Source organism: Pelodiscus sinensis, chromosome 21 (genome assembly GCF_049634645.1).
Source record: "Pelodiscus sinensis isolate JC-2024 chromosome 21, ASM4963464v1, whole genome shotgun sequence".
Taxonomy (NCBI): domain Eukaryota; kingdom Metazoa; phylum Chordata; order Testudines; family Trionychidae; genus Pelodiscus; species Pelodiscus sinensis.
In genome coordinates this window covers 845048-981508 of record NC_134731.1, presented here as the reverse complement: position 1 = coordinate 981508, position 136461 = coordinate 845048, and the positions used below count along the sequence as shown (strand labels likewise).

Here is a 136461-nt window from a genome sequence, read left to right as displayed (position 1 = left end):
ACAGCACAGATGGAATCTGGTTCCAGGGCAGGCCTAGGATGCCTCAGGCCCCCTTGAGATGGGGAGCCTGGGCCCCTAAATCCCAGCCCGTTGCCTAGGCTGCTTCCTCCATGATCCCAGCCAGAAACCTCCCTCACTTCCCGCCCTGCCCCCAGCCAGGGCTCCACTCCCCTTCTTCCCATTGTTCCGCTCCCTGGGAGATCACTGGTCCGACAGGTTCGAAGCCCCCTGGCAGAATGACTCATCCCCTGCCCTGCTGGGCCGTGCTGCAGACAACAGCCAGTGGGGGTCACTCACAACCCACTGCCCAGCATAGCAACCAGCAAGGTACCCCACTACGTCACAGCTGCCTTGGCGCTGAAAGGGGCCTAAGTCACCAGGCGCCTGCCAGCTGGAGCGCTCTGCTCTGCGGGCTCTGGGGCCTGCTGGCTAGAACTGGCCACACGTGCCCTGCTCAAACCTGCCTTCAGGGGAGGCTGGAGCTCTCCTCAGCCTGCAGGAGCACAATGCGAAACCATCCCGCGCCCTCGTCTCCCTGCCTTGCACTGTGGGAGACTCCGGAGGCGGAAGGCCTCGGGTAGCTTCTCTGGATCAGTTCCGTAGCCTCCTGGAGCCATCCCCGCAGAGCAGCCCGACCTCACAGCCCCGCCCCCCAAGAGCCCCTCCGCTGCGCGTGCTCGCTCCGGGCGGTGCGTGGACGTTGCACAAGGCGTGAGCCCCTCACGGCCCCAAAATCAAATACAGATCGAAGGCTCCCAGCCAGGTTGATGGTCAAGTAGACTCTGCCCAACCGCTACCCGGATGTGCCCCCTGACAAGGCACCAGCCCAGTCGGGGGGGTCCCACTGCCCCTTGGCTGGACAGGCAGCCCCTCCAACAGGCACGAACGCCGACACCTCAGGCCTGACGTGTCCGGTGGCCGTTCCCCAGACCCCACCATCGCCCGGCGCTTGGACATTCAGTCTGTGTCCCCACGTGCTGCCCCTTCACACCCGTTCCTGCACTGGGCCGGTGTGTCCCTGCTCCTAGTCCGGCGTGTGGGGCCAAGGCCCTGTGCAATGGGGCCCTGTGACCCTCCGGGCCCGTGCCCAGCCCCAACTCTGCGTTACCGCCCCAGGGAGAGCTCTGCACCTGGGCCCAGTGCCCATCGGTGCTTCACACTCGGCCTGAGCCGGGCCTGCCTCTCGCTCCCAGCGAAGCTTCACATTGACCATTGCCAGCCAGGCCTCAGGTCCAGGCCCTCCTCTCACTACAGCACCTGGCCCCAGCATCCCGGCACCTCCAGGCCACGCATCCTCCCACGCCAGGACCCCGTGGCCCCAGCTCAGCCCTGACCCCTCTCTCCTTGCGTCTCGGCAGGTGCGAGTGGAGGCCGGGAAGGTGTTTGTTACAGCCAGGAAGCAGGTACCAGCCTCGCCGCTCTCCCCGAGCTCCTGGAGCATGGGCCGGGGCCAGCTGCCAGGACGCGAACCTTTCTGCTCTCTGCCAGGATCTGGAAGCGGGCCGGCGGCTGAAGGCCATGAGCGAGCCGTGCAGGGGCAACGAGGACACAGTGCTGCTCCTGGGAGGAGGTGGGTGACTCGGCCGACTCAGGCCCTGTGCATGGGTCACGTAGGCCCTGGCTCGGCCCTTCCCGCTGCACGGCTGGTGCCAGCGTCTCTCTCGCAGGGGCGGCCGCGCTGGTCTGTGCCGAAACACTTCGCCAGGAAGGCTTCACCGGCCGGATCATCATGGCAACCAAGGAGACGCACCTCCCGTATGACCGGACCCAGCTGAGCAAGGTTTGGGGATGGCCGGGACCGGTAAAAGCGTCAGCCGGGGAACCCCGCTCACAGCTCCGGCTGCCCCGCAGAGCCCAGCGATCCAGAGCTAGGCATGCGGCACGGCCGGAGGGCAGCCACATTGCTCCCCACGTGGCCCTGGCCCCTCCCGCGGCGCCTGCGGGTGGGAGGGGCTTGGACGGGAGCCAGCGATCGTACCCCTCCCTGCGGGGTGGGGGAAGGGCACTCGCTCGCCTGCCAAGAGAGGTGCCAGGGGGAGCCCTGCCCAGGCTGCGCTCCGTGCTCCAATCCCCGCGACTTCGCTCTGCTTCCAGGCGATGGGCAAGGCCCCCGAGAGCCTTTACTTGAGGCAGCAGGACTTCTTTGGGGCGCACGGCATCGAGGTCTGGACCGGCAGAGAGGTGAAGCAGCCGCCGCGCTGGCCGGGGAGCGGGGGCCTCCTCTAGCCCGGTGGGGCCAGTCGCCACCCTGCCTGGGCGCGTGCTGGGCTGCTTTGGGTGGGGCTGTGACAGCGCAACAGTGGGGGCTGGAGCAGCTCCCCTCCTGCCACGGGCAGGGCCGGGGTGCGCCCCAGCCTGGCCAGAGCTGCGGTGCGCTCAGCTGCTCGGCAGGCAGGGGCTGCTCTGGACGCCGGAGGGGAGGGGGCCGCTCCAGCCCTCCTGCCCCCTGGGGTCGGCGAGCCAGGGAAAGGGGACTGGTGCAGCGGGGGTGCCAGTGCAGAGCGGCAGCCCCCCTGCGGGAGGAAGGAGACTTTCGAGGGGGCTGGAGGGAGGAGCACACGCTGCCCGGGGCCTTTCCTCGCTCAGGCGGTGCGCGTGGACACGCAGGGGCAGAAAGCCCATTTCCAGGACGGGGCCTCCCAGAGATACGACCGGCTCCTCATCGCCACGGGCAGCAGGTGGGACGCGAGCCGGTCCCCGGCCCCAGGGTGCGTGCGGCAGCGGGCGCGGCCACTGTAACCGGGTCTCCTTCCCCAGCCCCAGGCAGCTCGGGTGCCCCGGCTCAGACCTGCAGGGCGTGTGTTCCCTGCAAAGCCCAGAGGATGCTCACAGGATTCTCCAGCTGGCAGCTGGCAAGAGGGTGCTGATCCTCGGCGCGTCCTTCATCGGTACGGACGGCCGCCCGCAGAGCCTCCAGCCGCGCTGGGTGTGCGCTGAGGAGCCACCGGCCCTTGGCTGGCCCCTCCCCCACGCCCCGATCGCTGCAGCAGCACTTGGGACGGGAGGCAGGGGACTTACTTCCCGGAGGCGTCGCTTCGTCCGCCGGGCGCAGGCTGCCCCCTTCAGCCGCAGGAGCTTTGCTCTGCCCCGCCCCGGGCGGGGACCAGGCCTGAAGCGCAGCTAGCGAGGTCACGGGGGATCCTGGTGAATCGGAGCAAAGTCCAGGATCCTAGAGCCCAGTGGCTGGACAAAGCTGCCAGCAGGGGGCAACGTCTGACATCCCAGCCCTCGTGCAAGGTTTCCAGCTTTGCCCCTATTTCAGGGCGGTGGGTGGTGCACGGGGAACGTGCGCCAGTTTCACTCCGGCTGTGTCCATTGTGCGCAGGGATGGAGGTGGCTGCCTGCCTTTCGGACAAGGCCAGCACCGTCAGCGTGGTGGGGAGAGAGGCGTTCCCCTTCCAGGCAGCGCTGGGGCCGCACGTCGGAGGTGTTGCCATGAGGGTACAGAGAGCGCAGCCCCGTCCTCGCCTGGACAGGCCCATGCCCGGCCCCTCCTCCCGCTCTGCGCCGGACACGAGACCTGCCGCTCCCCAGCGCCCGGCACACGGCTCCCAGCGCCGCCAGCCCTCCCTGGCCACCCCCGGCCCTTCTCCAGCCTGGCCAACTCGGGGCCTCATGCTCCCCTCTGCCCCAGCTCACAGTCCTGCCGCACACGCTGGGGCTCACCTGCCAGACCCACCGGGAGGGGCGGGGGGTGGACCCAGTGGCGGAGTTCATCAGGGACAGCCTGGGCCGGGTCACTCCTCTTCCTTTTTCAGATGCTGCAGAACAAAGGGGTGACGTTCCGCATGGGAGCTGAAGTGGCTGAGCTACGAGGCAAGGGGGGCAAGGTTAGCACGTCCCGAACGCCAGGGCGCACCTGGGCTGGTCCCCCCGGCCCCTTGCCGCGGGGCTACACCTGTGTTTCACACGCGGGACTCGCTGGCCCCGGACCATGGACGGGGTGGGGGAGCAAAGCTCCGGAGCAGGGCCAGCTGGAGGGGCGGAGGCAGCGTCTCGTGACGGGTGCCGTCTTTCCTAGGTTACAGAGGCTGCTTTGGCCAGTGGAGAGACGCTCCCTGCAGACGTGGTGGTGGTGGGGATAGGTAAGCGATTCACCAGCCCCCCGTGCTTCATGGAGACACGTCGGTAGCTGCACGCTGGGTATTCACTGCTGGCTGCAGTCCTGCCCTCCCTGGAGAATAGCTGCACCCTCCCCCTCGCCCCAGGCAGGCCCAGGCCCCCTACACCCCGTGCGGCTCCCCCGCGTCTGTGCTCACACCGTGCGCCTGCCCTGCGGGGAGCAGGGGGCTGGTTACATCTCACCAGGCTCAGCCCTGGGCCTGGGCCCTCGCCTCCGTCGCCGCTTTGTTCTGCCTGCACCCTGCCCGGCTCCAGCCCCGGCCGCGCTCCCCTCACTCTCCTGTGGCAGCGCCCAGCTCACCGGCCTCCTCGCCCTCCTGCAGGTGTCACCTCCAACTCAGCTTTCCTGAAGGACACGCCCATCGCCATGGACCCCGGAGGCGCCATCCTGGTGGATTTGGTGCGTACGCTGCTGAGACCTGCGCCCCCACGTGCAGGGCACTGCTCCCGCCGCTCGCTAACCCCCCTCTGCTCCTAGTTCATGCAGACCAGCGTCCCGAGAGTCTTCGCCGCCGGGGACGTGGCTTCGTTTCCTGTGGCGCTGGCTGGCGGGACGCCCTCCCCCGTCCGCCACTGGCAGGTCGCGCAGGCGCACGGTGAGGGGCTGCAGCAGCTGCCAGGCTAGAAACGGGCAGGCCAGGCCTGTGCCGCAGGCGGGCGGTGGGACACGAGCCGAACGGCGCCGCAGAGCAGCCCAGGCGCCATGCAGCAGGGTGGGCAGCGGCTCCGGCCAGCCCAGCTCCCCACGGGTCCGAGCAGGGCAGGAGACGGGCGCTGAGGGGGCAGGCCGAGGAACCTGAACTTTAAGGCCCCTGTGAAAGTATCTTCTGGGAAAACCTTCTCCCTGGGGCTGGGTCATTGCAGGTCACGCTGCTGCTCTGAACATGCTGAAGCAGCAGAAGGCCCTGCAGACTGTCCCCTTCTTCTGGACCTCGCTGCTTGGGAATAGCATCCGCTACGCAGGTAGGCAGGGAGCAGGAGCACTGGGCCCCCCCGCAGGGGCACAGATGCAGCAGGAATGGGGACCAGGTGAGCCGCTCCCAGCCGCCGGCCGCGGAGCACGGGCTGCACCGAACAGCCGCTCCCAGCCGCCGGCCGCGGAGCACGGGCTGCACCGAACAGCCGCTCCCAGCCGCCGGCCGCGGAGCACGGGCTGCACCGAACAGCCGCTCCCAGCCGCCGGCCGCGGAGCACGGGCTGCACCGAACAGCCGCTCCCAGCCGCCGGCCGCGGAGCACGGGCTGCCGGAGCTGAAGGCAGCGGCAGCTCCGGGGGCTGGAGTACATGTGGTGGACTGCTAACATTGTTTGCATATTCATTATTACCATCACAAATATGCAGATATTACCAGGCACCAAAACTGGTGAATGTGTGTGCGGGACCACGGGCTAGAACAGGTGGAACCGCTGGCACAGAACCTAGAGCACAGCCCCTGCACCTCTCAGGGCACCGGACTTACAGGGCCTCTTGTGCCTGCAGGCCACGGGGCCGGCTACACCGACACGGTGGTGAAGGGAAATCCGGAGCAGCTGGAGTTCTTTGTCTTTTACATCAAGTGAGGCACTGGCCCAACTGGTTGGGGACTCTTGGCCCGTCAGAGCCAGACCGGGCTGGCGCATTGGCCGGGAGGGGGCCCTGGGGAGGGGCACGGCTGAACGGCAGGGGCGCTCCACCGCAGCAGGGTGGGGGCGGGACAGGCCTCCACACCAGCTGGCAGAGAAGCTTCTAGAAAAGCTTCCTTTGGAGGTTCAGAACGTGGGGCCCAAGAGCCGGCGCCTGAGCCACGGCAGCACTAGGGGAGAAGCAGGAAGGACAGCACCTGCGCTGTGCCCACTCCCCCCGCGCACGGAGCACACCAACAGGCCCCCCCTCGGCCAGGCCTCGGCGCTGCCGTCCCCGGACCCAGGGGAGACCAGCGCCAGCCCAGAACCCCGCACAAGGCGGCCAGGCCCTGGCGCTCTAGGGCAGCGTTTAACTTGTTTTATAAAGCGCCCTTTAAAAATAAAGTTACAAGTACCCCCACTCCCTAGGCTACGTCTACACTGGCAGGATTTTCTGGAAATGCTTTTAATGGAAAAGTTTTCCGTTAAAAGCATTTTTGGAAAAGTGCATCTAGATTGGCAGGACGCTTTTCCGCAAAAGCACTTTTTCCAGAAAAGCATCCGTGGCCAATCTAGATGCGCTTTTCGGCAAAAAAGCCCCAATCGCTATTTTCGCCATCGGGGCTTTTTTGCGGAAAACTCTACTGCGCTGTCTACAGTGGCCCTTTCCCGGAACAGTTTTCCGGAAAAAGACTTTTGCCCGAACAGGAGCAGCATAGTTTTTCCGGAAAAGCACTGATGGTTTTACATGAGAGCGTCAGGGCTTTTCCGGAAATTCAAGTGGCCAGTGTAGACCTGGCAAGTTTTTCTGGAAAAGTGGCTGATTTTCTGGAATAACTTCCCAGTGTGGACACAGCCCCGACAGTTTTCAGACAATTTTCTTCTACCCTTGCAACACGTTTGTTTAAACAACTTAATCGTAGCCGAGGTGGGTGAGGAAATTTTTGGGTGTAAAAAGTGAAGAAATAATAAAGTGCTGAAAAACTTAACACAAAAATTCGGTTCTCTCCAAATTTCAGTTGTGGTGATGTATGCCCTGGACTGCTCTAGAGTATCCCCCTGGCTACTCGTACCACGGGTTGAGAAACACTGCTCTAGGGGGCCTCAGGACAGCCCCGGGCCCCGGCGCTCGAGGGGGGGGCCCCGCAGAACAGCCCCGGGGCCCCGGCGCTCGAGGGGGGGGCCCCGCAGAACAGCCCCGGGGCCCTGGCGCTCGAGGGGCTGCAGCGCCTGCTCTCGCTGGGGCATGGCCAGGAGAATCGCCCCCAGCTGCAGTCTCTCTTGCAGGGATGATTACGTGATCGCCGCTGCCAGCCTGAACTTCGACCCCCTGGTCTCCGTGGTGGCCGAAGCCCTGTTCTCCGGCAGACAGATCTCAAAAGCCGAGGCCCAGTGAGTAGCACCTGCCCCCACGGGCCTTGCTGCCCCTTAGCACGCGCCCTGGCAGGGCTGCAGCACTGGGGCAGGCAGCCCTGTCCTCAGCCTCCCCTCTTGTGCCGCAGGTCGTGGGACACCGCCTGGCCTCAGGCCACACTGCCTGGGGCTCCGGGGCGCCCGGCGCCGTGAGCCCTCCTCTGGCTCAAATAAAAGCCTGCACGGACTGCGCTGGAGCCCGGCTCTGCCTGTCAGCGCTGGGGCAGCAACAGGAACATGCAGTGTGTGTGGTTGGGGGGGGCCACGGGGAGCCACAACATGCCCCCCAGGGCGGGAGGGGAGAGGAGCCACAACGTACCCCCCAGTGACCCCGGAGGGGGAGGAAGGGAGGGGCAGGGAGCCACAACGCACCCCCCAGTGACCCCGGAGGGGGAGGAAGGGAGGGGCGGGGAGCCACAACGCACCCCCCAGTGACCCCGGAGGGGGAGGAAGGGAGGGGCGGGGAGCCACTACGCACCCCCCAGTGACCCCGGAGGAGGAGCCACAACACACACCCCCAGTGACCCCGGAGGGGGAGGAAGGGAGGGGCGGGGAGCCCCTACGCACCCCCCCCAGTGACCCCGGAGGGGGAGGAAGGGAGGGGCGGGGAGCCACAACGCACCCCCCCCAGTGACCCCGGAGGGGGAGGAAGGGAGGGGCGGGGAGCCACAACGCACCCCCCCGTGACCCCGGAGGGGGAGGAAGGGAGGGGCAGGGAGCCACTACGCACCCCCCCGTGACCCCGGAGGGGGAGGAAGGGAGGGGCGGGGAGCCACTACGCACCCCCCCGTGACCCCGGAGGGGGAGGAGCCACAACACACACCCCCAGTGACCCCGGAGGGGGAGAAAGGGAGGGGCGGGGAGCCACAACGCACCCCCCCCAGTGACCCCGGAGGGGGAGGAAGGGAGGGGCAGGGAGCCACTACGCACCCCCCCCAGTGACCCCGGAGGGGGAAGAAGGGAGGGGCAGGGAGCCACAACGCCCCCCCCCAGTGACCCCGGAGGGGCGGGGAGGGAGGGGCGGGGAGCCACTACGCACCCCCCCGTGACCCCGGAGGGGGAGGAGCCACAACACACACCCCCCAGTGACCCCGGAGGGGGAGGAAGGGAGGGGCAGGGAGCCACTACGCACCCCCCAGTGACCCCGGAGGGGGAGGAAGGGAGGGGCGGGGAGCCACAACGCACCCCCCAGTGACCCCGGAGGGGGAGGAAGGGAGGGGCGGGGAGCCACTACGCACCCCCCAGTGACCCCGGAGGGGGAGGAGCCACAACACACACCCCCAGTGACCCCGGAGGGGGAGGAAGGGAGGGGCTGGGAGCCCCTACGCACCCCCCCCAGTGACCCCGGAGGGGGAGGAAGGGAGGGGCGGGGAGCCACAACGCACCCCCCCCAGTGACCCCGGAGGGGGAGGAAGGGAGGGGCGGGGAGCCACAACGCACCCCCCCGTGACCCCGGAGGGGGAGGAAGGGAGGGGCGGGGAGCCACTACGCACCCCCCCGTGACCCCGGAGGGGGAGGAAGGGAGGGGCGGGGAGCCACTACGCACCCCCCCGTGACCCCGGAGGGGGAGGAGCCACAACACACACCCCCAGTGACCCCGGAGGGGGAGAAAGGGAGGGGCGGGGAGCCACAACGCACCCCCCCCAGTGACCCCGGAGGGGGAGGAAGGGAGAGGCAGGGAGCCACTACGCACCCCCCCCAGTGACCCCGGAGGGGGAGGAAGGGAGGGGCAGGGAGCCACAACGCCCCCCCCCAGTGACCCCGGAGGGGCGGGGAGGGAGGGGCGGGGAGCCACTACGCACCCCCCCGTGACCCCGGAGGGGGAGGAGCCACAACACACACCCCCCATGACCCCGGAGGGGGAGGAAGGGAGGGGCGGGGAGCCCCTACGCACCCCCCCGTGACCCCGGAGGGGGAAGAGCCACAACACACCCCCCCATGACCCCGGAGGGGGAGGAAGGGAGGGGCGGGGAGCCCCTACGCACCCCCCCCAGTGACCCCGGAGGGGGAGGAAGGGAGGGGTGGGGAGCCACAACACACCCCCCCATGACCCCGGAGGGGGAGGAAGGGAGGGGCGGGGAGCCACAACGCACCCCCCCGTGACCCCGGAGGGGGAGGAAGGGAGGGGCGGGGAGCCACAACACACACCCCCCATGACCCCGGAGGGGGAGGAAGGGAGGGGCGGGGAGCCACTACGCACCCCCCAGTGACCCCGGAGGGGGAGGAAGGGAGGGGCGGGGAGCCCCTACGCACCCCCCAGTGACCCCGGAGGGGGAGGAAGGGAGGGGCGGGGAGCCACAACGCACCCCCCAGTGACCCCGGAGGGGGAGGAAGGGAGGGGCGGGGAGCCACAACACACACCCCCAGTGACCCCGGAGGGGGAGGAAGGGAGGGGCGGGGAGCCCCTACGCACCCCCCCCAGTGACCCCGGAGGGGGAGGAAGGGAGGGGCGGGGAGCCACAACGCACCCCCCCCAGTGACCCCGGAGGGGGAGGAAGGGAGGGGCGGGGAGCCCCTACGCACCCCCCCCAGTGACCCCGGAGGGGGAGGAAGGGAGGGGCGGGGAGCCCCTACGCACCCCCCCCAGTGACCCCGGAGGGGGAGGAAGGGAGGGGCGGGGAGCCACAACGCACCCCCCCCCAGTGACCCCGGAGGGGGAGGAAGGGAGGGGCGGGGAGCCCCTACGCAGCCTCTCGGCCAGTGGCGTAACGCATTTCCTCGGCTGGTTCAGCACCTGCCCGCGAGGGACACCGGAGCCCTGGCACGCAGCCGTCAGGCCAGGTGTGGGCAGCCGAGGCAGCTCCCCCTCCCACCAGGCACATGCCTGCCTGCTGCAGCTAGGCCCCCCCCCGAACACGGGCCCAGGCCGGCCGCGCCATCGCACAGCCGAGCGGCAGAGCAGCTTTCCGCCAGCACGGGGAGCTGTTGCCCAGCGCCCGGGCTCAGGCAGGGCAGGAACGCTGCCTCCCCCCACGGGCCCCAGCTGCACAGGCTGCCACGGACAGTTCGAGGCCACGCCAGGCTCCTAGGCTGGGCCTGCCACAGCCGCACCCCCCAGCTCGGCTTGGGACCTCAGCCGCTGCAGTAGCAGCAGGGAACGGCCTCTTTCGGCCCCCTCCCCCAGCACAGGACAAGCTGCCTGGCAGGGGCCACCGCCCCCAGGCCATGTCACGCCCCTGCCCTGTGCTCGCAAGCCCAGGCGCTGCGCTGCCACCTCCTCGGGCAACTGCAGCGTGCCCCCCACGCCCGGCCCAGGCTGCCCCACTTGCAGCGGGTCAGGGGCCGGGCTGGCGGCAGAGCACGCTGACTCCCTCGGCCAGGAGGGGGCAAGGATCCAGGCTGCAGCAGGCCTGGGCCCCTCTCGCGTGACCAGTCCCGGGCCCGGCGGGGGATGGAGACGTGGGAGCAGAGCGGGACAGGCCCCGGAAGAAGCCGCGTGGGAGGCACCCGAGAGAGCAAATGCTCCTTCCCGGCGGCAGCGCTCAGTGCACAGCCCGGCCAGGGCACCAAGCCCCCCGTGGGGCTGCAGCCCCAGGCAGCGCGGGGAGGGGCCTGGCTGCCGCCAGGACACAGGTTTGGAAACGCTCAGAGCGGGGCTTGGCCCAGAGCCCCTGCAGCGCCGAGGGACGCGAGTGGCCCAGGCCGGGGAGAACAGCCCCGCCCGCCCCAGCCCCTGGCAGGAACAACCCCAGGACCGGGGCTCCGTGGGGGAAACTTGCTTCCCAAGTCATGGCGGGTTTCCCCTCGGCCCCGGGGCAGCCAGCTCTGCCGGGGGGAGGCCTGGGCCTTCTAGCTTCCGGGTGCTCCCTCTGGGCCAAGCCCGGGGCTGACATCCGCCACCTGCAGAACAGCGGCACAGCCCGGCTGCCTCCCCTGCAGGAGGGACCCCCTCAGCCAGGGCAGCTCGCACCCTGCGGGGCTCGGCCGGGAAGCCCCATGGCCCTGGCCACCAGTGACCAAGCTGCTTTCGGAGGTGCCCTGTGCCACGCAGCCTGGCCCCGGCCCGAGCAGAGCCTGGAGGGGCAGGGCTGCCGAGTTCACTCGTTCTGCGGGCGGCGGGCGAGCGGCGCTCCCAGGAGTCCAGCAGCCGGTCGAACAGGGCGAGCCGAGGAAGCAGGTTCTGACGTGCCCAGCACGGGCACTAAGGGGCAGGCGGCTCTCGGCGCACAGCAGGGCTGGGGCATTTTCCTGGCAAGAAGTCCAAGGGCCCCTTGCCCTGTGGCCAAAGCCCATGTGCGAACGCCTCCCCGGCAGCAGCAAGCCCCAGGGAACAGGGCAGGGCAGTAACACTGCCCACACAGGGGCAACCCCTCCCCTCCAGGCGCAGGCAGGGACCCCACAGCAGTTACCCTCCAGCCCCCCCATGGAGCGCCCTGCTCCTTCCCCCGCTAGCCAGCAATTCTCCCCGGAGCTCCCTGTTCCCACCCCACAGCCTGACTCCAGAGCCCGGTCGACCGGCCAGCAACCCGCCAGGGGCAGCTCTGCTCTCTGGCCCTTGCACAGCACAAGCCAGGAAGAGGGGGGGGGGGGGGGGGGAGAGACTCCTCGATCCCACCTCACCCAGGTTAGCCATCGGCAGCAGCACCCAGAAGACAGGCCCCCATCTCCTCCCTCTGTTGTAGTGAGGGGGCCCTGCAAGAGTGCAGCCCCCCCACCCGCTGCCAATTACTGGGGACGTACAAGCTCCACCCTACAACCCCCTCCCATCCCCAGCCACACCACGGCAGCAGGCAGCAGCCTTTCACCGCTCATGGCCCAGGTGGAGATCAAGGGGACCGGGTGGCCAAGGGCTGAAGGCACCATGGAGGCCGAGGTGCTGGCCACTGTGGGCAGACAGGACGCTGGGCGAGATGGACCCTTGGTCTGACCCAGTCCGGCCATTATGTTCTCCCCACTGCCCCGAGCAGTTCGGGCCGGGCGTAACCGGCACCTCTCACCAGCACAGGAAGCCGCGTTCGAGTCGAGTCCAACAGGCTGAAGGAGGCCAGAGGTGCTGCCGGGCCAGTCAGGGCTCGTCCCACCCTGTGGGCTGAGCCGCAGGGGGCTCCCTGGGACTGGAAGCAGGTTCGAGTCCCCACCGCTGGTGAGGTGAAGGCAGGAAGATCTGGGCTTGGACCCATCAGCTTATGACATCAGGCAGTGGCATGGAAGGGTTGGCAGCTTTTCCTGCAGGCTGAACCATTAGGAACCAGAATCTCATCTGGCAGCGGGAGCGCTGCCGGACACCACGCCCCAGCTCTCCAAGGAAGGAGAGAGCTCCCAGGCCAGCCCAGCCCTCGCCACGCATGGCACCATCCAGATGTGTAATGGCGAACCAGGACGTCCACCTCAAGGACAGTTGCTTGGGAATCTCACGCAGGCTGCCCCATAGCATGGAGATGCACGTACTCCCCGTGCCCCCAGCCCCCTTGGGGAGAGGCTCTGGGGCCAGTAGGCATCAATCAGGATGCAGAGGGCTTCTCAGTCTGGCGAGGCGGCCATCCCTCCACCCAGATTAGCTGGAGACTCACCCATCCTGCTCTCCCCAGGCACGCGTCCGGCTGAGCTCAGCCAGCCCGCTGATGAGCCGAGCGGGGCTACGTTCAACAGTTCTTCAACTGGCAGCTTTAGCTACGAGACAGGGACGTAAAGCTTGCCACTGAAGAACTGGTGCACGTTGCCAGCAGCGCAGGCAGCCGGAGAGCAGCTGAGGAGGAAGCAAACGAGTCAGAGCCAGGACTTGGCACTGTGCAGTGCCATCGAGTCAGCCAGGAACTAGAGCCCCAATGGACGACAGCGCTGGAGACTTCCCTTTCCTCTGAGGGCACAGAAATCCCCCTCCCCTCCCCGCCCATTCACTGCCATCTTCCCCCCGGGGCCTCGTCACATGAGCCCACCAACCGGACTTCCCACGACGGGCCGGAGAGCTCTGCCATGCAGCCATCCAGCACAGCTGGGCAGCACCAGCACTAGCGGCTGGGCCCTGGAGCCAGGTGTGGCCTCAGTTCCAGTTGTGGCTCTTGCTGCCAAGCCAGCTGGTGCATTGGCTCTTAGGAACAAAGCACGTGCCCCAAGACTGGCTGGGTGCAGCGAGCAAGGCAGCTCCGCCTGTGGGAGGGAGGAGAGGAGGCTCCTTTCGAGAGCCTGTGCCCCAGAGGCACCTAGGGCCGCCCCACCACCCCAGGAGAAGGCATCCTGGCTGCCAAGTCACCCCAGGGAAACAGGCGCCTGAACTTTGGAGAACTTGAGCAATGCAGCACATGAGTCACCTGAGGGACAAGCCCTCCCCCAAGCTTCCCGTTCAGGGCCAGTCACAGGAGCACTTGCAGCCTGGTTCCTGGAAAGGGTCCAGCCTCCAGCACAGTCCAGCGACTCAGCGCCCGAGCTGCGGGCCATACCGTTCCTGGGGATACCCACAGAGCAAAGCCCTTCACTCCCACCACATCCAGGGGCCCCAGGATCGAGGGGCGGAGGGGAAGCGAGCCCCGGGCAGCAACAGCATCTGTCTAGGCCACAGGCTGGTCAGGGCTACACGGATGGCGCCCCAGACTGACCACTCATCTGGAGAGGTGAGGCGGCAGCTCTTCTCCCCAAGGCAGGCTTCCGCCAGCACTTACCCCGGCAGGAGGCAGCTCTCTTCAAGCTGCAGCGATCCTGGAGGCGGGCCCAGCTCTTCTGTGCAGGCTGCTCTGGCCCGGCTGAGATGCCAAACATTCCACTCATGCCTGGTACATATGGTATAAATTCCAGCCGTCTGCCGGCCCCTTCGTGTCTGAACTTTGTTCCAAGTGCGGAGCTCCACCCCCTCCCTTCTTCCAGCTCAGGGCTCGAATGCATGAATCAGCAGGAAAGGCAAAGGCCCTCGCCATGCCCAGCTCCAGCAAAAGCAGAGTCCTTGAGATGGAGGAGCTGCCAGGCTGAGTGGGAGACAGAGAAAGACGTAAATAGTGCACCAAGGATGTCTCCATACAGAGCCTCTGGCCTTCGCTCCGCCCGGTCCCCCGCCAGAAACAGACACATCCCTGGGACTACCGGGCGGAGGAGCCAGGTTTTAAATCCAGTTGGCCCCTGCAGGACACCATGACAGCTCTTCTGGGGGCTGCTAAGAGAATACCAGGCTTTGCTTCTCGTGACGGGGCACGTCATCCCCCAATCTGCCTCTTCAGCACTCCCCCGAGCCGGCCAGAGCCCCACGCCCTAAATCCGGAATCCTTCCGCCCATCTCCCTAGGGCCCCATGCACCAGTCGCTGGGGAAGACGGGTGGCAGCAGCCCAGGAGATAAGCCAGGAGACAAGCCAGACAGGCAGCGACAGGAACGCCGAGAATTAGAGCCTAAACCCAGCCGACTGCATCACACCCAGCTCCCCAGCCTGCCCAGGGCTCTCTGGCCAGAGCCACCCCACCCCGACTCAACCCAAGATCTCTGGCAGGGGTCACCGCTCCCCCTCTTCCCCCAGAGAGCAAGGGGAGGGGAAGGCTGCGTCTCTGGGCACCCTCAGCCCAGCCCGACCTGTCCCGGGCCAAGCAGAGCCCGGACGCACCCCCGTGCTGCTGCCTAGAACAATCTCCGCCCCACCCAGCTCCTGCCCGGCCCAGAGCCTCGCAGCTTCGGGGCCTGACTGGGCGGCACCAGCCGGGGGAAGGGCTGGGGGCCCCTCACGTGGCCTGCTCAGCCCCCAGCCGGCAGAGCTGCCCTCCCGGCTCCACACGGGGACGCGAGGGCCCAGGCCGACGGCTCGGGGCCGGAAGGTGACCTTCCCCCGCGGGCGCCCCCAGCAGGGGGGCTGGCCGGGGAGGGCAGCGCAGCTGGAAGTTTCCAAGCCGCTCTCCGCCGCCCCCACCCGTGTTGAAACCCTAAACGGCAGCTTGCATAAGCGGGGCGGCTGCCGCCCCCTTACATAACAGCGCCCGGGGTGCCCTGCCCGCGCCCGCCCGCAGCCCCAGACCGGACCCGCCGCCGCCCGCGGCCTCCCCGGCAGGAGTGGAGCAGCCCCCAGACCCGACTCACCCAGGCCCGCCCCGGGCCCCCCCCGCAACCCCCCGGCCCCCAGACCCGCCCCGCAGCCCCCGGCCCCCAGACCCGCCCCGGCCCCGCCGCCCCGCAGCCCCCGGCCCCCAGACCCGACTCACCCAGGCCCGCCCCGGGCCCCCCCGCAGCCCCCAGGCCCTCAGACCCGCCCCGCAGCCTCCGGACCCCAGACCCGACTCACCCAGGCCCGCCCCGGGCCCCCCCGCAGCCCCCAGGCCCTCAGACCCGCCCCGCAGCCTCCGGACCCCAGACCCGACTCACCCAGGCCCGCCCCGGGCCCCCCCGCAGCCCCCGGCCCCCAGACCCGCCCCGCAGCCTCCGGACCCCAGACCCGCCCCGGCCCCGCCGCCCCGCAGCCCCCACCACCCCAGACCCGCCCCGCAGCCTCCGGACCCCAGACCCGACTCACCCAGGCCCGCCCCGGGCCCCCCCGCAACTCCCCGGACCCCAGACCCGCCCCGGGCCCCCCCGCAGCCCCCGGCCCCCAGACCCGCCCCGGCCCCGCCGCAGCCCCCGGCCCCCAGACCCGCCCCGGGCCCCCCCGCAGCCCCCGGCCCCCAGACCCGCCCCGGCCCCGCCGCCCCGCAGCCCCCACCACCCCAGACCCGCCCCGCAGCCCCCGGCCCCCAGACCCGCCCCGGGCCCCCCCGCAGCCCCCGGCCCCCAGACCCGCCCCGCAGCCCCCCGGCGAGAAGGGCCCAGCGGGGACACTTGCCCCGCACCCGGGTCCCCAGCTCCCCCCGCGGCCGCCGGCACCCACCTGCCCTGCCCCGCCGGCCGCCCGCACTCACCGGCTCCTGGCTCTCATCAGCTGGCGGCGTCGTGACGCAGCCACCCACCGGCTCCTCCCGCGGCCAATCCCCGCCTGCCGTCACCAGGACGAGCCCCGCCCCCTGCGACCGCCCTTTGAGCCGCGGCCGCCCCTTCCCCGCCCCGGCCCTGGCTGGCACTTTGGCAAGCCAATCACAAGCTAGGAATCCTATCCGGCCCGTTCGTCATCTAGCAACTTGACCAATGAGCTAAGAGCATCCACATCCTGCCCCGCCCTCGTCACCTCGCAGACACTGGCACCAGGCTGAGCCAATCAGCAGTGAGAGTCAACTTAGAAACTCTGTGGGTGCCGCCCTGACGCGGAGAATGCCGGGAAGTGTAGTTTGGCGCGGCAGACGCTCTCCCATCATGCAGCGCGCGCTGTGAGTTGGCATTTTCAGCTGGAGGAAGCTGGGGAGGGGAGGGCGCGGCCCCTTAAAGGGCCAGAGCCCCGAGGCGCCCCCCCCCCCCACCTCGATACGCCCGGTCCCCAGCGTCTATAGCCCCGCGAGCCTGGCCTAGCCCTGCCCGGTCCCCTATTGCCCCCCCCGCCTGGGTACCCGCCCCCACTGCCCCCCAACTCGGGTACCCGCCCCCCACTGCTCCCCATTGACCCCCAACTCGGGTACCCGCCCCCACTGCCTCCCAACTCGGGTACCCGCCCCCCACTGCTCCCCATTGCCCCCCAACTCGGGTACCCGCCCCCCACTGCTCCCCACTGCTCCCCAACTCAGGTACCCGCCCCCCACTGCTCCCCACTGCCCCCCAACTCGGGTACCCGCCCCCCACTGCTCCCCACTGCTCCCCAACTCAGGTACCCGCCCCCCACTGCTCCCCACTGCCCCCCAACTCGGGTACCCGCCCCCCACTGCCCCCCAACTCAGGTACCCGCCTCCCACTGCTCCCCACTGCCCCCCAACTCGGGTACCCGCCCCCACTGCTCCCCATTGCCCCCCAACTCGGGTACCCGCCCCCCACTGCTCCCCATTGCCCCCCAACTCAGGTACCCGCCCCCCACTGCTCCCCAACTCGGGTACCCGCCCCCCACTACTCCCCACTGCTCCCCAACTCGGGTACCCGCCCCCACTGCCCCCCAACTCGGGTACCCGCCCCCCACTGCTTCCAATTGCCCCCCAACTCGGGTACCCGCCCCCACTGCTCCCCAACTCGGGTACCCGCCCCCCACTGCTCCCCATTGCCCCCCAACTCAGGTACCCGCCCCCCACTGCTCCCCAACTCGGGTACCCGCCCCCCACTACTCCCCACTGCCCCCCAACTCGGGTACCCGCCCCCCACTGCCCCCCAACTCGGGTACCCGCCCCCCACTACTCCCCACTGCCCCCCAACTCGGGTACCCGCCCCCACTGCCCCCCAACTCGGGTATCCACCCCCCACTGCTTCCCATTGCTCCCCAACTCAGGTACCCGCCCCCCACTGCTCCCCAATTCGGGTACCCGCCCCCCACTACTCCCCATTGCCCCCCAAGTCAGGTACCCACCCCCTTTGCTCCCAAGTTGCCCCCCAGCCCAGGTGCCCACCCTCACATTGCCCCCTAACTTGGGTACTCGCCCCTATTGTTCCCCATTACCCCCCAGCCCGGGTACCCGCTCCCCACTGCTCCCCAACTTGGGTACCCACCCCCATTACTCCCCATTGTCCCCCAACTTGGGTACCTGCTCCCATTGCCCCCCAGCCCGGGTACCCACCCCCCACTGCTCCCCAACTTGGGTACCCACCCCCCACTGTTCCCCATTGCCCCCTGACTCAGGTATCCGCCCCCCCATTGCCCCCATCACAGGTACCCACTCCCCCAATGCCCCCCAACTCAGGTACCTGCCCCCCCCACTGCTCCCTCAGCCCAGGTACTCGCCCTCCCATTGCCCCCCCAGCCCAGGTACCCACTCCCCACTGGCTTCCAGCCCAGGTATCCACCTCCGACTGCCCCCCCAGCCTGAGTACCTGCCCCCTCACTGCCTCCCAGCTGTCCCTCAGCTTGGTACCAGCCCCTCATTGCTCCCCAGCCCACATACCTTCCCAGGCTCCAAACGAATGCTGTGCCCAACCCCCTCAGGCCTCTGCTCAGGTACCCCGCCCCTGCCCCCCAACTCCCACAGTATTAACCAGCCCTGCCCCCACAGCCTGAGCCCCCCCACACTCACCCCTCTGGCCCCAGAACAAGTACTGTCCCCTGCTCCAGTGTATGGTCCTATCCCAGTCCCCACTCCCGGGCCCAGGAATCAACCCCAGCAGTACCCTGGGGTCCCCCAGCCCTCTCCACAGGCTCCAGCCCTGCTCCCTGGCTCTGCAAACCATGCCCCAGCACTGGCCCACCCTGGCCACACCCCCCAACCCCAGTCGGGCCCCATACTCCAGTGCTGTGTCTAGACTGGCCAGTTTTTCCAGAAAATCAGCCGCTTTTCCGGAAAAACTTGCCAGCTGTCTACACTGGCCGCTTGAATTTCCGCAAAAGCACTGACTTCCTACGGTAAGAAATCCGTGCGTCTTGCGGAAATACTACGCTGCTCCCGTTTGGGCAAAAGGGCCCGTGCAGACAGCTCAGGTTTGTTTTGCGCAAAAGCGCGTCTAGATCGGCCACGACGCTTTCCGCAAAAAGTGCTTTTCCAGAAAAGCCTCCTGCCAATCTAGACGCTCTGCTCCAAAAAGCATTTCCGGAAAATCCTGCCAGTGTAGACGCAGCCCAGCAGTACCCTGTCCAGGCTCTGCCTGACCCTAACTGCACTGCGGATTCAGATGGGGCAGCGGGAAGGGAAGGCAGTTCTGGGCGATACTCGCGTGGAGGACTGGCTGGTGAGAGGAACAGCGGGAGAGGGCAGGAGAGACCAGAGGGGAAGAATGCCAAGGACACAGAAAAACAGGGCCAGCCGCTGGTGGCTTTCCTGAGGCAAGCGCAGAGGGGGCCCTTCCCGGTCGGACCAGGCCTGGGGCCCAGCCACGCCATAAAGAGCACGCAGGGAGAGGAGCACGGGTCCCAGTGGCAGCGAGCCCCCGGTTCCCACAGTCTCTGCTGCCTCACAGCTGTGCCCTGGGGGTACCACAGGACCGAGTGGCCGGGGCCTCTGTGCCGAGCTGGCTGCAGAATTTGGGGGCTGCCCTGCCCCCCGCGGCACGCAGCCTGCGGCTTTAAGGGCTTGTGCTAATGACAAGGATTCCGGGAAGCCGTTCCCTCCAGGACACCAATCGGAGTCTGCGCCAGGCACCAAGCCCAGCCCGCAAATGGGCAGGTTTAAAGAAACTCCTCTGAACCCAATGACTTGGCAATCCGGCCCGAGTAGCTCCTTAAAGGGCCAGGCACCGCCTGCTCCCTCTGCTGCAGCCGCAGGGAGTGGCGCTGCTTGATAAGCGAGGGCAAGAGCCCAGAGGCGGCTTCCAGGGTGGGGGGGATTGGGGGGAACAAAGCCACTTCTGCGGATTGACTCCTGCGGGCTCGCTCGCTGACCCCCGGCACATGGGCGCCTGGTGCTGTGGCCGTTCTGTTCAGCTGTTCTCTCCTCGGCCGGGCCAGGAGGGTCCGACTCCACTTCCCCTCCCCAGCCTTGCGCCTAGCTCCTCCCCAGTGCTTGTGCTTCTTACAGCTGCAAGGACCTCGCCAGCTCTGCCTGGCTGCCGAAGGGCGTGGAGCATCCCTGCCTCTGGAGAGGCAGCCCAGGCCAGAAGAGACCCTGCACCCCTAGAGCCTGGGGGCTGCCGGGCTCCCTCCTCCCAAGGGGTTTCCCGCTCCCTCTCCCCCCTCCCCCAGAACTGGACTGTGTCTGTACCTTGCTGTGTCTCTGGCAAGAGGCCCGCTTGCTACTCAGTGTCTCTCTGGAGAGGGCCGGTTCCCTCCCAGGCTACTGGCTGGGCATTGGGAACCCCCATCATCCAGAGGAGGAGCTGGAGTCTGGCTGACCTCCCCGCCCCCCCGGGCTCCAGAGAGGTGAGCCAGGCACTGCGGAGGCAGCGCTGGTGCCAGGGGTGCTGTGGAGCTGGCTGCAGAGGCCTGTTTCGGACCCGAGCCCTGGGCAGGCTGTCCCCCCATTAGCCACGCCTGCTTTGCCCCGGTGCCTGGTGTGCTGGGCACTGCAGAGGCAGGCGCCCTTTGCCCATGGTGCAAGGAGGTGCAGATAGTGACCATGCCGGGCCACTGTGTGCCCTCATGCTGGCTGCTCAGGGGCACTGGCCCCGCTGGGCCCCCCGAGCCAAACAGAGCCCCAAGCGCTTCACCAGCAGCGTGGCTTTTCCCCACTGCCCCGGGCCAGCCCCCCAGCAGGGGCCACCCTTCTCCTGCAGCCCACAGCTCCCCAGGCCACTCCCCTCCTGTGGGAGGCCGGCAGGGGCTGGGCTGCCCCCAGTGCAGTCGGGGCCCTGAGCTGGCCAGGGGGAGACAGGCTGGGGACGTGTTTTGCTTCCCCCACCCCATTGTGCCCTCCTGCTGGCTCTGGGCCGATGGGGCCACGGCCACCCTAGCAGCTAGAGCGGGGTTGGCCCAGGGTGCTGCCCCTTTAAGAAAGTTTCCTGCCCTCAGCCCAGTAACAGCTGAGAGATGCAAAGTGGGGTCTGGGGACGAATCAGCTGTTGCCACATCCCCCCACGTGACTCCCACAGCTCTGCAGACCAGGAGCTGAGGCCCAGCCATGTGTGTCTGGGCTGGCACCGCTTGTGCTCTTAAAGGGGAACTGCCCGCTGCCCCCGGGCCCGGAGCACCCTGCTCACCCAGCCCTCCCCAGGCCGGTCCAGCAGCTCCCCAACCCGCGGGCATGTGCTGCTGAGGCCCGGGCTCTCCTTGCGGAACAAAGGGGTCAGCAGCAGGGCTCTGGGGGCCTGTCAGGGCCTCCCAGCTGCCAGCGGTGGCGCAGGGCCACCGTGCCCCTTGTGCAGCCGTCGGACTGGAGAGCGTGGCCGCGCCACGTACGGGGCTGGTCGGTAGCAGGAGCCGTGTCCCTAACGGCCGGGGCGGGGCTTAGCTGGCAGCTATTTCAGACAAAAGCCTGGCTAGCGGAACGGCCCTAGAACGGGACCGCGGGTCACCCCTCAGAACAGACAGCACAGGCCCCCCTCAAACCAGGGGCTGCTTGTCCCCAGCGAGGCCCGGCTCGCTGAGGGGAGAACGCGCCGGGCGGGGCTGAGCGCGCTGGGGGGCTGTTCGGGAAAGCGGTGCCGGGTCAGGCACAGGCCTGACTGGCAGGTGCCCGGTTCCAGCTCCCATCCGTCGTGGCCGCATCTCTCCGGCGCCGGGTTCGTTGCTATTGTGTTTTAGCAGCATCTGATTTTCCAAAACAAAACGGGAAGTTGGAACAGCTGCCCCTCGGCTTCGTGGCTCGGCCCACGTGAGCGGGGCTGACCCGCGGTCCCCCGGAGCCATGTCCTCTGACTGGGCCTCGCTGCTGAGAGCCAGGCCTGTCTGCACCAGGCCGCTGGGCTCATTCGCATTGGCTGGCAGATGCCCCCAGCCCTGATTCTCCTTCTGAAGCGGCTCGTCTCCCCGCCAGGGCTGCAGCGCCGCCCCGAGCTCCCACTCCACTGGCAGCAGCTGTGCTCTCTGCTTGGCGAGGGCAGGATGACAAGGCAGAAGCCAGGGTGTCGGGATTGAAAGTGACTCATCGTTGCTGTGTCAGGCTCCCTTTTCTGGCCGTGGGAAGCGCTGGGGGGCTCCAGGAGGGGGGGTCCCGTGTCCCCCTGGAATTCCCCTCCCCCAGGAGCAGAGGCAGCCCTCCGCCCCTGCCTGGGGAGAGCCCAGCTGGGCTCCGCTGTCTCCCTTCCAGCAGCACTGGCTCCCTGGCAGCGTTTCTGAGGCTGGGAGGGGAGCCATGAGCAGATCCTGGAGAACGGGGGCGACGCCTTCCTGGGCTGAGGGCTGACGCCGCCGGGGAGGGGCCGGCAGCAAGTCCACCAGCCTGGGCACCACTCCCATCAGACGGGCCCGGCCGCGAGGCCAGGGAGCCCTTTTCCGGAAAGGAACCAGCCTGAACTTTCTCCACCTCGCTGCTAAGGCTGGGGGCGGGGCGGGGCCCTCGCCTGATCGGCCCAAGGCCCTTCGGAAAGGGGGAGTCACCAAGCCCAGTGTCTCTGCGCAGGGACAGATGCTTGGTCAGTTGAGTGGGGTGATGCAGAGACCCCGGGAGCATCCGCAAGCCCCACCCCACAGCAGCCCTGTGCAGCAGGAGCCTAGAGCGCTTGGGCCCAGTGCCAGCCAGTCCCAGATTCGGGGGGACTGCGCGTGCAGGGGGGAGGTGCTGCAGCACCCCCCCAGCTGGAAGTGGTTTCTTCCATACCAGGGTTCTCACCCCCCCCCCCCCCCCGTGTTCCTGGCATGGCCTGGCCCCAGCCGGAGCTGATGCTGCCCGCTCGGCGTGGGAACGGGGCGGAGGGTGGCGCCTGGGGCCCTGGCGCTGGAGTGGCCAGCTGGCGAGTGAGCCGGGCGCTCCGGGGCCGGCCAGCAGGGGCTGCGACAGCCGCGTGGCCAGGCCAGGCCTGTTTGGGAGGGCGAAGGGTCCCTGCTCGGACGGAGGGACTCTGGCTCCAGCCGTTCGGGTGCTGCTCTGCACGTCCCAGTGGATGCCCTGCCCGAGGGGGGGGGGGGGCCCGTCGGGCCAGGGGCTGCACTCGCCCCGGGCGCCTCCTGGGAGCTGCATTTGGGGATCCACTGCCAGCCTGACGCCCTCCTGCGGGAACCCAGCCTCTCCTGTCTTGGCTGGAGGGCTCCTCCGGGGGGAGGCCTTTCCGTCCCAACCAGCCTTCCAAGGCCCTGCCCCGCGGGGCGTCTCCGGCCTGGGGACCCTGCACTCGGCCGCTGGGGTCTGCCCGGTGCTGCTGTCCTGCTCTGCTCCCTGCCCCGTCTCGCCCAGGCTCCTCCAGGCACCTGCTGCTCCTGTCCAGCTTCACCCTCTCATGGGTCCTCATTGCCCCTGGCTCCTCCGCCTCGCCAGTTCACTGGCCCCAGCACACGGCAAAGGGACTGTGGGTGGGGCAGGGAGCAGCAGGAGGGGCTGTGCTAGGGTCTTGGGGGGCAGCCGGGCACCCTGCCTGGGCACGGCTGGGGCTACGTCTAGTGCATTAGCTTGATGCCAGCTGGTGTGAGTGTGTCCTGGAGCCCGGACCGGAGGCTCCCAGCTGACCGAGTTCTTCCCGAGTTCCCTGGCCTGGGGGTCTCTGTGGGCTGGCAGCTGCCCATTCAATTTCCTTTGAAAGCCCCAAGTGCGCGACTGGCTGCAGCCGGAAGGGACCCACTGGGCTGGGTGGATGCCAAGCCGGGTGGGGGCACCCCTGGGAGTCAGACAGTGCCCTGCCTGGGGCTCAGGGTGACACTGCAGGGGGCTGCAGCCCAGCTGTGTTCTCAGCACAGCTGCTGGGGGAGCCGTGCCTGGGAGGGGGCGGCTCTGGAGTGCCCGGTGCCTTCCTCTGGCTCCTGCGCCTACAGTCCCAGCCCGCCCAGTGGGGGGACCTGGGCTCTCCAAGGCCAGGACGAGGCAGCAGGTGACTTGCAGGACTTGCCGGGTTCACACTGCAGCAGCTGGGCTGGGGTCCGGCTGGTGGACGGAGCCGGACACTCGTTCAGTGACCTCCCCCAAGCGACCCTCCCAGGCCTCTCCGCGCCCGTGAGCCAGGGCCCCTCGGGAAGGGACCTCACCTGGCTCAGGCCAGCGCTGTGGGGCCCACCTTCCCCTCTGCCTGCCCCTGGGTCCCCTTTAAGGCCGGCTGCCTCGTCGGCTCGGATTGCCTGATTCCAGCTGACAGCCTGGGGCGGCTTTGACGTCATTCTGACCTCAGCAGAGCCTGCCAGCTGATCGCCCCTCCCGCCGCTCCAGCAGCAGGGCCCGAAATAACAGCAGCCTGGCCATGTATAGCCAGCCTGGCCGGCGCGGAGCCCGGGTTACGTAACTCACGTGTCCTGCCCTGCGCCGCGCTCGCCGGCCCCGGCCCACGCAGCGTCCTGCCCGCTGCCGGGCGCCCTCCGTACCCAGATCGCACGGACCGGCCGTACCCGCCACCACACGCACCACCCTCCCTGCGCGCCACCCCGCGCGCCCTCCCTACGCGCCACCCCGCGCGCCCTCCCTGCGCGCCACCCCGCGCGCCCTCCCTACGCGCCACCCCGCGCGCCCTCCCTACGCGCCACCCCGCGCGCCCTCCCTACGAGCCACCCCGCGCGCCCTCCCTGCGCGCCACCCCGCGCGCCCTCCCTACGCGCCACCCCGCGCGCCCTCCCTACGCGCCACCCCGCGCGCCCTCCCTACGCGCCACCCCGCGCGCCCTCCCTGCGCGCCACCCCGCGCGCCCTCCCTGCGCGCCACCCCGCGCGCCATCCCTACGCGCCACCCCGCGCGCCCTCCCTGCGCGCCACCCCGCGCGCCCTCCGTACGCGCCACCCCGCGCGCCCTCCCTACGCGCCACCCCGCGCGCCCTCCCTGCGCGCCACCCCGCGCGCCCTCCCTGCGCGCCACCCCGCGCGCCCTCCCTACGCGCCACCCCGCGCGCCCTCCCTACGCGCCACCCCGCGCACCGTCCCGCGCGGCGTCCCTGCGCGCCACCCCGCGCGCCCTCCCTACGCGCCACCCCGCGCGCCCTCCCTACGCGCCACCCCGCGCACCGTCCCGCGCGGCGTCCCTGCGCGCCACCCCGCGCGCCCTCCCTGCGCGCCACCCCGCGCGCCCTCCCTACGCGCCACCCCGCGCGCCCTCCCTGCGCGCCACCCCGCGCGCCCTCCCTACGCGCCACCCCGCGCGCCCTCCCTACGCGCCACCCCGCGCGCCCTCCCTGCGCGCCACCCCGCGCGCCCTCCCTGCGCGCCACCCCGCGCGCCATCCCTACGCGCCACCCCGCGCGCCCTCCCTACGCGCCACCCCGCGCACCGTCCCGCGCGGCGTCCCTGCGCGCCACCCCGCACGCCCTCCCTACGCGCCACCCCGCGCACCGTCCCTACGCGCCACCCCGCGCGCCCTCCCTGCGCGCCACTCCGCGCGCCCTCCCTGCGTGCCACCCCGCGCGCCATCCCTACGCGCCACCCCGCGCGCCCTCCCTACACGCCACCCCCGCGCACCGTCCCTGCGCGGCGTCCCTGCGCGCCACCCCGCGCGCCCTCCCTACGCGCCACCCCGCGCACCGTCCCTACGTGCCACCCCGCGCGCCCTCCCTACGCGCCACCCCGCGCGCCGTCCCTACGCGCCACCCCGCGCGCCCTCCCTACGCGCCACCCCGCGCACCGTCCCTACGCGCCACCCCGCGCGCCCTCCCGTCCCTGCGCACCACCCCGCGCGCCGTCCCTACGCGCCACTCTGCGCGCCCTCCCTGCGCGCCACCCCGCGCGCCCTCCCTGCGCGCCACCCCGCGCGCCCTCCCTGCGCGCCACCCCGCGCGCCGTCCCTGCGCGCCACCCCGCGCGCCCTCCCTACGCGCCACCCCGCGCGCCCTCCCTACGTGCCACCCCGCGCGCCCTCCCCGCCTGCCACCGCGCCCACCGTCCCTACGCGCCACCCCGCGCGCCCTCCCTACGCGCCACCCCGCGCACCGTCCCTACGCGCCACCCCGCGCGCCCTCCCCGCCTGCCACCGCACGCACCGTCCCTACGCGCCACCCCGCGCGCCCTCCCCGCCTGCCACCGCACGCACCGTCCCTACGCACCACCCCACGCACCCTCCCCGCCTGCCACCCCGCGCACCCTTCCCGCCCGCCACCCCACACACTGTCCCTATGCGCCACCCCGCGCGCCCTTCCCGCCCACCACCCCCGCGCACCGTCCCTACGCGCCACCCCGCGCACCCTCCCCGCCCGCCACCCCCATGTACCCTCCCCGCCCGCCACCCTGCGCACCATCCCTACGTGCCACCCCGCGTATCCTCCCCGCCCGCCACCCTGCGCACCATCCCTACGCGCCACCCCACGCACCCTCCCCGCCCGCCACACCCGCGTACCCTCCCCGCCCGCCACCCCTGCGCACCCTCCCCGCCCGCCACCCTGCGCACCATCCCTACGCGCCACCCCACGCACCCTCCCCGCCCGCCACACCCGCGTACCCTCCCCGCCCGCCACCCCTGCGCACCCTCCCCGCCCGCCACCCCTGCGCACCCTCCCCGCCCGCCACCCCCATGTACCTTCTGTACCCGCCACTCTGCGCACCCTCCCCACCCGATACCGCACGCACCGTGTGTACCCAGAGTCACACGCCTGGCTCTGGGCTGCATGCGCTGCCCTAGCCCAGGCACCATCCGTACCCACCACTGCAACCGCACAGCCTCATGCCCCATTCACAGCCACTGCCTCGCTGCCATCCTTGCCGTTCACCACGGCCGCCACCCAAGCAGCCCGCTCGCTCCATCCCAGTGCTAGGCCATTGACCATGCCAGGCCTGCCTGCCGTGTGCTGCGCCTGGTACCTGCGCGTGCGGGAGGTGGGCTGCCTGTAGGTGCACCCCGAGCTGCCCAGGGCAAGCGCAGAGACCCACTTCCACCTGCGCCCTTTGGGCAGGGCTGTGAGCTGGACCAGTCCCCTCCTCTCTGGGTGCGCAAGTGGCCAACTTCTGCCTCCTTCTGCAGCTGGGGCTCCCTTCGGCTCACGCCCCCTGGGCTGGGAGGCTCCCCGGGTCCTGCCCCACGGGCACAGTGCCAAAACCCCAAGGCACCCGGCGTGGCTGTTTGGCCCACACTGCTTTGGGGGCTGGAGGAATCAGGATGGGGCCTGGCCTCTGCCTTCTGCCCCTCGGCCTAGGGCTGGGCCCCGGAGGGCGGGTCCTGAACACTCGGCCCTCTGGTTCATCGCTAGGCGCTGCCCCGCCCTGGGAACAGCCCTGGGAACAGCCCTGGGGTCTAACCCCCTCTGTGGAGCCAAAGGCTGTTTGGCTCCCAATCAAGGTCCCGGTACCAGAGCTCCAGCGGGCGTCAGCTGGTGCCTGGAGAGAGCCGGCTGGGGGCGCCTGCAATGCCCCTGCCAAGAACGCCCAAGCTTAGTTTCTGCCCCTGCCACAGACTCTCTGCAGGACCTTAGGCAAGTCCCTTGACCAGGCAGCGCCTTTGCCCTGGGCACCAGGGAGGGAGGAGCAGGCCTCTCTTAGGAGACTGGCAGAGCTTGGGGGCAGCACGGCCTATGGGCAGTACCAGCACAAGCAGCGCATGGCCTGGGACAGACACTTCCCTGCCCGCAGCCGGCTGGGCAAAGCAGAGCCATCCCTCCCGGGCAGCTCCGGGCACCACCTGCCGGCCACACCCAGCTGCCCTGCTGGCAAAGGGCCAGGCCCCTGCTGGCGCTGGGGGAGGCTGGGCCGGGCTGGCGCTGGGGAGGCTGGGCCGGGCTGGCGCTGGGGAGGCTGGTGCTGGGCTGGTGCTGGGGGAGGCTGGGCTGGGCTGGCGCTGGGGGAGGCTGGGCTGGGCTGGCGCTGGGGGAGGCCGGGCTGGGCTGGCGCTGGGGGAGGCTGGGCCGGGCTGGGCTGGCGCTGGGGAGGCTGGGCCGGGCTGGGCTGGTGCTGGGCTGGGCTGGGGGAGGCTGGGCCGGGCTGGCGCTGGGGAGGCTGGGCCAGGCTGGCGCTGGGGGAGGCTGGGCTGGGCTGGCGCTGGGGAGGCTGGGCCAGGCTGGCGCTGGGGGAGGCTGGGCCAGGCTGGCGCTGGGGGAGGCTGGGCCGGGCTGGCGCTGGGGAGGCTGGGCCAGGCTGGCGCTGGGGGAGGCTGGGCCGGGCTGGCGCTGGGGGAGGCTGGGCTGGGCTGGGCTGGCGCTGGGGGAGGCCGGGCTGGGCTGGCGCTGGGGGAGGCTGGGCCGGGCTGGGCTGGCGCTGGGGAGGCTGGGCCGGGCTGGGCTGGGGAGGCTGGGCCGGGCTGGGCTGGTGCTGGGCTGGGCTGGGGAGGCTGGTGCTGGGCTGGGCTGGGGAGGCTGGTGCTGGGCTGGTGCTGGGGGAGGCTGGGCCGGGCTGGCGCTGGGGGAGGCTGGGCCGGGCTGGCGCTGGGGAGGCTGGGCCAGGCTGGCGCTGGGGGAGGCTGGGCCAGGCTGGCGCTGGGGGAGGCTGGGCCAGGCTGGCGCTGGGGGAGGCTGGGCCAGGCTGGCGCTGGGGGAGGCTGGGCTGGGCTGGCGCTGGGGAGGCTGGGCCAGGCTGGCGCTGGGGGAGGCTGGGCCGGGCTGGCGCTGGGGGAGGCTGGGCTGGGCTGGCGCTGGGGGAGGCTGGGCTGGGCTGGCGCTGGGGAGGCTGGGCCAGGCTGGTGCTGGGGGAGGCTGGGCCGGGCTGGCGCTGGGGGAGGCTGGGCTGGGCTGGCGCTGGGGAGGCTGGGCCAGGCTGGCGCTGGGGGAGGCTGGGCCAGGCTGGCGCTGGGGGAGGCTGGGCTGGGCTGGCGCTGGGGAGGCTGGGCCGGGCTGGCGCTGGGGGAGGCTGGGCCGGGCTGGCGCTGGGGGAGGCTGGGCCGGGCTGGCGCTGGGGGAGGCTGGGCTGGGCTGGCGCTGGGGAGGCTGGGCCGGGCTGGCGCTGGGGGAGGCTGGGCTGGGCTGGCGCTGGGGGAGGCTGGGCTGGGCTGGCGCTGGGGGAGGCTGGGCTGGGCTGGCGCTGGGGAGGCTGGGCCAGGCTGGGCTGGCGCTGGGGAGGCTGGGCCAGGCTGGGCTGGCGCTGGGGAGGCTGGGCCGGGCTGGGCTGGCGCTGGGGAGGCTGGACTGGGCTGGGCTGGTGCTGGGCTGGGGAGGCTGGTGCTGGGCTGGGCTGGGCCGGCGCGGGGGAGGCTGGGCTGGGCCGGGCTGGCGCTGGGGAGGCTGGTGCTGGGCTGGCGCTGGGGGAGGCTGGGCTGGGCTGGCGCTGGGGGAGGCTGGGCTGGGCCAGGCTGGCGCTGGGGGAGGCTGGTGCTGGGCTGGTGCTGGGGGAGGCTGGGCCAGGCTGGCGCTGGGGAGGCTGGGCTGGGCCGGCGCTGGGGAGGCTGGGCTGGGCCGGGCTGGCGCTGGGGAGGCTGGGCCCGGGGGGGGGGGGGTTCTCACGCCCGGGGGCTACGAGCGGAGCGGCCACGGGAGAGTCTGGGCACAGCACTCAGGGAACGCCAGGCCCAGCCCTGTCCCCCAGGCCCCCTCCCTTGGCTGGGGGCTCAGCGGAGCAGGCCGCTGGCTGGGGGCGAACCACAAGGGCAGCGCAGCCCTACGGAGGGGCTGCAGCCCAGGGCTGAGTCTCCCGCTGAGCAGGGCGGTTTGAGTGGGAACCGCAGGAAGGGGCTTGGGCTCAGCTGGGGACGCCTGGCCATGGTGGGGGATGGGCAGGAGGGGATCTCGTCAGTTTCTTCTCCCGTTCCTGGCTTGGCCTTGGAGCTTTGGGCACCTGCCGTGCGGCCGGAGGCCGGGCTGGGCACTGGGGCTGGGTGGGCCGAGCAGATGCAGAAGCAGCCCCTAGAACTAGGAGCTCAGGGTCAGGTCCACAACCCGGCCTGCCTCAGTCCTGCGCCCAGGGACCCTCCTGCCTGCCTCAGGCCCAGGCCGGACCCTCGGCGTCCGCGTGACGTGGCGTCGGGAGCTTGGAGAGGAGCAGCCACGGCTCAGCCCAGCTCCCCGAAAGCACCAGGGAACTCGCTGCTCTGTGGCTGAGAGCGAGCCCGTCCCTCTGTCCAGCCGTCCGTCTGCTCCGGACGCCTCCTCTGCGGGAAGGGCCGGGCCCGCCCACTCAGCACGCAGCCCCTGGCACCAGCACTTGGCAAGCGCAGCGTCTGGCTGGGCCTCTCCCAAAACCAGGCGGGAGAGACACAGTCACCAGGCAGGTGAAGGGGTGGCTGGGGGCCACCTGCCCAGGAGTGCCCCCGCCTGAGCCTCCCGCCCCCGGCAGCCCTTAGGGGCGTGTGTCTGAGCGCAGCCGGGGCTGCGAACACGGCGCTGGGGAGCTCAGCGAGGAGCCAAGCAGGAAGGAAGAGGCCAGTCGCTGAGCCTCAGATAACATTTCCAGCAACCTGTGGCCCTCTGGGCTGGGCTCATCGGTGAATGCTCCAGGGCACGGAGGGGCACGGCGGTGCACTACGGGGGAGGCCCCGGGGCACGGAGGGGCACGGCGGTGCACTACGGGGGTGGCCCCAGGGCACGGAGGGGCACGGCGGTGCACTACGGGGGAGGCCCCAGGGCACGGAGGGGCACAGCGGTGCACTACGGGGGAGGCCCCGGGGCACGGAGGGGCACGGCGGTGCACTACGGGGGTGGCCCCGGGGCACGGAGGGGCACGGCGGTGCACTACGGGGGAGGCCCCGGGGCACGGCGGTGCACTACGGGGGAGGCCCCGGGGCACGGAGGGGCACGGCGGTGCACTACGGGGGAGGCTCCAGGGCACGGCGGTGCACTACGGGGGAGGCCCCGGGGCACGGAGGGGCACGGCGGTGCACTACGGGGGAGGCCCCGGGGCACGGAGGGGCACGGCGGTGCACTACGGGGGAGGCTCCAGGGCACGGAGGGGCACGGCGGTGCACTACGGGGGAGGCCCCGGGGCACGGAGGGGCACGGCAGTGCACTACGGGGGTGGCTCCGGGGCACGGAGGGGCACGGCGGTGCACTACGGGGGTGGCCCCGGGGCACGGAGGGGCACGGCGGTGCACTACGGGGGAGGCCCCGGGGCACGGAGGGGCACGGCGGTGCACTACGGGGGAGGCTCCAGGGCACGGCGGTGCACTACGGGGGAGGCCCCAGGGCACGGAGGGGCACGGCGGTGCACTACGGGGGAGGCCCCGGGGCACGGAGGGGCACGGCGGTGCACTACGGGGGAGGCTCCAGGGCACGGCGGTGCACTACGGGGGAGGCCCCAGGGCACGGAGGGGCACGGCGGTGCACTACGGGGGAGGCCCCGGGGCACGGCGGTGCACTACGGGGGAGGCTCCAGGGCACGGAGGGGCACGGCGGTGCACTACGGGGGAGGCCCCGGGGCACGGAGGGGCACGGCGGTGCACTACAGGGGAGGCCCCGGGGCATGGAGGGGCACGGCGGTGCACTACGGGGGAGGCCCCGGGGCACGGAGGGGCACGGCGGGGGAGGCCCCAGGGCACGGAGGGGCACGGCGGTGCACTACGGGGGAGGCCCCGGGGCACGGAGGGGCACGGCGGTGCACTACGGGGGAGGCCCCAGGGCACGGAGGGGCACGGCGGTGCACTACGGGGGAGGCTCCAGGGCACGGAGGGGCACGGCGGTGCACTACGGGGGAGGCCCCAGGGCACGGAGGGGCAGGCCCCAGGGCACGGAGGGGCACGGCGGTGTACTACGGGGGTGGCCCCGGGGCACGGAGGGGCACCGCGGTGCACTACGGGGGAGGCCCCGGGGCACGGAGGGGCACGGCAGTGCACTACGGGGGTGGCTCCGGGGCACGGAGGTGCACTACGGGGGTGGCCCCAGGGCACGGAGGGGCACGGCGGTGCACTACGGGGGAGGCCCCGGGGCACGGAGGGGCACGGCGGTGCACTACGGGGGAGGCCCCGGGGCACGGAGGGGCACGGCGGTGCACTACGGGGGTGGCTCCGGGGCACGGAGGGGCACGGCGGTGCACTACGGGGGTGGCCCCAGGGCACGGAGGGGCACGGCGGTGCACTACGGGGGTGGCCCCAGGGCACGGAGGGGCACGGCGGTGCACTACGGGGGAGGCCCCAGGGCACGGAGGGGCACGGCGGTGCACTACGGGGGAGGCCCCGGGGCACGGCGGTGCACTATGGGGGAGGCCCCAGGGCACGGCGGTGCACTACGGGGGAGGCCCCAGGGCACGGAGGGGCACGGCGGTGCACTACGGGGGAGGCCCCAGGGCACGGAGGGGCACGGCGGTGCACTACGCGGGAGGCCCCGGGGCACGGCGGTGCACTACGGGGGAGGCCCCGGGGCACGGCGGTGCACTACGGGGGAGGCCCTGGGGCACGGCGGTGCACTACGGGGGAGGCCCCAGGGCACTACGGGGGAGGCCCCAGGGCACGGAGGGGCACGGCTGTGCACTACGGGGGAGGCCCCGGGGCACAGAGGGGCACGGCGGTGCACTACGGGGGAGGCCCCAGGGCACGGAGGGGCACGGCGGTGCACTACGGGGGAGGCCCCGGGGCACGGAGGGGCACGGCGGTGCACTACGGGGGAGGCCCCAGGGCACGGAGGGGCACGGCGGTGCACTACGGGGGTGGCCCCGGGGCACGGAGGGGCACGGCGGTGCACTACGGGGGAGGCCCCAGGGCACGGAGGGGCACAGCGGTGCACTACGGGGGAGGCCCCGGGGCACGGAGGGGCACGGCGGTGCACTACGGGGGTGGCCCCGGGGCACGGAGGGGCACGGCGGTGCACTACGGGGGAGGCCCCGGGGCACGGCGGTGCACTACGGGGGTGGCCCCGGGGCACGGAGGGGCACGGCGGTGCACTACGGGGGAGGCCCCGGGGCACGGCGGTGCACTACGGGGGAGGCCCCGGGGCACGGAGGGGCACGGCGGTGCACTACGGGGGAGGCCCCGGGGCACGGCGGTGCACTACGGGGGAGGCCCCGGGGCACGGAGGGGCACGGCGGTGCACTACGGGGGAGGCCCCGGGGCACGGCGGTGCACTACGGGGGAGGCCCTGGGGCACGGCGGTGCACTACGGGGGAGGCCCCAGGGCACTACGGGGGAGGCCCCAGGGCACGGAGGGGCACGGCTGTGCACTACGGGGGAGGCCCCGGGGCACAGAGGGGCACGGCGGTGCACTACGGGGGAGGCCCCAGGGCACGGAGGGGCACGGCGGTGCACTACGGGGGAGGCCCCGGGGCACGGAGGGGCACGGCGGTGCACTACGGGGGAGGCCCCAGGGCACGGAGGGGCACGGCGGTGCACTACGGGGGTGGCCCCGGGGCACGGAGGGGCACGGCGGTGCACTACGGGGGAGGCCCCGGGGCACGGCGGTGCACTACGGGGGAGGCCCTGGGGCACGGCGGTGCACTACGGGGGAGGCCCCAGGGCACTACGGGGGAGGCCCCAGGGCACGGAGGGGCACGGCTGTGCACTACGGGGGAGGCCCCGGGGCACAGAGGGGCACGGCGGTGCACTACGGGGGAGGCCCCAGGGCACGGAGGGGCACGGCGGTGCACTACGGGGGAGGCCCCGGGGCACGGAGGGGCACGGCGGTGCACTACGGGGGAGGCCCCAGGGCACGGAGGGGCACGGCGGTGCACTACGGGGGTGGCCCCGGGGCACGGAGGGGCACGGCGGTGCACTACGGGGGAGGCCCCAGGGCACGGAGGGGCACAGCGGTGCACTACGGGGGAGGCCCCGGGGCACGGAGGGGCACGGCGGTGCACTACGGGGGTGGCCCCGGGGCACGGAGGGGCACGGCGGTGCACTACGGGGGAGGCCCCGGGGCACGGCGGTGCACTACGGGGGAGGCCCCGGGGCACGGAGGGGCACGGCGGTGCACTACGGGGGAGGCCCCGGGGCACGGCGGTGCACTACGGGGGAGGCCCCGGGGCACGGAGGGGCACGGCGGTGCACTACGGGGGAGGCCCCGGGGCACGGAGGGGCACGGCGGTGCACTACGGGGGAGGCCCCAGGGCACGGAGGGGCACAGCGGTGCACTACGGGGGAGGCCCCGGGGCACGGAGGGGCACGGCGGTGCACTACGGGGGAGGCTCCAGGGCACGGCGGTGCACTATGGGGGAGGCCCCAGGGCACGGAGGGGCACGGCGGTGCACTACGGGGGAGGCCCCGGGGCACGGCGGTGCACTACGGGGGAGGCTCCAGGGCACGGAGGGGCACGGCGGTGCACTACGGGGGAGGCCCCGGGGCACGGAGGGGCACGGCGGTGCACTACAGGGGAGGCCCCGGGGCATGGAGGGGCACGGCGGTGCACTACGGGGGAGGCCCCGGGGCACGGAGGGGCACGGCGGGGGAGGCCCCAGGGCACGGAGGGGCACGGCGGTGCACTACGGGGGAGGCCCCGGGGCACGGAGGGGCACGGCGGTGCACTACGGGGGAGGCCCCAGGGCACGGAGGGGCACGGCGGTGCACTACGGGGGAGGCTCCAGGGCACGGAGGGGCACGGCGGTGCACTACGGGGGAGGCCCCAGGGCACGGAGGGGCAGGCCCCAGGGCACGGAGGGGCACGGCGGTGTACTACGGGGGTGGCCCCGGGGCACGGAGGGGCACCGCGGTGCACTACGGGGGAGGCCCCGGGGCACGGAGGGGCACGGCAGTGCACTACGGGGGTGGCTCCGGGGCACGGAGGTGCACTACGGGGGTGGCCCCAGGGCACGGAGGGGCACGGCGGTGCACTACGGGGGAGGCCCCGGGGCACGGAGGGGCACGGCGGTGCACTACGGGGGTGGCTCCGGGGCACGGAGGGGCACGGCGGTGCACTACGGGGGTGGCCCCAGGGCACGGAGGGGCACGGCGGTGCACTACGGGGGAGGCCCCAGGGCACGGAGGGGCACGGCGGTGCACTACGGGGGAGGCCCCGGGGCACGGCGGTGCACTATGGGGGAGGCCCCAGGGCACGGCGGTGCACTACGGGGGAGGCCCCAGGGCACGGAGGGGCACGGCGGTGCACTACGCGGGAGGCCCCGGGGCACGGCGGTGCACTACGGGGGAGGCCCCAGGGCACGGAGGGGCACGGCGGTGCACTACGCGGGAGGCCCCGGGGCACGGCGGTGCACTACGGGGGAGGCCCTGGGGCACGGCGGTGCACTACGGGGGAGGCCCCAGGGCACTACGGGGGAGGCCCCAGGGCACGGAGGGGCACGGCTGTGCACTACGGGGGAGGCCCCGGGGCACAGAGGGGCACGGCGGTGCACTACGGGGGAGGCCCCAGGGCACGGAGGGGCACGGCGGTGCACTACGGGGGAGGCCCCGGGGCACGGAGGGGCACGGCGGTGCACTACGGGGGAGGCCCCAGGGCACGGAGGGGCACGGCGGTGCACTACGGGGGTGGCCCCGGGGCACGGAAGGGCACGGCGGTGCACTACGGGGGAGGCCCCAGGGCACGGAGGGGCACAGCGGTGCACTACGGGGGAGGCCCCGGGGCACGGAGGGGCACGGCGGTGCACTACGGGGGAGGCCCCGGGGCACGGCGGTGCACTACGGGGGAGGCCCCGGGGCACGGAAGGGCACGGCGGTGCACTACGGGGGAGGCCCCGGGGCACGGCGGTGCACTACGGGGGAGGCCCCGGGGCACGGAGGGGCACGGCGGTGCACTACGGGGGAGGCCCCGGGGCACGGAGGGGCACGGCGGTGCACTACGGGGGAGGCCCCGGGGCACGGCGGTGCACTACGGGGGAGGCCCCGGGGCACGGAGGGGCACGGCGGTGCACTACGGGGGAGGCCCCGGGGCACGGCGGTGCACTACGGGGGAGGCCCTGGGGCACGGCGGTGCACTACGGGGGAGGCCCCAGGGCACTACGGGGGAGGCCCCAGGGCACGGAGGGGCACGGCTGTGCACTACGGGGGAGGCCCCGGGGCACAGAGGGGCACGGCGGTGCACTACGGGGGAGGCCCCAGGGCACGGAGGGGCACGGCGGTGCACTACGGGGGAGGCCCCGGGGCACGGAGGGGCACGGCGGTGCACTACGGGGGAGGCCCCAGGGCACGGAGGGGCACGGCGGTGCACTACGGGGGTGGCCCCGGGGCACGGAGGGGCACGGCGGTGCACTACGGGGGAGGCCCCGGGGCACGGCGGTGCACTACGGGGGAGGCCCTGGGGCACGGCGGTGCACTACGGGGGAGGCCCCAGGGCACTACGGGGGAGGCCCCAGGGCACGGAGGGGCACGGCTGTGCACTACGGGGGAGGCCCCGGGGCACAGAGGGGCACGGCGGTGCACTACGGGGGAGGCCCCAGGGCACGGAGGGGCACGGCGGTGCACTACGGGGGAGGCCCCGGGGCACGGAGGGGCACGGCGGTGCACTACGGGGGAGGCCCCAGGGCACGGAGGGGCACGGCGGTGCACTACGGGGGTGGCCCCGGGGCACGGAGGGGCACGGCGGTGCACTACGGGGGAGGCCCCAGGGCACGGAGGGGCACAGCGGTGCACTACGGGGGAGGCCCCGGGGCACGGAGGGGCACGGCGGTGCACTACGGGGGTGGCCCCGGGGCACGGAGGGGCACGGCGGTGCACTACGGGGGAGGCCCCGGGGTACGGCGGTGCACTACGGGGGAGGCCCCGGGGCACGGAGGGGCACGGCGGTGCACTACGGGGGAGGCCCCGGGGCACGGCGGTGCACTACGGGGGAGGCCCCGGGGCACGGAGGGGCACGGCGGTGCACTACGGGGGAGGCCCCGGGGCACGGAGGGGCACGGCGGTGCACTACGGGGGAGGCCCCGGGGCACGGCGGTGCACTACGGGGGAGGCCCCGGGGCACGAAGGGGCACGGCGGTGCACTACGGGGGAGGCCCCGGGGCACGGAGGGGCACGGCGGTGCACTACGGGGGAGGCCCCGGGGCACGGAGGGGCACGGCGGTGCACTACGGGGGAGGCCCCGGGGCACGGCGGTGCACTACGGGGGAGGCCCCGGGGCACGGAGGGGCACGGCGGTGCACTACGGGGGAGGCCCCAGGGCACCGAGGGGCACGGCGGTGCACTACGGGGGTGGCCCCAGGGCACGGAGGGGCACGGCGGTGCACTACGGGGGAGGCCCCAGGGCACCGAGGGGCACGGCGGTGCACTACGGGGGTGGCCCCAGGGCACGGAGGGGCACGGTGGTGCACTACGGGGGAGGCCCCAGGGCACGGAGGGGCACGGCGGTGCACTACGGGGGAGGCCCCAGAAGCCTTCAGCCCATTGCCCGGCCGCACACACCGGCCCAGCCGTGGGCAGGCAGCGTTGCTGCTGGGTTGAGCTGCAGCCTCTGGAGTTTTGTAGCTAGATGGGAAATGCAACAGGCCCCGGCGGCGACCCTGAGTGACCCCAATGGTTCCGCGGCAGCCCCTGGCCCCGAGCACCCAGCCCCGCCACATGCACTGGAATCAGCCCCTTGCTCCGCTGGAGCCCAGCACCCGGCGCCCACCAGCGCAGGCCCCGAACACAGCCCAGGCCAGCCCAGTGCACTGCACCGGGCCCCCCAGCTGGGCGGCCGCTGGGACCAGAGCCCGCCTGCCACCAGCCCTTTGGCCACACCCAGCGCGACCCCGCGGCCCAGCAGCCGTGTGCACCGCCTGGTGCCCCAAGAGCATGGGGGGGAAGGCGCAGCCCAGCGTCCGGGTGGCTGAGACACCCCCTGGTGCAGCCAGCCCGCCCGGGGCGTAGGAGTGCGGCCAGCTGGAAGGGTCAGCGCCGGAGCTCGCTCGGCCCGGCCGCTGTCCTGCGCGAGGAGGAGGCCCGCAGTGGCGCGGAAGAATTCCAGCAGCAGCTCGTGGCTCCGGGAGGTGCCCGCCAGGCCCTGGGAGAAGCTGCCTCGCTGGGTGGGCACTAGGAGGAGGCAGGGGCTTGTCTCAGCTCGAAGGGCAGCGCGGCCCGGCCCAGGGTCGGCCTGGCAGCAGATGTGCAGCGCTGGCACCACCAGCTCGTCTGCGCCCGAAGAGGGAGGCTCCTCTCCCAGTCGCAGGCCCGGGCCTGGCGGAACAAGGCCTCCTGCTCCTGCAGGGACTGGCCCCCAGAGGAACAATCCGGGGCAGGAGGCAAACCCGGGTGCGACGGACACCGGTAAGAGCCCAGCAGGAGAGCAGCCCGGGGGCAGCTCCCGGCTGAACGGGCCCTCTCACCATGGCTCTGCCTGGCACAGCAAAGGCCTTTCCCTTCGCTCCCCCCCCCAGGGCTCTGCAGAGAATTCACACGACTCCAGCTGCAGCCTGGAGTCTCCAGTGCCGTCCCCTCCCAGAAGACAAGGGCAAAGCCACGAGGGTCCCTGGCAGGGCGGCGCGCTGGCGCTGGGGGCTTCAGCCCCTGGAGGGCCGGGCCCGCACTGCGAGGCCCTGCAGTCACTCCCTGGCTCAGCCACCCCTCTGGGACATGTGCCGTGGCCAGGCGCACCACCCTGGGGGGCCAAGGTGAGGGAGATGCAGCCGGCGGCTGCTGGGTGGCTGGAGGTGCTCTCCCCCACGGCGAAGAGCAGGGCCCCGGACACCGGCGTCCCAGGCGGGCAGGGTCCCGTACGGCTGCAGCGTGGGGCTGCCCAGGGTGGTTAACGGCGACCGGACGGTGGCCACGCTGGAGCTAGAACCAGACACCCGGAGCCCCTGGAGCGCCCAGGACAGCTGGGAAGGGCCCGGTGCCCGGGGCAGGGAGCGGGACACAGTCACACCCGGTCCAGGGCAGCATTCGTCCCTGTGGCCCTGATCCAGGGTCCTTCGAAAAGGCCCAGGCGCAGCCCTGCTGGGCCAGCCACGCTGCCTGGTCTCTGCCCTGGCCTGTGCACACGGGGAGCCAGTGGGAGCCAGAGGCCCTCCCGGGGCCAGGCAGCCTCTGAGGCACCCAAGCGAGCGAGCCCCTTAACGGCACCAAACGCTCACTCTCCGCATCAGCCCCTGCACCCCCCATTCGTGGGGCCTCCGTGTCCCTGGCGGAGCCGCCCACTGCTGGGTTGCGCACAGTCCCCTTAGCCTGATGGGCCCAGCCCGTCCTCACTGGTGTGGGCAGGTGGGTTGAGCAGCAAGTCCCTGGCCACACTCCCTTCCCACCTCTTCTCCAGCCAGGCCTGCCCCCCCCAAACAGCCAACTCTGCCCCTTGGCCCGTGTCTCGTCACGGCCTGAGGCTCTGGGCTGTAGCTCACCTCACCTCAGCCCTGAGGGGGTCAGACTCATGGTCCTTCTCTCCACAAAGGGGGAAACCGAGGCACAGGGAGACATGATTGGCCCACGGGCACCCAGCACGTCAGTGGGAGAGCCCCTGCCCCGCGCAGCCCGGCCCAGCACTACGGACCCCCTGTCACGCAGCTGCAGGGTCCATACTAAACGCACCCGGCTCTCCGGAGGCCCCAGCATGGCCAGGGTCTGCAGCTCTGCACTGGCTCTGCAGGCGGGTGCCAGGGCAGGGGGCAGAGCGGCCGGGACCTTCTGCTTGCCAAACCCAAGCGTGGGCACGCAGGAGGGCAGCGCTACGGCCCACGGCAGCACGGCCGGGACACTGCTCGGAGCCCAGGGCGTTGGGGTTACCTTGTTTTCTGATGGGATGTGCAGGCCAGCGGCTCCTTCAGGGCAGCTCAGCAGAGAGGAGCTAACGCGGAGGTGGGGGCCGGGGAGCACAGGGAGCACCGGGAAGAGACTAAGTCACGATCACCGCTGGGGAAACGGCGCCGGCCCCGAGGGTCAGGCGCTGGGACTCGGAGCCGCCCGGAGGAGGGCAGGAAGCAGGAGAGCGAAAAGGGCAAAGCTGCACCTGCACAGGAGCCAAAATCCCCAGCCGCCCCCTCCCCTGGGCACTGCCACCCGCCGCAAGCCCCCCCCCGCCCCCTCCCCTGGGCACTGCCAGCCGCCGCAAGCCCCCCCCCGCCCCCTCCCCTGGGCACTGCCACCCGCCGCAAGCCCCCCCCCGCCCCCTCCCCTGGGCACTGCCACCCGCCGCAAGCCCCCCCCCGCCCCCTCCCCTGGGCACTGCCACCCGCCGCAAGCCCCCCCCCGCCCCCTCCCCTGGGCACTGCCACCCGCCGCAAGCCCCCGCCCCCCGCCCCCTCCCCTGGGCACTGCCACCCGCCGCAAGCCCCCCCCGCCCCCTCCCCTGGGCACTGCCACCCGCCGCAAGCCCCCCCCCGCCCCCTCCCCTGGGCACTGCCACCCGCCGCAAGCCCCCCCCCGCCCCCTCCCCTGGGCACTGCCACCCGCCGCAAGCCCCCCCCGCCCCCTCCCCTGGGCACTGCCACCCGCCGCAAGCCCCCCCCCGCCCCCTCCCCTGGGCACTGCCACCCGCCGCAAGCCCCCCCGCCCCCTCCCCTGGGCACTGCCACCCGCCGCAAGCCCCCCCCGCCCCCTCCCCTGGGCACTGCCACCCGCCGCAAGCCCCCCCCCGTCCCCTCCCCTGGGCACTGCCACCCGCCGCTAGCCCCCACCCCACCCCCTCCCCTGGGCACTGCCACCCGCCGCAAGCCCCCCCCGCCCCCTCCCCTGGGCACTGCCACCCGCCGCAAGCCCCCGCCCCCTCCCCTGGGCACTGCCACCCGCCGCAAGCCCCCCCCCGCCCCCTCCCCTGGGCACTGCCACCCGCGGCAAGCCCCCCCCCGCCCCCTCCCCTGGGCACTGCCACCCGCGGCAAGCCCCCCCCCGCCCCCTCCCCTGGGCACTGCCACCCGCCGCAAGCCCCCCCCCCCGCCCCCTCCCCTGGGCACTGCCACCCGCCGCAAGCCCCCCCCCGCCCCCTCCCCTGGGCACTGCCACCCGCTGCAAGCCACCCCCCGCCCCCTCCCCTGGGCACTGCCACCCGCCGCAAGCCCCCCCCGCCCCCTCCCCTGGGCACTGCCACCCGCCGCAAGCCCCCCCCCGCCCCCTCCCCTGGGCACTGCCACCCGCCGCTAGCCCCCACCCCACCCCCCGTCCCCTCCCCTCGGCACTGCCACCCGCCGCTAGCCCCCGCCCCACCCCCCGTCCCCTCCCCTCGGCACTGCCACCCCGCCACTAGCCCCCGCCCCGCCTCCCGCCAGCCGCCCCCTCCCCTCGGCACTGCCACCCCGCCGCAAGCCCCCCCCGCCCCCTCCCCTGGGCACTGCCACCCGCCACAACCCCCCCTCCACCTCCTCCCCTGGGCACTGCCACCCGCCACAAGCCCCCCCCGCCTCCTCCCCTGGGCACTGCCACCCGCCACAAGCCCCCCCCCGCCCCCTCCCCTGGGCACTGCCACCCGCCACAAGCCCCCCCCCGCCCCCTCCCCTGGGCACTGCCACCCGCCGCTAGCCCCCGCCCCGCCCCCGTCCCCTCCCCTCGGCACTGCCACCCCGCCACTAGCCCCCGCCCCGCCTCCCGCCAGCCGCCCCCTCCCCTCGGCACTGCCACCCCGCCGCTAGCCCCCGCCCCGCCCCCCGTCCCCTCCCCTCGGCACTGCCACCCCGCCGCTAGCCCCCGCCCCGCCTCCCGCCAGCCGCCCCCTCCCCTCGGCACTGCCACCCCGCCGCTAGCCCCCGCCCCGCCCCCCGTCCCCTCCCCTCGGCACTGCCACCCCGCCGCTAGCCCCCGCCCCGCCTCCCGCCAGCCGTCCCCTCCCCTCGGCACTGCCACCCCGCCGCTAGCCCCCGCCCCGCCTCCCGCCAGCCGCCCCCTCCCCTGGGCACTGCCACCCCGCCGCTAGCCCCCGCCCCGCCTCCCGCCAGCCGCCCCCTCCCCTCGGCACTGCCACCCCGCCGCTAGCCCCCGCCCCGCCTCCCGCCAGCCGCCCCCTCCCCTGGGCACTGCCACCCCGCCGCTAGCCCCCGCCCCGCCTCCCGCCAGCCGCCCCCTCCCCTGGGCACTGCCACCCCGCCGCTACTCCCGCCAGGCGCCCCCTCCCCTCGGCACTGCCACCCCGCCGCTAGCCCCCGCCCCGCCTCCCGCCAGCCGCCCCCTCCCCTCGGCACTGCCACCCCGCCGCTCAGCCCCCCGCCCCCGCCTCCCGCCAGCCGCCCCCTCCCCTCGGCACTGCCACCCCGCCGCTAGCCCCCGCCCCGCCTCCCGCCAGCTGCCCCCCTCCCCTCGGCACTGCCACCCCGCCGCTAGCCCCCGCCCCCGCCTCCCGCCAGGCGCCCCCTCCCCTCGGCACTGCCACCCCGCCGCTAGCCCCCGCCCCGCCTCCCGCCAGGCGCCCCCCTCCCCTCGGCACTGCCACCCCGCCGCTAGCCCCCCGCCCCGCCTCCCGCCAGCCGCCCCCTCCCCTCGGCACTGCCACCCCGCCGCTAGCCCCCGCCCTGCCTCCCGCCAGGCGCCCCCTCCCCTCGGCACTGCCACCCCGCCGCTAGCCCCCGCCCCGCCCCCGTCCCCTCCCCTCGGCACTGCCACCCCCGCCACTAGCCCCCGCCCCGCCTCCCGCAGCCGCCCCCTCCCCTCGGCACTGCCACCCCGCCGCTAGCCCCCGCCCCGCCCCCCGTCCCCTCCCCTCGGCACTGCCACCCCCGCCGCTAGCCCCCGCCCCGCCTCCCGCCAGCCGTCCCCTCCCCTCGGCACTGCCACCCCGCCGCTAGCCCCCGCCCCGCCTCCCGCCAGCCGTCCCCTCCCCTCGGCACTGCCACCCCGCCGCTAGCCCCCGCCCCGCCTCCCCGCCAGCCGCCCCCTCCCCTGGGCACTGCCACCCCCGCCGCTAGCCCCCGCCCCGCCTCCCGCCAGCCGCCCCCTCCCCTCGGCACTGCCACCCCGCCGCTAGCCCCCGCCCCGCCTCCCGCCAGCCGCCCCCTCCCCTGGGCACTGCCACCCCGCCGCTAGCCCCCGCCCCGCCTCCCGCCAGCCGCCCCCTCCCCTGGGCACTGCCACCCCGCCGCTAGCCCCCGCCCCGCCTCCGCCAGGCGCCCCCTCCCCTCGGCACTGCCACCCCGCCGCTAGCCCCCGCCCCGCCTCCCGCCAGCCGCCCCCTCCCCTCGGCACTGCCACCCCGCCGCTAGCCCCCGCCCCGCCTCCCGCCAGCCGCCCCCTCCCCTCGGCACTGCCACCCCGCCGCTAGCCCCCGCCCCGCCTCCCGCCAGCTGCCCCCTCCCCTCGGCACTGCCACCCGCCGCTAGCCCCCGCCCCGCCTCCCGCCAGGCGCCCCCTCCCCTCGGCACTGCCACCCCGCCGCTAGCCCCCGCCCCGCCTCCCGCCAGGCGCCCCCTCCCCTCGGCACTGCCACCCCCGCCGCTAGCCCCCCGCCCCGCCTCCCGCCAGCCGCCCCCTCCCCTCGGCACTGCCACCCCGCCGCTAGCCCCCGCCCTGCCTCCCGCCAGGCGCCCCCTCCCCTCGGCACTGCCACCCACCGCCGCTAGCCCCCGCCCCGCCCCCGTCCCCTCCCCTCGGCACTGCCACCCCGCCACTAGCCCCCGCCCCGCCTCCCGCCAGCCGCCCCCTCCCCTCGGCACTGCCACCCCGCCGCTAGCCCCCGCCCCGCCCCCCGTCCCCTCCCCTCGGCACTGCCACCCCGCCGCTAGCCCCCCGCCCCGCCTCCCGCCAGCCGCCCCCTCCCCTCGGCACTGCCACCCCGCCGCTAGCCCCCGCCCCGCCCCCCGTCCCCTCCCCTCGGCACTGCCACCCCGCCGCTAGCCCCCGCCCCGCCTCCCGCCAGCCGTCCCCTCCCCTCGGCACTGCCACCCCGCCGCTAGCCCCCGCCCCGCCTCCCGCCAGCCGCCCCCTCCCCTGGGCACTGCCACCCCGCCGCTAGCCCCCGCCCCGCCTCCCGCCAGCCGCCCCCTCCCCTCGGCACTGCCACCCCGCCGCTAGCCCCCGCCCCGCCTCCCGCCAGCCGCCCCCTCCCCTGGGCACTGCCACCCCGCCGCTAGCCCCCGCCCCGCCTCCCGCCAGCCGCCCCCTCCCCTGGGCACTGCCACCCCGCCGCTAGCCCCCGCCCCGCCTCCCGCCAGCCGCCCCCTCCCCTGGGCACTGCCACCCCGCCGCTAGCCCCCGCCCCGCCTCCCGCCAGGCGCCCCCTCCCCTCGGCACTGCCACCCCGCCGCTAGCCCCCGCCCCGCCTCCCGCCAGCCGCCCCCTCCCCTCGGCACTGCCACCCCGCCGCTAGCCCCCGCCCCGCCTCCCGCCAGCCGCCCCCTCCCCTGGGCACTGCCACCCCGCCGCTAGCCCCCGCCCCGCTGCAGCAACACGGGCCTGTGCAGAGCCGGGCCATGCGGAAACCAGGACGGCCTGAGCCTCCCTCTGAGCGAGGCCTCAGCCCAGCCTGCGCCCACGGAAGTTCGTGACCTGCAGACAGTTGTTAGTCCCCCAGGTGCCAGGGGCAGCGAGCTCCGGCCCGGGAACCCAGCCCACCAAATGAAAAGTCTCCTTATTCACACAGCGCTCGACGTGCCCCCAGGGCCCTGCCTCCTCCCATGGACTCCACAAAGCCAGGGAGGCTGCAGAACACAGCCAGTGGGGTGGCCACGGTGCCGGCGCGGATCAGAGCACAGGATGTGCAGGGAGCAGACTCATGACACTGGTGCTCCCAGCTTCCTCCCCTGGGCCGCCAGGCAGACCCCAGCACGGCCGCTGCTCCGCTGGCCCAGGCCCGCTGCCAGCCCACAGCACCCCGAGTCCCCCGCCCGGCCTGGAAAGGCCTGTGTGAAGAGCCGGGCTCTGTGCATGCCCCACGCAAGCAGCCTAGCTGAGAGCACAGCAACAGCACTGCAGCTCGGAGCGTCCGGCCCTGCGGCTCGAGCACGAGTGTGGCCAAGCCTCCCACAGCGACACCAAGGAACCGGCTGGGCTAAGGGCCACCTGGGCCCCGCCCTGCCCTGCCCAGCCTGCGGGGGGGGGGGCTGCCCGCCCTAGGGAGGAGGCGGCAGGGCCAGCTGGGTCCCGCCCTGCCCAGCCTGCGGGGGGGGGGGGGGGCAGGCTGCCCGCCCTAGGGAGGAGGCGGCAGGGCCAGTTGGGCCCCGCCCTGCCCAGCCTGCGGGGGGGGGGGGGCAGGCTGCACGCCCGAGGGAGGAGGCGGCAGGGCCAGTTGGGCCCCGCCCTGCCCAGCCTGCGGGGGGGGGGGGGCAGGCTGCACGCCCGAGGGAGGAGGCGGCAGGGCCAGTTGGGCCCCGCCCTGCCCAGCCTGCGGGGGGGGGGGGGGCAGGCTGCACGCCCGAGGGAGGAGGCGGCAGGGCCAGTTGGGCCCCGCCCTGCCCAGCCTGCGGGGGGGGGGGGCTGCACGCCCGAGGGAGGAGGCGGCAGGGCCAGTTGGGCCCCGCCCTGCCCTGCCCAGCCTGCGGGGGGGGGGCTGCACACCCGAGGGAGGAGGCGGCAGGGCCAGGGGCCGAGGAGCCCCCCCCCCCCATCGCTTTTCCTTTCTGTAGCAACTGGGCGGCTTCCACCCCCGCCCCTCCGAGCCCCCCAGGCAGGCGGGGGAGGGGCCGGTGGGCTCCCCGGGCGGCGGGGGGGCAGGAGCGGGCCCACGTGGGAGCTCCAGCCGGGGGGGCAGAGATCCAGGTGCCCCCCCGCGGGGGCCTGGCCCCGCCACCTTTGCGCGAGCAGCCCCGGGGCGGGGGGTCCGGGGGGGCGGGGCTCGGGGCTGCGCGCGCCCCCCCCACGTGGCCCCCGAGCCGCTAGTGGCCGCGCCGGGGGCGCCACGTGGAGTTTGTTTCCCGGGGAAGCGCCTCACGTGACCGGCATCAGCTGATCCAACATGGCCGGGGCCCGCCGGGGCTGAGCTCGGGCCCGTCCCAGCTCGGGCAGCCCCGGTAGGAGCCGGGGGGGCGGGGGGAGAGGGGCGGGGGGGTTGGGGGCAAGGGGCTGGGGGGGATTGGGCGGGGGGAGAGGGGCGGGGGGGGATTGGGTGGGGGAGAGGGGCAGGGGGGTTGGGGGCAAGGGGCTGGGGGGGATTGGGCGGGGGGAGAGGGGCGGGGGGGTTGGGGGCAAGGGGCTGGGGGGGATTGGGCGGGGGGAGAGGGGCGGGGGGGTTGGGGGCAAGGGGCTGGGGGGGATTGGGCGGGGGGAGAGGGGCGGGGGGGGATTGGGTGGGGGAGAGGGGCAGGGGGGTTGGGGGCAAGGGGCTGGGGGGGATTGGGCGGGGGGAGAGGGGCGGGGGGGTTGGGGGCAAGGGGCTGGGGGGGATTGGGTGGGGGAGAGGGGCGGGGGGGTTGGGGGCAAGGGGCTGGGGGGGATTGGGTGGGGGAGAGGGGCAGGGGGGTTGGGGGCAAGGGGCTGGGGGGGATTGGGCGGGGGGAGAGGGGCGGGGGGGTTGGGGGCAAGGGGCTGGGGGGGATTGGGCGGGGGAGAGGGGCAGGGGGGGTTTGGGCGGGGGGGATTGGGCGGGGGGAGAGGGGCGGGGGGGTTGGGGGCCAAGGGGCTGGGGGGGATTGGGCGGGGGAGAGGGGCGGGGGGGTTGGGGGCAAGGGGCTGGGGGGGATTGGGCGGGGGGAGAGGGGCAGGGGGGATTGGGCGGGGGGAGAGGGCCGGGGCGGTTGGGGGGCAAGGGGCTGGGGGGGATTGGGCGGGGGAGAGGGGCGGGGGGGTTGGGGGCAAGGGGCTGGGGGGGATTGGGCGGGGGGAGAGGGGCAGGGGGGATTGGGCGGGGGGAGAGGGCCGGGGCGGTTGGGGGGCAAGGGGCTGGGGGGGATTGGGCGGGGGAGAGGGCCGGGGCGGGGGGAGAGGGGCGGGGGGGTTGGGGGCCAAGGGGCTGGGGGGGATTGGGCGGGGGAGAGGGCCGGGGCGGTTGGGGGCCAAGGGGCTGGGGGGGATTGGGCGGGGGAGAGGGCCGGGGCGGTTGGGGGGCAAGGGGCTGGGGGGGGGCGCGGCCCCGCAGCTGCCTGCCCTGCTAAGGCGTGTCCGTGTCCCGCAGACGGGTGCTGCCGCTGCCCAGCATGGAGATCTTGCTGCGCCGGGTGCAGACCGACCTGAGCATCGACTCCCGGCAGCTGGCGGCCGCGGCGGAGGGGGCCCATCTCATCGCCTTGGTGCCCAGCAAGTGGCTGGCGAGCCTGAAGGAGCGCAGGGCGCTGCCGGGCCCGTGCCCGCGGCCGGAGGGGCTGAGCGAGCTGGAGGTGAGGACTTGCCTTCAGCACTCTGTGCAGAAGCTGCCCACCGGCTGGGCCCGAGTGGAAGTCCATGGGCTGAGCAAAGAGAGTCTGGCGTACCCGCTGGCGCTGCCCCCCGGCGCGCAGGACGAGCCACGCGGGGCCTCGGAAACACTCCAGGGGTTCATGCAGGATGTCGCCTCCCAGAACTACCGAAACTTGTGGCACAGAGCTCACCGCCTGTACGTGCAGCCCTACTGCCACGCGCCCAGGGTGCCCACGGCGCCGGCCCTGGACGTGCTCCGTGGGGCTCTCCAGAAGCTCTACGGCCTCCCTTTTCTCCCGGTGGGCAGGAGCGCGCAGTGCCCCTCTCCTGCCAAGGACGGCCCGGCAGCCCCAAAGGGGCCGTTCTGCCCAAACCTCCTCCAAGCAGAAGCTCTCCTGGAGTCAGCCAGCATGCTGTACGTCATCTACCCCCACGTGCAGTATTGCTTGCATGACATGGTGACCTTCAGTCCCGCAAAGCTCGCCAACAGCCACGCCAAAGTCCTTTTCATCCTCTTCCACATCCTGCAGGCCGTGCGGGCCTGTCACCACGCGGGGCTGGCGTGCGGCCCCTTCTCCCTTCGCGACGTGGCCGTGGACGAGAAGCTGTGCAGCCGGCTCAGAATTAACCTGCGCGAGTACGAGAAGCTGAAGGAGGCCGAGGGGGATCGAAGTGCGGCTGAGGAAAGCAGTGCTGCGGAGCACAGTGGGAAGCCAGCGAGGTGCATGGCTTGCCAGGAGGAGCTCAGGAGCCTTGTGCTGGACTGGGTGCACGGGCGAGTCAGTAACTTCCACTACCTCATGCAGCTGAATCGCTTGGCTGGCCGGAGAATGGGAGACCCCAACTACCACCCGGTTTTGCCCTGGGTGGTGGATTTCACCACCCGGAACGGCAAGTTCCGAGACCTGCGGAAATCCAAGTTCCGCCTCAACAAAGGAGACAAGCAGCTGGACTTCACCTATGAGATGACCAAGCAGGCCTTTGCGGCCGGAGGAGCCAGCGGAGAACAGCTCCACGTCCCTCACCACATCTCCGACGTCCTCTCCGACATCACCTACTACGTCTACACGGCCCGGCGCACCCCCAAGGCCGTGCTCTGCGGCCACGTGCGGTCGCAGTGGGAGCCCAACGAGTATCCGGCCAGCATGGAGCGCATGCAGAGCTGGACGCCGGACGAGTGCATCCCGGAGTTCTACACGGACCCCACCATCTTTAGATCCATCCACCCCGACATGCCCGACCTGGCTGTGCCAGCCTGGTGCAGCTCCTGCCAGGAGTTCATTGAAGTCCATCGCACGCTGCTGGAGAGCAGGGAAGTCTCTCAGGATCTTCACCACTGGATTGACCTCACGTTTGGCTACAAGCTGCTGGGGAAGGACGCGGTCAAAGAGAAGAACGTCTGCCTGCACCTGGTGGACAGCCACACCCACCTGACCAGCTACGGCGTGGTGCAGCTCTTCGACCAGCCGCACCCCCGCCGCACGGCGGGACTCGCGCATCTCCCTGCCGACGCGCCGCTCGTGGCTCGGCCTCCCGGCCAGCGCGCCGCAGAGCTGCTGCTCCTAGAGGACCAGGGCCAGGCAGGAGAGCGGGTCAGCGGGCTGGTCTTGGAGGCCATGCCCTGTGACACCAGCTGGTCAGCTGACAAATCCGTCAGTGGGGAGGATGATTTGGAGCAAGGCACCGAAGCCCTGGATTCCATTCCAGCAGCAGGTAGAGCTGCCGACCAGCCCTGCCCCTGCCCGCCTGCAGCTCAGCCCTCCAGCCTGCCCCCCTTCCCCGCCGAAGCCAAAGCCTCGCATGTGCGGCCTAATCGAAGGGGCAAGCCTGGGGCCGCGGATCAGGCTGAAAGGGACAAGCTGAAGATCGCGCTTCCTGAGGGGTTTAACCCTGTCCAGGCCCTGGAGGAGCTGGAGAAACTGGACCACTTCTTAGCTAGGGGCTTGAGCAGTGATTTGGCGCTGGCGGAGCAGCCGAGGGAGGCGCTGCCGCTGGGCCTCCCGGCTCTTTTCCAGCGAGACATGCAGGCGCTGGGGGTCCTGGTCGCCGAGATTGCATTTGCACCCAGGGTGCGCACCCTGGGGCCGGAGGCCTCCCTGCTGGAGCGGTTCCTGGCCGTTCGGAGGCTTTGCCGGTACCACCCGAAGGAGATCCCGGCCCCGCTCCAGCACATGCTGGACGCTTTGCTGCAGCTGACCGTCCCCGAGGAGAAGCTTCTAAAGGACGCGGGGGCCGAGAACAGTGGCCAACTCTTCGAGTACAAGCCTGTCTCCCAGGGTCTCCCGCCCCCCAGCCCCGGGCAGCTCCTCAGCCCCTTCAGCGCCGTGGTTCCCTTCCCTCCCTATTTCCCGGCTCTGCACAAGTTCATTTGCACCTGCCAGGCGCAGAAGGTGGAGGACGAAAGTCAGGGCCGGGAGCTGGTTTTCCAGCTGTGGCAGCAGCTGGAGGGGATCCTCTGTGCAGTCACTCCCGAGGGCCTGGAGATCCTGCTGCCCTTCGCCCTGTCCCTGCTGTCGGAGGAGCACACGGCCGCCTATGCCGCCTGGTACCTCTTTGAGCCCGTCGCCAGGGCCTTGGGCCCCAAGAATGCAAACAAGTACCTGCTCAAGCCCCTGGTCGGCGCCTACGAGAATCCCTGCTGCCTCCGCGGCCGCTTCTACCTGTACACAGACTGCTTCGTGGCCCAGCTGCTGGTGCGCCTGGGGCTGCCCTCCTTCCTGGCCAACCTGCTGGCTCACATCCTGCAGGTCCTCGGCGGCGTGGAGAGCTCCCGGGAGGGAAGCAAGACTCTGCTGGGCCTGACCGAAGACGAGGAGAGTGGAGGAGGCAGCCCCGTCTCCTGCGCCTTTGGGGAGGAGATGAAGATGGACGTGGATTACACCTCGGGAGTCAGTTTCCATGACCAGGCCTATCTGCCTGAGAGCGAGGACTTCCAGAGCGGCCTCTACGTCAGCGAGCCCCTGCAGGAGCAGGAGCTGCTGAGCCTGGGCCGGCTGAGTGACAAGAGCAGCGCCAGCGAAGTGTCGGCCGATGGGGATTCCCAGAAGGACAAGAGCAGCCTGAGGTCTGGGGACAGCAGCCAGGACCTGAAGCAGAGCGAAGAGTCGGAGGAGGAAGAGGAGGAGGCGGAGGAGGAGGAGGAGGAGGAACAGGAGGAGGCCGTGGTTGCTCCAGCACTCCCCACGCCCGCCCCCCTGGACGCCCCCCTGGCCGATGAGCCCAGCGAGCCAGAAGAGGGGGAGCAGGAGCTGCAGGAGCACTCGGAAGACAAAGAGCAGACGATCCTTCTGGGTAGGACTCGGTGGGGGATGCTGGGGCAGTGGGGAGGGACTGGGGGGCAGAGAGCTGCGAGGAGCTGCACCCGCCCAGCAAGTGCCCCTCAGCTCCCCAGGAAAGGGTCCCGCCGGCGCCCCGGGTGCTCCGAGCTGTAGGTGGAGCCCAGATGCTGCGGGAGGGATGTGAAATCCCCTTTCATTGGCAACTGGCTAAACGAGAAGTTCACCAACTGGGCTGGAGTGGCCCCCCTGCTACTTTCAGGCTGCTCCAGCCTGGCCACAGAGCGCCCCCCTGCCAGCAGCCCCCTTCCCAGGCGCCCTGCAGGGCAGGAGCAGCCCCAGCCCCCGGTGAACCGGAATGGGGAAGCCTCACCCGTTACCCTGTTACCCTGCCCGTCCCGAGCGGGCAGGTGCTAGACTGATGCCTGGCTGCTGCTGTGGGTCGGGGTGAGTGGGGCCCATGGGCAGGTGCGATTCTTGCTGCCCCTGTGTTGCAGACACGGCCTGTAAGATGGTGCGGTGGCTCTCGGCCAAGCTGGGCCCTACCGTGACGTCCCGCTACATCGCCAGGAACCTGCTCCGCCTCCTCACCTCCTGCTACGTCGGTAACGTGCCTGGCCGGCTCGGGAGGGGCTGCCCGGGGCTGTGAATGCTGAGGCCCCACAGCTGGGTGCCTGGGGGGATCGCGCCCGGCTCTCACTGAGCCATCTCTCCGGCAGGCCCTGCCCGGCAGCAGTTTGTCCCCAGCAGCGAGGAGACCAGTCCCCTGAGCGCGGGAAACATCTACCAGAAGCGCCCGGTGCTGGGGGACCAGGTGTCCAGGCCGGTGCTGGCCTGCCTCATGTACCTGGCCTGCCTGTACGGAGAGCCTGTCCTGACTTACCAGTACCTGCCCTACGTCAGCTACCTGGTCAGTGTCCCGCCGGCTCCTTCCCTGTGGCTGTCGGCGCCCGCGGGGGTCGAGGGCTGGGGCGGATGCCGACCTGCGGGAGGGGTAATGTCCAGCACGGGCCCTTAGCGGGAGCCCTGGGCGTTGGCGCTCGGCAAGGTGGTGCTGCGAGCGGCAGGAGAGAGCCCGTGGCTGGGACTGCCTCTTCCGGGAGTGAGGTCCCGCTTGCTGGCAGCGGAGGCTTCCTCTGGCTGCAAACCTGCATTGCCCAGGGGCGCGTGGGGCCGGAGAGCTGGCCAGGGGCACGCGGAGCAGGGGGGCGGTGCAGGGCCGGAGGGCGGGCCCAGGGGTGTGCAGGGCGGGCAGGCTGGAGGGTGGTACGCGGGGGGGGGGGCGTGTGGGGCCAGTTGGGGGCATGCAGGGCGGGGGGGCGGTGCAGGGCCGGAGGGCTGGCCCAGGGGTGCGCAGGGCGGGCAGGCTGTAGGGTGGTATGCGGGGGGGGGGGCGTGTGGGGCCAGCTGGGGGCATGCAGGGCGGGGGGGCGGTGCAGGGCCGGAGGGCTGGCCCAGGGGTGCGCAGGGCAGGCAGGCTGGAGGGTGGTACGCGGGGGCGCGCAGGGTGGGGGGGCCAGTGGGGCCGGCCAGGGGCATGCAGGGCGGGGGGAAGGTGCAGAGCGGGAGCAGGGGCGTGTGGGACCGGCTGGGGGCATACAGGGTGGGGGGGAGGTGCAGAGTGGGGGGCATGTGGGGCCAGCCGGGGGCATGCAGAGCGGGGGGGCGTGTGGGGCAGAGCGGGGGGAGGGGGTACATGAGCCGGCCCTGGGGTGCTGCACGACATACATGCTGGACGGCTCCAGGAGGGCCTGAAGGATATTGGCAAGACGATGGGTTGCTGGGTTTGACATTGCTCCTGGCGCGGGTGGTTCTCTGGCCGAGGGGCGGTCGTGGCGACCGGCAGCCGGAGGCCGGTTCCCAACACTCCACCGTGATTTGTGCGAAGGGTTCGTCTCTGACCCGGTTTTACTCTTTGACGTGGTTCTCGTGACTTTTCTGCTTCCAGACTCCTGCCCCAGGAAGAATTTCAGGCTTTTCCCCTCCCCCTTTGGCTCCGCGGTGCGGGTGGGAGGCGCAGCGTTCGTGGAAAAACACTGACCTGCCGAGGCGCTTTCTGTGGGAAAAAGCTTGTTTTTGAAACGAGGCCATTTTCCGTGGAAACTGAAGCAGTTTTAGCGGTCGGGCGGCAGCAGGCACTGGGGTGGCTCCCCCCGGCGCGCTCTGACCCCTCCGCCTGGGTGGACAGTCGCAGGCTCCCCACGCGGACTTGGAGTTGGGATGGCAGCTGAGCGCTTTGACCCCTTGTTTTACTCCAGACGGCGGGGGGAGGGCGTGAAGTCAGAGGGAGGAAACCCTAGCGCACCCACCAGTTGCTCCTGCCGGGGCTCAGCCCTGGGCTGAGAGGGAAGGGACGTAGCGGGGGCTCGGCGGGGCCTCTGGGAAGGGCCTGGTGCCTTGGGTGAGGGCCTGGCTGGAGGCCGGGGACTCTCGACAGGAGACTGCTGGTGTTAGCGTCACTCCCCGCTCTCCGGCGGAGCCGTGGCCAGAGCCGTCCTTGCAGCCAGGCAGCCGGTCACTGAGCCTTGAGGTCCGGGCACAGGCTGCTCTCCCGGCTCGGAAGCCCTTAGGGACAGAGCCAGGATCGGGGCGAACCCTGCATCACGCGTTTGGACGACGCAGGCCCCGGAGTCCGGCCCCAGGATGTTCTGCTGGTGGCGGTGCCGAGCAGACGAGGGCCGGGGGAGGTCAGGGCCCCCTCCTCTCTGCCTCCCTCCCCGAGACGCCTGATACCGTCTGTGCCTCCCTCCTCGGGGCTTGGGGTCTCTCCGGCAGACGAGGCTTTGGGCTCAGCCTCCCCTAGAGCTTGCTGGTTCCTTGTGGGGCTGGATGCTGGAGGGGGCGGGAGGCTGAGCGCGGCCCCGCACGTGGCTTGTCCAACCCGTGCAGGCGGCAGTGGAGGGAGCCCGCGGCCCGTGACGCTCTCTTTGCTCCCAGGTTGCCCCTGGCAGCGGGGTTGGCGCTGGCCGGCTGAACAGCAGGAAGGAGGCTGGGCTGCTGGCCGCTGTGACTCTCACCCAGAAGATAATCGTGTGCCTGTCCGACACCACCCTGATGGACATTCTGCCCAAGATCAGCCAGGAGGTCCTGCTGCCCGTGCTGGGCTTCCTGACCTCGCCTGCCGCTGGGTGCGTGGAGCCCAGGCTGGCACAGCCCAGGCAGCTGGGAGGAAGCTCTCTTGGGTGGCTGCTACGTGGCCCCAGCCCCCGGCGGGCTCTCCTCATGCCACTGGGCGTGAGTGCGGAGCTCTCTGGGGCGGGCTCCCCGCCGGGCTCCGGGAGAGCAGGCTCCCCGCCGGGCTCCGGGAGAGCAGGCTCCCCGCCGGGCTCCGGGAGAGCGGGCTCCCCGCCGGGCTCCGGGAGAGCGGGCTCCCCGCCGGGCTCCCGGAGAGCGGGCTCCCCGCCGGGCTCCCGGAGAGCGGGCTCCCCGCCGGGCTCCCGGAGAGCGGGCTCCCCGCCGGGCTCCCGGAGAGCGGGCTCCCCGCCGGGCTCCGGGAGAGCGGGCTCCCCGCCGGGCTCCGGGAGAGCGGGCTCCCCGCCGGGGCGCATGCTGCTGGTTTGCGAGGCGGGATGGTGACCCTTGTGTTTGCTCAGTTTCCCTAGTGGCACCCAGGCCCGCGTCGTCCTGTGTCTTAAGACCATCAGTTTAATTGCCCTGGTCTGCCTGCGGATTGGGCAGGAGATGGTGCAGCAGCACTTGAGTGATGCTGTGGGAACCTTCTTTGGGGCTTTCTCGCTGCTGCAGGATCGGCAAGAGCAGGTTAGTGGGTCCCTCTCCCCCGGGCTGCGGGCTCACGGACACAGTGCCGGGGTCTCGCTGGCAATCTGTCTCCTGCTCAGGGCCTGGCGCCGGAGTCCCTGCGCCATGGTGACACGCCGGAGCCGGAACTGCCCCTGGACCCAGCCGTCCTGGCAGAGCTGCAGAAGGTCTTTAGCCCGGAGATGGCCTACAACACCTACGTCCCCTTCTCTTGCCTGCTAGGTACGCTTAGCGCCTTCTCCCGCCGGGGCCTCGTGCGCACAGCCTGCTCTGCGGGCTCACGCCTGGCCTGGCTCCAAGGGCTGCACCTGCTCTGCCCAGGAAGCCTGAGCCGAGACCCAGCCCTGACGGACAGGAATAGGGCGCTGGCCTGGAAGGCCTTTGGGTGCCCTGCCGGCCTCGTGCTATTGCGGGGGAGATGGGGCGCCGGGGAGGCTCCTCCCAGAGCTGTGCTCTCTCCTTTCAGGTGACGTCATCCGAACGATTGTCCCTAAGCACGTGCTGGTGGGCAGACTGGCCAGCGCGTACCTGGAGAGTGTGAACCCCACGGGCCTGCCTCTGGCCAGCCCGGAGCCAGCTCCCAGCGCAGCCTGCCCGGAGCAGGACGCCCGAGGCCCCCACGAGGACAGTCACTCGGGCACCTTTGGAAGCGTGTTGGTGGGAAACCGCATTCCCGTCCCCGCGGGGAGCCCGCCAGAGAGGTCCAGCTCGCTCTGCTTCAGCCCCCGCGGGGACGGCCTTGGCCCGGGGGCAGCCGGGCAGGAGAACGCCCTGAGGCAGGAGCTGCCCCGCGGTGCCCACATGCTGTGTGGGAACTGGCTGGCCTACTGGCAGTACGAGATCGGGGTGAGCCAGCACGACTCCCGCTTCCACTTCCACCAGATCAAGCTGCAGAGCTTTGTGGGGCACACGGGGGCCGTGAAGTGCGTGGCCCCGCTCGGCGGCGAGGACTTCTTCCTGAGCGGCAGCAAGGACCGGACCGTGCGCCTCTGGCCCCTCTACAACTGCGGGGACGGCACCTGGGAGACGGAGCCGCGGCTCACGTACGCGCAGCACAGGAAGTCGGTCTTCTCCGTCAGCCCGCTGGAGGCCCCGCAGCAGGTGGTGAGCTGCGACGGGACGGTCCATGTCTGGGACCAGTTCACAGGTGAGGGGAAGCCAGGCTGGGGTGAGTGGCAGAGCTGGGACCAGGCCAACGCTAGTTCTGCACCCAGCCCTGCCCGCCGCCGCTGGCTGGCACCTCTGCAGTGGCGCTGTCCTGCCTGGCCAGCTTGCCGTGCAGGGTGCCCTGTGTCCCCCTAGAGCCGGGCTCTGTCCCGTCCTGCGGCCGACGCCTGGGGGGCCCTGCAGCTGTGCCGGGCTGGGCACACCCAAGGCCTGGGACTGCTTTGGTCTGGGCATGGTGCCCCAAGCCGGGACGCCCGCCTGCTGCTTGTGCACCTCGAGAGCTGCTTGTTCTTTCCAAAGGCAAACTGCTCCGGACCTTCGACGCTCCGGACAGCAAAGTCCCCATCACTGCCATGGCCACCATGCCTGCTCCCCACAGCAGCATCGCCGTGGCCAGCGCAGACTCGGTGCTGCGCTTCATTGACCACAGGAAGCCAGGAGTTCAGGTACTGGGGGCTTGGCTGTCCCTAGCCCTCAGGGGCACCTTCCGCACAGCTGACCCTGCCTGCAGGGTGCGGGTCTGGCCTCCCTTTGCTGCCCCTGCTGGGGATCCCTCCCGGTGCCCAGTAACCGGGGCTCCCTGCCTCTCCCCGGCAGCACGAGTTCCGGCTGGCCAGTGGGGTGAGCGCTGGACTCATCCGCTGCTTGGCCATCAGCCCCAGTGGGCGCAGCGTCCTGGCTGGCTTCTCGTCGGGCTTCATTGTGCTGCTGGACACCAGGACGGGGCTCATCTTGAGGGGGTGGCCGGCCCACGAGGGAGACATCCTGCAGCTCAAGGTGAGAGGTGGGGCGGGGGTGATGGCAGGGCTGGGGGGTCCTGCTCCCCTGGCTCTTGCCGCCTTTCCAGTGTGGGTGCAGACGTGCCCGTTTGCCCCCCCCGCAAGTCTCCAGCTCTTGGCTGACTTGGGCCTGGTGCGCTGGCTGGGGGGCTGCCGTGGGGCGGCCCAGCCACAGGAGCTGCGGTGCGTGGGCGGGTGCCGCTCGCAGCCCGTTCTAATGAGTAACTCTTGTCCATATTTACCTGCCCCCAGCAGCGGGGCCGCAGCGTGTCCTTGACCCAGTTGGGGTTAAGCAAAGTTCACCTGTGGGGGCTGTTTACCTCTCCTCGCGGGTGGCGCTGGGCGGGCGGGCGGGCGAGGCGGAGACGCGCTCCGTGCACGGTCCCGTGGGGGGCCAGACGTCCGCGGTGAGCCAGAGATGGGCGGGAGCCTAGGGCCACGCTCCTGCCAGCGAGAGAGGCCGGGGCGCCCTGGGGGACAGGCTCCTGCCGGCAGGGTGGGGCGCCGGGGGGCGGGGGCCAGGCTCCGGTGGTGCAGACCTGGCTTCACTGCACTTTCTCACCTGCAGGCTGTAGAGGGCAGCGTGCTGCTCAGCTCCTCCTCCGATCACTCGCTGACGGTCTGGAAGGAGCTGGAGCAGAAGCCTTTGCACCAGTACAAATCGGCCTCCGAGCCCGTCCACGCCTTCGACCTCTATGGCAGCGAGGTGGTGACCGGCACGGTGGCCAACAAGATCGGGGTCTACTCCCTGGGGGAGTCCTCTGCCCTGCCCACCAGCACAACCAAGCTGAGTTCGGAGAACTTCCGCGGCACCCTGACCAGCCTGGCCGTGCTGCCCACCAAGTGCCAGCTCCTGCTGGGCTCTGACAACGGGCTGATCCGCCTCCTGGCGTAGGGGCCTCCGCGGCCAGCTCTGGGGGGTAGCACCTAAGGCCAGTACTCCACTTCTGGGCAGGGCTGAGGCCTTTCCCCGGGGGCCCCAGTAAATCCCCCGCCCTGCCTACCTTCAAGAAGCCATAACGGAGGGACCTCCACTGCCTGCTGCTGGGGGGAGTTTGGGCGTTGCGGGGCAGCGTCGCCCCTCTGGAGGCCTGGAGCCTTCCACACCGCGTGTGCCTGAGCTGCTTAGGGACGTGGGCCGGGCGCGGGGCGAGGCACACGGCCCCCACCCTGCACACTCAGCCCCCCGGGCCGGGCTAGCGCCGCACTCGGGTCCTCAGGGCAGTGGGAGGCAGTGGAGCCAGCTCTCTACCCAAGGCAGCCACCACCTGCTGCCCGCCCTCGGTCGGGGGTGGGAATGCACCTGCCCCAGCGGCCAGGGGGCAGGAACTAGATTTGGTGGGGGGTGCTCCTAGCCAGGCCCCCTGGTGGGGGAGGGGGAGGAACGTCTGCCCCCCAGAGGCAGAGGCCAGAGGGGATTTCTTTTGCCTGCTGTGCTGGGAGCAGCCCCCTCAGTGCTGGGCGGAGTTGAGGCTCGGGGTGGGGGTGGCTTGAGCCCTTCCTTGCTGTCCTGCCTCTCGCTCTACCCTAGCGGGCGGGACCCCACAGGCCTGCCACTCGGTGCTGCCCTCGGCCCCAGGATGCCCCCTCCTGCCGGAGACCGGCCCTCTCTGTGCCCTTGCGGGGGCTCCCTGGGCCTGCCTGCCCGCCCCGCTCTGAGCCTTTGCAGAATGGTGCTGGGCAGGCGGGGTCAGGGCCAGCCTGTGCCATGGGGTTAACCATGCACGTCCCTCCCAGGCACTGGGGGGGGCTGGCACTCTGCCAGGCTGGGAGCCTTTGGGGGTCTCTACTCCCCACAGAAGGGGGCTGAGCACTTAGTCCCTCGCTGCCCCTCGCCTGGGGGGGGCTCTGTCCCTTGTTGCCTATTAACTCTTTGCAATAGATGTAAATATTTCTTCTAATAAAGAGACCATGAGAGGAGCCTTTCTGTGTGTGCTGCTGTGGGGGATGGGTGGGCGGGAATGGGGAAAAACACTCGTGAGCGTGGGGGCCTTCACAGAGTGATACATGCTGGTGCTCTCATGCAGCCAGGCCTAAAACATCCTTGGACTTTCTAAACATTCCTGCCCCAAAAAAGTGCTGCAGTCAACATGGGTCAATTCTATGTTAGACCTTGTCCTCCCTGATAGAGAGGAACGGATCACAGAACTAAAAGTTAAATGGTAGCTTAGGTAGCGGTGATTATAACTTTTCACATTTATAATGTGCAAAGAGGAAAAACACCAGACCCATAATCTATATTCCTGGTGCTCTAATAGGGCCAGTTTCACAAAGCTGAAAACAAGCATGAGCCAAACACTTGTGAGGAAGAATTTGATCAGAAAAGAAGTGAATGATAAAATAGGACTCTTAAGAACATCTTCCTCAATGTCCTTTCTCCTCCTCCTCCCCCCCCCACAAACAAGGAAAAGGGCTGTGCTGATTAAAAAAGTCACCTGGGCTAGAGAGGAATATAGGCAATTGTATAAAGTTCAAAAACAAAACCAACAGAAAATCCCGACAACAAAATGTAACAGATGGAAGAAAAGGGAAAGCTATTAACAGTTTAATATGAATTTGAAGGCAGTAACTGTAGAAAATTGATAAGGGAAGCCAAGGGCTGCAAGGAGAGATCAATGGACAGGAAGGTGTTTTTTAAATAAATGGGGGTGGGTGGGGTGGAAATGAATGTTTACAATGATATTGGTACATTAGTATATGAAAATGGCAGAATTCTTAATACAAAAAATGCCATTTTCAATTAGTATTTCTGTTCTATGTTGCGGGGCGGGGGGGGGGTGGACATAATGCAGTCTTGATTGGTGGATGATAAAACTCTTTCCGTTCCACTAGTTACCCTGGAGGATGCTGTTCAGATGCTATTAGAGTTTGGTATTTTAAAATCAGCAGGTCTAGATAACTTGCAACTAGGAGCTTTAAAAGAGCTGGCTGAGGTGCCTGCTGGACCGTTAACGTTGATTTTCAGTATTTGAGAGGAGTGGGACAGAAGACTAGAAGATCGCTCATGTGCCAGTTTTTGAAAAGGGCAACTGAGTTGACCAGTCAGGATGTCAGTCACAGCCAAGGCACTGGAGTGACGGCCACGGTAATTAAAGAACTACATGAGGATTCTGTCATTAATGCAGCTCAACCAGCGTTTATGGCCAAACAGCTTGTCAGACTCATGCTGTGGTGGTGAAGGGAAGTGTGTTGGCCTAGCAGACACCCGTAAAGTATCTGACTTGTCCATGTCATGCTGATTCCAATAAGACCAGACTAAATGGAACATGGCCTGTGAAATGGGCTAACTGCCCAGTAAATGGCGCCTTGGGGCGGCTCCCAGGGACAAGGGAGGGGCAGCAGCCCTCTTGCCCTCGCTCAGGGCTGTACCAGCTGACCAGTAATGCCAGGCCGGGTCAGCCCCAGGAGCCGGGTGAGGCTGAGGGAGCCGCAGCCGGAGGAGACGTGGGGTTAGAGGCCAGAAAGCTGCAGTTTCTCACAGAAAACTTAAGACTAGAGGGGGGGAGTGGCTACGAAAGCCCAGCCCTGTGGCTCTGAGGCACGAGTGGCGGGTCGCCCTGCCCCACAGGCACAGGGGGGGGACTCTGCACTGGCCCCACTTCAGACCCGGGTCCCTCCTGTCCTTGGGGTGCAGCGACCCGGAGCCCCACAGCGACCCCCACTGCTCCAGCCCAGGACAAATGTTTAACCGGACGTTCAAAGTCAATATTTGTTGAAAGAAATAAAGGGCGGTAGCGAAGGTCGTGCCTGCACTGCCCGGCAGGCGTGGGCTGGACACGTCTGCACCGCCCCATGCAGAGCCGTCGGCTGGGCTAGAGAGGGGCCGCACCCGCAGCGATGCTTCGCAAACGGAGGTAGGGGCAGAGTTGCTGGGGGCCAGGGCTGCTCCAGGGCTCTGTGTAGGGGGGGGCTGAGAGCCAGGGGGGTCAGGCCTGCAGTGGAGTCTGGGGGGGGGGGCTGAGAGCCAGGGGTGTCAGGGCCTGCAGTGGAGTCTGGGGGGGGGGGGGCTGAGAGCCAGGGGTGTCAGGGCCTGCAGTGGAGTCTGGGGGGGGGGCTGAGAGCCAGGGGTGTCAGGGCCTGCAGTGGAGTCTGGGGGGGGGGGCTGAGAGCCAGGGGTGTCAGGGCCTGCAGTGGAGTCTGGGGGGGGGGCTGAGAGCCAGGGGTGTCAGGCCTGCAGTGGAGTCTGGGGGGGGGGGGGGCTGAGAGCCAGGGGTGTCAGGCCTGCAGTGGAGTCTGGGGGGGGGGGGCTGAGAGCCAGGGGTGTCAGGGCCTGCAGTGGAGTCTGGGGGGGGGGGGGCTGAGAGCCAGGGGTGTCAGGCCTGCAGTGGAGTCTGGGGGGGGGGGCTGAGAGCCAGGGGTGTCAGGGCCTGCAGTGGAGTCTGGGGGGGGGGGGCTGAGAGCCAGGGGTGTCAGGGCCTGCAGTGGAGTCTGGGGGGGGGGCTGAGAGCCAGGGGTGTCAGGGCCTGCAGTGGAGTCTGGGGGGGGGGGCTGAGAGCCAGGGGTGTCAGGGCCTGCAGTGGAGTCTGGGGGGGGGGGGGCTGAGAGCCAGGGGTGTCAGGGCCTGCAGTGGAGTCTGGGGGGGGGGGGCTGAGAGCCAGGGGTGTCAGGGCCTGCAGTGGAGTCTGGGGGGGGGGGGGGGGCTGAGAGCCAGGGGTGTCAGGGCCTGCAGTGGAGTCTGGGGGGGGGGCTGAGAGCCAGGGGTGTCAGGGCTGCAGTGGAGTCTGGGGGGGGGGGCTGAGAGCCAGGGGTGTCAGGGCTGCAGTGGAGTCTGGGGGGGGGCTGAGAGCCAGGGGTGTCAGGGCTGCAGTGGAGTCTGGGGGGGGGGCTGAGAGCCAGGGGTGTCAGGGCATGCAGTGGAGTCTGGGGGGGGGGCTGAGAGCCAGGGGTGTCAGGGCTGCAGTGGAGTCTGGGGGGGGGGCTGAGAGCCAGGGGTGTCAGGGCTGCAGTGGAGTCTGGGGGGGGGGGCTGAGAGCCAGGGGTGTCAGGGCCTGCAGTGGAGTCTGGGGGGGGGGGGCTGAGAGCCAGGGGTATCAGGGCTGCAGTGGAGTCTGGGGGAGGGGCAGAGAGCCAGGGGTGTCAGGGCTGCAGTGGAGTCTGGGGGAGGGGGGCTGAGAGCCAGGGATGTCAGGGCTGCAGTGGAGTCTGGGGAGGGGGGCTGAGAGCCAGGGGTGTCAGGGCTGCAGTGGAGTCTGGGGGGGGGGCTGAGAGCCAGGGGTGTCAGGGCTGCAGTGGAGTCTGGGGGGGGGGCAGCTGAGAGCCAGGGGTGTCAGGGCTGCAGTGGAGTCTGGGGGGGGGGGGCTGAGAGCCAGGGGTGTCAGGGCTGCAGTGGAGTCTGGGGGGGGGGGCTGAGAGCCAGGGGTGTCAGGGCTGCAGTGGAGTCTGGGGGAGGGGGGGGCTGAGAGCCAGGGGCGTCAGGGCTGCAGTGGAGTCTGGGGGGGGGGGGCTGAGAGCCAGGGGTGTCAGGGCCTGCAGTGGAGTCTGGGGGGGGGGCTGAGAGCCAGGGGTATCAGGGCTGCAGTGGAGTCTGGGGGAGGGGCTGAGAGCCAGGGGTGTCAGGGCTGCAGTGGAGTCTGGGGGGGGGGCTGAGAGCCAGGGGTGTCAGGGCTGCAGTGGAGTCTGGGGGAGGGGGGCTGAGAGCCAGGGGTGTCAGGGCTGCAGTGGAGTCTGGGGAGGGGGGCTGAGAGCCAGGGGTGTCAGGGCTGCAGTGGAGTCTGGGGGGGGGGGCTGAGAGCCAGGGGTGTCAGGGCTGCAGTGGAGTCTGGGGGGGGGGCGGCTGAGAGCCAGGGGTGTCAGGGCTGCAGTGGAGTCTGGGGGGGGGGGGCTGAGAGCCAGGGGTGTCAGGGCTGCAGTGGAGTCTGGGGGGGGGGGGCTGAGAGCCAGGGGTGTCAGGGCCTGCAGTGGAGTCTGGGGGGGGGGGCTGAGAGCCAGGGGTGTCAGGGCTGCAGTGGAGTCTGGGGAGGGGGGCTGAGAGCCAGGGGTGTCAGGGCTGCAGTGGAGTCTGGGGGGGGGGGGGCTGAGAGCCAGGGGTGTCAGGGCCTGCAGTGGAGTCTGGGGGGGGGCTGAGAGCCAGGGGTGTCAGGGCTGCAGTGGAGTCTGGGGGGGGGGGGCTGAGAGCCAGGGGTGTCAGGGCTGCAGTGGAGTCTGGGGGGGGGGGGCTGAGAGCCAGGGGTGTCAGGGCTGCAGTGGAGTCTGGGGGGGGGGGGCTGAGAGCCAGGGGTGTCAGGGCCTGCAGTGGAGTCTGGGGGGGGGGGGCGGCTGAGAGCCAGGGGTGTCAGGGCCTGCAGTGGAGTCTGGGGGGGGGCGGCTGAGAGCCAGGGGTGTCAGGGCTGCAGTGGAGTCTGGGGGGGGGCTGAGAGCCAGGGGTGTCAGGGCTGCAGTGGAGTCTGGGGGGGGGGTTGAGAGCCAGGGGTGTCAGAGCCTGCAGTGGAGTCTGGGGGGGGGGGGCTGAGAGCCAGGGGTGTCAGGGCTGCAGTGGAGTCTGGGGGAGGGGGACTGAGAGCCAGGGGTGTCAGGGCTGCAGTGGAGTCTGGGGGGGGGGGGGGCTGAGAGCCAGGGGTGTCAGGGCCTGCAGTGGAGTCTGGGGGGGGGGGCTGAGAGCCAGGGGTGTCAGGGCTGCAGTGGAGTCTGGGGGGGGGGCTGAGAGCCAGGGGTGTCAGGGCCTGCAGTGGAGTCTGGGGGGGGGCTGAGAGCCAGGGGTGTCAGGGCCTGCAGTGGAGTCTGGGGGGGGGGCTGAGCCAGGGGTGTCAGGGCTGCAGTGGAGTCTGGGGGGGGGGCTGAGAGCCAGGGGTGTCAGGGCTGCAGTGGAGTCTGGGGGGGGGGGGGGCTGAGAGCCAGGGGTGTCAGGGCTGCAGTGGAGTCTGGGGGGGGGGCTGAGAGCCAGGGGTGTCAGGGCTGCAGTGGAGTCTGGGGGGGGGGCTGAGAGCCAGGGGTGTCAGGGCTGCAGTGGAGTCTGGGGGGGGGGGGCTGAGAGCCAGGGGTGTCAGGGCTGCAGTGGAGTCTGGGGGGGGGGCTGAGAGCCAGGGGTGTCAGGGCTGCAGTGGAGTCTGGGAGGGGGGGCTGAGAGCCAGGGGTGTCAGGGCCTGCAGTGGAGTCTGGGGGAGGGGGGCTGAGAGCCAGGGGTGTCAGGGCCTGCAGTGGAGTCTGGGGGGGGGGCTGAGAGCCAGGGGTGTCAGGGCCTGCAGTGGAGTCTGGGGGGGGCTGAGAGCCAGGGGTGTCAGGGCTGCAGTGGAGTCTGGGGGGGGGGCTGAGAGCCAGGGGTGTCAGGGCCTGCAGTGGAGTCTGGGGGGGGGGCTGAGAGCCAGGGGTGTCAGGGCCTGCAGTGGAGTCTGGGGGGGGCTGAGAGCCAGGGGTGTCAGGGCTGCAGTGGAGTCTGGGGGGGGGGGCTGAGAGCCAGGGGTGTCAGGGCTGCAGTGGAGTCTGGGGGGGGGGGGCTGAGAGCCAGGGGTGTCAGGGCTGCAGTGGAGTCTGGGGGGGGGGGCTGAGAGCCAGGGGTGTCAGGGCTGCAGTGGAGTCTGGGGGGGGGCTGAGAGCCAGGGGTGTCAGGGCCTGCAGTGGAGTCTGGGGGGGGGGGCTGAGAGCCAGGGGTGTCAGGGCTGCAGTGGAGTCTGGGGGGGGGGCTGAGAGCCAGGGGTGTCAGGGCTGCAGTGGAGTCTGGGGGAGGGGGACTGAGAGCCAGGGGTGTCAGGGCTGCAGTGGAGTCTGGGGGGGGGGCTGAGAGCCAGGGGTGTCAGGGCCTGCAGTGGAGTCTGGGGGGGGGCTGAGAGCCAGGGGTGTCAGGGCCTGCAGTGGAGTCTGGGGGGGGGCTGAGCCAGGGGTGTCAGGGCTGCAGTGGAGTCTGGGGGGGGGGGCTGAGAGCCAGGGGTGTCAGGGCTGCAGTGGAGTCTGGGGGGGGGGCTGAGAGCCAGGGGTGTCAGGGCTGCAGTGGAGTCTGGGGGGGGGGGCTGAGAGCCAGGGGTGTCAGGGCTGCAGTGGAGTCTGGGGGGGGGGCTGAGAGCCAGGGGTGTCAGGGCTGCAGTGGAGTCTGGGGGGGGGGCTGAGAGCCAGGGGTGTCAGGGCTGCAGTGGAGTCTGGGGGGGGGGCTGAGAGCCAGGGGTGTCAGGGCTGCAGTGGAGTCTGGGGGGGGGGCTGAGAGCCAGGGGTGTCAGGGCTGCAGTGGAGTCTGGGAGGGGGGCTGAGAGCCAGGGGTGTCAGGGCCTGCAGTGGAGTCTGGGGGGGGGGCTGAGAGCCAGGGGTGTCAGGGCCTGCAGTGGAGTCTGGGGGGGGCTGAGAGCCAGGGGTGTCAGGGCTGCAGTGGAGTCTGGGGGGGGGGCTGAGAGCCAGGGGTGTCAGGGCCTGCAGTGGAGTCTGGGGGGGGGGCTGAGAGCCAGGGGTGTCAGGGCCTGCAGTGGAGTCTGGGGGGGGCTGAGAGCCAGGGGTGTCAGGGCTGCAGTGGAGTCTGGGGGGGGGGCTGAGAGCCAGGGGTGTCAGGGCTGCAGTGGAGTCTGGGGGGGGGGCTGAGAGCCAGGGGTGTCAGGGCTGCAGTGGAGTCTGGGGGGGGGGGCTGAGAGCCAGGGGTGTCAGGGCTGCAGTGGAGTCTGGGGGGGGGGGGCTGAGAGCCAGGGGTGTCAGGGCCTGCAGTGGAGTCTGGGGGGGGGGCTGAGAGCCAGGGGTGTCAGGGCTGCAGTGGAGTCTGGGGGGGGGGGGCTGAGAGCCAGGGGTGTCAGGGCTGCAGTGGAGTCTGGGGGGGGGCTGAGAGCCAGGGGTGTCAGGGCTGCAGTGGAGTCTGGGGGGGGGGGCTGAGAGCCAGGGGTGTCAGGGCTGCAGTGGAGTCTGGGGGGGGGCTGAGAGCCAGGGGTGTCAGGGCCTGCAGTGGAGTCTGGGGGGGGGGGGCTGAGAGCCAGGGGTGTCAGGGCTGCAGTGGAGTCGGGGGGGGGGCTGAGAGCCAGGGGTGTCAGGGCCTGCAGTGGAGTCTGGGGGGGGGCTGAGAGCCAGGGGTGTCAGGGCTGCAGTGGAGTCTGGGGGAGGGGGGCTGAGAGCCAGGGGTGTCAGGGCTGCAGTGGAGCCCGGGGGGGGGGGGGGCTGAGAGCCAGGGGTGTCAGGGCTGCAGTGGAGTCTGGGGGGGGGGGGGCTGACATGCCCTCAGGCTCTTGGTCTAGGATTGGCCGATGGGGGAGAAGAGCTGCAGCTGTTCTGGGCTAAGCTCAGGCCTGCTGGTACCGACGCTGGCCCCCGGAATTCAGCTGTATGGGGGGGAGGGGTGCTGGGTGTTCACCCAGCTAAGAAGTAGGGAAAGAACCCCACTCCCCCAGGATAAGCTGGGTCCCAGCCAGGGGCAGGCCAGTGTGAGTGGGCAGGGCCCTGCCTTGGGGTACGGGTAGAGGGCCTGGCCCCCCACGCGGCAGCAGAAGGGCTGTGCTTGCCTGTAGGGGGACTCAGAGCTGCCTCCCAGGCAGGTCAGTATCTGCCCCATGGACAGCAGCGTCCCCTACCCAGGCTGTGAGCGCGGAGGAGGCGGGCCTCCCCCTGGCTTGGTTTCCCAGCAATCTGTCTCCCCTCTGGGCCCATGCTCTGCGGCAGGCACGGCTCATGCAGCCGGGGAGTAGCCTGCGAGTGTCACTGACCGCTCTTGTCTTCCAGAAATACCGTGATGGTGCTCTGGGCTCTGCTGCTGTGCTTGGCCACTCTGCAGGACAGCCCAGGGGTAAGTCACAAGCACAGCGCCCGGCCTTCCTCCTTCCGGCTGGCCTCTCCTCTGCCAGCACACCGTCCGCCCGGGCCTGGCTACAGCAGAGCAGGGCTCCGCTCCCAGTGCTGCTGAGAGATCCCAGCGGGCCGTCAGTGGGCTACGCAGCCCCCGCAGGACCCGGCTCTGGTGCCCGTTCAGGCCACGGTTGGCTCCTGCTCTGGCACACAAGGGCTTAGAGGCCTCGTTTGCTTTAGCCAGGCTGGTGTGACTGCGGGTGCGCTCATGGTTTAGCCTCGTGAGCATCAGAGAGAGCTAGTAACTCCCGGGGGCAGCAAGGGACTCGGGTTTTAAAAGACCCTCCCCTCCCCTCGCCTGCTTGCTCGTGTAGTGTGGGAGCAGGTGCAGAATCGCTCACGCTGGCTGCGCCCTGCCTAAGCCGGACTCCCCGTCGCTAACCTCGGGACTTGCACTTCTGTCATCCCCGCTTGGCAGAGGCGAGAAGAACCAACCTTCCCTCTGGCCGGTTTCGTGCGGAATAATTGTATGTGCGCAGGGGCGCGTAGACACAAGCCCAGCTGGGTGCTCTGCTAATCAGCTGGGCAGCTGCACACGTGCAGGGTCCAGGGCGTGCTGCTTAGAACCGGCGCAGGGACCCTCGGGGGAGGTGCTTGCCTCTGGCCCAACCTGGTGGGCCGTGGCAGGAAGAGATTTCCTCGCCAGCCCTGGAGGAATTCGTTCGGTGTCCAGCGCTGGGCCTCTTCCCTTCCCACAGCTCTTACTCGGCTCGTTCCCTTCCAGTTTGCTTTGGCGCATGCCCTGCAGATGGAGGATGCCTGCGGTGACGAAGCTGCCCAGCAGCGGAGCCATGAGGTACGAGGTGCCAGAATCCCCGGTGCTGAGGTTGTGCAGGGTGTTTGTGAAGCTCACCTTGGTCTAGTCCAGCCAGCGTCACCTTCAAACGCATGGGGGCGTCCAGCTGCAGTGTGCGCAGACGCTGCCATATGCACTGCATCCCACAGCTGGTCAGGCAGCCCCGCTCCAGCGGCCCTCCAATGGACTTAGACACCTCACTCTGAGGCTGGCCTGACGTCCCAGCCTGGAGCGAGCAGCGAGCAGAGGGTCTAGGGCAGCGGCTCTCCCCTTTTCCAGACCGCAGTGTCCGCCCCAGGAGCCGGATGTGTCCTGCGTAGCCCGTATTGCCGCGTTGAAATGCCCTGCTCAGACGAGAGCACGAGTGGCGCGGCTCAGTGCTGCTTTCTCTTTCACTCCGTTACACAGCCGGCAGAATATCCCGGCTGTACTTCCACGGCCGCGTCTAGTGCACAGAGCTGGTGACTGCACTGACTTTGCTAGTGCTTTTCATGCAGCCTGCTGTCAACTTAGGCAAATCTCTAGCTGGGTCGATGTACCCGCTGGAAGCCCCGCGTGCTCCCAGAGGGACGTGTACCCCCTCCCCCCGGTTGGGAATCGCTGGTAGAAATGACAGAAGCGAACGTGTAAAAAGGCTGAATGATCCATTCTCCGGCCAGCCACAGAACCAACACAGCGATTACCAGCTGTGGGCAAGGGGATAGAGCCTTATGCCTGAGCCTGTTACCTGAGTCTCACGCAGGCCTGCTCAGGTCCACACGAGGAAACCCTGGTCGCCTCTCCCTCTCCTCCGGCCTGTCTGCAGGGAGAGTTCCTGTACTTTAGGCAGCACCACTGAGGGCTGGCTAGGAGGGACCAGCACTGCAGCTGTAGAGGCTGTCGCAGCAGGGCTACAATCCTGGATCTGTGGAGAAGAGCAGAGTTCAGGGGAGGAGGATGCGGGCGCTACGGACAGAAGAGGCAAGGGAGGGAACTTATGCAGGAGGCTCCTCGTGCCAAGGCAGCAGCAGAGCAGCAACTGAACGTGTTGGAGGCCCCTGGCTTGGCCGTTTGCCTTGGAATAAGGCACTTTCTAGCCTCTGAGGTTGTGCCGGTGTGAATAGCTGGCAGCCGTCCGAGCCCTGCAGCGCAGCTACCGGAGGCGATGGGGTGCTGGCCAGGCCTGGGGTGGGGTGCTGCTGTCACTAGCTCAGCATTGTCTGGCCAGCGGCCAGCACGGCCCTGATACGGCATAGTCAGAGAATACACCTGCGGCTCGAGAAGGGACTGGACGCAACAGGTCCCCTGTCCGCCCCTTCTGTGCTTGCTGCTCTTGGCCAGGGGCCTGGTCCTGCTGCTCCTCAGGGCGGCCCTAGTAGGAGCTGCTGAGATGTCAGGCCAGAGTTAATCTTTCAGGCTACTGACCAGCTCCTGCCAGGAAGCCCCCCTCATCTCCCGCTTGTAATGCTTCATCACAGAGCATGGAGGCTGCCAGCTAACTGGGCACTGCTGCCTCCTCAGCAGGGCCCTCCAGGCGAGAAGCCGCCGCAGCCCCAGTAAAAGCAGGAGGGATGCAGCTTTGTCTCCCTCTTGCTCTCAGTGTAACTCCCTCCTGGTTGTTGCAGGACGCGGAAAGGGCTGGAGCTTTAGGAGGGGACGCACAGCTTTCTCCCCCCACCACCCTTCTGCCAGGAGTGGCTCCAACCCTGCCTAATGCTGCAGTGCCAGATTCCACCTCTGACACCTGGGAGGACATCCACGGGCCGACCCAGCCACTTACCACCACCAGCCCCACCAGCCCAGAGCCCCAACTCGTCCCCGGGGCGGTCGGAGATCACAAGCAGGCGCTGGAGGGGCAAGAAGCTGATTCCTCCGAAGAGGAGGGAGAAGGTCGAGAGAGAGGCTGTGACACGTCCCAGGAGCAGAGGCGCAGGCTAGCGGACGATCTGATGAAGTTCACCATCGATCTCCTGAGAGAGGTTCAGCTGGAGCCCAGCCGGCGTAATGTGATCCTGTCTCCCCTCAGTATCACCCTGGCATTGTCCCACCTGGCGCTAGGTAACTAAGCAGCGTTCACTCTGTGATGTTCCCCCAAGAGAAGCGCCCGCCCATGCAAACGCTCAGCCGGGCGCTGCGCCCAGTGTTAATCTTCCGGCTTTACTTACTAAGGGGGAGAGTTGCCCTCACTGGCAGCTGGTCTAAAACAGCACTTTATAGACTCACAAAACATGGAGATGGGATCATGAGCTTTCGTGGGCACAGCCCCCTTCTTCAGATGACCGAGTTATGAGTAGGGGATAAGGAAACTCGAAATAAATAGAAGGGGGGGAGAAAGATGCTCTGTCGCCCCCCCCCCCCCACCTCTATGCATAAAGTCTCAGGAGGAAGGGAGCTAAACCTGAGCAGATAAAGATCCAAGTCAGCGGATGGATGAGGCAGGAAGGAGACCCTTCAGACAGTAGTTAGCACCTTCACAGAGAGGTTCCGCCACTCCAAATCCTGATGAAGTCCATAATGAATTGAATTGAATTTGCATCTGAATTGTAATTCCACGCTTTCCCGGGGACAGCAGGGACCAGCCAGGAGGTGCTGTGGTGTTGCCGCTAGCACTTTACACTCAACCACCCGCCCGAGCCCCTCGGAGGCTGACCCAGATCTGTTGTTGCTTTTAAGGAGCAGCAAACCAGACGGAGAAACGCCTCCTGGAGACGCTGCACCTGGAGTCTGTGCCCTGCCTCCACCGCCTGCTGAGTAGCATTCGCAGGCAGCTCACAGACTCCCTGCTCAGTGTGGCTTCACGCATCTATCTGCAGAAAGGTGAGAGCCAGGGGTGGGGAATCCCTCCGGGGCTGGGGCACCCACGCAGAGATGGAAGCAGCTGCGCCGCTAGACCAGTGACTCTGGTTTGGCTGCGGGGATGCCCCTGCTCTCTGGGCAGCCGTGCTGAGCCAGTGTCACCCAGGCCAGATGGCCTCATGTCAAGCTCCTTTCTTGCAGGGCTTGAGGTCAAAGAGAAATTCTTGGAGAGCTCAGAGCAATTCTACGGGGCCAAGCCGGTGACCCTGTCTGGGGACAGCGCGAGCGACCTCACGGCCATAAACGAGTGGATCAAGACGGCGACCAAAGGGCAGATTCCCGCCTTCCTGGCTCAGCTCCCGGACAGCATTGCGATGCTCCTGCTCAATGCCGTCCACTTCCACGGTGAGTTTCAGTGCACCCCCCGTGCCCGGCTGGCGTCTCCCTTGGGGAAGGCCGGGCCTCCCGGCCCTTTCCCCGCTGACATAGCTGCATAGACCCGGGGGAATCTCCTCGTTTCGTTCCCATTTCCCTCCCCGGCCATGTATGCAGCTCCCCTTGCACAGTCTAGTTACAGGGCAGCCTCCTGACTTCCTCCCCTGTGCTACAGCCAGCAGCAGGCACTAACCCCAGCATCCTGCTCTTAGCCAGATCACACAGACTTCACTAGGTCCCCAGCAGGGTGCTCCTGCCGAGTCCTGGCCAGCTTCCAGCTCAGCCCACCCTTAGCCTGGTCTTCCTTGGACGCTTTGGGGGCGGAATACCGCTGTGCCCACAGGACTCCTCGCACCTGCACCCCTCTCTCTGCATTCCTGGGGGCGACAGCTGGCTCGCTGCTTCTCCGCTGCTGCTTTTACCTTGGACGTGGCGATTTCTCTGCTTCCTCCTCACAACCCCTCAGTCTTCTTGCCCATGGAGGCACAGCCAGGGGCTGCTGTTAGGCACTGGCTCATTGCGCTGCCCCATGCAAAGGTGTCCTGCAGTCAAAATGCTGCCAGCCAGGGCCCTTGTCTCCCTGCTCCTTTGTTTTTCATGCAACGTTGGGTTTGATGAATTCTACATTTCTGTGTTTGGGCAGGATTTTGGAGGGATAAGTTTGACCCCAGCCAGACGGGGCCAGATGTATTCCACCTCGATGACCAGTTCATGGTTCCAGTTGAGATGATGAAGGCTCAGAAATATTCCCTGAGCTGGTTTACTCTAGACCCCCTGGAGGTGCAGGTAAGCGTGTGTCTGGCATGCTGCGGGGCAGCTACAGGAATATCCCTGGTATCGCAGCACCCCCACCTTCTCTGAGCAGAGATGGCTGATGCTGTTCCCACACTCCGGCCAGAGAGGTGCTTTTCAAACAGCCTGTGCCTGAAAGGCAGTAAAATCCTTGCCGCAAATTCACGGGACAGTGGACTAGAGGGCACTGAATGGATCTTTTGGGCGAAGGCTGACAGAAATGAAGGAATATGGAGATTGAATTCTCCCTTGGGAAGTGAACGGATCCCTGCAGACCAGGCAACACAGTTCGATTTCCTGGGGGGCCTCTGTGTTTCTCACACCTTTGGCCACCTGGAGAAATACTGGATCAGCACGTTAGCATGGTCTGTCTCCCTGGGCTAAGCAGCCACTCCACTCCCGCCAGGCTGCCCCGGCTAATTGTTCTATTGACCAATCAGCGAGGGAAGTCTGGCTTTCTGGCCCACCTAGGTTTGCTTGGCTCGTTCCTGTTCTACCAGTTCTTCTGATTGGTTTGTTTCCAGGTAGCCAGGTTTCCCTTTAAGGGCAACATGAGTTTCGTGGCCATTGTCCCAAACCAGTTTAAATGGAACATTTCCCATGTGCTGTTGAACCTCACCCATGACAAGCTGAACAGCCGCTTCCCCAAGGAGAAGCCCACGATGGTAAAGATGCCCAAGCTGCATGTCAGCTACCAGCTGGAACTCAACCAAGTCCTCAGCCGACTAGGTAACGTCCTGCATAAGGCAACTGCAAAGGCCTTGTAGCTCTTCCTCTTCGCCCTCTGCTGTTCTCTCTGCCCACCCCACAAGAATGTGCCCTTCCGCACGGCCGGTCCTCTAGCTGTCTCCCCTCTCTCCTCCTCCTTCAGCTCACACTTTCAAACTCAGCCGGGAGCACCTCTCCCCTGCCTGTGACTTCAGTTTGTCTTCCCTTGGCCTGGGGCTGAGAGTGGCTAAGACGATGCAGATCACAAAGTATGTGAGAGCTAAGGGCGAAAGTCTCTGCTACGAGGCTCCGGGCTCGGCACTTCCAGGCGAGCGCAGGCAAGACCGGAGCCTGAACGTGTTTAGGAAACGCAGCAGAACCTTCCTCCTAGACAGCGGGAACGGACACGCCCCACAAGGCCTCCTCAGTCCCAGCCCCTTTCAAAAGCCACTTAATGAGTCCCGCTTTCAGCCGACTTGGCGAGCAAGGTGCGGGGGCAGCAGACTAAAGCCCCAGGGCAGTGGGCCAGGCCACGTGAAAGCTGCGGCTCTTTGGCACCCGTCGCTCTCCCTACAGGGAGGGACGGTAAACGTGGCCAGAGTCCACGGTGCCACTCCCGCGCTGGGGGGCACTGCCCAGGGCCCGCTGCCGTGCTCAGACAGCGGTAAGGGCTGTGGTAGCCGCTCTAGGGATAAAAGGAGTGTCCGAGCCAGTGGCCTGCCATAGTGCTGGCCTAGCGCAGAGACAGGCCTCTCTCTGACCCCCCTTGTTTTCTCCTTAGGCCTGGGGGAGTTGTTTTCAGCCCCGGACCTGCAAAAGATCACGGATGAGCCTCTCTTTGTATCCAGCATCCAGCACCAGTCCACGCTGGAGCTCGCAGAAGATGGGGTGGAGGCGTCAGCGGCCACCAGCGTCATGATGTCTCGTTCACTCTCCACTTTCAGCCTCAACCAGCCCTTTCTCTTCTTCATCTTTGAGGAGACAACAGGCATCCCGCTCTTTGTGGGCAGCATCCAGAACCCCAACCCCAACGCTGCCCCGCAGAAAAAGGAGCCACAGGACTCACCTGACTTGAAAAATGGCATAAAAAATGGTATCCCCAAATAAGGAAGGAGCAGGGCCTCGGGGTCCTGGGACTGCACCTGGGGGGCCCCAGCAGGGTCTCTCTCCTGGCTAGGCAGCCATCAGAAGCCCTCCTGCCCCGGCAGCCATCAGAAGCCCTCCTGCCCCAGAGGGCCCCCTAGAGTCCCTCTGCACCATGCTTGAGCAGCAGTTCCGGACACCTCGTTGCCTTGAATGCTCATTTGCTTCTGACCCTGGGCAACTGGGCCAAGGCAAGAGGTGTCAAAGCTGCTTGTCCCTGCGCCCCTCCTGCACATTCTTTGGCCAGGACATTCACCGGCCAGTGGGACTTGCTTGCCCCCTAGACACACAGCAGCTCCACCCAGGGGCTCAGCATCAGTCGCCGGCCCTGCTTGGGCTGCGAGTCTCAGCTGCTGTTTCGGATCAAGGTTCTGCCTAGAACAGTCGTGCCTGTGTCCCTGGTTACTGGGCTTGGGGGGGGGGGGGTGTATGTGTGGGGGGGTGGTTCATTTCTGTCCCTAGCACCAGCCCTTCACCTATGATTTGGGAGGCATCTTTTTTGTAAAATGTTTTTTAGTGATTTTTATGTTGGCAGAATAATAAAGAGTGAAAGAGAGGGAGCTTGGCGGAGTTGTCACTTGAGTGTCCCTGCGGACACAGGAAAGAGGCACAATAGGGCAAACAAGCTGAGTAACTGCAAAGAATGGGGGGAGGGGAGTGCTTGATTGAAGGCCCTAGAGGCTCTCACCTTCTCCCTGCTGCAGCTCAGACCACTAGAACGAGGAGCCACAGGGTGGGTGTGTCTGAACTGCACCCCCCTGCCGAGAGGGGGATGTGCATTACGCACTTTGAAAGTGCAAATGAAATCCTGGGCTTAATTTGCATGCTCACTTTCGGGCACTGTGCCGACCACGGGATCCTCATTTTTTGAGGAGTACAGGATCTGCCGAAAAAGCTCCCTGCTGTTGGCAGAGCCGCGGCTAGACGTCACTTTCGCTTTCGAAAGGGCACGTGATCGGCACAGCGCCTGAATGTAAATATGCAAATTAAGCTTGGGATATTTAAATCCTGGGCTCATTTGCACTTTCCAGGTGCTTGATTTGCATCCCTCTGCCAACAGAGGGATGCAGTCTGGAGGTAGCCAATGAGATTAACAGCTAGTCAACATGGCACCACTAAAACCCTGGCGTCCAACACACTAGCCACTAGCTACATGTGGCTATTTGGCCGGCTGAGCATGGCTAGTTCGCTGCTGCAACACTAGAGTGGCTGCTGCTTCAGAACTGGTTGGATACCACGGCACTAAAAGGACATTGCCTGGTCCTCTTTTCAACTCTCAGCTGAACGGGGCCAGGGAATCCATTCTTGTGGGCGGATATAAAGGGAGGGGAGATCCAGTCGGAGGCCAGGGGGTCTCAGCTGAACACTATGAGGTTAGGAAGTTTCCCCTGTAGCACTCTCCCCTAGCCTTCAGAGCCCAAGAAAATGTGGAAATGGCAGAGATGCTCCATAACTTTGTGTGTTCATTTCACCAACAAGGTTGGTGGTGAGCAGATGTCAAGCATAGCAAACATAGTATACATTAAAACTCCAGTTGTCCAGCACTCCTGATAGTCCGGCACCACCTGGAACCCGGAAGCGCTCCAGGAAGCCGGACAATTGGAGCTGCTCTGTCTCAGGCTTCCCTGAGTCAGCCCTGGGCAGAGCAGCTGGGGTGCTGGGTTGGTTCCGTAGCGCCGCCCCTCGGCAGCACCCCAGCTGTTCTGCCCCAGGCGTCCCCAAGTCAGCGGCTGCTGAAACTGACCAGCGGCTGACTCATAGAAGCCCGGGGCAGAGCAGCTGGGGTGCTCTGCCCCCGGCTTCCCCAACTCAGCCGCTGGTCAGTTTCAGCAGCAGCTGACATGGGGAAATCTGGGGCAGAGCTGCTGGGGTGCTGCTCGGTTGGTCCCGCAGCACCGCTCCCTCACCCCACCCCACCCCAGACCTCTCATAGCCCCCCCTTCCGATAGTCCGGCATATTTTATAATCTGGCACCTCCTGGGTCCTAAAGGTGCCGGATTATCAGAAGTTTACTGTACTTAGATTTCCAGAAAGCCTTTGATAAGGTCCCTCGCTAAAGGCTCTTAAGTAAAATAAGTTGTCATAGGATAAGAGGAAAGGTCCTTTCATGGGTTGATAACTGGCTGAAAGACAGGAAACAAAGGGTAGGAATAAATGGTCAGTTTTCTGAGCAGAGAGAGGTAACTAGTGGGGTCCCCCAAGGGTCTGTCCTGGGACCAATCCTATTTAACCTATTTATAAATGATCTAGAGAAAGGGGTAAACAGTAAGGTGGCAAAATTTGCAGACGATACCAAAGCGGAGTGTGGTATCAAGAGAGTTAAAACCAAAGCAGACTATGAAGAGCTTCAAAAAGATCTCACTAAACGAAGTGATTGGGCAACAAAATGGCAAATAAAATTTAAAGTTGATAAATGTAAAGTAATGCACATTGGAAAAAATAATCCCAACTATGCATATAATATGATGGGGTCTAATTTAGCTACAATTACTCACGAGAGAGATTGTGGAGTCATTGTGGATAGTTCTCTGAAAGCATCCACTCAGTGTGTAGCAGCTGTCAAAAAAGCAAATAGAATGTTAGGAATCATTTAAAATGGATAGAGAATAAGACAGAATATCTTATTGTCTCTATATACAACCATAGGACGCCCACATCTTGAATACTGCGTACAGATGTGGTTGCCTCATCTCAAAAAAGATATGTTATCATTGGAAAAGGTTCAGAAAACGGCAACAAAAATGATGAGGGGTTTGGAACGGGTCCCATATGAAGAGAGATTAAAAAGGACGTGGACTTTTCAGCTTAGAAAAGATGAGACTAAGGGGGGATATGATAGAGGTTTTTAGATATGACAGAGGTCTATAAAATCATGACTGGTGTGGAAAAAGCGAATAAGGAATATTAGCAGGAGTGTTGTGAGCAAGACACGAGGAGTCATTCTTCCACTCTACTCTGCACTGATTAGGCCTCAACTGGAGTACTGTGTCCAGTTCTAGGCACCACATTTCAGGAAAGATGTGGAGAAATTGGAGACAGTCCAGAGAAGAGCAACAACTATTAAAGGTCTGAAAACCATGACCTATGAGGGAAGATTGAAAAAACTGAGTTTGGTTAGTTTGGAAAAGAGAAGACAGAGGGGATACTATAGCAGCTTTCAAGTACCTAAAAGGTTGTTACAAGGAAGAGGGAGAAAAACTATTTTCCTTGGCCTCTGATGACAGGATAAGAAGCAATGGGCTTAAATTGCAGCAAGGGAGATTTAGGCTGGACACTAGGAAAAACTCCCTGCCCGTCAGGGTGGTTAAACCTGTGATAAATTGCTGTCACTGGAGATTTTTAAGAGCAGGTTAGACAAACATCTGTCAGGGATGATCTAGATCAGGGGTCTCCAAACTGCAGCCCGCAAGGCCCTCTCATCCGGCCCATGGAGACCGTCCCTGGGGCGCCGCCGAACGGGCCCTTCTTGCCGCGGGGGGGGGGGCCCTGTCAGGGGAGTGCGGCGTGTACTCACGCCGCGCCAGGGCAGGAGAAGTGGGCCGCTCTGCTGACAAGCAGCCGCGCGGCGGCAAACGGCGCAGGGGGCGGGGGTTAGCACGGGCGGCGTTCCCCCGCCCAGACTGACAGGGCAGCCGGCCAATCAGGGGGCAGGATGGACGGTGGTGGTAACGCCTGCCCGGCGACGTGCGGGGGAACGTGAACCCCGGCGGGAACTTTAAAAAGGTGACCCCTTCCGCCCGGGGGGGGGGAAGGAGTGAGCGGTGGCAAGCAGGAGGGGAGGACAGCGTGCAGAGGAAGGGGAGAGCAGGGGGAAAAGCCCCCCCCCTTCCGGGAGAAACGGATTCGCAAAGCCAGAAATGTCTGCTATTTTGGCATCCAGGAAACAATTTCACCATTCACACTAATACAGGTGTTCATGTGTAGTGTATGAATGTGTTATTAAATAATAACTGAATAAAATAATATTAAATAAATAATTAAAAACAACATCCATGTTTTGATTGTTTTTTATTTGGACCTCAAGTGTGTAGTCGGCCCCCGAACTGCTGTTTGATAGTTAATGCGGCCCTCGGGCTGAAAAGTTTGGAGACCCCTGATCTAGATGGTGCTTGGTCCTGCCATGAGGGCAGGGGACTGGAGCTGATGGCTTCTTGAGATCTCTTCCAGTCTAGATCTACACAGCTGTCTTCAGCATCCCACCATGAGCCCTGTTAGCCTAAGTTTCTGCACACAGACACCAGATAGGCTCAGGCTTTGTCTACCCTGCAGGGTTTTTGCGCAAGAAGCTTTTTGCGGAAGAGCAAAAACCTTTTCCACAAAAGCGCGTCCACACTTGAAAAGCTCATTGCAAAAGTGACGTACTTTTGCACAAGAGAGCGTCCACACTGCATGGACACTCTTGTGCAAGAAAGTTCTGATTGGCATTCACAGAATGGCCATCAGAGCACCTGTGCTTTTTGTGACAGGCTCTTTTTGCACAAGAACTCTTGTGCAAAAAGGAGTTATGCCTCATAGAAGGAGGTATACCGACACTGCAAAAAGCCCTCTGTTCCGTCGACTGACTGGAGACTTTCTTGCACAAAAACGCACTTGAGGCGTGGACGCTATGCAGGTTTTTGTGCAAAAACCCTGTAGTGTAGACATAGCCTAAGTGGCAGGCTGGCCCAAAGGTTTTTGGCACCACTCTCCCCCTCTATTCACGATAGAGGAAAGTGAGAAGCCTAGAAAGAAACTTTACCTTCATTTACTTGGCATTCAAAATGTGCAATGTAAAAATAAAAATAAATATTTGTATTGGTGTTTTCTACTTTTCATTACAGTATAATTGTGTTAGGATTATAGGGTAAACTGCCCAGGGCTTTACTATTACTTTAACAGTAATAGCCTACAATAAATTCACAATTTACTTGTGATTCTCCTTTTATAATCTAGTTAAAAACTCTTACTGAATTTTTCAAGTCCAACACAAAACAAATTCTTTGTGGGCACAGGGTCTTCAGGATCATGGCTTGTAACACGTCAGAACAGCTGTTGTATGTCACTAATCAGCCTTCACTAAGCAGTGAGCAACACTGACTCAACTGTGTTACTGGCCAGCACTGGTCTCCAGAGACCAACTGACCCGCCATACCCCACTCCCAGGGAGTGCTCTTTGGAAGCTGAGACACGTTTTAACGGTATTGACATACATGGCTGTGCTTCTCAATGCGAAATAAATAGTATAACAGCAGCAATGCACTGTTTGACAAGTACAATATTTGATACCTGTGCTTATGAGAGAGAATGTATCATTTTTAAACAGAGGAAAAATTCACTTCTGTCTAATGTGGTATCTCTTAAAGACTGGTGTCCTAGCTAGGTGACTGCCTACATCACCTACATGGCTGGGCTGGCCCTGCTCCGCGGTGTTGGTTTTGCATGGCCGAGGCTGAAGAACCAGAGTCACCTTCCAAATAGCTTCCCAGTTCCTGAGCAGATCTTCCCAGGCCTCAGCTAGAGAGCACTCTGCCTGCTGGCATCTCCTTCATTGACTGGCCTGCACTTTCAGTTGGGGTTGGAGGAAAGGGAATTGACTCACTCACCATAAACTTCAGAGACACAAGTAACATTTTCAAACAAAGCAACTGGCTCAAACCTGCAATTACCAATGGGCTCCACACATGGTTTACAGACTTCAGGTCTAAGGGGAGACCAGCTAAGAATAATTCCCATCCCTCTGACCCATGGAGTGACATTCACTGGTCAAGAAAAGGGTGCAATTACTGTCTAACAAACAAGTAAACCAGCAGGAATCCAACTCTACTGGCAGGGCCCTCAGGAAACTTTTCAGATTGCTTTGCTCTCATAATTATTGCCTTAGAGATGCTGGTCCATGCTTTAGTAATTCAAGCCTTAGCTACTGAAACATCCTTGATTTGCACCTTCCTGCATTCCATTCTATTCAAAATACTGAGCTAAAGTGATCTTTCACACCACTGCCTTCCAGCTCCCCTTGTGCAGAACGCAAAGTCTTCTTCCTCTTCAATGCCCTGAACAACTCAGGCCTTGTCTCCACTTATACAGAGATCAACGCTGTGGAGATCAATCTCCCAGGGATTGATTGAGTGGGTCTACCAAGGACTCACTAAATTGGCTGCTGATTGCATGAAGGTCAACTCCGGTACTCCGCTGGGACATGAACAGCAGGGGAAGTCAATGGGAAAGTATCTCCCATCAACCACTGGCAGTGGAGATGCTGCAGAAATTTAAACTAAGGTACATCAACTCCAGCTATGCTTTTCATGTAGCTGGAGTTGTGTATCTTAGTTCAGCACTGGCCCCTCATGCAGGGCTGGATTAAGCGTGGGGCTAGCCGGGCAGCTGCCCAGGCGCCAACCTATGGGGGGTGCCTGACAGCAGCAGTATGGGGCGCCATGTGCCTGGCCTCATGGAGCCCCTTAGAGCTGCCATCAGGCGCTGCGTGCCGGGGGCCACGCGGCGCCCCTTAGAGCGGCAGTCAAGGGCCGTGCATGTGCCATGCACCCGTGGGCGGAGCCATGCATGCATTGCACGCCCGCTGCCCAGGGCGCAGGAATAGCTCGAGCCGGCCCTGCCCTCGTGTAGACCTGGCCTCAGTTCTTATTTCACTCTGCCAGTTCCCTCCTGCTTTTCTTCCCATAATCCCATCTTCACCTTGTTCCATGAGGTAATGCCTAGCTCCTGCTGTGCTATGTATAAGGCACAATGACATTTTTATATTCAGTAAATAATGTTTCATCAACATTAATTCATGAGATTTGGTGCAGTCTTTAGAGGCTCTAGAGGAGTGGTATAGAAAAGCAAAGTATTATTAACAGTCAGGCTCATGCCATCTCACCACAGTACAATGCCCTGGCTTCCTAAAATTTACACATCTTGGAAATAACCCTTGAACTGATCTGGTAAAGCAAAGCTCAATCACCATTGTCAGGCCAGAAGGGATAACTGTGGTATTCTAGTCTCAAAGGTATGAGACAGGCCATAGGATTTCCTAGAATTAATTCCTGTTGGAACTATAGGTCTTAAAGAACTCCCATCTTGATTTAAACATTTCCAGTGATGGAGAATTTCCCATGTGCACTTATTTCCAGTCTGAATTTGTCAAGCTTCAGCTTCCAGCCATTGGATCTTGCTATAACTTTTTATGCTAGACTGAAGAGCCCTCTATTTTCAGATCTCTTCCCCCATGTAGGTACAGAGGCTCTATCCTGAGAGTAATTCCCAGAGGGTGAAGCCATCAATAATGTAATATTTTGGATAACGTTAATACTTGAAACACTACTGAATTTCTTCACTCTAGCAAAGCCCTAGGAACATCAAGCAGGCAAAATGTGCACGACTTAAGGCCTAACGAGGTTCAGAAAGCACATGCTGACTCCGTGTCCATGGGGGTTTGCCCTGGTTTAATGACATTTGAACTGCCAGAGCTCTCCACACAGAAAAGGAGTAATTGGCTTAGCTAATGCAAAAGAAGTGTGCTCACGCAGCCTGTGCCTGGTTTAAATCACACCCATAGTTAATCTGGTGCAACTTCCTTGTGTAGACGAATCAGCCCAAAGCTTTTCATGAAGGGATTTGAGTACTAAACACATCCATTAAGAGGAAATGGAGGGAAATGCCCATTGCTAATCTCCAAAGAGCAACATCACAGCCTCAGGTGAACGCAGCCGGGGTCACAGGGACCAGCGTATTTCCAGCGAGCTCTGCTCACAGACCAAGTCCAGAAGCAGTTTCCACAGAAGGCCATCACTGTCCATCTTACTGCTGCTCTTTTCTCGCTTGGCCGCGGGCAGGGAAGCGAAGCAGCATCGAGACACAAGAAACTAGTGGGGATGATTTGCTTTTCCAGCTCGCAGAGAGGGGGGCTTGTGGTGTATGTGGTTATCCCAAGTCAGCCCTTCTTCCCATGAGATGAGGGCCTGAAGAGGAGGAGTGCACATCGGAGTAAGTTCTTTTTATGCTTCTCATTGCCTAGAGAATAAGGCCTGTGGCCCAGCAGGCAGAGATTCCAGGCCAATCCCAGGCGTGGGGTTTGGCACAGCTGCGCTCATTACTCTTTCAGCATTTCCCCTAGACAAGCAGCTTGCAGCAATGGTAAGACAGCCCAGCCCCGCTCAGGGTAACCCTCCTTAACGCTGTGCCTGCATTGTGGCTAGAGCCACTCCCCACTTCTTTCTCCTTAGCAGCTTTAAACCAGCATTTGGATCCTGCTGCTGGCTCAAGGGCTTCTCAGTGAAAGGTTAATGGGTTAATGATGCTACTGCAGCTCCTATACAGCAACCACTAAGCACTGTATAATCCCCCGAGGTAGGAAAGAACAGTCCCACTGTACAGAGGGGGAAGCCAGAGCACTGAGCGGGGAGCTGACTTGCCCAAAGTCACCGAAGGAGCTTGGGGCAGAGCAGAAAATGGAAGTCAGAGAAACTGGTTCTTAGCCTTGTGCTTTCACCACTGACGGGGGCATTTGCTCTGGCAGCCGGAGCGAGTGCAGGGCTCAAGGCAGCGACAATCACAGGATCAAAAAAGAGAACAGATCACTTTAAGAGAGCCCTTGGAAGTGTAATCTGAAGCCTGCTGAAGGCTGGGCTTGGGGGCAGTCTGCTGGCAGGCAGCACAGACAGCAGATGCGGCTGCTATAAACTCCATGCTGTCCACTCTCATCCAGGGTGCTAGCACAGGACAGTATTGGCTGAGAGGAGCCCGAGGTAAGGAGCAACTCACCCTGCTTCCAGCCCCACTGGCCCTCAGCTAGTAGCAATGGGAATACCCAGATCAATGGGCGGGCCCCCCCTCTTGCAGGGCCTGGGATTGATGCTGTGGGCTGCAGAGTAAGGAAATTCTCCTGGGGAACAGGAGTGGGTTGAAAACGGGGAACTCGCACGGAGGGTTTGGGGGCCAGATGCTGTTGGGGACTGAGGCCAGAAATGAGCTTGGTACCCAGGGTCCTTTCTCTGAGGATCGAGCATGGATGAGCAGGGGGCTACAATTCAGCATCAGTTAGCACTTGTGAGTCTTTTCTTGGCAACAGAAACTGAGTCTAGCAGAAAATCAAGCTGGACCCTCTCAATAAGGGGCTCTGACACATTCCCCCAACAGAAAGAAACAGGCCCCATAAGTGTGGGAGCTGCAAATGCGCTTAAGGGTAGTTAGGAAACTTTCCTGACTCCCTAGTCTGGGGAAACGGCGTTTTATTTCACAGCTGAAGAGATCCAGGGATAGGACAATTCACGCTTTGGAAATATCTTCTTAGCTGGTTTTCCAACCGGCACTTTCTGGGTCTAAGATCACAGGCTGCATGCTCCAGCTCTTCTCCTTTCTTGTTACACAGCGCTAGGGTTTGAAGTCATTCTAGAAGGCACCCCAGCTCTGCTTCCGCAAGAACTTTCTCTCTGCAGTTTTGGCTGCACGCATCGTAACTGCACAAATAGAATCCAGATGCTCAGCGGGGCTTTGTCACTAAACGGAAATCACTTCTTGGCAAAGCCTGCGCAATGTGAGGCTGGTGGCAATCTCGGCAAAGATGATAAAATCTGGCAATGCAGCCTCCTCTCTCATGCTTCCAGGAACACCGCGCAGTGGGGAGCAGAGGGTATATAAAGCCTCTTTTCAGAGAAAAGGCCACACTTCATGGAAAACCCACATCTCATGCTTAGCCCAGGCCAAACCTCCCACAGTAAACAGGAGAGACAGGTGAAGAAACTGCTTGCAGCAGGCATCTGCTGACAACATGCAGCCAGACCCTCTCTGCTCAGAAATCCCCACCATAAGGCTCACTCTCCCAGGAACAAGAAGTCCCTGAATCTCAACCATCACACCACCTAACATTGCCTGGGTCCAGCACAGCAGCTCCACTCAGTGTATATTTTCTGCCCTGGAAAGAAATCCACGATACTTCTCTCCTAGCTGGAGGATGATGCCTGAGTAAGCGTGCACAGATGTGGGGAGGCTCCCCGGGTCTTGTAAAACTGGACCGCATCGCCGGTTTCAGGTCTGCTCCAAGCAGAAACAATGACAGAAGAATCTTTTGGCGGGTGCGGTAGGGGCACACTGTATCCCACCCTGAGGCGGCTAGGAAAGCTGTCTTTCTCTTGCGAGGGAATTCTCTGCCTGAACAGGATGGTCCCTAAATTGTAGCCATTGTGGAGACGTGGCTTTAAGAGTCTGTAATTCGAGCAACTGCCATGTTTGCTTTAGAACTGCATTTAATCTGAAACACATGTGCAGGCTCCTGCTCTTCTGGCTAGTTGAATACAAGTGCCCTTGCTTCACTTTCTGGAATGTATACAAACCCTGCTTTCCCCTGTCCCTACCCCTTTGGCATCTGACCTCAGGGACATGGCATCCCAGCACAGCTCTGATTTCTCTAGGAAGAAAGCTTGGGTAACACTAGCTCTTGGACCAGACAGCCTTGTACAGAATCCTCCCGCGCAGGTTAACACTGGATTTCTGAAGAACAGGGTTACTGGCTCCAGGGAGCTTGGGGGCATGTGTGGGTGGGTTCTACTGGGACTCTTGAGTGAGGCCAGCCCTGGCCTGTACTTTCTCTCTGCTTTAGCTGCTATCCCTTGGTATGCGTTAGGGTGAGGAAGAGCTCCCCCGACTCCTTCTGGAGCCCATCAGTGTTGCTGAATGGTGCGGTAGGAACATGCTCCTGCAAGCAGTGACCCTCCCAGGAGACAGCTACGCAGGGAGCAGGGCTGGGGCTAGGAATGAATTGGGGGCTGGGCAGGGGGTGTACGTATGTGCAGGCCCACAGCAGGAGCCACTTAACTCAGCTTTTATTTCACCCAGGCTGTGTCTAGACTGGCCAGTTTTTCCGCAAACACTTGCCAGCTGTCTACACTGGCCGCTTGAATTTCCACAAAAGCACTGACGATCTCATGAAAGATTGTCGGTGCTCCTTGCGGAAATATTATGCTGCTCCCGTTCGGGCAAAAGTCCTTTTGTGCAAAAGGGCCAGTGTAGACAGCTCAGATTTGTTTCCCGCAAAAAAGCCCTGATTGCGAAAATGGCGATCGGGGCTTTTTTTTGCAGAAAAGCGCGTCTGGATTGGCACGGACGCTTTTCCACAAAAAGTGCTTCTGTGCAAAAGCGTCCTGCCAATCTAGATGCTCTGTTCCAAAAATGCTTTTAACGGAAAACTTTTCCGTTAAAAGCATTTGCAGAAAATCATGCCAGTGTAGACGCAGCCCCAGTGTGAATTGCTGCACTTGCACAAGTGTCTTTATTCAAAAGCAGCACCAGGCCTTGCTGCAGACAGATGCTAAGGGCACATTCAGCACCTGCTAGGTGGAGAGGACGGAGCTAGCTGGGACAAACAAGGAGGCAGACTGACTACAGCACATCTAGCTCTACTGTGCTTTTCCCTTCTAGCTTCCACCATGCAGACTCTGGTTGTTCTCCTGTGGCTCATGCTCCTAGCTACGCCCAGCAGTGCTCAGGATCTGGCTGCTGAGCAGGTGAGTGCAAGGCAAAACTTGATGAGGAGAATGAGAAACTTGGAGCATAAAACTTCCAAAATTAAATTTTGAAAGGGGAACATTAAGTACCATCTTCCAGAGCAGCCACAGACAGCCTAGGACTCTCACTGGCACTTACATGGGAAAGTAAGTCCTGTTCTGCCTAGGTAAAAGCAGGGTGGAGCCACAAGATACAGCAGGAAGGACTAGGTTCTAGGCCCAGCTTTGCCTACACTGTGCAACCCTCAGTTCTCCCACAAGGTCAGTACTTCCCTAGCTCCCAGAGGAAAGGCTGCAAAGTGACCGATGCTCTGGCTGTCACTACTGCTCATGCCCTCTGGTAAAGAGCATTTCTAAACAGTATGTCTTGTGCCTGGCAGGACTCCAGTATCCCTGAAGGAGGCAACACGGAGGCAGTGGAGGAGGAAGATCCCTTCTACAAAAGTCCTGTAAACAAACTTGCAGCTGCAGTCTCCAACTTTGGCTATGACCTGTATCGCCAGCAGTCAAGCAAGACTCCTACTGCCAATGTGTTACTGTCTCCCTTCAGTGTGGCTACCGCACTCTCTGGCCTTTTACTAGGTGAGTTCCTGCTTCTCCTCCTCCTGCATATTGGTGCATGGCTACAGGCCTCATGCGTCTTCCTTTACGGTTGGCAGGTGCTGGAGAGCGAACGGAAGGCTTGATTTCTCGGGCTCTCTTCTACGACCTGCTTGACAAGGCTGAGGTGCACAACACCTACAAGGAGCTGCTGGCCAGCATCACTGCACCTGCCAAGGGCCTAAGAAGTGCCACCCGCATTGTTGTGGAGAGAAGTAAAAGTCTTTCTTAGCCTGCCTAAGTCAATGTTGTCAGTCTTGGAGCAGCAGGCAGTAGAGCACAATGGATGGGTAACAGTCCTGGACGGCTTCAGTTACAGGACGAAACTGTGTCTGGAGCCGCAGCAGCTGCTTTGCCCTGTGCTGAACACACCAGGCAGTAACGGTGTTGGGGGTCCCCATACAAAAGCTTAGAAAAAGTGCTAACAGGGCACTTGGCCACAGAGCAGCTGGCACAGAAGGGACCCAGGATCTCCTCTAAGCTTGACTCCAGCGGTTCCTCTCTCTTCTGCGTTACAACACTGACCAGCACAGCTTTGAAACCAGCTCCCCCTCCCTCCCCCGAGTCAGGAACAAACGCCATGTTCCACTCTGCTCTAGACACCTTGAGAAGAACGGTATCATCTCCCTGGTGGCTTGGGGAAGATCCAAGCTGCTCACTAAACAGTAATCACAAAGCAGCATAGGGAAAGGGCTCAGTGGCAGCTACAGGGTGCCCCCTTTACCCGTTAGTTGAAGGTTTTGCCAGACTAGAGCACAGAATAAGGCCATGAGACTTGATAAATACGCCCCTTCAATCAGATGCTCTAGGGTTCTGCACATACCCAGGGTTGCAATACACAGGCCAGACTTACACATCCGTCAGCATTTCAGGGAAGGGTATGGGTTGTTCACTGCCTTGAGCTTTCGTCTGACAGCAGGAGCAGGCTGCAGTAATGGTCTCTCTGCCCCTCAGAACTAAGAATGAAAATAGGGTTTGTGAGCCAGCTGGAGAAGTCCTATGGAGCACGGCCCAAGGTGCTGACTGGCAATGCCAACTCAGATCTTCAAGACATCAACAACTGGGTACAACAGCAGACCAAGGGGAAAATGGTCAAATTCCTGAAGGCGATACCTACCAGCATCAGCATCTGCCTCATTGGGGCAGCTTATTTGAAAGGTAAAAGCTCGTGGTGTTTCTGTGTACGGGCCTCCTTGCCGCGTGCCAGAAAACACGGGAGAGAAGGTCTTCTGGCCTGCGCACACTGAAGAGGCAGGCAAAAAGACTAAGGGACAGGAGGAAACTTCTTTGAGCACTTGGGCATAGATTCTCGACTGCGAGGGTGGGACTCTCCTGCCCGCACATGGTGTGCAAGGGTTTGCAGCTGGCAGACATCCACAGGCACAGCTGCTTGCAGCTCCCACCGGCCAGTTTGCTGTTCCTGGCCAACAGGAGCTGAGGGATGCACCAGCTCGCCCTGACAAGCCATGGGCCAGGGCCCCAACCCCTGCTCTACCCCGAGTTTAGTAAAGGAGGTAGGGCTGATGGCCATGGAAAAGCTTCCGCAGGGGAGGAGTCACAGTTTGGACCTGCTTGCAGAAAGGGGTCAGGGAAGGAGGAAGATGAAAGCCTGTAAGGATGAAAGACAGAGCGTCCTGTCCAACAGGATTCAGGACTGTGCTTGCCACAGCACGGCTCTCCGTGAACAGGAGATACTGGGGAGCGGTTTTAGGGAATCCAGACGTCAAGTATTTATGTTACAAGAGAAGCTACTGGCCTACGCAGGCTCAGAGCCACATTGTGCTGGGTGCTCTAACACTGGGACACAGACGGTCCCTATCCTGGACAGCTTACATTTCAAGACAATGAGCAAAACAACAAAGGGTTTGCCACTTTTATTTATGCATATAAAATAGTTTTATAATTACATAAATAACATATCAGCTCTCTCCAGCTGCTCCTCCACCCAACCAGCATGTGTCGGCTGACAAGTCCAAACTGGTCAAACCTCCGATAGCGTGGAAGGGACTAGAGAGCCAACAGTAACAATAAGACAAAGTTGCAAGGTGTAACTGATTTTCTGACCCCTCACCCTCTGCCTTCCCAGACAAATTCCCTAAAGGGGAGCTATTTCATATATGATTCTACTGGCTACAAACCTGGGCAATAGCTTTTCCCATTATTCCTATCTTATTTTTAAAAACAGGGCAGTGGGGGACCAAGTTTGACCCCACAAAAACTACGCTGCAAGACTTCCACTTGGATGAAGAAAGATCCGTGAAGGTGCCCATGATGTCGGAGCCCAAAGCCATATTGCGATATGGCTTTGATTCAGAACTCAACTGCAAGGTCAGGCGAAGGACTGAGTAAGAAAGAGAAGTTAGCCCCTGTCCTAAATCACCTTGCCTTAGACTAGGGAAAGAGCCATCTTCACTCACTAGCTCCCCACTCTGAAGGGTGAGTTCTGCCCCTCCCACACCACCAGGATAAAGAGCTTTGCCCTTGCTCAGATCTCCATATGCCCAAGATCACATTGCAAAGCAAACAGGGCTTTAAGTGGGACAAAAGGCTTTTCCAGCCTGTAGCATCATCCCAGCGGGGCAAGGAGGAAAGCAACCGGTCTCAGGCAGGCTCTGGTAGAAGCTGGTTGTTGCACGTGTTCCCTTTCTCAACAGAGCTCCCTCCTCGGGTAAGCATCCTGTTTCTGGAAACTCTCCAACATGCTCCTGAATTAGCTGGGAAGGTGGTGAGAGCTAGGCAGGGCTGAGCCTGGGTCCGACTCCCAGCCATGGGGGCTGTGCACAGTATCAGTACAGGGGTCGACACTCCAGTGGAGAATCCCACTAGCAATACTGCAATTCAGTGCAGGTTCTGACAGCAAAGATGCTGCCTTTTGCATTCCCTTTCACAGCAGGAGGGACAGGGCTGAGGGCAGAGGCCTGCACTGTGGAGGGGCAAAGACGACTCATGGTAGAGCAGGGAAGCAGGGTGGGAAGGAAGAACCGGTTTGGTGGGGTGGCTGGCCGGCCGGCCAAGGTTCAGCAACCCCAGCTGGCACTGGCAGATTTTGCTGGTGTGCTCAGAGAACCCCTTGTTTTTTATTCCAGATTGCCCAGCTGCCGCTGAGCGGCGGAGTCAGTGCGATGTTCTTCCTGCCGCAGAAGGTGACCCAGAACATGACGCTGATCGAGGAGAGTCTCACCTCGGAGTTTGTCCATGACATAGACAAGGAGCTGAAGACCATCCCCGCTGTGCTGAGCATGCCCAGGCTGACGCTGAGCTCCGAGGGGGCACTTGGTAGCACGCTGCAAGAGATGAGTATGTGCGCAGCATGGCGCTCTGTGGGCAGCTGGGGCTCAGAGTAGTAGGCAGAGCTGCTCCTCCAGCTCCCTGAGAACAAGCAGCCACTGGTCACGAGTCAGGTCCTGCTGTCCAATATATGGACTTCCCTGACAACTGCAACAGGCCCTACCACCTCCCATAGGCTCCCCTCCCCCAGTGAGCTCAGCCAACGGGCTCTAGGACGGCTCTCATAGCACGGCCCCACTGCTGCACTCTCTACTTACCCTCCCACAAGGGGGCCCTTCTTCCAGGCTAATGGAATCTTCCTCCTTTCCCACAGGGCTCCAGTCGCTCTTCACATCACCTGACTTCAGCAAGATTTCTCCCAAACCCACCAAGCTCTCTCACGTGCAACACCAGGCAGTCCTGGAACTAAACGAAGACGGGGCAGGATCCACACCAAACCCTGTTCCGAATGCTGCTCGCCTGACCTTCCCTCTCGACTACCATCTGGACAGACCTTTCCTTGTTGTGCTGCGAGACGACGCCACGGGAACCCTGCTCTTTATTGGCAAAGTCCTGGACCCGAGGAGCACTTAGCTCCCTCCAGAAAGGCTGGGTAACCGGGAGGGATGCTGGCTCCCTGCTCTGTTGTATGGTCAAACTTGCAAATCTTCTGCCTACATGCTGCAATAAAAGAGCTTTTGCCACTAACCTCTCGAAGTGCTGCAGTGTTCTCCCTTGTACCACGGGCCCTAGTCCCGTTCGCTTCTGATCCCTCCATCCCCGTTTCCCAGAGTTCCCCCAACATCACCGCACGGCCACTCTGTTCTGGCCCAGGCTCTAGTGCACCCCCTTCATCTTGGGCTCTTAAGGCGCACCTGCCTCATTCCAGCCCAGTGTCTCATGTTTGCAGGAGCAGGTGTGCTGAGCGGCAGGCAAGAACTTCACCGCTCCCGCCCCAGGCCCAACACTGTTGTTTTGGAAGTGAACAGGGGTGGGCATGGAGAGAGGGCAGTATGCAGAGGGCCAATAGTCAACCCTCCAGGGAAGAGCCACCATGTCTGGAATGGTAAGAAATCCTGCAGCAACGTTCCTCTCCAGGAGACAGCCCTTCTGCCAGTAGCACACTGATGTCCAGTGACCAGCTTCGCTCCCCAGCTCACAGCCAGGCCTCGTTTGCATGGCTGCCCTGCCACTCAGAGCTCAGCACAGCAGCTTCCTTTCTTAGTCACTCAACCCTGTGACGGAGGCTTCGGGGCAGCTCCAGCAGACAGGCTCTCATTTCCCGCAGTTCCTGGACCTGGGCGCTCTGCGGGCCACCGCTCACAGACAAAACCTCCTCTGCTCTTTGAATCGTGCTCAGAGCTTCAGACACTGCAAACCTAAGTGCAGAGGGCAGGAGTGCGGAACAGAGTTAGGGGCAGAACTCACTCAGCACACCTGATGCAGCCATTCGTTCAGTAGCCTTCATCCTTTCCCCCATTTGGCACCTCAGCCAGGGCAACGGAGGCACCTCTCTCTCTCTCTCCTTTCACGGAGACAGACAACTTCCTTGATCAGAGGAGTAGGATTACCCTGCCACATCCCATCACCGCCAGGGAAAAGCCCTCTGCTTTAAGCTAGGGGAACTCAGAATGCTTCACCCTTGAATCAACAGCCATGTCACCAGACTGACTCTTACGGGGGGAGGGGAGGGAAACAGTCAAACCAGAAGTACTGAGAGAGGGGCTACAAAAAGAGTAATGGGATTTGCTGGCCAGGGGCTCGAGGAAGTGTCTGAGGGGCTGTCATTTTAAAACTTATCCAAATATTTCCATGTCTCTCTCTCATCCTGGCTAAAAGGCAGATGCTTCCCCTTAGCCAAAACATCCAGAACTTGGAGAAAACTTGCAAAGGGACTAATGATGCCAAGGGCCTCCTGCCACATCCCCATCTCAGAGAGACGAGGCACATGGGCTAAAGCAGGAAAGAGGTGTAAAATGAAGGGTGAGATTGTGGGAATGGGGCTCTTTACCCATTAAAGAGGATCTGTGCCAGTTTGAAGAGTTCATGACCCATTTCCACACTGGATGGCCCATGGTGAGCTTCCACAATTTGAATGCTGCGCCGCAGGTGCCCAGCTGCTGCCTGCCACTTTCCTGGCAAAAGAGAGAATTGATTATTAGAGCTCCTTTCTCTAGTCTCTGCCATGGAAAGAACTTCTAACCTGTGTCAAGTAACGCTCACAGCCCTTCCGGGAGGTATCAGAGGGGTGTGATTCGCATTGCACAGAGTGGGAAACTGAGGCATCAAAGATCATAGAGCCTCTTCCTATTGGTTGGGAATAGAGCTTGGGGCTAAAATGATTCCTAAGAAGACTCTTCTACGTCAAACTTAGTGGGCTACAATAAGAGGGGGATGAAAGAACGGGAACTCACTGGGCAGGGGATCTCCTTCTACCGATGTAGAATGAATAGGCCAGTCACATGAAAATGATGCCGGAGGGACAGAAGACAGCTTACCAAGCATGGCATAACCCTGTGCCAGGCGATCCTCAATCTCGCCCACCAGCAAGTGCTCTGCAGACAGGAAGTTTTCAGCATCCACCCGGCACCTCAGCAGCAGCTCAACAGCCTGATCTGCAAATCCAGGAAGAAGAGCACTTCGCTGTGCTACACAAATCCATTCCAGGTACCAGTCGCTAGCTAGCTGTGATTTGTGAGGTGAGATCAGGTCCAGTTCTAGTCCCCCACCAGCCTTGAACAGTTTGCCCTGGACTTTATATGCTGTTCTTGCAGAATTTGCTAGTTCACCATGCTAACCTAATGCAGGGTCACCAGGAGCAGGGGGCCTTCTGAAACATGGAGTCTTGGCACCTGAACGTTTAACATTGCCCTACATTACCTCATATTCCAGTGGAGCAAATGTGTGAGTTAGCCTCCCAGTCTGATCAGCAGTATAAGCAGCCTCCCACTTGTGCTCCCATGAATTCCAGCTTCATATCAGCAGTACCTAAAATGATTGGGACTAACTGCCATCTGGTGGCTGGGACCAGGATCTCACGATGAAGTTTACTTGTACTTGCGTAAGGAACTGAACCAAGTCCAAGGCAGATGGCTGGCTCTCTTACTAGGCTGGTTGTCTTTGAGAAGTTCAAGCGCTGTTCTAATTTGCATCTGAAGGTCCCCCAACCGGCGTAGAAGGAAATCCCTGCCAACCAACGGCATACAAGCACCACTGGAACAACGGAGCACATCTTCCCCCTGTGGAAGTCATAGAACTGTAAGGTCCTCAAGGGGTCTTCTAGTCCAGTCACCTGCACTGAAGGCAGGACTAAGTTATCTAAACCAAGCCACCTTTACAATTATTTTTGCACACAGAAAGCACAGAGTCATGTGTCTCCATGCTCTTATTGTGTATTACAGCACTATTACACTGTTTTCCAGCCTCAAGGAGGCAGCTTGCCAGTGTGCTGGTGTTATCTCTTCAGAGCTCTGGATAAAAGCTGAAGTAGCAGCTCTGGCAATGTACCAGCCTGAGCCACCACCTCATTAATCTTCACAGAAAATACATGTTCCTTCCCTCTTTCTTGAAGACGTATGGCTCAACAGCTGTGCAACACGGCTGTTCAGGGCACTTTACAATAACAGATGAAACAGAATCTCTCTCCTCAAGAGCTTACAGCCTAAAGACAAGACCACCACTGCGAGGGTGGTGGAGGGTTTGGGCAAAGTTCATAAGATCTTGTGCTTGGTTGGGACAATGCACACATCCTCCTAGACCAGGGCTACTCAACTTCGGAATCCTCAGGGGCCACAATGATACTCACAGCACATGCCAAGGGTCGCAACTTAAGTGTGGTTGCATATACAAGCAAATATATATACAAACAGCTTCTTTCACACTGACAGGCATGAATACAAAGATGAAGGCAACACTACACAACACGCAGGCCCCATTTCAGTCAGTTCTGCTGATATTAATAAAATGCAACATTTACCCGATTCCCAACCATACGACAGCACTTTGAACGAGCAATGACAGTCCAGGAATTGAACTACTAAAACGCACCGCAACAGAAAACAATTGACAACTTTTTTGTTCTGGCTCCCACCCACGGGCCACGCGTTGAGAGTAGCCCTGTCCTAGGTCCTTAGCAGGGATCGTTTTAGTTTATAAGCCTTCCTTGAGAAGCGCGTTTTGTGAAGGGATTACTGAGAGCAAGGGCACAGGGCAGACAATATCACTGGGGGTTTCCATACATTTGGAGAATGGGGTGTGGAGGTGAAAACAGTACTTGAGTGGGACCCCCGGACTGTGACAATCTTTCCCTCTGGACAGGCTGGAGATATACAAGTCACTCTTCCAAGAGGGTTACAAGAGAACCAGACCATCCCTCACTTTGGCCTAATCCCAAGAGCATGGGCAATGGAGTCAGATCTAACTCTTCAGACTTACCCAGTCGTGACTAGTAAACAGTTACCTGCATTGGTGCATGGCAGCTGGAACAGCAGAATCTCTCCCTTGGGGCTGCTATGCCTGTGACATCAGTTCCCAACTCATCCAGGCAGGTCTGGCATTGACACTCAAAGAAATACTGACAAAGGAGCCATCGCTGCCTCTCAGCAGCCCCCATCCTGCAATAGTGCGGCCCTAAAACAGGATGAGAAAGAGCGAAGGAGATAATACATGATGAAAGCAGGAAAGTGGGTACCCCACTACAGACTGACACCCACCCTGCTGTAGGTTGAGGAGGAATCCATCATCAGTGACTTCATTACAATTTGGGTTTCTCACCCACATGTGAAACCTTGCAGTGTAATCAATGGGACTGAAAAAGGGATTGATGAGGCCCAGTACCTCTATGCCCGGGATATAAACAGTGGGTCCCACAGTTTGAGAGTGACTGTAAGAGACAAACAGCAGGACTAGGAGGTCTCATGCAGATGTTATTGATGCAGAGTTATGCATAAATACACGTGTGTGGGGACAGAATGGAGACAAACTCCAGATACATGTTCAGAAATGCAATCCTCACGGGTGTGATCCTGCAGGGAGCACAGAGGTGAAAGGTCACTTCTGCATCCTATGTGTTCCTGAAAAAGAATGCACTAGCAAGACTGCCACTTACCATAGCAATGGAAAATCTCTTGCCCTCTTGTGATTGGGTGAGATGCCCTGACTGTGGCAGCAGTCCCGCTGAAAGTCACACTTGTATTAGGGTCGCAGGAATGGTTCAGGAGACTGGTGACAGGGAAGAGGGCTGTGGCCAGGCGCACCTGTTCACTGTTTGCAACAGCGCTGTCTCCAGATGCTAAAGACCACACAACACAGAAGAGGCCAAATACATCATGAAATCAGACCCAGTGACCCACTTTGTCCTTATTCTAGGTATTGAAACTAATCAAAACAAATCAGCAGCAGCAAAAGCAGCTTATGGTGTCTTAATGTAATAAAAAACGAATAATTACTAAACAAAAATGAAAGCAGCTATGCTCAGTCTGACCATGCAGAGGTTTTGGGCAATCATCTCCCTGTTTGAATCCACAGGGAAAGCAAATACTTCCTAGACAGCTGAAGATAAGCCAACCTTGAAGGTCCAGTGTAGACCTGGCCCAGAGGAATAGAACTTAAGGTATGCAACTCCAGCTACGTAAAATGTGTAGCTGGAGCTGGCTTACCTTCAGTTGAGCTGTGGTTGTTTTCCTTACTCCCCACAAAAGGAAGAGGACACTAGACGCCAGTGGGAGCTGCCCTGCGCATTCGATTTACGGGTATATACCAGACCTGCTAAATCGAATGCCATATCAACCTCCGGAGCATGGATCTTCCGGTAAGTAAAGTCATGCCCCTGGAGTGGCACTGAAAAACAAATACTAAGTTTAAATATTTGGTTTAGCTGCTGTTTAGCCAAAATATTTTTAAAAACTAAAAATTTTAACAGTTTAGAAACCTCCACATCTAAATGAGAAGCAGAGCCTCTAAGCTCTACTCTGTGCTATTATACTTGGCAAAATTAGATATATTAATCTTTTTATGTGTCAACAGATGTGTCTATGGCATTTCACCCAATTGTTATTAATTTAAGTTTCTATGTGTGCAAAATTATGGGCAATGAGCATTTTTTTCTATTTTCACGGTTGTGAGAAATTATGGGGGACTCAGACAATCATTTAATGGCAGTAGACAGATTCAAGAAGTTAAAGCTTTATAGCTATTAAAACAAATTGTCAACACCAGTGTGAAAATATACAAAGTAAATATCCTTAAATCAAACTACTTCTCAAACAGCATTTTTCTTAGATGGTCTATTTCACATTTTTGATTAAAGCATTGTTCCCCTCTTTGTGTATATATGGTGAATCTGATGTTTACTGATTATTTGGTGGAAAAAGTTTAATCCTTCCAAAACAAATTATCTATCAAACTAGGGAAATGCAGTCTAGATGAAACTCTTGTAAGCTGGGTGCACAAGTGGTTAAAAGACTCTACTCAGAGTACTTATCTATGGATCACTGTCAAAGTAAAAGGGAATATGCAGAACGTCCTGCAGGGGTCAGTCCTGGATTTGGATTCAATATGTTTATTAATCACTTAGATAAAGGAGCAGAGAGTATGGTATAAAATCTACAGATGACAAGCTGGGAGGGGTTGCAAGTACTTTAGAAGACAGGCTTGCAATGCAAAACAACACTGACAAATTGAGAATTGGTCTGAATACAACAAGATTAAATTCAATAAAGATAAGTGAAAAGTGTGCCACTTAGGAAATAGCCAATGCACTATACAAAATTGGGATAACTGGCTAGTTGGTAATATTGTTGAACAGGATCTAGGAGTGATAATGGATCACAAAATTGAACATGATTCAACAATGTTATGCAGAAGTGAAAAAGATAGTTATGGGCAACCTAGGCTAGTGAGTAGACTGCATGAGTAAGTAGCCCTCCATCTCAGTGGGCTGCAAGACGTTTGTAACCAAGACTGTCTCCCAGGATAGGTGGTTTTGCTAACTGTGTTTGCATACCTAGAATTTGCAGGGTATACCAGTGAACTGTAGCAGTACTTTGACTGGATGTAGAGAGGATGCACCAGTCACTTCCAGTCACTGATGCGTGCAGTCAGCACAAACCTCACTTCACCTGCCCTTGCTTTGCATATATGTCACTTTAGTAATACGCATAGGAAAATACACAGAGAAAAAACAGCACAACCTGGCAACCTCGCGCATGGGCAACAACAAACAAAATGTCATGCAGGCCACACAACCCTGATGGGCCACAGGTTGCCCATCACTGTTCCAGGGTGTTTATACAAGAGTGTCATGTACAAGACACAGGAGATAACTGTCCCACTTGGCACTGATGAGGCCTCTGCTGACTTACTGCATCCATTTCTTGGTGCCACAGTTTAGGAAAGATGTGGACAAATTTGAGAGGAGAGTAATAAAAATGACAAGTCATTTTCAAAACCTTTTATGAGGAAAGATTAAAAATGGTCATGTTTAGTCTAGAAAAAAAAACGACCGAGTGGAGAGTTGAAAACAGTCTTCACATATATTAAGTGCTAATGTCAAGAGGACGGTGATCAATTGTTCTCCAAGTTCACTGAAGGCAGGACAAGAAATAGTGGGCTTAGTTTGTAGTCCTGGAAATTTAGGTTAAATATTAGGCAAAATCTTTCTATCTATAATGATAGTTAAGCTTTGGCATGAATTTCCAAAGGAGGTTGTGGCATCTTCATCCTTGCGAGTTTTTAAAAATAGGTTGGAAAAACATCTGATAGAAACATTTTACTAGGTTTACTTGGTCCTGACACAGCATGAGGGGCTGGACTTGATTTCTTGAGGTTCCTTCCAGCCCTATATTTCTATGATGCTGTGTTGGACCTATCACTGGGAAAGAAGAAGGAAGTTTCCATTGTAACAGAGATTATGAGCTCTTGGGGCAATAAGATACTTACTCTAAGTTTACCTGAATGAAGCAGGAGCTCATCCATTGGCTCTATCCCTCCCACAGGACAATCCAAAGATGACAGAAAGAAGAGTACAGTTTCTCACTGACCTGACTCCCGGATTACAGTCACTGCTTGCGCATTACATTGCAGCTGCAACATATGCCTCAGCATTGCTTCTCCCAGGATCTTGAGCTCTGGAGACAATTCAGCAGACATCTTCCCTTGTGCTTTCACATTGGACTGGCTCTCACATGACCCCTGACTCAAAATGGTCACACCCGCTTCCTGAAGTTTCTTGCATATGGCAACTATGCTCAGGATGCAAAGGAACTTGTGTTCAGGGCTGTGGTTCTCAGCATGAGTCAAAAGGTGGAAGATAGCTTGGTAAGAAGCCCGGTACTGTCCATCATCCTCACAACCAGGAATTAGAGGCACTGCTTTCTCAGAGACACCCTCCATGCCAGCTTGGGAATTGAGAGTCTCATCCACACTCTTACCTCTGACTTCAGGATTGTGATGCTCCTTGTCACATTCATAAAACCGCTTCATTGAGCTGATAACCTCTGCAAATCCGGCCACTAGAACTGTCCTTAAGGCAACATGTGAAAAGACTCCTAGTGTGAGCAGCAGCGCCCCTAATGGGCACTCTATGCTGTGATACTGCTCCCATGCCAGCTGTGCACATTCCTTGCTGCAGTACTTGGCATAGCTACACCCCCTGCAGGGCATGGATGCCAAGAGCTGCCTCAGGCAGTGGTGACAGTGGAGGTCCTCATTAGTGACACTAGTATCCCATGTAGTTTCAGCACCATCTTGGAGCAACAGGCTCTTCCCTGGGATGAGCACACTGACAAAGGCCTCTTCTTTCACCAAGCTCTCTCCTGGCAGAATATCCTTGGTGGCAACCAGATGACGTCCTCGGCAAGAGTCAAAGTTCAAGCCCACAGATGAGGAGGCACTTGAAATTTTACCATTCTCTTCCCAGAGTTCCAAGTCCTTTAGAGTTTTGCTGAGTGCTTCTGGCACGGACACTGGGCTACTCTCCTTCTCACATGCTTTCATTTTGAGTTGACTGATTTTTCTTAGCAGAGTCTGGTGCGTGGTACTAGTCAGACTCTGATCCATAGCTATTTTACTCTCTAACTCACTGATGGCCTCTGCCGCTTCCTGTAATCTTCCCAGATGAAGCAAACATTCAGTTTTCCGCAGCAAGATCTTAGGCTGAAGTCTGTCTGGATAGCCCTGGGCTTGAGCCCTGCTAATGTCTTCTAGACAATCCTGGAAAACAACGCAAGAGGACTTTTAAATGACACTATAAATACCTGAAAAAGATTTTTATTCTCCTGCCCCACCAGAGGTTGTGCACATTTCACTGCTTAAAAACTGCATTTACTGACTAAGATTCTGGTCCACGACGGACCCAGGGATCACAGTAAAGGGTTAGACAAGGCTGTCACTTTAAAAGTGAAGACATCCTACAGAGTGAACGTGCAGACGCTTCCAAGAAATTCAGAAAGACACTTGCAGCTAGAAGCACAATTTTAAAACCGTATTGGATCGCAGTCACTTGTGCTGGTATTTAAACTTTGTTTTTTAATTAATATTAATTTGGATTTAAATAAACACAAGAATATCCACCCCAGGTTTAGTGCACAGGATTTGGATAATAAAACGTTAATGATTGATCCCTCTATTGCAAGTATGGGGAACCTATGGCCTGTGGCTTGCTTGGATCTGGCCCACAAGGCTGAAGGATCCTTCCCCCCACCCGCCAGTGGACAAGCCACACTGGCTCTTCAGCCACGCAGGGGACACTGTGGCTTGACTTGGCATGGCTGCTGTACTAGCGCCAACTCACCCTGCTGCTGGTGGGGGGGGATGGACCATGAGCCCCACAGCCTGGACCAAAAGGCAAGCCATGGGCTGCATATGGCCCATGGGCTCTACTTGGCAAGGGGGGAGGAAGCAGCTTGGCACAGCAGCAAAAGGAAGCTCTGTTCCTGTGCTTGCTTGAAGACTTCATTCCTGTCATTCCCACTGGGTGCAGTGCCTGCAAGCACAGGGCCACACCGAGCTGTACCAGGTATGAACCCCTCCCATCCAGACCCTCCAACACCATCCCACTTCTGCAACCTACCCCCCAGACCCTGTCCCCCCTACTCACAGACGGCTCCTGCACCCCACCTCCCATCCAGGCCCCCCACCTCTCTCACAGACCAGTGTTCCCTGTAAACTGGGTGCTTGTGAGGTTGCTCCAGAGAGTCACATGCTGCCCAACTGATTAGCAGAGTGCCCACAGCTAGGTTTTATTTCTACTGGTGATGCACATCCATACATGCACATGGATGGAAAAGGTTACAAGGCACATTGGCTCAGACCCCCCCAGACACCTCTTGCACTCTACTTCCTGCCCAGACCTTGCACCCATATCCCACTTCTGCATCCTGCCTGCCACCCAGACCTTGCACCCCCCAACACGTTCTCTGGTAGCCCCCTCCTGCACACTGAACCCCTCATTTTTGTACCCACCCAGAGCCTCAGGGGGGCTACAAAATCTACTATTCTCAGACCCCCAGAAGTGTTAATCTGGCAAGCCCTTGATGGGGCTAGAGCTCAAGGGGAGCGAGGTGAGTTTTTTTCCTCCTCACTTGGGGGCCAGGTCAGTGAGGGGGTGGGTGGGTGTTCCAAAATTAGCTGTCTGTGGTCCCCACCCCAGCTTGACTTGTTTTCCCTCTTTTCTAGGTTCCAAAAACCATCCGAGTGCAGAGCAGCAGTGTATAAATGTAGCTAAGCTTTGCATGTTGTTGAGAGTTAGGAAATACAGTTATCTGGATTCCACTGTGCCAGTGTGCTTTCTTCTGTTATGTTTGCTGTATATAGAGCAAAGGACACACACTAAGCCCTAGGCACCCTTATCATCCATGAAAACTATACCATAAAAACTACTACAAAAACAGCAGCAGGAATGCATTACAAACCAGATTAAATTCTCCACCCCTCAGACTGCCTACTCCAGCCTTCCCCAAATGCCGTCTTAAGCTCTTTTGGACCCAAACCACACCATGTTGAACAGTGATGACGATGATGTTCGTCCATCGTGTTCGAAGAAGACCTTGACATCTAACGAGTTGTGGGCTGTCCACGGGGTGTCCGCAGATGGCTGATAAGGCCAACGCGGGCACGAAATGTTCTGCCACATGTCAGGCAGACATGTGCAGGCACCACTGTTGCAGCGTTTGCAACTCCGGCTTTACGGAGTGCTCACTTCTCTTGTGCTATGGTTGTCCTTCTGGCTTCAGATGTCTGACAGCCTTGGTGGATCAGCATGCGCCATGTCGATCGGTCTTGTGCCAGGGTCTCCCAGGAGGTGGTGTCTATTTCCAGGGACTTGAGAGAGGCTTTGTATCTCTTCTTTTGTCCCCTGTGCGATCGCTTTCCTTGAGACAGCTCACCATAGAAGAGCTGTTTAGGGATGTGATGGTCTGGCATCCTTGCAACATGGCCAGCCCAGCGTGTCTGGGCTTTCATTCATCAGCAGGGTGTGAACTGATGGCAGGCCTGCTCTAAAAAGGACTTCTGTGTCTGGCACCTTATCCTGCCACCGGATCCTCAGAAGTCTGCGGAGGCAAATCGTGTGGAAGTGGTTCAGTTGCCTAGCATGCCTCCTGTATACAGTCTAAGTCTCACTGGCATACATCAGGGTAGTTAACACTACTGCTCGATAGACTTTAAGCTTTGTAGCAAGGCTTATTCCACGGCGGTCCCACACTTTGGTCAGCAGTCTGCCGAATGCAGAGCTTGTCTTGGCGATTCTGCAGTTGACCTCAATGTCAATTGTCACTGCGCGGGAGAGGGTGCTGCCAAGGTATGTAAATTGGTCCACTGCTTGCAGCTTTTGTCCCTTCACTGTGATGGTGGGCTCTTGATGTTGGGCTTTCGGAGCTGGCTGGTGCATCACTTCGGTTTTCTTTGTGTTGATAAGAAGGCTGAAGTTGTCGCATGCTGCTGCGAATTTGTCCATGCTGGCTTGCATTTCCTGCTCTGATCCAGCATTCAGGGCGCAGTCATCAGCAAAAAGGAAGTCTCGTAGCACAGTCTCCTTTATCTTGGTGACAGCCTGGAGTCTTCGCAGGTTGAACAGTTTCCCATCAGTCCTGTATCTCAGGCTGACTCCCAAGGAACTGTTCTGAAAGGAGTCTGACAGCATGGCTGAAAACATTATGCTGAACAGGGTCGGTGCCAGCATGCACCCTTGCTTGACGCTGTTTGTGACGGGAAAAGCCTCTAAAGCTTCTCCATCGTCCAGAACACGAGCCGTCATGGAACTGACGTACCATCAGGATGAATCTGTCAGGGCACCCAAACTTCGACATGATGCACCACAGACCTTTGTGACTGACAGTGTCAAAAGCCTTGGTGAGATCCACAAAGATGGTGTACAGTTCACGATTCTGCTCTTGACACTTCTCTTGGAGCTGTCGGGCTGCGAAGATCATATCCACAGTGCCACACTCTTTGTGGAAGCCGCACTGTGTCTTGGGTAATAAACCCTGTTCCAGGTGGTCAATCAGGCGATTCAACAACACTCGTGCAAGGATCTTGCCTGCGATGGAGAGCAGTGATATTCCTCTATGATTATCGCAGACTTGTCGATTTCCTCTCCTCTAGTAGAGGTGTACGATGGACGCGTCTTTCAGTTCCTGAGGAATAGATCCTTGATTCCAGAAGGACTGGAACAGCTGAGTGAGTTTGTCGACAAGCATTGCACCACCATCCTTATAGACTTCCACTGGGATCGCATCAGATCCTGGGGCCTTACCACTGGACAACTGGCTGATGGCCTGTAAGGTTTCAGTCTCTGATGGTGAGACATCCAGGCTGTGGTTGATATCCGCCTGGGGCATTCTATCAATCGCCTCGTTATTGATGGAGGATGGGCGGTTCAGTACGGATTGGAAGTGCTCAGCCCAACGCTGTAGAATCAGAGTCTTCTCAGTAATGAGAGTTACATCATCTGAGTCCAGTAGAGGGGAGCTCCCTGAGGGCTGAGGTCCGTACAAAGATCTAAGGGCTTCGTAGAACCGTTTGGCATCGTTTCCTGTCAGCAAACTTCTGGATTTCATCTGCTTTGGCACTCAACCAGGAGTCCTGCATCTTGCGAAGCTTGCTCTGTACGGTCCTGCGAATGTTGTTGAAAGCATTTTTCTTAGCTGTTGACGATGGGTCGTCTACCATTGAAGTAGACCGGAGTTATGGCCTTTTCCAATTTAGTGGTCCTTTATTTTAACACCTTAGACAAGCTTTATTGCTGCCGCCTTTCGGAAAACACAGTGGGATTATGAAGCACTGGCACTTTCAGAAACACACAGCATGCTACTTCTTTGAAGTTGTGGAATGGCATATAAAATAGGAATGTGAAAAGTTAACCAGTACGCATCACCTTTAACAGGGGATGCTTACTGGTTAAACAGCAGAGGCTGCTCCAGCCCTGTGGGGCCTGCAACAGGCAGTGGGCTGATCTGGCACGGGTGGGCTGGCGCAGCACCCCCTGCTCCCGCTAACTGATTAAATGTGATGTGTAACAAGTTAACCGGTTAATCAATTAAACAGGACTGTATATCACTAATATAAAATACAGTTGAATAACTGCAAAACTCCATTGCCAATACCAGATTCTCTATACCCAGTTTTCAAAGTGAATAGCTGCTGCTTTGTCCCTGAGTGTGTCAAATCTAGTACTTACCACAAACTTTCCCAAGTGAAAGAGGGCTGCAGAACGATTGGCATAACACAATGACATTTCTGGGCTGTCAAGTGCTACGTGGGACACTGCCTGCAAAGATAAAAAAGAGCAGTGGCCACACTGAGAAAGGAGGATTGGCATATGTTCCCTGGACAACTTGATTTCTGGAACATGAGATGTGCGTGGTCAGGAGTAGGAAGGGAACTAGAGATTTTCATTCCCAATCCGTCATCATTTTATCTTGACTTCTTCAATTTTTACTCCATGCTACAACAGCCAGGAGAGCTCGTGTGATTCTCAGATGCCTAAATAGGGGAATACAGACGAGCAGGGAGGTCGTATTATTTCTGTAGATTACTTTAGTGAAACAATTACTGGAACATTGTTCCTGATTTTGATGTGTGCTCTTCAAAGAGAAATAATGTTACATTGAAGAGCTAACACATTACTCATGCTCTGAAAAACCTGTCTTATAAAAGACTTAAGGTTAAAAGAGGATAGAATCACAGTCTATAAGTACTTACATTATGATATTTCATTAGGCTTTTTTCTGTACTGAACTCAGACTTGAAATACAATGCAAAATTTTAACAGGCCAACCAACCACTGGAACAATTAACCTAAGGAACATGGTGGATTCACCATCAATGTAAATCTGTAAACCAAAACTGGATGCCTTTCTAAAGACACATAGTTTAACCACAATTAATTTGATGTAGGATATTACAGGATGAAATTCCCAGGCCTCAGTTCTGTAGGAGGTCAGATTAGATTATTAGGCAGTCTTCCATCCACGGGATCACGAGGCAATTACAAAAGCCTATACATTGAACCTCAACACCCTTGTGAAAATGTTTTTATTCAAGATAAAACTAGACCCAATCCAGTCTAGTGCAGAGCTCTCTCAGCCCCTGTGAAAGTCACAGGGAGTTGAATGTGCTCAGCACCTTTCCAGACTGAACAAAGTGCAGTGCTGGGCTTGCCCAGATTTACAGCAGAGCTAGGAATAACACAGAGTCATGTGGTAACAGAGCTATTTACTAGAGAAGACTGAACATGCAGCAGAACAAAACCCAGGACTGTCCTACAGAGGGCTGCTTCCTTGCCAGTTTCACATAACAGGAGACCCTTGCCACAGGATTCATAAGCACCCGGGCATTGCAGCTAAAGGCCTGGTCTACACTCGCCCATTGTCACCCAAAGCTGCCTTTTGTCGCCAAAACAGCGAGAACATTTACACTACAACGTGATGGGAAAAACACACAATTTTGTCAATAAAAACTCCCCCCCCCCCCCCAGAGACTTTTGTCTTTCCCCTCCCTTTATAGTGGACAAAGAGCCAGTGTGAATTTTGTTGAGAAATATCACACAATGCCTGCCCTGATGGCTCTGCTTCCTGTTTTGTGATGTCTGCTGCCCTTCAGACATGGGTCCCTCACCTGGCATGCACCCCAGGATGTACCTGACAGCTGAGCGGGATGCACTGTTGGGGGAACAAAGAACAAGTCCTGCCCGGAACACAGCTGCTGGCACACTGGCCGTGGACATTCCTGGGCAGGGAGAGCTCCCAGAGCTCATCAGGACGCTGCTCCAGGCAGCGAAGGGACAGATCCGCTAAGCCTGCCAGCCGCCCTGTGGGATGCTGACCCCGGCGGCTCTGCTCTAGCTGTGGCAGAGGAGCTCGCTCGCCATGTGGCCATGGAATGTGGCCAACGGGAGGGCCAGAAAACGTGTTACAAGTCTGCATGTGACAGCACTCGGTGGCCAAACCTGCCCAGCGCAGCCACAGCCGAGCCGCCACCAGACCCGCCGCACACCTTGCTGTAGAGCCCGGCCGCAGCCGCGTAGTCCCGGCCCTGGAAGCGCTGGGTCCCCTCCTGCTTGTAGAAGCGGGCGGCGCGTGGGTCCTTCCCGACCCCGACCCGGGCCGCCAGGCTCCGCAGCACCGCCTCGTCCGCTGGCCTGGGGGGCGGGAGAAGAGTCGGGTCGGGGGGGCCGGCGGGGGGGAGAGCGAGGGAGCGGGAGGAGGGGCCGCTCCCCGGGGCCGGCGGGGGGAGGGGGGGGCCGCTCCCCGGGGCCGGCGGGGGGAGGGGGGGGGCCGCTCCCCGGGGCCGGCGGGGGGAGGGGGGGGGCCGCTCCCCGGGGCCGGCGGGGGGAGGGGGGGGGCCGCTCCCCGGGGCCGGCGGGGGGAGGGGGGGGCCGCTCCCCGGGGCCGGCGGGGGGAGCGGGAGCGGGGGGGGCTGCTCCCCGGGGCCGGCGGGGGGAGCGGGGGGCCGGCGGGGGGAGGGGGGCTGCTCCCCGGGGCCGGCGGGGGGAGGGGGGGGCCGGCGGGGGGAGGGGGGCTGCTCCCCGGGGCCGGCGGGGGGGAGGGGGGGGCCGGCGGGGGGAGGGGGGCTGCTCCCCGGGGCCGGCGGGGGGAGGGGGGGCCGGCGGGGGGAGGGGGGCTGCTCCCCGGGGCCGGCGGGGGGAGGGGGGGCTGCTCCCCGGGGCCGGCGGGGGGAGGGGGGGCCGGCGGGGGGGAGGGGGGCTGCTCCCCGGGGCCGGCGGGGGGAGGGGGGGGCTGCTCCCCGGGGCCGGCGGGGGGGGGGAGCGGGGGGGGCGCTCCCCGGGGCCGGCGGGGGGAGCGGGGGGCTGCTCCCCGGGGCGCTCACCGCAGCAGGGGCGCGCAGAGCCGGAAGGTGTCCCGCAGCGGCGCGGCCTCGCACAGCGCCTCCCGCAGGGCCGGGGCCAGCGAGCCCCACCGCCCCCGAGCATGGGCCCGCCAGGCCTCCGCGGGCAGCTCCATGGGCGGCGCGAGGCTCCCCCGGCAGCTGCTGCAATGGCGGCGCCCGCACCCCAGAGGCTCCCTTCCGCCGTACGCGCGCCAGCCAATGGGGGAGCCGCGCGGCTGACGTGGTGCGTGCGGAGCGTGCGCGGTGACGCGGCGGCCGAGCGGGCTGCGGCGGGAGCATTTGGCGGCAGCGCGCGGAGCCGGAGCCTGTGGCGCAGCATGAGCGCGCGCCTGAGCGAAGGGGCCATCGCGGTGAGGGGGGGCTAGTGCGCGGGGCGGGGCGGGGCGAGGTTTCGGGGTGCCCGTGCAATGGGTGGGGGTTGCGGGGCCCCCCCCCGGGATGGGCGAGGGCGGGGCGCCCCCCCGGGATGGGCGGGGGCGGGGCGGGGTTGCGGGGGGCCCCCCCCCGGGATGGGCGGGGTTGCGGGCCCCCCCCCGGGATGGGCGGGGGCGGGGCGGGGTTGCGGGGGGCCCCCCCCCGGGATGGGCGGGGGTGCGGGGGGGCCCCCCCGGGATGGGCGGGGGTGCGGGGGGGCCCCCCCCCGGGATGGGCGGGGGTGCGGGCCGGCCCCCCCCCGGGATGGGCGGGGTTGCGGGCCCCCCCCGGGATGGGCGGGGTTGCGGGGGGGCCCCCCCCCCGGGATGGGCGGGGTTGCGGGGTGCACCATGCGCTGAGACGAGGGGGACAGTCCCCGGGCCGGTGTGGACTGGGGGAGTCCGTCCTGTTGGCCCCGTGGAGCGGGGAGGGGAGCGCAGGCTGCTGAGGACTGTGACTAATCTCCCCTCCCCCAGCTGTCTCCGGAGCACCCCGGGGGGGGGGCAATGTTGGGGTGTGCCAGAGAGAATTCTGAAGTCCTTGAATAAGTTACAGTCTGTAGGAAGTAGAACTACTTTCAGCATCTCCATAGACTGCCTGAAAGGGCTCAACAGGCTACTGTGTGAGAAATGATGAACTAGCAACTTGGCCTGTTACTTCCCATAAAGTCCAGGGATTTCTTAGGTGAAACACGTCTCTCAGCACATAGTCTTGCCCTTTTCCTTGTACCAGCAGTGTGATTCCTTCTACAGTGAACAGAACTTTTCAGGATGTTCACATTGCTGGCATACTATCTACGTTTGATTTAGCACTTTGGGAGCCGTTTATTATAATTAGTCTAGTTATTTATTTGCTAATCTCCCTGGTTACAAAGTTTAAAGAAAATCATTTCCAATCAAAAGGATTAAATCCTCTATCTTCCTTTACAGGCCATAATGCAGGGAGAGAATAATTTAAGACCTGTTCTCCAAGTCATTGTGAGTATTCCTTCAAATGTCCTCTTACTCGTGTGACCTGTAGCTTAATGTACTTGTAAGTGTATGTGCCGTTTTACAAATCCATAAAGACAAGGTACCTAACCTGGCAACCATTAAGTTTAACTGGTTAAATGATTTGACAGAAGTGGGTGAGCTGGAGAGGACCCTGCACTGTGGGCTGAGACTTCCAACCCCGCTCTTGGCTGTCAGCTCCCAATCTGGGCTCGCAGGCTGGGAATCTGCAGCATCACAAGGGGTGGAAGCAGCAGCCTTGTGCAGGGCTGGAAGTGGCAGGCTCCTTCCCCTCCCTCCCCACCACTTCTAGCTCCGTTTGAGCTGCCAAAGAAGTGAAAGTCTTGTAGGTGAGTAGACCAGTACTAGCAACTTGTACTTGAAAGGCTCATTGGCATGAATCTGCACAAGCATGTTTTAGTCAGTCTGAGAGAGGCTTTAATTGAATGTCATCTATCTTAGTTTTCTGTTTTATGAGTAAGCTCTCCAGAACAGGTGTCAGCTCTTCGTTGTTTCTAATGTATGCCTGTAAAATCAGATCAGGGCTAAGAATTCAAGTTTTTCCTTCTAGAACATCCGAGCCATCGCCACAGGAAATGGGCCACCTCGTTACCGTGTGCTGATGAGCGATGGGGTGAACACACTCTCCTGTAAGTTATGCATTGTCACAAGAATTTACAAGTACATGGCTAATAATTAGACCCAATGGTCAGAATTAATGACAGTGGTATTTGCTGCTGAACTGAGTTCCAGAATGTGAATGGTATAGAATTTATTTTGATGTTGGAATCTGTAACTGTATTTTATCTTATAAATAAACTCCAGCTTTTCTGAGTTGTTGCAGTGTGTCCAAGAATTTGTTTATTATAGAGAACAGCTCAATTCTATGGAATGGTGATTAGCGACTATCTTAATAATGGTGGTCTGGGTGGATTGATTTAAATCAAGGTGATTTGAGTCATGAATTTAAATCAAGTTATCAAAGAAGCTTAGATTTAATGTGCTTAGAGTGCACTTAATTTTGGAGTAAACCCCAAATTTTGGAGTAAGCCCGGATTGAACTCACTGGCCCCTCTGGGGTTCTCTTGGAAAAGATAAGTTATGCTGAAGAAAAATAGGTAATTATGATCTGGACCATGATGTTCCAAAATGAGAGGCATGTATTTTGTAATATCTGATAAGAAAATGACAGTCAGTGGCAACTGGCAACTCTAGATTTCTTTTACTGTAGCTTTCTATATTGTATACTTGAATGACAGATTCTAATCCTGGTTAACTAATTAAAAACAAGCTATAAGGATTAGCTAAGAGAATTTTTTTTTCAGCAAAATGTAATACAGCAAACAGCTTGGGAATTTACTTGTCAAATCACACACTAAAAGGCATAGAGTCTTGATGAATGATGTATTTCAAAGTGAATTATTTAAATTACTAACTGTGGATACCACTTAGATCTTCATCTTTATCTTTTAGAAGATGTATCCACATCTTCATCTACATCATTTTCTCCCAATAAGCAGTTTTCCTTATTAGTTTTGTTCTTGCAACTAGACCCTGCATCGTCATGTTGCGCTACTTCCACTTGACAAGTTTTTCTTTTTTACCCGGGGAACGAATTTCTTCAAAATATTCCTGATAGGGTGTGTCTGATGCCCAGAAGCCATGATGCATTTTCTGTGGCAAATGTGGGGGAATATAGAAAGCTCTGTGTTCTGTTCTCAGACTTTAGAGAGTTAATATGTAATTTATGTTTGGGATATAGTCACACTTTCTCGTTTGTGATTGCACTGGTTTGTGTAAGATTAACTGTGCAGGCCATCAACCTATGCAGGACCAGTTTTTTGAATAGAGTGACTGTAGTTAGCTATAATTGCCATCCTTTCAGGGATGCATATGCTGGTTGTTTTACTGTTTTTCTTCTGTATGTATGTATTTTTATTTATTTATTTAATTTATTTATGCAGCGTTCATGCTGGCTACACAGCTGAATTCTCTAATTGAAGAAAAGCGCTTGTCTGCCCACTGTATCTGCCAGATTAACAGATACATCGTTAACAGCCTGAAGGATGGCAGGTATTCATGTATATTTAGATATGTGCACACAAATGCATTTGTATTAGTGGATGTTGCTGCATCTCACATGAATGAGAGATGAAGTGCTGCTGTTTTGAAATTATTAAAAGGCAGGGCTCGATGATCGCGGTGAAAACCACTCGTCAGCCCTGCACCACACATGCGTGAGACCTGCACTGCGCATGCGCGGACCGCCAGTGAACGGGGCAACTGGCTGAAATCTACTCGCCACAGGCGAATAGATAATCGTGTTTGTCGAGCCCTGTTAATAGGCGTAGCCATTGGAGGTGTTTGGTGCATGAGGGAGGAGGCATGTGGTTCTTCTGACATATTAGGGGTGTAGAACTCTTGGGTCAGTGGCCACTAACCGACAGAAAAATCATTTGGGGGCTACACACAAGTGAGAAGCAAAATCAACAACTCCCTGCCCCCAACCCTCACTGACCTGGTCCCCAAGTGAGGCGAGAAAAAATTCTCACAAATGTGGCCCCCAGCTAAGGAAGACACGCCCCTCAAGTTCCGAAGCCACTCCCCTCAAGTTCCAGCCCCATGGCGGGGAGGGGGAAGTGCCGAGGCTCAGGGTTTACCCCCAGGGTTGGATTAACATTTCTGGAGGCCAGAGGCCAGTGCATTTTTTGGCACCCCCCCAAAGCTCTGGGATGGAGCCAAAATGGGTTCAGTGTGCGGGAGAGGGCTGCCAGGAGCAGCCTGGAGGCGGTGGTGGTGAGGCTTTGATGTGGGGGTGGGGGGTGAGAGTGTGGCATCTGACGCGGGGGGGGGGGGGGGCAGGGATAGGAGCACGTACCTGGTGCACCTTGTGGAGGCAGGTGGCTCCATGCGGCTCTGCCCACTAAAGGGGGAGGAAGTGGCTCTGTGAGCTGCAGGGAAACATTCCCTCCTGCCCCCCCCCCCAATTCCCGGACAATGGGAGTGACAAGGGACTGTGCCTGCAAGGAGTGCTTCCCTGCAGCATTCAGAGCTGTTTCCTGCCCCTGCCAGACAGTCTGTGGGCCCAATGCAGCCTTGATCTTGGCTGCAGAGCTAACGGTCCCCTCTTCAGTGGGTAGCTGGTCCTGACACTCTAGCCACAGTGGCCCCTGTGTAGCTGGAGCACCAGCGTCAGTTCACACTGATGGCCGGGAGGGGACAAGGGAGGGAAACCCCAAGCCTTCGGGTTCCCCACCGTTGCATTATGTCATTGTGATGGCTGTTTGAGGGCAGCAGAGAGAAATGTTGCTGTATGTGGCTGCAGTATGCATAGTTGCAGATATTAGTGTGTGTAGCAATTAAATGGAAATAACTAGATAAAATGCATTCAGCTGCTTAATTGTTGCATCTCGATCGCTGAAAATTACTTGCAAAATTACTTGTTGGAGGAGGGGGTGAATGAGGACATGCTCAGCTGACAATTGTTTTTGTGTTAAGATGGTAAAGTACTTCAACTTTCTATTGCAAATTAAGGTAGAGCACAGTCTTGAAGGTTTGTTACATGCATGAATGTGTAACTGTGTGAACTTTCGCTATCACTGACCTTCTCCCCAATCCAACTTTCCTGTTTGCTACTCACTTTCATTTAGTCTTATACCATTTGGAGCAGAGTTGTAAGGAATCTAGCACATTTTTTATGCTTCTACAATAATGTTTACTGTATCATTCAGATTGATTCAATACAGAGAAAAGGAGATACCAACTTGCCAGTTCTATCGGAATTTACTAAATGGTTAACTCTGGTTGATGATGGATTGTTTTTTCTTGACCGTGCTTTCTCAGGGAACCTGCATTTTCTAGTGATTGTGGTGCCTGTGTTTGTTAAAAAAACAAAAACAAACAAAACTCATTTCCAGACTGGGATCCCTCACAGGTGTCTGGGAAGATGTCAAGAGTCTTTACTGTTGCTTGCTTTGTGTTTGTAGGAGAGTGATTATATTGATGGATTTAGATGTTCTCAAAACAGCTGATGTGGTTGGTGCAGCTATTGGCAATCCAGTACCATACAATGAAGGTAAGGAACTTCTTACAGACAATAGAATTGTTTGAGATTTGCTTATTTTTTCAGCTGGTTACTCTGTTTTTTTTTTTTTTTTTTTTAAATCAGTAATTAAATTGTCTTGTGCCTGAAATGATTTCCAGTTCTCAAATATCACTGGTACTTGTGTAGCTTGGAGTTTTGTATAGTGCTTGTCACCATGATATCTAAGCCCAGACTAAATAGATTAGATCCTACCTTGACATGTTATGGGCAAGTATCTGACCAGCTGATCATCACACTTTTTAGTAACTTTCTGCATAGCTCTTAAATGTGATGTTGCCTAATTCTGTACTATGGGAAGTCCCTAACTCAGGAACAGGTTGTGTTCTGAAAGTTCATTTCTAAATCACTTGTTGGGGACTTGTAACCCATTTTCCCGTAGAAACAATGTTATGCATTTTAGTTAGGTTCCCAGGCTAGCTCCAGCCTCACAAGACCTGCCACAGGTGAGGCTCCTCTGTCTGGTCTGGAGCAGCTCCCCTGTTCGCAGCAGCTCTGTTTTAATTGGTTAGCTGGTTAAACATCACCAATTAAATGGAATTTTACATCCCTAGCTGCAACGTTTTTTTCATTGCAAATAAACATAGTACAGGTTGTACCTCCCACATCTGGAACTCTCTGGTGTGGCAACATCTGCGGTCCAGGGAGCCCCATCCCCTGCTGAGGAACCCCTGATGTTAGTGAGGCCAGGCAGCGGCTGGAGATAGGTGGAGATCCTGAAGGGGACTTCTGGGCATCTGTGGCCACTGTCCTCCCCCATGTGGGCTCTTTGCTGGCTCCTGCAGCCAGCCCCTTTCCTCCTCTCGTCTGTGCCCCCCCCCCCACGTGGGCTGCACCTAAACCCCACCCTGTTCACCAGGAGGCAGCAAGCGCAGGCTGAGGATTCCAGAGGAGCATGGGGTGGCCAGCCAGCATTTGTGCTGTGCCTCTTCCTGCTCGCCTGAGGCTGCAAGTGAGGTTTTGTTTGTAAGTCTAGAGTGCCTGTATTTCCTTTGTATCTGCTTGTAACTGTCAACATTCAGGCAAACATTTTCCAAGCCACTCTCCCAGAGGTTGTATTTGGAAATTTGATTAAAAAAATCAGTTTTTCCTCATGAAAGCTGGGTTATAAGTGGGAACGTTGTGGAAGTGCTTTAAACTAGATTAAAAGGGGGGCAGGAGACAAAAAGCCAAAGGCAAGTGTAAAAAAAAAAAAAAAAGACACTGAGAGGGCTAGCTGTTGTGGGACATGGAAACTTACAGTGGAATCAAAGGAGTAACAGGAGGGAAATAAGTGAGGAAATCTGCTTGACAACTAATTGACGCCACCCAAACATAAGGACTATGGTGAATAAACAGATAACTGGAACTCTTCATCCACAAGCTTAATTATGACTCCGTTGGTATCACAGGCTTGGCGGGAAGTCTTATGACTGGAATATGGGTCTAAAGGGCAGTCTTGTTCAGAAAGGGCAGGCAGAGTAAAGAAGGAAGAGCTGTTGTACATATTCTTTAGATTTAATGCACTTGTTCTGAGGAGATGAGGCCAGACCAATTGAAAGTCTGAGTAAAGATAAAAGGGTTAGAACAAAAAGTGACCAAGTAGGGGTCTCCAGGAGACCCACCAGTTCGGGAAAAGGAGGTGGATGAAGCATTTCTAGAACAAATAACAGAACTATCCCGAACACAAGGCCTGGTACTGATGGGGGACTCTTACTTTTCCAAAAGAAGGCTAGACAGTAATGCAGCAAAACATAAACTTTCGAATAAGGTTTTGGAATGTTTTAAGGACAATTTTGTGTTTCTGCAAGTGGAGGAATCAACCGCGGGGACAAACTTGATTCTGACCAGCGGAGGAATTGGTAGTGAGTCTGAAGGTGGAATGCAGTGTGCGTGAAAGTGATCATGAAATGATGATTTCAGGAGTTCAAGGAAAGGAAGGGAAAGAGCAGCAGAATAAGGACGGTGGAGATTGTAGTGGTGTCAGCACCTGCCTCTCATGAGCACTCCCTTCTGGTCAGGTGTGGTCCTCCTGTTTCTCTGTTTGTGGTAATGGGGTGGCAGCTACATCTTGTCAGTGACTTCTTTGGCGGGTCTTCAGTGACTCAGCATTCTAGCCGAGGGGGGTGTATGTGTCTGTAAGTGGAACAGAAAACCCTCTTTGGGTTTGCAGTCTTGACTTGCTAAGGCTTCCTCCTTGGGGACACTGGCCTGTGGAACAGTTCAACAGAGGCTATTGTACCTGCTATTGGTGTGTCCTTTCTAGCAGTACTGCCCCTCTCCAAGACTCTGGCTTTTGCTAGACAGGACCCATTTCAGGACCCCTCACTTGGTCTGGATGGGTTCTGGATTCAGTCCTTGCTTGGCCCCCCGCAGCCTGCCAGGAACTTTTTAGCTCCCTTCACTTCAGCTGTCCTCCCTGGGCTCAGTCTTGCTTTGGTGTAGTGGGGGGCTGTCTGCTCTGTAACCCGGGGTCCCCCTGCGCTGTGATGTGATTGCCACTTACTCACCCAATTGTGTATTAACACAGACACTCAGGCTCAGCCTCCAGGGAGAGAGACAAAGGGAGGAGAGTGGAGACCAGCACCGGGCTGGGGGGCAGGGCCTTGAGGGGAGGCAGTTGCTGTCTGGGAAGCATGGAGAGAAAAGGCTAAGCTGGGTGCTAGGGGTCATGGATCCTAACCTTAGGGCCTGAGCCATCCTGGCCCTGCCCCCAGTAGCCACATCACGTATGTGCTGGGCTGTATTCTGGAAAATCAATAAACCCCTCGCTGTTCTACTGGCTGGTGGAGACTGTTCCTGCTGGTACGGGGGTGCAGGATCGGGGAAACCCCAACTCGCCATCACACTTGCCCACTCTGAGCTGTCTTTTGTCCTGCTGCTGTTTCAGGAGGGAGGGGTAGCCTGTTAGTCTGTAACTTTAAAAACTACAAGCAGTCCTGTGGCACCTTAGAGCCTAAGACATATATCATGAGCTTTCATGGGTAAAACATTCTTCATCAGCACAAAAGCTCATGATATAATGTATTTGCTAATCTCTAAGGTGTCACAGGACTGCTCGTTTTTAAAGTTTATGGTTAGTGCTAGGTCTAGATTTACCTTTTCTTAACACCTTTTTCTCTGCATTTTAAGGAGTTTTATTAAGTTATTGTATTTTAGCTCTTGTATTTTGCAGTGCTGCAGCCCCTCCTGCTGAGAGATGTAAAAGCTTAACCACTTAAATAATTTCAGAGGGGGAGCCGAGTTAGTCTGTAACAGGAAAAACTTAAACAACAAATAGGCTAGTAGCACTTTAAAGATTAACAAAACATGTAGATGGTATTATGACTTTTGTGGGCACAGCCCACTTCTTCAGATGACTGGCGTGCTGGATGTCCAGAACCAAAAATAAATAAGGGAAGAGGGGAGAAGGAAAAATTGGATGGGGGGGAAAGGGGGAGAAACATTTCAAAGGGAAAGCCGAGCCAATATGTAGCAGGAAAATCAAAAAATAGTCTATTAGCACCTAAAGACTAGATCGTTAAGAGGCAGATAAGAACCATTAGTTTGCAATGTAAAGGAAGAGTTGAAACAAAAAACAGGACTATGTAGCACTTTAAAAACTAACAAGATGGTTTACTAGGTGATGAGCTTTTGTGGGCCAGACCCACTTCCTCAGATCAAGTAGTGGAAGAAAATTGTTTCAGCTACACCAGACTAACACGACTACATTTCTATCACTAAAGGAAGAGTATTAACACTAGATTCTACACAGACATAAAGAACCATAGGCACCTTCATTATTTGGTTGGTTGATAATGTCCCAGCCATCCAATATCGCGATGTAAACCATTTGCATGAGAATTGAACTTGTGAATGAAGTGGAGTTCCGAACCTTTCTGTGTATTTGGCTTTTTGAATTGGTCTAGACTCTATACCAAAACAGCAACTTGGAGCTGGCGGGACACTGTAGAAACAAAACAGCAACTTGGAGATCCCCTAATGTAGTGGTTCCCAAACTTTTCGGCATCATGCCCCCTTTTTGATTTTTGAGAAACCCTCAGGCCCCCCCCCTTAATAGCAGCAAAACTTGTTGAGCCAAAAAAAAAAAAAGGAGCTGACTGGGGCCGAAAAACAAAAATAGCAGCAAAACTTGGGTGTGGGGTGGGGGGGGAGGTGAGATGAATGGGGGGACTGGGTCACCTCATGCCCCCCTGAAATTTCTTCACATCCCCCCAGTTTGGGAACCCATGCCTTAATGAGTGTCCAGGGAGGTTAAATTGTTCACCACCAACTTTCTGTATGTTCCCTTTTTGGATATCTGATTCATGTCCATTCATTCTTTCCCGTAGGGACTGTCCAGTTTGTCCAATATATATCATAGTGGGGCGGGCATTGCTGGCATTTGATGGCATAGACCGCATTACTGAATGTGCAGTTAAATGAGCCTCTGATTTGGTGGCTGATGTGGTTGGGTCCAGTGATGAATTTGCTTGGGTAGATATGTGCACAGAGTTGCACTGGGGCTGATTGCACCGGGGTTCCTAGATGCTTACGATGTAGCTGTGTAGCATGGTTGCTGGAAAGAATTAGTTTCAGGTTGGGGGGTTGTCTGTAAGCAAGAATAGGCCGTTCTTGCAAGGCCTCTGAGAGTGAGGGATCATTTTCCAGGATAGGTTGTAGATTGTGGATAATGCGTTGGAGGGGTTTAAGGTGTGGACTGTATGTAGGTGATGACAAGTGGAATTCTGTTGTTTTCTTTTTTGGGTCTGTCTTGAAGTAGTTCATGTCTGGGTTCTTTTTTGGCTCTGTTGATCTGTTTTTTCACTTCCCCAGGTGGGTATTTTGGTTTTAGGAATGCTCTAATGCATTTAATAATGTCCCTTTAAATAACTGTCAACCCTGAATTCTTTTGAAGTAGTAATAGAAAGTGGTCGCTTGCTGTGGCTCTTCTCTAGATGGTTTTTTTTGTTTTATAACACGCTTGAATGTGGGTGTTTTATTCCGTGGGGCTCTTGTTGAAAACAAGATTATATTCCATTGTGACACTGTGGGTATGTCTTCCTCATTTTCCCTTAGTAGACTTTCAGTGAGTTCAATGAACAATGCCTCTTTGGGGGTTGAGTCTATTTAATCAATAGTCAAACATGCTATGTAAGCAAGCCAGCACTTTCTTTAAGACCTAGGGCTTCCCTTCTTTCTGAAGCTGTGCAGTCTATCCTGTGCTAATTCAGGTTTTCTCTCAAGCCTTTCTGCCTGGAGAGCTTTGTAGTCTTTCTCCTCTGGAGCTTTCTCTGTGTTGTTCTGTGGCTGGTTACTCTCTCTGGGAGCCTCTGGTCTCCTGGAACTCACCACTGGGAGTGGTTTTACTCAAGCTTCCCTGAGGAGCATCCTCTTTGCTCTGGATGCCTGCCTGAGAACTGAACTGAGACCCAGCTGTTTCTTAACTAATTAACTCTCTCTTCAGTGGACCATGTCACAGAGAAGCTGGGTGCCCAACCCCACAAAGGGCAGCCCCTGTGACAGGCATCCTAAAGTCAGTTTAAATCACTTGGGTCTCCATAAAGTAGTTGCTGTGGGAGATGTGGCAGGCTCAGGCTTGGTCTACATTTGAAAGTTAGGTCAGCATAGCCTAGGGATGTAAGAGCGTAGTTGATTAATTCAGAAGGCGTCCCGCTGCTCCAGTCCTCCGGGGCGAGAAAATCCCCGTTCGTAACTGCGGATCCGACATAAGTCGGATCTGCGTAACTCGGGGACTGCCTGTATAGCCATGGTGCTCAGAGGTGTGGAGAAAAATTCAAATCCATTGGGCACTGTAACCACGGCGATGTAACCCTCAACATGAGTGCAGGTAGGAGGAATGCTTCCATCTACTGCTGGGTGAGATTTTGGAGTTTCCTTGGTGATGGGACCCCTGTTATTGCTGTGGGAAGCATCTGTGCTACAGAAGCTTATCTGTGGCACCATAGCTGTGCTGCAGTCCTGTGTCTGCTGTGCACATAGCCTCAGGGTGGCTTGCAGTTGCTTTGTAACGCATTTGAATGTTAGAGGGTGTTGTATGCGATTAGGCTCTTGTAAAGGTAAGGTTGGCGCCCTGGGGCAGTTCTCATTACCTTGGTCACCAGTCCATCGCACTATAAGCAGTTTTTCCCCCTTTGACTAACAGGACAGGGGCACCAGCAGCAGCATTCCTCCACTCCAGCTGCCACCACAACATACAGCAAACCACAGCAGCAGACTGGGAATTCAGCATCAGGTAAGATACTTCTCATTCAGGGTGTCTCAGTGGTAGTTGGCCCTATTGGACTGAATCATGAGTCTGAGTTGGATTAGGGCTGCAAAGTAAAACCAACGTAGGGTGCTCTAACAGCAGAGAATGGAGGCAGCTTCTGGGCACCTAGAAAAGGGAGGGCAAGAAGCTGCTCTAAGCCAGGAATGAGAAGTTGACAGCAACGAACAGTAAGTGGCGCCTCTCCCTTCTGGTCCGTGAGAGGCTGCTGCCCAAGAGTCTTTGCAGTCTGTTTTCATAGTGAAAAGGAATTACAGCTGGGGTGGGCAAAAGCCTCTCAGTGGGCTGGATCCGGCCCATGAGGCAGTTTCAGGCCCCGCCCCCTAGCTCTATTTAAAGGGCTTGTGTCTTCCCTGCACCTTGCCTAGCAGCTGCAGGGAAGGCACAAGCCCTTTAAATAGAAACAGCTGAAAGGGATCACAGCTCCTCACACCTCTAGCACATTGCTGGACTGGGACTGGGGCGGGAGCTGTGTCTATTCAAAGGGCTCGTGTGTTCCCTGGCTGCTAGGCAACGGGTTGCCTGACAGGCACAGGGAAGGCGCCAACCCTTTAAATAAAAGCACTTAAAAGGACTTGCAGCTCGCCCAGCTTCTACTGAGTTGTTAGGAAGCCAGAGATGTGAGCCCTTTCAACTGCTTCTATTTAAAGGGCTCGCCTGCTGGGTGGCTGCATTGCCTGGCAGTCAGCCAGCAGTCTCAAGCCCTTTAAACAGAAGCAATTGAAAAGAGCTCACACCTCTTCCCCACTGTCTGGTTGCCTGGGAGCCTTTCAACTGCTTCTATTCAAAGGGCTTGTGCCTGCCGGGCAGCTGCCAGGCAATAGGTAAGAAGTGGGGAGCATGGCTTTGTTCTCCTTTCATATACATGGTGGACAATGTTCCAGGTGACCTCCAAATTGAGCTTATTGACTTGCAGAGTGATGCCTTGCTTGCAGAGCAATTCAAATCAACGCCACTTCTGGAATTTTAGTCATCTCTCAATGAACAAAGCTTTCCGAAGGTCAAGGTTCATGCCCAAAAGATGCTGGTATTGTTCAGATCAACTTACATCTGCGAGCAGACATTTTCTGTGGTGAAATTCAATAAATCTAAGAACAGCTCTTCTGTCAGTGATGACCATCTTGCAGTAGTGCTCTGCATTGCAACATCAGAAGTGACACCTGACTTCGTCTTCCTTGTTAATGTCCAACATAGACTTTCTTCTTCACACTGAGTTGCATTTTTTCTTTTCCACTTAAATTTAATGCACATAAGTTGCATTAAACTCAGGTGGGCAATAAGTAAGATGTGGCTTCTGCCAGTGCTGATTTATCCTGTGCCTCTGCAGATATGGCCATTTAAAGCTCCTGTTGGCTGTGGATCACCATTCCCAGCCCATGTGAGCTGTAGGAAGTGGTGTCCCAATTCAAGCAGCGCCCATTGGCTAGAGATGGTGCTCCATGGTGAGCGGGAGGTTCAAGCAGCTGTCCCGGTGGAGGTGCATGTAAATAAAGCACTGGTGGCTGCCGGGGCTAACCCTGGTGAGCCATGTCCGCTTCGCAGGTTGGATCCCCACCACTGATGTAACTAAATGTTTAATGTTGGTGGTTTTGTTGTTACAAATGCTTCAGGTGTTTTCAAAATGTTAACGATGTTGTTACAGATTTTACAAGTGTTGCCTTCTATGATAATCTATGGATAATGTTGTATGCATTATATGCAACAAAGTAATTACTTTGTTGTGTAAAAAAACATATTGGCATCTTTTCATCGCACATGGACCACCCTTTCCGCCCAAGACTCTGCCCCTTCTGGGTCGGCCCACGGACACTTCTGAAATTTGTGAAGTGGCCCTCCCTTCAAAAATTATTGCCCACCTCTGAATTACAGCCTTTGAAATGTTTGACCCCTTCTGTGAGGGAAGAACGATGAGTCCATCTTAAAACACATGAAAGAAACTTGGTAAAAATTCTTGACTTTATTTGGCATATATTGCACATTCTTCCTATTAGCGTTTTGTTTAGTTGAAACTACATTGTGACCCTCTGGTTCCCAACTGATTGAAAGGGTGGGTCTGTGCTAAGCCATTGAAACAGAATGGTTAGATGTTATATGGATGAGACTCAATTGAAACTCTCTCTATAAATACTAGTTCTTGCTGAGGGCTTTAAATTGGCATAAATTATCTGTCTAGCTGTAGAATTATTTTTCAAACAAAAAGATTTCAATCCAAGTCTGAGCTACGAGTAAAATATGGGACCTGTCTTGGACTTTTTCCCCAAATTTCATTGTTAGAGAAACATTTTGAAATAGAGAATTTTGAAACCTGCTTATTATTAAGACGGAAGTGAAAATGACTCTTACCTTATTTTCTTTACCCCTTATTTAAATGTATTTGGTGATCCAGTCTATATTCATAGGAGCATAAATAGACTTATAAGCTATTTGATGGATTTCTCCAAGGAATCGCAGAACTTGTCACACTTATTGGTGTTGGTTCATGCTTACTAATTACTTCATGGGCACTCAGCTAATATTTCTAACCGAACATCTGTGGACACTTGTTCATGGCTGCCATTCCTGGTTCTTTTATACTATTTAATAGTCATAAAAAAGGCTGAAACATTTCTCTTCTGAAACAGGTGCAGTTTGTGACTCCAGAATAGAAGGGCTTTAAAACAGTGATTAATGTCTTTAAAATCGTACTCTTTGTTGCTTAAATACCATGTTGACTGAAGCCTTATAAATGCCTATGTGCATTTCTTTCTACTTGCTTATGGACATCATCTTCCTGTAGCTCAGGGTATGTCTACATTTGCTCCCTAGTTCGGACTAGGGATACAAATGTAGGCAACCGAAATTGCTAATGAAGCGGGGATAAAAAAGTAAGGAGTAACGTTAGTTCAAACCAAGGGCTTTGGTTCGAACTACTGTGTCCTGGCGCGCACTTCTGGTTTGAATCAGCTGTGATTCGGACTAGCGCGCCGGGCGAGATCTTGCTAATGAAGTGCAGGATATTTAAATCCCCGCTTCATTAGCAATTTCGGTTGCCTACATTTGCATCCCTAGTCCAAACTAGGGAGCAAATGTGGATGTACCCTCAGTGAGAGAATGTCTCTTGCAGATTAATAGAGTGCTACCTGATATGGGCTTGCCACTTGAAGTTAACTTATTTTAACCTTTGTTGATGCTTAGAGACATGTAAGATCATTTTGTCTGAGTTCTATATAGCTGAACTTGTGTGTGTTTTTTCTAGGTCCCACTGCGGTGAAGTACCATGGCCCCACAAAGCAGTATGGGAAAGCAGGCGGTTCCAGCTTCTTGAGCACCCCTGGTGGATCACAGTCCAAAGTTGTACCAATTGCAAGTCTGAATCCATACCAGTCCAAGTGAGTTACAGAATCTCTGTTGTCCACGTTCAAAGAGTGCTGTAGGCATGAAGAAATAACACTCAGAGTAAATTTCTGCTTTCTCAGAAGAAATACCAGTCTTTTAAGTCTGTCAAATTCTTTTAATTTCTTTTGGACACCATGTCAGTTATCTCAATACAGCAGGTACTAAAGGTATTTTTTTGATTACCCTATGTGCTAGGAACTCTGATAATCAGAGATTAGGCTCTGGATCACATGATAAAAGTTGATCACAGAGTCTGTGGGCTCTGCTGATCTTTGATCTGTTAGTATGGTATGTTGCCTCAAAATCAATTGACATGTTATGTTTCCTTTTGGTAGTAGCCTGTTTAACTGCCCTACCATAAACTTGTGCACCCTGGCTTCAGGATAAATGACATCCTGTTTTAAGAGAACGTAGATATAAATATTTTGGGAACATCAATGGTTAAATTATACAAGCTGATCTGCTTTAGTCTATATTTTATCCATGGTATGAACCTGAAAATTGGACTCCTGCAAGGTTCTAATATGTGGCCTTTCAGTCTAGGTATACTGCTTTACTGGGGATGCTTAATATTGAAGAGTGAAAGATTAAAGGCGGGATGCTTCTAGGAGAATTTTTTGGTACTTTATCATGCTATATGCCTTAAAAGTGACTTTGTTTTCTTAAATGTTTTTGGTTCTCTATAATTTCTGTTTCAGTGGCATAAACACCGTACCTTTTACACAGACAAGTAGAGTCACTGAGCAACAGTGGGAAATCTTAGGTTCTGTATTAACAGCATAGAAACTGAAAGTCTGTGAAATTTGTAAGACTCCACTCCATTCTAAAAAAGGACATTGGACTACTAATTCTTACTGTCTTGTTTCCAGATGGACCATTTGTGCTCGTGTTACCCAAAAAGGCCAGATTCGCACCTGGAGCAACTCCCGCGGTGAGGGAAAGCTGTTCTCTATAGAGCTGGTTGATGAAAGTGTAAGTGCTGCGGTGGGATCCAAGATACGACAGCGAAGAGAGCCTTGGAAGTTTGCATAGTTAGAAGCAGATGAGTTCTTGAGAAACAAAATTTCTGTATTTAAGTAAATGAGAGAAGGAAGAACTAAGGACGTTTTTGGCAGATTTGTTATAGAGAATGGCATTCTTTGAGGTCTTAGGGTATGTCCCACTCTCATTCACTCAGAGTCTTTATAGATATCTAAAATGAGACCCTAAATGCTGTTGTTTGCATCTTTTGTTAGCTCAGTGGTATGTGGCCAAAAATGGTGGCAGCATCAGAATTTGGTCTCTACACAGACCACGTTTCAGTTTTGTGGCACTTCTCTTAGATTGACAGAAGAATCCCATTCCTGTTGCTTTGACATCACATCCATCATGCAAGGCATAAAAAATGTAATCCAAACGAGCATTTTCAAATAGAAACTTACATTCTGATTTCCTAATTAAAATGAATAAATATGCAATACAGGGAAATTCCATTTCTGGTTTAAACAGCAAGGAGTTCAGTGGCACTTTAAAAACTAACAAATTCATTAGGGCAATAGGGCATAAGCTTTTATGAGATACAACTCTCACACAGATGCTGAAGAGGAAAACCATTTCTGGTTTGTTTTGAAGAATGAAACGTGGTCAGTTTCTCAATTAATTTTTTTTGTTATACAGCAGCTTGTTTGTTCGTATGAGATTTTTTTTCAATACTAAATGTTCGTAATTCGACACATCTTCATTAGTCTTATTTCACGTCTGCATGCTGTCAGCATTTTGACTGACAGTTTTTAATATTTTTATTGCATAAATATCTTAACTAGTGGAATTCTAGCTCAGCCATTAATTGTCACTCAGGGAAGAGCTTGTCGCAACACACACTGCTGTACCTATCAGCGTGATGTTATCCCATAATTTGTGAAGCTAAATGCTATGTCTAAAAGGAGATGTTGCCTGATCTGTAAAATGACATAATTGATGCAAGGTTTGGGCATATCTGTTCAGAGCTACACTTCTTTACAACAATGTGTTGGCATACTGCACTTGCTAGTACATGCCATTCTTTCTGGAGGTTCTTATGTGGGTTTAAGTAAAGTCATGGATATGAACTCAGATGTTTGTTGCGGGTTTGGAGCTAGTCTTACAGGGTATTCCACATCTATGGAAATGGAACCACTTTATATTGGAAGGCTTTGCACATTGAATTTTAATTCTAACTGGGTTTTGCATTTTCCTGCAGGGTGAAATTAGAGCTACTGCTTTCAATGATCAAGTGGACAAGTTTTTTCCGCTCATTGAATTGAATAAGGTACAGTATGACTGTTTATTTTATAACCAGTATGAGTTAGAGGGGTGTTTATAGAGTCTATTGAGTTGTTTAACGGTGTGCGTAGGTCATTTGCAGCATTTCACTGCAGAGGTATCCTATGTTTCATCCCTTCTCCTTTTCTTTAGGTATATTACTTCACCAAAGGCCATCTAAAGACAGCTAATAAGCAGTATACAGCTGTGAAAAATGACTATGAGATCACATTCAGTAATGAGACTTCAGTAATACCCTGTGAGGATGCTCAGCACCTTCCTTCGGTTCAGTTTGCGTTTGTGCCCATCTCTGATTTGGAGAACACATGCAAAGACACAATTGTTGGTGAGTCCATATAGCAAGATGGGGTGCCAAGAAACTTAAAATCATTTGTCTTGTAGCAAATAATTGAGGAGCAGGTGGTGAAACATAGTGTTATGTGATTAATATGTTCTCTGTCAGGCACTGCAGTGTGGCAGGTAAATGCTTCAGGTAGTTACTTTTGCTAGTCTTGGTGCTAGGGAGTTGGGGTTCTTTGTACTAGCCATGCACACTGATTTATCTGCCAGCTTGCAGTATAAACTAGAAGGTGAATGGGGCCACAAGTATGATATGTTCTGTTTCTGAGGGAAGGTGCAAAGAAACATTCTGTATGCATCTTTCTGCAGCTCTGCAATACATTTGGCATTACTTCTTGTGATTGTCTTGCATTGCTTCACTAGGAGCTCTGAAACTTTCCTCTAACTCAGTGGGTAAAGCACTCTGGGAAGATCAGAGGCTGGGATGATAGTTCTCACTTGTAGTGGCTCCACAGAAATATGTTAAGAACATAAGCATGGCCATACTGGGGGAGACCAAAGGTCCATCTAATGCAGTGTCCTGTCCCCTAATATTGGCCACTGTCAGCAATCCCAGAGGGCATGATTCAGAGGTGTTCAACTAGCGTTTAGAAACAAATGTCAGAGTTCAAAGCAATGTAGAGATTAGTGGGCGTATTGCACAAGCTTATCACTTCTAAAGTGTCCACATACATGCTTGGGTTGTCAAATGAAAAAGACTTTGGTGTCCTCCTCATAGTTGCTGGAACATGCTTGTCTGCATAATAGACGCTTTGTAATCCCCTGGTTCAAGAGAACCTTAGACTGGAAAAGCAAGTAGTGCTGCAAGGTGAGAATGAAGTCTCTTTTATAAAGTGGTAGGTGAGAAGATTGCACAAAATCTTAAATCTACCTGCTATGGTGGATTACTTTATGAACTGTTAAATTCATCGAGAAAATAGCATTGCAAAGATGTAATGGATTTTCCTTTCACTAACAGCCTTTCAACTTTAATATACAGGGTTCCCAAGTTTTAGACTTTTAGAATTTTTATAGGGATTTAGAATCTCTGAAGATGTAATCTGATGCTACCTGTGTATGAGTTCTTCCCATGTCGTCTTTGCTCCTCTGACCCAGTCATGACCTTCAAGTAATTCAAACTGAATTATGCCTGCTTTTCAGACATAATTGGAGTCTGTAAGAGCTATGAAGACATCACTAAAATTACAGTGAAATCTACCAATAGAGAAGTATCCAAGAGGAATGTGCATTTAATGGATACATCTGGGAAGATGGTGACAGCTACTCTGTGGGGAGATGAGGTAAGTGCCTGGTTACCTGTTCTGAGCTTTCACATATATAGAGAGAAGAATGGGTATAATATGTCACCTGTGGCGGCTAAGAGTGGGGATGCGTCTCTGTATAGAGGGTAAAAGATTTAGTTTGGTTTCTCTGATCTGACCTTGTTAGCCTTTCTCCACAATAACTTTATACTGTGGCCAATCTGGCATAGTTTGAGCCACGATGTGCAACATGCCTATTTCTCTCCAGACTCTGGCAGCCTTCGTATTCAGGAAGCACTGTCAGCATTAGCTCTAGAGGAGTTGCTGCTTTGATCAAGAAAGAGCTCAGTGACCAAAGGTATCCAGCAGGGTTAAGGTTTAGTCGTAGGGCAGGGTCCTTGGAATGCTGAATAAAGTCAAAACTTGCCTGGGGTTGTGAGGAGGGGTCAACCTCAAAAAGCTAGCAAGAACAAAGAGCCAATGAATGTATTTGGTTTTTAACCACAGGACTGGGATTTTGGGAACATGAGCTCAGTTTTGAGAATTGCCACCAATATCTGATGTGGCCTTAAACAAGTAATGTGGTAGGCTCTTGTTGATCTATGCCTCAGTTTTTTGTCTGTGAAATAGTTATGATTCTTATCCACCTGACAAGGATTCTTTGAGGCTAGAGCCATGGTGTCCAACCCATTCTGAAGCATACTAGCCACATACAACCAGACAAATAGCCACGTGTGGCTAGCATGTTGGACATCTCGGGGCTAGATGTTCATATGTCACACAGCTCCTCTGATGGAAGGTGCCACTGAAGAGCTAAATGTTATTGCTGTGCAAATAGTCATTTTTATATTTATGGGGTTTTCTTCTCTTTGGGGATGTCTCTGTGAAAGTGCCCAGATGACAGCAATCTTAATAAATTTTGCTTCAGTTAAACTGAGAAAATGGAATTAAAAGAAAATGTTTGCTCAATATATCTAAATTTACTCTTCTCGTAAGCTAAACTAGATAAGGCATTCTCATCAGTGTAGCAGGTCAAAAGAAAAACAAGCAACTTGCATTTCTTGTAAGCAATAATTTTTCTGACCACATAGGTCCTCTTGTTAGCATGTTACTGTCAAGAGAGAAATCATCCTTGGGTTAAGTCTGTTCTGATCTGGGACAGCTATCCTCCCTTTCCAAACCATTTTTCTCCACTTAAATACACACAGGATGGGATTTTGGGGACTACTTGCAGTCTCTGAGATTGGCCATTGGGGATTCAAAAATCCTTTAAACAACGATTAATAGCCTGTTTTCAAGGCTTAATGACCTGACCTAGATACTGTGCCTCAGAGATACAGCTGGACAATCTGGTCCAGTTTGGGCCTGTTTGTAGTCATGATCTATGAATTATGAACCGAGATGAGCGCCCATGTTGTGCCATTTATATTTTATGTTTTCACAGGCGGAAAGATTTGATGGGTCTAGACAGCCTGTGGTAGCCATCAAAGGAGCCAGAGTTTCTGATTTTGGTGGCCGGAGTCTTTCTGTCCTGACCTCGAGCACAGTTGTGGTGAACCCGGATAGTCCAGAAGCATTTAAACTTCGAGGCTGGTATGACTGTGTAGTTGTGTTGAATAGAGGCGGCTGCCCACTGCTTGACTTTGACTTGTTGGAGATTCTGTTCTGTTTTACCCCTGTAATCCACATGTAAGCAGTTTAGAACGTTCAGAAGGGAAGCACAGGATCTGGGTTCTAGGTAGAATAGTTTCTATTTCTCTTGGCGGCTTTATGGCCTCTTGAGAGGTTGACTTTACAATTTTTAAACTGACACCTATAATCCTATGACAACCTCTGAAGACTTGGAGAGGAAGCAATTAGAGTGGAAGTGGTGCATGCTGACCCAGATCCTTGGAAAGCAGCATGAAATCAGACTTTTAACAACTCTTCTTCTGTGGATTTTACCTAAGATAATGTTTTTCTTCCACAAGCTTTATCCACCCTGCAGGATCACATGTAGGTTCATCTATTGTGGATAGGAGGAATACTTTGATTCTAGGAAGGTTTTGTTGTATTACAGTTTCCTTTATTAGATGCCTTTTATGGTATAACAAAGGCACATTAGATCCTTGTCAGCAAATTAATACAATTCCAGGGGTGCCCCTAGTGCTGCTACATTACAAGTTATTGGGAAGCTAAAGGTAGGAAGGAGGGTCTAGTGGCTAAGATAGTTAGAGTCTTTGTTCATTCCTTCTCGGAGAGTGTCGAATTTTAACATGAATGACAGTTCAGAGGATTCCCTTTCAAGTGCAGATTGAAAGGGAATCCTCTGAACTGTCATTCACGTTAAAATTCGACACTCTTTGTTCATGCCTTCTCGGAGACTCTAACTATCTTACCCGTTACCAAGATAGCTTCCCCAATTATCACCCCTAATACCATTAGCTCACAGACATCTAACTCTCCCCACCTCTAATATAATTAATTCAGACACTTACCTTCCTTCCTCTCCCCCCCACCCCCCCGCATCCCCCTCCTGTTCTGAAATGTGATTTGTCCTTTTCATATGTGTTCTTTTTTTTTAATTGTATCCTTTGGTATATATGGTTATGACTATTTTCTTCCACTACTTGATCTGAGGAAGTGGGTCTGGCCCACGAAAGCTCATCATCTAATAAACCATCTTGTTAGTCTTTAAAGTGCTACATTGTCCTGCATTTTGCTTCTGTAAAATTAAGTGAGGTTTGAGGAGGAGTTTGAAAGGGGTGGAGGCACACCATGGAAAAAAGTGTGAAAATGAGCCTAACAGAAGATATGGGGAGAGGCCAATAAATGAGGTCAAAAATATAGGGGAGAGCAGAAGTGTGTCGTCTGGAAGGCGAGGATGAGAAGCTTACCCGGTCCCCCTCCTCTCTATTCCCCCCCCAACTGTAGCATGATGGCATTGCTACTTTTCAGTAACTAAGCACCAGGACTTTATGGAGGGGAATAGTGTGGTTTTGCACTGGACTGCAGGCTGCTCAAAAAGAACATGGCGCAAGTGAGACATGATCCACTGGACATGCTTTCCCAGAGTTAATATTTTGGTGGCAGTTGCCTATGCACAGTAGCTTAGTGCTCTGAGGCCATTTTATGCTAGTGTGGTCATGTGTCTATACTGTCTAGTGTCATTTCTGTGTTGCGCTGTACTGAGTCAAACAACCTTACGATGCAGAGGAGAGTGCCTGGCCTTCCAAACAAGCCAGAGACCTTTCCTCCTTAAGGAAAGGAAAAATAGTGCTGCATTAAAGTAACAATCCACTGCAATTCCTCCGGGATGGGAGAGAGAAATGCAGTAAATGCTTCAGCTTTTGGGTTTCCTAGCTCTGGACTGTCAGAATCCTATATAGTATCAGAGTTAGATTTTTGTTTGTTCAAGACAGTGATGTCCTTCCCCCCCATCAAAGAATGGGTCTAGTGTATCAGTGCCACTTGCCACCTCCTGCGGTTTCTGGAGAAAGAAGTGATGGGACTTTCACCACCCTGCTCTCAGATGCTTCTGACCCTGATGGGAGGGATAGATCGTCATAACGCAGTCTCTGGTTCTCCCTCTTGGTACCACCCATCTGCTCCTAGGCTTACTTCAGTATTTGAGGGAAGCTTAGAGAAGATGCCCCTTTAGAAGGGGATTGGAGAAAGGGCTCCGGAGCTTTTAAAATTGACATCGGTTACCTTGGAAAACTGCACAAGGCGCATATGCTGTTCTACGCAACACAGTTGGGTTCCATTTCGGTGACTCCCAAGCTTCAAGTCTTGTCTTTCCAAGACCTCATTTCTAATCTTCCTAAGGAGCCCTTACCTTAGCTCTGCATGGTCTTAGTTCAGTTTCAGTGTGCCGCTGAGTTAGCGATGCACATATCAGGTGCTGTAGCTGCCTTAGCTGCACATTTCTTACGCTTAGCAAAAGGATTGTATGCACAGAGCAGTTTTCAGCAGGTTATAACTTGGACAAATCCAAAGCATTTTTCATCCGATCACTCAAAAGCATTTCTCAGTGAAGTCTGTCTTCATGCCAGGTTTCAACTTTCACTCCCTAACCATTTTCACTGTAGAGCTGGGCAGGAAAAATGTTGCAAGAATGAGCTGTTACAGTAGTTAAGTGGTGTTCCACTCTTCTCCAAAATAGTTGAACTGTTCAAAATTTCCAGAAGAAAATCCCTTTTGGGTAAAGACAGAAATGAGAAACTTTTGCCTCAAAGTGAGTGGCTGAAAATGGGATTAGAATCAAACGTTTATGCTGTTTTACCTATAATGATCATTGCTGTTCCTGTGGACTTCTGTTTGATGGATATATAACAAGTGGCATTTTTAGAGAGTTTCTACTATGCAAAGCAGATGTAGTGTAGTTCAGTTAATGGTCGTGGTTGTAGTGATGCAAAAGGCTACCCTTTGGTAGACAGTAGTCTCTGGGAGGCTTCACCCATCTGAAACTAGCTTTTTGCTTAAATGAATTTGCTACTACATTGCATGTGCAGGTCTTGTAGCATATGCTTCACCAACAGACACGTTTGCTTATTTTAAGTCAAGAAATATGATATATTAAACAGTTTGATTTTCTTTCAAAGCTGTAGAAAAGATAATGGCAGCATATAATTTAATTCTAATTATGCAAATATCTGGCTTCTTCTAAAATATATGCAGTTACTGTCTTGGCCACTGGATGGCATCAAAGCTATGGGCATGTAAAGCAGAATTTGTCCACCTTTGAGATTATAAAATACTAGCACATTGACCCAGAGTTGCTTGGGCCCTTAAGGAGGGACTCAGGGTCGGGGGCTGTGTGTGTGTGTGTGTGAGGTGCGGGAGTCAGGGTTGGGGGGGTGAGGAGGAGCTATGGGGAGGGGCTGCGAGTGTGCAGGAGTCAGGGCAGGGGGATGGGAGGTGTGTGGGGGGGGGGGGGGAGAGCAGGAGTCAGGCCAGAAAATTGGGAAGTGTGGAGGAGGCTCAGGGGAAAGAGGTAGGGTAGCAAGGTCTGTGCCACCCAGCCAGCGGTAGCTCCCCTTGGTAGCTGCTTCCTGAGCCTGGTACACTTGCTGCTCCCCCATGGTCATTCTGGAGTATAACTGTCCCTGCTATCAGACCCCTCCTTTTCTGTTTGATGAGAAACAGTCGGATTCCAGGCATGTCCCATTTTTCTGGCACAACCAAACCCCCGTACCTTGCTATCATTTATGGTAGGAGGAAGCTGCATATCAAATTTGGTGATCTTAGCTCTTATTGTTTAGGAGGAGTTCTGGAACAGACTCAGATGGACAGACAGACACACAAACTCTCTCAAATATATATAGACTCTGCTCATTAGAACAGTATGGATTTATCCTGAAATATTATTTTAGTGTAATATAGATCATAGAACCATAGCACACTAGAACTGGAAGGGAGCTTGAGAGATCATCAGGTCCAGTCTCCTGCCTTCACGGCAGGGCCATGCACCCTCGATCATCCCTGATAGATGTCTGTCTAACTTGCCCTTAAATATATCCAGTGATGGGGATTCCACAACCTCTCTGGGCAATTTATTCCAGTGTTTAACCACCCTGACAGCTAGGAACTTTTTCTGATATCCAGCCTTAAACCTCCCTTGCTGCAGTTTAAGCCCATTGCTTCTTGTTCTATCCTCAGAGGCCAAGGAGAACAGTTCCTTGCCCCCCCCATCTCCCTGTGCCCCCCTTTTAGATCCCTGAAAACAGCTATCCTGTCCTCTTTGTCTTCTCTTTTCCAAACTAAACAAGCCCAATTCCTTCAGCCTTCCCTCATAACTTGTTTTCTAGACCTTTAATCATTTTTTGTTACAAATGTGATACAGTAATTGTTTCCTGTGAAAGTTACAGATAAAATACTTCTTGCATTAAGTATGTAAAATTAAATACAAGATTTTGGATAAGTCTGGCTAGTTTGCATCCAAAACTGGAAGAACCACTGTATTTTCAGGTTTGACTCTGAAGGGCAGCTTTTGGAAGGTACCTCAATTTCTGATCTGAGAGGTGGACCAACAGCTGGAGGAAATACCAACTGGAAAACTTTGTATGAGGCTAAATCTGAAAATTTGGGACAAGGAGATAAGGTAAAATCGGGCTATTAAATGCAAACGGGGTATACTACCTAGAAAATAAGTTGCATTTTACTCAGCTGTGGTGTTTGAAATTGCCAGTTGCTGAGGGTTACCCATGGAGCCTATTAGAACGTTAGTTTTAACTGAGTTTGGAAAAGGTTAATCAGATCCTGAAGTTTATGACCTCACTTTTATCCTACTGTAATAGAAACTAGAATCCCCAAGAGAGTTCCTGGCCCCGTTTAAAAAACAAAAACAAAACCAAGAAATTGTGACCAAATGAGCTTTCAGTCTAAACAGAACAGGTTCTGATCAAGTGGGCCATCTACTGTCACCCATTCCCAGCTTCTGGGAAACAAAGGCGAGGGACGCCATTCCTGCCCCTCCTGACTAATAGCCATTGATAGACTTGCTCTCCATGAATGTATTAGTTCTTTTTGGGGTTGGAAGCCACATCTAGCCCCAGTTCAGTGCTTTGTTCATGAGGTCACACTGCCTTTTAGTTTTGAAATGTAAATGCTAAAGCATTTTGGTATATACCTACCAGCATGTAAGGGTTAGAAAAACCTTTTCATATAGACAGGTCATTCCATAATTGTCCATTGTGGAGTTTCTTGTGTTAGCCACTGTCAGACTGGACTTTATGAACCAGATGCATGGCAGTTCATGTGTTGTTTTGTTCTTCAGGCTGTGGTTTTGCTGAATGAGTTTGCAGTACACACTATTGTATAGAGCACGGGCGGGGAACCTTTTTTGGGTTGGGGGCCACTGATCCACACAAAAATCGGGGGCCACATACAAGTGAAAAGCCCCCCCAAAAAACCCCAAACCTGCACTGACAACCCTTGACTGAGAAGGAGAAACGCACACCCTACATTCCCCCTCGCACACCAAAGTCTAGGGGGCCCAGCCCTGCAGTGGGACAGCAGGGAAGCTAGAGCACATCTCATGCTCTGCACTGCTGGGGGGGGGCCTGACTCTGAGACCCGGGGGCAGGCTGGGAGCCATATCTGGCCTCAGGCCTATGATCCTCCACCCCGGTATAGACCCTCCCCCTCTGTTTCACTTTCAAAAGAAGAATGGGGGAAAGTGTGACATTTTGTTGTTGCGAATGAACAGAACATGAATCTCCAGTCTGGACTTGAGACAATGGGAAAGCAAACGTGCTCATTCTAATAACTAGTGATTGTGAACATGGTTCAGTGAAGAGTTAGGGGCTTCATTTAACGTGATGAAGCCCAAGAGCAGTTACAGCAGCAGATTTGAGTTGCAAGTCCCAGTGACCCATAAAAATGAGGGTCTGTTCGTCATAAGAATCCAGCGATGGCCGTGTTTTCCAATTAGTGAGAACTCAGATTCAGAAAGCAATCCCAGTGTTTGTGACTAACATTGTGCTCTCATTCTCACAGGCAGATTATTTCAGCTGTGTGGCCACAGTGGTATTCCTGCGCAAAGAGAACTGCATATATCAGGCATGTCCCTCTCAGGATTGCAATAAGAAAGTGATAGACCAACAAAATGGGTTGTATCGCTGTGAAAAATGTGATCGCGAGTTCCCCAACTTCAAGTATCGAATGATCCTCTCGGTAAGCAAAAGGATTAGGTGAAATAGTGTTTGTTGCTCATTGACCATGTGCCTAGTATGTATGTAATTATACTCCTTGGTCGGAGAGCAGTGTGGTCCAATACATGGGTCCTGTGGGTAAATGAGCAGTAAGCAGCTTATGTGCTGTTCCCAAGTAGGTTAGGTTTCATTGATCTGATTAGTAGTTTGTTTTCGTGTGCTTTAATTAAAAGCTTTTCTTTCCTCTGAAAAGTTTCAAGCTAACTCAGTTGATTCTGGTTTGCAAGTATGGCATGCAGTGCCAAGCATAGATGGCCCGCATCTCTTCTGTTATGAGGATAAACTAATGTAAAATGGCATTTCTTGGGAGCAGTAATTGCACTTTTACAGCTGATTCCTATATTTAGTTCATTCTTTTGTAGGCAGTGTTCTGCGTCTCATGCATTAATGGAACCTGCTTCAGAATAGTGTGTCTGAGAGTTGTTATTGTGACACCTGCTTGCACCGCTCACATTGAGATTCTTTTCAGCCTTTACATTTATAAAATGCTTGAAAAATAGCGGGTTGTACCTGCCTTTAGAAGTACTGTGCTGGGGGGGTCTAGTTGGGAGGGGATCTATTGCTGCAATTTCACTCTGGGTAACAAAGCCTAAATGAAGCAGTGCTTCCAAATAGAAATTCTCATCTTATTAGAAAATCTAAAAATGTACAAAGTACCCTATGGATTAGTATTCCTTCTGTGGCGTGTAGGGGGCATGTGGGAGGTGTGCTCTTGAATTTCACACCACTTGAATCTCCTGTTTTTCACTGAAGCCAGAGAATTCACTTAAGGATTTTGCTTGGTCTTTAACCTGTACCACATTGTTTCTTGGTATTGTGGGAGTCGCAAGGTAGTGTGCTTTTGCATGCTGTTTTGCTGAAATACCTGGATATAATTTGGTTTGAAATGGAGATATTAAAATTAAATTAGGACACAAATTGGTTTCTTAGCCTGCAATCTCTCCCCCCCACAACCAGTTTAAGGTAAAGCTCCAGCTGTGTCCATTCCTACAAGAGTGTTGGCATCTGAGTTAGTGCGGACTCTTACTGTTCCGTTGAAAGCACTATGCATCTGACGCTTAAAACATAGTCTTTAAGTTAGTCATAGCCTGTGCATCAAGCCCCAGTTTCCAAAGGAGAGATGTACATCAGGCTTCCGCACAGGAACCCCGCCTACCTCGTATAGTGTGGCCGTTCTGTCTGCATGCAGCTGCTTCTCCTGTTCACTGGTATGCAAAAGGTATAGTGCTGCTTGCAGCTAACTGCATTCCTTGCTGGGTTGCGCTGAGCCTAATGGTCTGTGGTCTGCTCTCACTTGCACTAGTACTTGAGGATGATGGCAGCATATGGCTGCTTTTCCCTAGGCTGAAACTAACAGCTTGTTGGCCCCTCCCTTTGACTCAGTTTGCAGTTTAACACCAGCTGAGGCTGAAGCCTGTTAAGACAGTCTCTGCAGCCAGGGAAAGGGTTAAAAAGCAACAAGGAGTCCTGTGGCGCCTTACAGGCTAACACATTCATTTGGGCAAAAGCTTTTGTGCAGTGGAGCCCACTTCATCAGATGCATCTGACAAAGTGGGCTCCAGCCCACGAAAGCTCATGCCCAAATAAATGTGTTAGTCTCTAAGTTGCCACAGGACTGGTTTTTGCTGAAACAGACTAACATGGCTCCCCCTCTGAAATATGAAAACAAATGTTGCCCTTTGTTCCCCAGTGAGTACAAATGGTTACAAAAGGAATGGAACTTGGGGCTGCAAGTCACACCTGAAGTGTAATCCTGTCCCCAGCCATAAAATAGAACTTGATTCTTGAGTGGGAGGCAATTTGGTTAAATGGCTGTGGACTCTTTTTAGGTGAACATTGCGGACTGTCAGGAGAATCAGTGGGTGACTTGTTTTCAGGAGTCAGCTGAGGTAATTCTTGGCCAGAATGCTGCTTTCCTTGGAGAACTGAAAGAAAAGGTGAGTCAACTAACTTGTTCCTTTTAAAAAAAAGAGCGAGAGAAAACAGGAATTGTTTCCATGTATTTTGTCACAGGGTTTTGGACACTACCAATAGTAGCTATAGCACAGTGGCGCTACTCTCAGAAAGGTCTCTTGTCCCTTCTCATCCTGTCGCTTGTAGACCTCAGTGTTGTGGGCTCGGGTTTATGGTTCTCCATTGGCCGTATCTGACCAGAAGATTCTTAGGTTCTTGTCCCCAATCCAAGTTACAGAAAGAGAGAGAACCCAGAGAGTTCTATTCCAGAAGGGGAATTCTGGGGAACGTGGCAAGGGCACTTAGAGGACAAAACCAATTTGTTAAAACCTTTATTAAAACAAGTAGAAGAGTAACGAACATTAACAGGCATAAAGTTGCTAAAACATAATATATTTCAAGGACTCTGGTAATGTTACAGAATTAAAGAATGACTTAACCCAGCACATTCTCAACCCTTCCTGGTGACCTGATGTTAGGAAACATAGGATCAGCCTCGTCTTTGGCATGCCAATGAAATTGGAAGTCCTGGTAGGTAGAATATAAAGCAGCTAAGCTGTACTATAAACCAAACTAATAGAATGAGTTGCATAGAGAGAGAGAGAGCTTGAAGAACTTAAAGAGCCTAAGAAAGTTTAAGGTAAAGAAGTTTTAAGACAAAGAAGCCCCACTAAAGCAAATGTTATGGATATTTATAGGGTCTTGATGTTGCTGATGTCCAACCCAACCTACTATGGCCATCATCTGTTTCTGCACCCTTAGAATTTCTGGGCACACCTTACACTATAGGTTAATTGATTGACACTTACTACTACATGTTCATCAGCATGATCCATTCCTAAAAACATTGCCTCTGGTCCCTCCCTGAACATCTTCGCTTTGTTGTCTCTTTTGTGATCACTGACTGATTCTTGTGTCAGGCAAACTAACTCAAAGTAGATACAGTTCCAATATGGTTTCCCTAATTAGTTCCCAAATGAAGGGACATCTGTGCTGAGCAAGAATTATATCTGGGCCAGAGGTTGTTTATGCAGCTCCCTCTAATATGCTTTAGCTGTTTGTACAGGATTCAGGCCTGTAGGTTTCTTGCATTACAGCTTAATACAATGAATACCTGTAACATAACATCTATAGCTAGTCTAAATAGAATGAATACAATAATGACTATAATACTAAGTTAGTATAAATCAATCCAGAAACATGTTATCTGGTATGGCAGGCAAACCACTTACTCTTATGGTCTACAAGTTAGACTTCTATGACAATTCACTAACTCTAAAGGGCTCTTGAAGGACGTTCAGTATATCTGGATCCTGCAGCTTGTTCTGTATGGCCAAAACTCCACTGAACACCACTGAAATTAGCAGGGATTTGTGGGTGCCTGGTGTCCGGCTGATGTGGTCTCATTGTAAGATTGGAACTTTTTTTATTGGAATGAGTGTGCAAGGAGCACCTGAGAGACTCCTACTACAGTTAGCAGGAATTTGGTTTTACCCATGGCTTCCTACTTTCTTGTTCATGCTAGCGTAATCTCCTATCAACTCAATTCTGAAACTAATTTTACTGGTGTTGCTTCGTGAAATTCAATTTTGTGGGCCTGACAAAAAATTATGGCTTTTTAAATAGTGTGTGCAGAGATGTTTTAGACATCTGTCTCATCTGATTTGAATAGTTTAATAACCATTTACACTTTAATAAAAATGACATTTTTCTTATCTCTATGTATACATACCTGTCCTCTACCACAATTTCCCTTCCTTCCAAAAAAACCCCCTTCGGATTTTTTCTATCTTTTTCTCTTGAAAATGATCTTTTGGTGTCAAAACTGATATCAGATGTGAAACATCATTCAGAAATACTTGGCTTATTAAAATTGTATTAAGGGCTGTGTGATTTAGTGGAATGTCTGTACAGATTTTAAAAAGTAAAGCTTTATAAGGGGGAAAAAAAAACCCACTGCTCCCACAGTTTGTGAGATCGTGTACTGTACTTGAGAAATAGTATGTGGCCATGTAAGCAAAGGCTATATTAAATAGACACATGACAGATCATTACCATAGCTTGTCACCTTAATTTTTCCCTCACTTAACAGCTTTTCCATGCAACTTAGACAGTCGTATAGATATTAAAAATAAAATTAGAACAACCCCCCCTTTTTGTTGTATGGTACCTTTTCACATGAATAAAGTGTCAGGATGTTGGGATACATGCAGCTTCACTAGATAATTACAGAAGCTGAATAAGTCTGATGAAACTGTTGGCAGTGAAATGGCTAACCATCTTGGCATGTCTGTGCCTCTGGGCATCAGAATTAACTCCAGTTAAGTGCTGTGAGGGTGTGGGGGATTCACAGCTGTTGGTGATCTCAGTGTAATTCTCTGCAAACTTAAGACAATTGTGCATTATTTCACATGGCCAATCAAGACTCTTTAACATGGACTAGAAGCTTCATCTTGTTTAAATTTTAATTTAAACTACAGCTGAGTAAACTAAACACATCATTGGAAGAGCAGGCCTCTGGCCTAGATGTTACTATGCTGCATGCTTTCATTGATCCAGTAGTCTGCACTGTAGGGTGCAGTTGGACGCTTGGCAAGCTGTCCTCCCATGTCTGTCTTTGCACCCTCACAGAACGAACAGGCATTTGAGGAACTGTTCCAAAATGCCACCTTCAGGTCGTACGAATTCAGGATCAGAGTCAAGCTGGAGACTTACAATGTGAGTACCCCCCGCCAGGGGAAGGGGACATGCAGCTTTGCTATATTTAGACTGGATTGACAGGAAGTTGTTTCCTCCTTTTAGGCTTTGGGGGGCGGGGGGGTGAGGGGAAGAGCAGCTTCCAAAAGTGACAGTGGCCACTCTCACTAAATAAGCGTGGAATGAGAGAAGGATCAGCATCATTCTGTGATGCTGCTTCTCTTACTCAGCAAAATCTAGCTTTACACTTGGTTTTCACAGGAAGTACTAGCTCTGGAAGTAAATTTGACACCAAGAATAATGAAGCTGCTTGGGGCAAGGGCAGATTAGAACTCGTGTCTGGTGCATGGAGACCCAGCTCTCCCTCTCTTACATACCACTTTTCTCTTTCAAAGGATGAGTCGCGTATTAAGGCTACAGTGATGGATGTGAAGCCTGTGAACTACAAAGAATACAGCAAAAGGCTGATCATGAGCATCAGGAAAAACGCAGTACAGCTAGGATGAGAAGGATGGTGCCGATTGAGCTGAAGCTAGAACTTCCATACCGAATAACTAAAGAGCCGAAGTTAAACTGAGTTCTTCCCAGCCCCCAGTGAGAGTTTGCCATTAGTTACACAGTGCTTGGTAGCCCTTAGAGTGGGAAAGGGATTTCATGGAATTCTGTGAGCAGATATCCCGGCGGTAAATAAGGCTGTCGTGGTCAAACTATGGCAGAGCTGAAGAGGAGTCTCTAGACAAACTGATACTAGCTTCTCCTGCAGGCCTGCAACCTGCGTGAAGATTTCATCCTTCAGACATTTTGTTTGCCTTTGCTAAAGTAACTGCGCTCTTTGGTGGTTAAAAGCGAAATTAGAGAGCGCTTTTTTAAAACGTGATGATATATGGCACCCTTGGCACTTCTGACCTGTTCTGAAGAGGGTGAGAGGGAGAGATTGTCATGCAGCTTTCTGATGTGGACTAAAGAGAAAGGGCCTCTTAGCTCGAGTCAGTCCTCTGTCTGCAGAATTCAAAGGCTTTCTCTTTCACAGGTGCCAGGCTTGGAATGCAATGCTTGGAATGGCAATATGGTAGAATTATTAATCAAAGGCATATCTCTCATATCTGAAGAATATCCTTCCTTCAGGGTTTATCACACTGAGTCAGATGGGTCTGATATTAATCAAAATTGTCTCTTCTGGGAGAGGCTGATAAGCATTGACTCTGACCCCCAGGGAAATCTAGACAACTACAAAGCATTGCTTTAGTTTTCACTTCAATTAATATTGTGGTTTTGGCTGATGATTGCACATACTTCCTGCCTTATACATGTTTCCTATGTTGGTGTTTAATTTCTTTAGTTTTGTTTGTAACAGTGTTTAATCAGAAGTTTTTGTATGAGGGGCGGGGACTTGGTTAAAGCAGTGTTTTCAATAAACAAAAACAATAAACAAAGCTTTGTTTTGTTCCTGTGTTGTGAATTCTTTCTTTGAACACTGATGATTTCTTGTTACTGGAAAACAACTAATTAGCTTTCATAAGAAGTGTTCACTGGGGGGGAGGGGAGATGTTACCTTTTTCAGACTCTAAGATTAGACTGAAGAATGGAGTTTTCTCTGCCTGATGTTGGCAGCATGGATATGCAATGATTTTTTTTTACCGTTTCTGTGCCTGC

The 136461-nt window shown here is 59.4% G+C and overlaps 6 protein-coding genes across 13 annotated transcripts in view; 5 read left to right on the top strand and 1 right to left on the bottom strand.

Moving 5' to 3' along the window:
* The window catches only part of LOC102446846 (apoptosis-inducing factor 3-like), a 16099-nt gene extending 8766 nt beyond the window's left edge, over nucleotides 1–7333 (top strand). For 3 of the 6 annotated variants that reach the window (XR_012897021.1, XR_012897019.1, XR_012897020.1), the window contains 13 exons: nucleotides 1359–1403; nucleotides 1489–1570; nucleotides 1668–1780; nucleotides 2095–2181; nucleotides 2587–2678; nucleotides 2758–2888; nucleotides 3326–3441; nucleotides 3759–3830; nucleotides 4022–4085; nucleotides 4446–4522; nucleotides 4601–4718; nucleotides 4987–5677; nucleotides 7011–7083. Coding sequence is in view for 3 of the 6 variants with exons in the window: in XM_075904477.1 (XP_075760592.1) it covers nucleotides 1359–1403; nucleotides 1489–1570; nucleotides 1668–1780; nucleotides 2095–2181; nucleotides 2587–2678; nucleotides 2758–2888; nucleotides 3326–3441; nucleotides 3759–3830; nucleotides 4022–4085; nucleotides 4446–4522; nucleotides 4601–4718; nucleotides 4987–5423 (1434 nt within the window). In the remaining 3 variants the exon portion in view is untranslated. Of the gene's footprint in view, nucleotides 1–1358; nucleotides 1404–1488; nucleotides 1571–1667; nucleotides 1781–2094; nucleotides 2182–2586; nucleotides 2679–2757; nucleotides 2889–3325; nucleotides 3442–3758; nucleotides 3831–4021; nucleotides 4086–4445; nucleotides 4523–4600; nucleotides 4719–4986; nucleotides 6709–7010; nucleotides 7116–7225 lie in introns of those variants that run through there. The other 3 variants (XM_075904478.1, XM_075904480.1, XM_075904477.1) reach the window with 3 other exon arrangements.
* Nucleotides 7334–44816: 37483 nt separating this feature from the next.
* Nucleotides 44817–57298, top strand: WDR81 (WD repeat domain 81). The gene is made up of 11 exons (XM_075904476.1): nucleotides 44817–45077; nucleotides 46178–49689; nucleotides 50171–50278; nucleotides 50393–50583; nucleotides 52611–52801; nucleotides 53267–53432; nucleotides 53513–53654; nucleotides 53899–54579; nucleotides 54900–55045; nucleotides 55197–55376; nucleotides 55947–57298. The coding sequence occupies exons 2-11, from the start codon at nucleotides 46200–46202 to the stop codon at nucleotides 56271–56273; spliced, it is 5622 nt and encodes a 1873-aa protein (XP_075760591.1). The 5' UTR covers nucleotides 44817–45077; nucleotides 46178–46199; the 3' UTR covers nucleotides 56274–57298.
* A 1774-nt stretch (nucleotides 57299–59072) lies between these two features.
* On the top strand, nucleotides 59073–72330 carry SERPINF2 (serpin family F member 2). The gene is made up of 9 exons (XM_006131279.4): nucleotides 59073–59232; nucleotides 64994–65057; nucleotides 65841–65912; nucleotides 67517–67949; nucleotides 68565–68708; nucleotides 68889–69092; nucleotides 69766–69908; nucleotides 70439–70643; nucleotides 71404–72330. Exons 1-9 carry the CDS (start codon nucleotides 59216–59218, stop codon nucleotides 71727–71729), a joined length of 1608 nt encoding a protein of 535 aa, XP_006131341.1. The 5' UTR covers nucleotides 59073–59215; the 3' UTR covers nucleotides 71730–72330.
* An 8002-nt stretch (nucleotides 72331–80332) lies between these two features.
* Nucleotides 80333–87817, top strand: SERPINF1 (serpin family F member 1). The gene is made up of 8 exons (XM_075904475.1): nucleotides 80333–80488; nucleotides 83157–83242; nucleotides 83623–83824; nucleotides 83902–84057; nucleotides 84797–85000; nucleotides 86028–86170; nucleotides 86929–87139; nucleotides 87444–87817. Exons 1-8 carry the CDS (start codon nucleotides 80428–80430, stop codon nucleotides 87701–87703), a joined length of 1323 nt encoding a protein of 440 aa, XP_075760590.1. The 5' UTR covers nucleotides 80333–80427; the 3' UTR covers nucleotides 87704–87817.
* On the bottom strand, nucleotides 85702–103569 carry SMYD4 (SET and MYND domain containing 4). Of its 3 annotated transcripts, XM_075904470.1 has the most exons (11): nucleotides 103436–103569; nucleotides 102602–102746; nucleotides 100785–100874; nucleotides 96900–97091; nucleotides 95149–96319; nucleotides 92217–92399; nucleotides 91569–91738; nucleotides 90216–90348; nucleotides 89608–89724; nucleotides 89121–89244; nucleotides 85702–88488 (listed from the first exon to the last, which is right to left on the bottom strand). In XM_075904470.1, exons 1-11 carry the CDS (start codon nucleotides 103567–103569, stop codon nucleotides 88335–88337), a joined length of 2613 nt encoding a protein of 870 aa, XP_075760585.1. In that variant the 3' UTR covers nucleotides 85702–88334. The 3 variants fall into 3 exon arrangements, with proteins under 3 accessions (XP_075760585.1, XP_075760586.1, XP_075760587.1); XM_075904471.1 differs by lacking the exon at nucleotides 96900–97091; XM_075904472.1 differs by lacking the exons at nucleotides 96900–97091; nucleotides 100785–100874.
* On the top strand, nucleotides 103570–136254 carry RPA1 (replication protein A1). Its single transcript, XM_075904474.1, has 17 exons — nucleotides 103570–103806; nucleotides 104800–104847; nucleotides 105431–105509; nucleotides 106824–106932; nucleotides 108846–108934; nucleotides 115086–115175; nucleotides 118444–118576; nucleotides 119453–119555; nucleotides 120802–120870; nucleotides 121017–121209; nucleotides 122364–122503; nucleotides 123909–124057; nucleotides 128414–128546; nucleotides 129944–130120; nucleotides 131988–132095; nucleotides 134743–134829; nucleotides 135204–136254. The coding sequence occupies exons 1-17, from the start codon at nucleotides 103603–103605 to the stop codon at nucleotides 135312–135314; spliced, it is 2022 nt and encodes a 673-aa protein (XP_075760589.1). The 5' UTR covers nucleotides 103570–103602; the 3' UTR covers nucleotides 135315–136254.
* Nucleotides 136255–136461: the final 207 nt, after the last annotated feature.

Coding starts and splice junctions, on each gene's coding strand:
- SERPINF1 (XM_075904475.1), top strand. CDS start 80,428: ATGCTGTCCACTCTCATCCAGGGTGCTAGCACAGGACAGTATTGGCTG. Junction 83,243..83,622: donor AGGATCTGGCTGCTGAGCAG/GTGAGTGCAAGG, acceptor TGTGCCTGGCAG/GACTCCAGTATCCCTGAAGG. Junction 85,001..86,027: donor TGGGGCAGCTTATTTGAAAG/GTAAAAGCTCGT, acceptor TTTTAAAAACAG/GGCAGTGGGGGACCAAGTTT.
- SERPINF2 (XM_006131279.4), top strand. Junction 65,058..65,840: donor CTCTGCAGGACAGCCCAGGG/GTAAGTCACAAG, acceptor GTTCCCTTCCAG/TTTGCTTTGGCGCATGCCCT. Junction 65,913..67,516: donor CCCAGCAGCGGAGCCATGAG/GTACGAGGTGCC, acceptor TGGTTGTTGCAG/GACGCGGAAAGGGCTGGAGC.
- RPA1 (XM_075904474.1), top strand. CDS start 103,603: ATGGCGGCGCCCGCACCCCAGAGGCTCCCTTCCGCCGTACGCGCGCCA. Junction 103,807..104,799: donor TGAGCGAAGGGGCCATCGCG/GTGAGGGGGGGC, acceptor CTTCCTTTACAG/GCCATAATGCAGGGAGAGAA. Junction 105,510..106,823: donor TGGGGTGAACACACTCTCCT/GTAAGTTATGCA, acceptor TTATTTATGCAG/CGTTCATGCTGGCTACACAG.
- WDR81 (XM_075904476.1), top strand. CDS start 46,200: ATGGAGATCTTGCTGCGCCGGGTGCAGACCGACCTGAGCATCGACTCC. Junction 53,655..53,898: donor CCCCTTCTCTTGCCTGCTAG/GTACGCTTAGCG, acceptor CTCTCCTTTCAG/GTGACGTCATCCGAACGATT. Junction 54,580..54,899: donor TGTCTGGGACCAGTTCACAG/GTGAGGGGAAGC, acceptor TTCTTTCCAAAG/GCAAACTGCTCCGGACCTTC.
- SMYD4 (XM_075904470.1), bottom strand. CDS start 103,569: ATGGAGCTGCCCGCGGAGGCCTGGCGGGCCCATGCTCGGGGGCGGTGG. Junction 96,320..96,899: donor CCCCCCCCACCAGCAGCAGG/GTGAGTTGGCGC, acceptor GTTGTTTTCCAG/GATTGTCTAGAAGACATTAG. Junction 88,489..89,120: donor GCACAGATCCTCTTTAATGG/GTAAAGAGCCCC, acceptor CTCTGCACTTAG/GTTTGCAGTGTCTGAAGCTC.